The 142,085-nt window shown below is 48.5% G+C and overlaps 2 protein-coding genes and 1 long non-coding RNA gene across 7 annotated transcripts; 1 reads left to right on the forward strand and 2 right to left on the reverse strand.

The window, feature by feature from the left end:
* Nucleotides 1-18,129: 18,129 nt before the first annotated feature.
* On the forward strand, nucleotides 18,130-75,350 carry HPCAL1 (hippocalcin like 1). 5 transcript variants are annotated; one of them, XM_066994931.1, is made up of 5 exons: nucleotides 18,130-18,353; nucleotides 33,004-33,050; nucleotides 71,042-71,441; nucleotides 72,629-72,734; nucleotides 74,134-75,350. In XM_066994931.1, the coding sequence occupies exons 3-5, from the start codon at nucleotides 71,064-71,066 to the stop codon at nucleotides 74,229-74,231; spliced, it is 582 nt and encodes a 193-aa protein (XP_066851032.1). In that variant the 5' UTR covers nucleotides 18,130-18,353; nucleotides 33,004-33,050; nucleotides 71,042-71,063; the 3' UTR covers nucleotides 74,232-75,350. The 5 variants fall into 5 exon arrangements, with proteins under 5 accessions (XP_066851032.1, XP_066851030.1, XP_066851029.1 ...); XM_066994929.1 differs by having other exon boundaries at nucleotides 18,131-18,353; nucleotides 70,973-71,441; XM_066994928.1 differs by having other exon boundaries at nucleotides 18,132-18,353; nucleotides 71,039-71,441.
* On the reverse strand, nucleotides 63,973-68,014 carry LOC125183644 (uncharacterized). The gene is made up of 2 exons (XR_007165973.2): nucleotides 65,258-68,014; nucleotides 63,973-64,683 (listed from the first exon to the last, which is right to left on the reverse strand). It is a non-coding gene; the product is annotated as an uncharacterized lncRNA (long non-coding RNA).
* A 13,209-nt stretch (nucleotides 75,351-88,559) lies between the features above and the next one.
* Nucleotides 88,560-96,985, reverse strand: ODC1 (ornithine decarboxylase 1). The gene is made up of 11 exons (XM_048071323.2): nucleotides 96,747-96,985; nucleotides 94,395-94,543; nucleotides 94,110-94,283; nucleotides 93,769-93,941; nucleotides 93,369-93,503; nucleotides 93,116-93,197; nucleotides 92,717-92,800; nucleotides 91,296-91,458; nucleotides 91,100-91,212; nucleotides 90,606-90,820; nucleotides 88,560-89,036 (listed from the first exon to the last, which is right to left on the reverse strand). The coding sequence occupies exons 2-11, from the start codon at nucleotides 94,494-94,496 to the stop codon at nucleotides 88,895-88,897; spliced, it is 1,383 nt and encodes a 460-aa protein (XP_047927280.1). The 5' UTR covers nucleotides 94,497-94,543; nucleotides 96,747-96,985; the 3' UTR covers nucleotides 88,560-88,894.
* Between the last annotated feature and the right edge of the window lie 45,100 nt (nucleotides 96,986-142,085).

The raw sequence follows: 142,085 nt of genomic DNA on the forward strand, positions 1-142,085 counted from the left end.
TTGATTTGCAAGTTTCAGCAAATCTGATCTAGCAAATTTGGAAAAAGTCTGACACAAACAAGTTTAATTTCCTTAAGTCAGAATTCTTGGAGCTCTTGTGCCCAAACTGCAGTGCCTCATTTCTGAGCAGGAATTGAAGCTCAGAAGGAGGATCTGATTCAATACTGGATCAGTTATCAGTTTTCCCTCTCACCTAAGTCTGGCAAAGATACAAACCTCTGAAAAACACACTGCTTCATGTACCCTTTAGATATCTGGTGGAGTGGGTAAGTTCTTGGATGATTTCATCTCCAAACCCAAGGCTCCAGCCCAGTTTAATCTCGGGAGTTCTTCCTCTGTAACTGAGCACTGAAGCCAAGAGCAAAGAAATGCTATGCTTGCAGCAGAAGCATATGGCTGCATGAAGAAGAGCTGTGAAGAGCAGACAAAGACGAGGCAGACTAGTGAGTGGGGAACAGATGTAAAGATAGACAGGGGTGATCTGGCTGGTAGGAACAAGGGCAGAGAAAAAACACAGGGAAGACCTGGGACTTGAGCCATGAGAAGGTGGTGGGCAGGCAGGTAAGTCTGTAACCATTGGGGCATATGACCTTCCAAGATCCAGTTCAGGGCGAAGGGGTTTCTTAGCATCCTCCTCAACAAATGGACTGGAAATAACAAGCAAAACGTGAATATCTTCCTGCAAGGTGAGAGTCTGCTGTAACTGCTCCACCAGGTTAATTTGAGGGGATCCACGGATCAAAAGAGTCCAGTTTGGGTAAGAACTAATGAAAGGCACCTGGGGTGCCCCATAAATGCATGTAACAATAGGCCAGTACCTCAGAGGGAAGCAGAAAAGCTTTGAGACATTTCATAGGAAAGCCTCCTCGGTCACTGCTGCTGGACAAGGCCACCTTGGAGAAACATGGCTGCAGCATTAGGCAGACAAGTCTCCAGTGACAGTGTTTAAGCAACACCATCGAATTGCTGGCAGGCGTGTTTAAGAGCACTCTAATATCTTATATAATACCAGCCAAGGACTGAATTGCTTTGCCAAGCTTCATCATCGCAACTGGGACAGATTGGCAGAGCACATCACACCGCAGCATGCGTGATACTTCACGAGAGAAAGGTGCAGGAGGGAGGAGATATTGAACTTAATAACTTCTGCATCAACACCAGCTACAGAAAATGGAGAGCTCTGCACGGTTCAAAGCCCAGTCTGAAGGAGTCCATTTGCCATCCTGTGGTGAACCCTTCCACTTACTTGCTGTCTAGGTTAAGGGCTTATGACAGAGAGGAGAGACAACTTGGGTCTCAAAGAAAGGGCTGCAAAGGGTTGTCAGCGTTTGCATCCCCACACTGACTCTGCTCGGTGAAAAGCCTAGGACCCAGCAGACGATAAATTAGTGGGTAGCCGAGGGGCACAGCTCACAGAGAAGCATCAGCCCCACAGCTTGAGCACGGGCCGGGTGTGAAAACCTTCGCCGAGAGGGGAAGGCTGGGGAAGAGGCAGGGGCTGCCGCTGAGTCACGAAGGGAGGAGGACGGGGTGCGGGGGGTGCTTTGTGCTCCCATTCAGAGCCGGGGAGCTGTGAGCAACAGCACTGCCGTTGTGAATGACTGATGTGGGCTTGTTTTGAAGAAGCAGCCTGGTGCCTCTGCGACACATTTGTTGCTTTGTAACGTTAGCAAGAGGAATGCGTTTCCAATGTGAGCTTAGCGGTCTTGGGATGTCTTGCCTTGCGGAGAGCCCAAGGGTGCACCCTCATGGGGTGTGGGGGCTGTGAGAGCACCCGGCAGCCTGGGCAGAGCCCCTGAGGAGCAGCACAAGGGGATGTGGCTCTCAGAGCTGTCTGAGTGCTGCCATGACACTGATACCTATGGGGGACCTGCCTCTGTGCCCCGAGTTCGACCACCGTGATGGGCTGCCGTGCCAATGGTACCACGGTTGTCAAGTCTGTAGAGCTGCTAGAAAATAGTAACGGATTTGCAAGAGTAAACTCAAATAATTGAATTTAATCATTTGGAAAATTTTTCTGAAGCCTTTTTTTGACTTCTGCACACTTTTAACACATGCATATACTGTAAGTGCTAGGAGAAACTCTCTATGCAGGTCATGAAACAGACCTTTGGATGGCTTCTCAGGGAAATGTGGGGATATTTAAAACAAGGCTGAAAAAGTACTCCTCTGGGGCATTGCTTTTCTGGCAGAGAGATGGTTTAAATGGCTTTTTTGACCACCATATCAACATGAAAAAGTGTTTCAGAGTCTTACTTTTAAAGCAGGATAGACTTAAAAACTCTCAAATATTGAATTTAGCAGAAATATATCATTTAACAATATAATGTAAGTAATATATTAGCATACATTTCATTTTGAGGGCTGCTTCATCCACACTTTGAGTCCAAAATGAGGGACAGGTCTGTGGTCCAGTCGCCTGCAGCCTTGATTCACCAAAGGGAAGGGTAGGCCCCTACCCTGGTCCATGGACCTGAGTAATGTTTGGGTTCCTCTACATCAAACAGAACCTATCAAGCATTGCATGCATCACAGAAGGCTTTTTCTAGCTTTACAAAAGTCCACATAATAGAAGTTAGCCTTGAGACACTTTCAGCAGAGAAAGGATGTGCTTAGCACACATGGGGAGCTTCAGCTGCGTGCATAAAATTTCCTGGAAACACATTTTTAATGGGACAGCCTTTTCAGTCAGTGCTAATGATTTACCTTGGAAATATGACTCTATAACTCTACTCAAGTTCTTTGTATATGTAACAAAAGATAAATTACGAGCTTCAGAGTGAGTCGGTGCCGGCTGGTGGTGTCTGAGAGGGTCTGCAAACCGATTCCAGCGGTGGCTGCATCATATTTCTATAAAGGCTGGATCCAGTGCTGATGCTGCCAACATCATATGTGCCCATTACAGTAGCACTCTGTACCCACAATTAAAAACAAAAGCAGGAGCTTGAAGCTGAATTTGGTTTTCCTCTTCTTTTAAGTTCATTATTTTTTTATCTCGTTTAATTCTCAGGTCACCACTCAGGAGCTCCTGTGGGATGTTTTGTCTCCTCCTCCTCCTGGGAGGAAGGTTATACCAGGAGTTTCCAGCTGTGCTCAAATGCTGTGCAAATATGAACTTAAAAAAAATAAATAAATCCATCTTTTTAAAAGGTGAGAGCCAGGCATCTGTGCACAGAGCTGCAGGAAATGATGGATGAAGTTGGGAAGCTTGCTACAAACACGAGTGGTTCTGCAACTCAATCTATTTGTTTTGCGCTTAATTGTGGCTTAGTTTTTAATGAAGCTAAATGCCAGCACTGTCAGTCTAGCACAGAAATGGTGCAAAACATGGAAATCCGGCTGTGAAATTCACGTTGCTCAAGGCAACCTGCATTTGTAGTCGGAGGGAAAGGCATCCCATCTCGCTGCCCCTACAACACACACAGTCAGCCGTTGGGGTGATGTATATGCTGCTGTCTACTGTAAGTGCTGGTGATACTTCCCATGTAGAAAATTCCATCAGTGTGACAGATATCCTCTGCCAACACATCGAAAAGGAAAGCCTGCTGCAATCCTAATAGAAATATCCTGGGAGACTCTCAGCTCTGTTGAATTAAGGAAGGAAGAATAGATCAAATGTTTTTTTCTAAGCCCGGTTAACTCCACCAGAACAGGACACAGCTGTGAATCCCTTGAAGGCAGCACACATTCTCTGCCAAGTTAGAAGGCAATTATTCTTCATAAATCTGTCTTTTTAAATTCAAGTGGATCGATTGCCTCGTCTATCCTTTCCCTGTGCGAGCACCCGGAAAGGCTCTTTGGGCACCACCTCCGACAAAGCACCCCGCTTATCAGAGAGCCACACCACGGAGGCGATGACAGCCCCATCAGCCCTGCCTATCCCTTTATAACCATGGATCTTAAGGTACGTTCGGGTTTGAAATGTTTTAACCAAGAAATTTCCGTGCTGTTTTTAAACATTATCTTGGCTCTGGGTATCTGACCTCCATGCAAAGAAACAGGACACTCCTACCAATTTATTTTCTAGCTAATAGGCAGAAAAGTGTTGTAAGGAAGCAGGAGAGTCTCCTTGCACATGCTGTCATGGTTGCATCAGCGTAGGGCTCCCGGAGTTGTGCTAACTTGGCTCAGTTACAAGACAGTCATCGTCTAATAGCCCTGTTTTGCCACATCACCCTGGCTCTGAGTGTCAAAATGGTTTCTGCCCTGCCACTGCCGGGCATTCAGCAGGCAGAGAGAAGGAAAAATGGCCTGGTGCAGATGTGAGCAATGCCTGCGTTAAAACATGGGGAAGGCTTGCGAGGCTGGGTGTGTTCAGGGCTTTAAGGCACTCTCTGTGATTTGAGTAAGACACTAGTCTTGATGTTTTCCCCCTTTTTGTTCAGGTAGGGATAATGTCTTGCAGTCTTTGTAAGGTGCTTTTTGGGGCCGTGCTGATGACACCCACTACTGCTGTGGTGTGTCTTCTCTGGCTGCCATTCGGTGGATTTACTAAGGCCCTGAAAAATCAATAAACACTATGAGAATGGGAGAGGAATTAGCATAAATTGTCCTCTCCCACGCTGCAGAGGGACAGCAATGAAAGAAAGGATGTTCATTTATCTTTTTTTTTTTTTCTTTTTCCTAAGACCATATCAGTATATGTACCCTATTTGCATTCCACTGTAATGAAACAAGGCAGGTAAATGAGATGTTTGTCCTTATCGAGCAGCCTGGAGCTTAGCAGCAGAGATGAGCCAAGGATGTGGTGTGCAATAGACTCAGCAGCAAGCCCTGGGCTGGCTGCCTGGGGGCACTGGGTAGGACTGGGGCAGCCTGGGGACAAATGCCAACTGTTGCACACTCTTTCAAAGGAAAGTGTGTTTTAGGCATTAAGAAGTATGGGAAATTCTTGTGTTGCTTGGGAAACTCTTGTTTTACCTCTGTTTTCATTGTGGAAAGGTCCTCTGGGGTTTTAGAGCCACCCCTGATCCCAGTACAGCTGACCTCAAAGCTAGGAGAGGTTGCCCGGGGTCAGTGCCAGTAAGGTTTGAAACCCCAGGATGGAGATACCGCAGATTCTCTTGGCAACATTTTCTAGTGCTTGACCCTTGTGATGGAAATATTTCCCTAGTTTCTATTCAGAATTTCCTTTGCTGCATCTGTGACCTCTGTCCCTCATCCTCTTGTGCACCTGTGTGAAAAGAAAACCTAGATGAAGAAACCTAGATGCACAACAACAAAGCTGAACCGAAATACTACTCTGATTTTGACCTGTCTGTAATTTTTTGCTGATATTTTATGTGTGATGCCTTCTCAGCTCCCGAGGAGACTGGAGCACAGCGTGCTGGGGACTTGGTGTGGGTTTTGCTCCACCTGGGTGTCCCCTGGTGTAGGCAGGAGTGTCTCCGTTTTCTCCCAGCATCTTCACTGCGGGGCTGGCCAGCTGAGCTGCGTTTTAAACCCTAAATGTGGGAAACTCTAGCTGTGAATCCTCTGATAAATCATAGAAAAAAACAAGGCTGGAAAGATTCGCAGGGGCTCATTTAATCTTTTCTCCAGCCTGAAGGCAGGTTGTGCCGCTTTATCATCTCTAACCACCACTTGTCTGACCTGTTGGTAGCGTGATGGAAATTTCAATCCCCCCCAGCCGCCCAGTCTGGCCGTTTTCTGCCCTTACCTGCCGATATTTTTTCCCCGCACACCACAGGCATTCCCCTCCACTTAAGACAACACGTTACACAGCTGGAGGATGATGTTTCCCTCCAGGTTTTGCATCCTGAGGCTGCCAGCCCCTGCTCCCATCCTGCAGCCAGGCGCAGTGCAAATGCCTCTCCATGAGCCCTGGTGCAACACCCTGACTGGTGTGGAAGGGTAATTTCATGTTTTATAGGCTCTTGCTCCTCCTTTATCTGCCCTGAAACATCTGGCATTTCCACAGCAACAGTGACACTGTTGATTCATGCTCCGTGTGCGATCCACAGCCGCCCTCTCAGACCTTTTTTTTTTTTTTGGCAGAGCTGCTGCAGCTGAACCCAGTCTGTGTTTGCACAGCTGCTCGTCCCTGTCTACCTCGCATGCATCTTCACAGAGCTTCTCCCTTTTCTCCAGGCCTTTTTCCCAACTTGGCAGTATTGCTTTTGGTTGTCATTGAGCCCTCCCCTGTGCTCCCACTTGCTTGGTGTCGCCTATAAGGTAGTAAGGATAGGCTCCATCTTCACCATCTGTACCCATCTGTACCCTGACCACATGCTCTTCTTTTCAACTGGCCCTAATGGGGCAGAGCAGGATGCGTTTCTGGCTGGCACCCCAATCCTTGCTTCCTCCCTTTGGTTGCGGTGTGTTGTGACAAATGGCTGCCGCGCTTGGAGGTGATGGAGACAATAGCTGCTCGCACCACGTGCCTTCTCTTAAGCACTTTTTAAGTTCGAGGAGTGACATGAGCTTAGAGGAGAGCCCTTTATCTTGGAGGATGCCTGTGCTCTTAATAAACAAGGTATATAGGAGGTCGTTGCTCACCACTATGGAAACAGCACTTGTTTAGCACTTGCTGTGACTGTGCCCAATAACTTCATATGGGGATGAATAATGCTGTAACAGAAAGGTCATGGAAATGTGGGCTAACGCAGGACACGAGGGTTAATGAATGCTGGCCATCATAAAACCGTTGTGGGATCTTTAATTAACACAGGTGATTCCCATTTGCCTCAAAGTCTTCTCGCCTTGTGAACCCATGCAACCTAAAAACAACCTGCAGATCAGCCAGCAGCCAGGCAGGAAGGTAATGGTCTTTTTCTAGATGTAACTCAGAGAATCCCAGAACCATACGACAGCCCAAGTTGGAAGGGACCTGGAAAGGCCATCAGGTCCAAGCTTTCATGGGAAAAGAGAGCCCGGGTGAGATTGCCTTGCACCCTGTCCAGTCGCATCCTGAAAACCTCCAGTGAAGGGGATTCTGCCACATCCCATTGGGGATGTTATTCTGGTGAGTGAGTGTTCTCACTGTTAAAAATGTCTTTCTTATATCAAGATGAAACCTCTCCTGATGCAGGTTGTACCCATCGTCCTTTGTCTTCTCCCCTTGAGAAGAGGGAGCCTCCGTCCTGTTTGTAGCTGCTCTGTAAGAACTGGAATACTGTGATGAGGTCTCCTTGAGCCTTCTCTTCTCCTGGGTGAAAATACCTAACTCCTTCAATCTTTATTCATGGTTCTCCAGCCCTCTGGTCATCTTCATGGCATCCTTTGGACCCTCTCCGATCTATCCACGCCTTTTTGAACCGTGGGACCAGAACTGGGCGCAGCACTCCAGGTGCAGCCTGACAAGTGCAGTGGGATGATCACATCTCTGTCTCTGCCAGAAATGCCCAGTTACCTGTGTTTGTTGTGTAGCACGAGCTGTGTACTCAGGAAACACTTTAGGGAGCATGAACTGGCACATCAAGTCCTTCCTTAATTGGCTGGATTTATTGCATGAGGCTGTAAGCTTCAGGGGAGCACCAGTGCTCCCCTGTAATGGGGTTTTTTGCACCATCTGGATGCTCTTCAGGGTCAGGCATGCCTTTCTGCCACTCAGCACGTGCCTTTGACCGGGAGGTAAAGGACCCAGCACCTCGAACTGGACACTACAAAGCAATGACTTGCTTAAAAACAGGAAATCTGGAAGAAAATGTGCATTTGCTTGCTGGTGACTCAGTGCTCGGTGTTAATGTTTTCAAACTTCCCATGCGAAATACGGACCAGAAACATAACCGCTATGAAAAGCGAAGGTCTGCTTTCTCCAGCAACATGTGAGTCCCGGCACCTGGAGTTCGGAGAGCCCCGAAGTGACAAGGTCTGCAAACAAACTGGGATTTTATAGGGCCAGTTGTAACACAGTAGGTGTGGTAATACAGGATGGGGGGCAGGGGTGCTTAAAGCAGTGTCATAGCAAAATATTTTGGAAAATATTGCTCCCCATTTACACCTGGGGCATGACTGCTAACCTGAAATAATTTCCCTCGTTTCAATGTTTTCTATATTAAGAAGTGGTATTTTAGATTTCTACTCACTTCGTCTATCCAAGTGCTGCTTTGGCTGGTGCTTTTGCTTGGGCTGCTTTGGCTCCCCAGGCTGAGTCTGTCTCGGAGGAGCTCTGCAGAAGGCTCTGCAGTGCTGCCGAGCATGAATTTGACCCACTGCGCTCAGCTGTCCTACTAATACATCTGTCTTGGGTCCAAGTGTTCTCCCGATTTGTGCTATAATTATCCTAAAACTAGATTTTTCTAAATTCCATTCCCTCGTAGCTTTTTATAGCTCTGGGAGTTAATTATTCAGAGCCGTGGAAGTTCTCAGCAGCACTCTGCCCAGGCGTTTTTGGACACTTGAGGCTGGGACAAGGGAATGGCTTTGTCCAAATGTCCAACCCACTGCTTTTGGTGTTTTCTTCTCGGAAGGCATCTCCCTGAATCTTTGGGAGGCACTGATGGTCTCTGAGCCTGCTGTGGGCTGTATTCACATGATTTAACGTCCCAGGGATGGGAACAAAGCGGAGCAGGGATGCAGAGGGGAGGCTGAAGGAGCTAGGGAGAAGTCAGCAGTGTCATTTGGGTGGCTGGGGGCTCTGAGCAGCACCCTGCTGCCCTTGTGGTTGGCTCTGCAGAGGCAATCCAGCAGCGGCAAATGAGGCTGAGCCTCTCCTGCCTCCCAAATCCTCGCTCGGGTAAGTGCAGGGAGTGTGTACTTTAATTAGCGATGATACATGAGGGAGACAGGAGATGAAGCAACGTTCAAATTAAGTATCTGCAGAGCTGGTGAGAAGGCAAATATGAGCTCCCAGACTTGAGGGGTTCTTTTTTTTTTTTTTCAGTCCCTTCTTCCGCAGCAATGGTTTGGGTTTTAATTCAAAAAGCAAAGGAGCTGTTGCAGGGGGAGGGCGACGGATGCCCACACGTCACCATTGTCAGCGAGTCGCAAAGCAAATCCTGTAGGTTTGGGGTCTTTCCTCGGGGGTGGAGGCTTCAGCAGAGCCCCAGTCCTCTCCCCCATGCCTTGGTGAACCTTCCAATGAACAGGTTAACCTTCCGTTACAAACCTGTTGTTTAACATCCCATGTTCCTCGTATGACAGAATTTTTGTTAGCCATTGTAAACAAATAGTATTTAAATATTGGGTAAAGGGTGCTGCATGGTGCAATATGGCTTATAGTGTGTTTAAATGGGTAAATACCAACCATTCACAGCCTCTTTTGCTACAATTTCACTTTAATAATGACTTCGGTGTTTCGCTATGAGTCAGGCAACAACACAGGAATTGCTGAAGAAATTTCCCTGAAAACCTCTCCGAAAACCCAGTTATGAGTCAGAGGAAGCAGCAGCATGTCACTGGTTCAGGCCCTGCCGGTTTGGCTCCGTGCAATTTCAGAAACCAGATCCCCCACCTAGATCCAGTGTTTTGCTTTGGTTTATTCTCTCCCAGCCGGCGCAGCTTGGTTACTATTTACCTTCTACCGAAAACCGAGCCTTGCACGCCGTTAGGGGCTGGCAGTTCCCAACAGGAGCCCAAAGCGAAGCGGCGTTTGTTTGTGCCGCTGGTGGGAGGTCACAGCTGCAAGGGCAGACGTGCGCTCTTTGCACGGCTGAGGCCAAACCATATTAATTAGGCAGCGCAGCAATGCCACTGCTCTATGCAAAAGGTGTCCCCGTCCAGTGCTTTTTAGGAGCTCATCCAGTAAAAAGGGTTTTACTTCTTAATCTGCCAGCATGAAGGAGCAGAAAAGATGTCTCTGAAAGTCGATCAGAGCTAATGTGGTTCGGATACCCCAGCGTGGGAGCAGCAACCAGACTTTTCCAACTTGCCTGGATATCACTTGATACGAACAGGGCGCCTGCTCCTGTGATCATAAGAAAAATGGAGCAGCATTTGCACGGGCAGGCAGAGAGGGCACTGACCCTACATCGCTCCCCATCACAGCCAACCCCAGAGGCTTCCCCAGAGCCTCTACTACATCCCACAGCTTGCCACGGCCTTGCAGGACCGCACATCTGCTCTCCAGCAGATGGTAAATGCACACGGATGTTTTTCAAGCTGAGGCCAGCGAGTGAAATGTGGCTGTCTGCATGCTTGAAATAAAGCATATTTTTCAGTGCTTTAAATCAAGGCTCGGGACTGCAGAACTGGGATGTCCATGCAATAGCATGGGGGAACTGGTGATTATCTGAATGTGCAGTCAATACCCCCATTTAATTATTAGCGTGCATTTCTCAAATGTCCAACAATGTGATTACCCTATTAAAGTATTTTCTCCAGGCATAAACCTCCTTTTTAATAAAAATTACTTTCTTCTTATTTAAAAAGTTGTTAATTAATACTTTTATTGTCCTCCCCTGTGATTTGCTTTCTCTTAATTACCAACAGGAGCAATACAAGAGCACTCCATTGCCTATGCCAAAATTAACCTGGCTTCCTCTACCTTGCACTGAATGATCCACATGGTTTTGCCTTTGGATACAAATCAGGAGACCCTGACCCCATGAGAAATGATGCCGGGACCCTCTGATTTCAGGGTGGATTTGTGCAGCTGGCAGGAAGGTTTCCAAATCCAGCAGCTCTCTGCGAGCGCTGGACGAGGGCTGCAGCCCCAGCATCATGACGCCGCCGTGCTGGCTCTGGACAGCATCCCGGAGCACGCAGCATGGCACAGCACTAAAATAGCATCTTGTTGGCTCAAACATCCCAGAAAGCCCTGCCGGGTTTCCTTCTTCTCTTCTTGTTCAGCCACAGGAAGAAAAAGTGATCTCAGGAAAACTGAAAGTTGCAGTGGGGAAACATTGGTTTTGCTATATTATTATTTATTGCCCTGATTGAACCAAAGCGTTATGTTCTCTTTTGCTTTTTAAAGCTTTTGTAATGCCAGGCTAAAACATTTATTTTCATTTAAACACACCGGTATTTTTCATGCTTAATTTCTGGTTTTGTTCATTTCCCTTTTGTGGTTCAGAATAGAAACAAGTAAGATATTTTCTGCAGTGTGGAAACACTCGACTTTGCTTAATCCATCCCACCTCTCTCAGCAAAGGTCTGATGTTTTGGACCACAAACACCGAGTCGATTCTGTTACATCTCATGGATTGCATCTCATGGATTACATCTGATGGATGTTCTGGTGCTCCTGTGCTGATACAGGAACCCTTGCGCATGGGCCCATGGGATAACCAGGCTCTGGATAGCTGCAGCTGGAAATAAGCACATGCAGGTGATGGAGGAGAGGAAATTATGATTATTTTCAGTAGTTATAGTTAAAACACCACCACCCCCATACACACCCACCCACATCCCACCACCCCATGCTTTGTTTGCTGGTACATCCCAGTGTGGCCAAGCACTGCAGTACAAAACTACAGTGAAGCACCATGGAGAGAAATGAGGCTTTTTAATTTTCCCTATTTAGCAAGGCTTTTCCCTTTCTGTGCAAGAAGATTTAATATTAAAATCTTATCTAAAATATCTAACTTTAGTGTCTAGCATAGCAACTGCAGCCTTGGAGGCAAAATCAAGTCCCTTTTAGATTCCCATGTAATAAACTGGTAGACGACAGTAAATGAAATGAAAATGTGCTGTTTTAATTCATAAATTCTTCACCTCTGCCAGTCCTATTTTTTTTCTGTATTTCTTCAGTCAGTCATTCTATTATTTGAGAGTAAAACCAGGCAGCCAAATTTCCTTTATGTTGTTTAATCATTGCTCTCTCTGACTTTGAAAAGGACACCAAGTGTTCCTATATATGTAAATGTACCCGATGTTTTTGCTGTTCATATGCGAAGTCACACGTAGGCACTGTGGTATCCCTGGGGCAACCTTAATACAAAGGTAGGTAGCAAAGTGCATTTTTGTCTTTGTCCAGCTGTGCAGGCTCACATCTGCTGTTCCTAGCCTTGCTGCCAATCATCACAGCTCTCACTATTCATTTTTCCTCAGAGGGGAAGAAAGCACCCAAGACAATCTCCTGCTAAGAGAAAGAAGAGCAATCATGGAGTATTGCCACCATTTTTGTTAACTTTTTCTCTTTTTTTTTTTTTTTTAACGTCTATCTGATGTTACTGGCACAGCAGGCATAGCAAGCAGGTTGCAGACGAAAAAGCATGCAAAAACAGCATTAAATACTGTGTTGTAACTACGTTCTCTGAATTTCCACTTGCTCCATGTTACATTATTCAAACCAGACACAGGCTCTCTAGGGTATGGGTAGATTCCACCTTCCCATCTCTCCCCACCCTCCAAGGTCATTTAAAACAGGGCAGGAAAATGCAGTAGAAGATAGTGCGGGGAACAAGCCTGCTTCAGCAGGGAAGCACGCCGTAAAAACCTACCTGCTGCTTTCCACCTCCGGTTTCTGGGATCCGAAGGACTAGTAAACCCCTTTCTGTTTGCTTTGGTAGTACATTAAATACTGGCTCTGCCAGTCGGAGCGATGCTCCTGCCCATGCTGTGGGTGAGAGCAAGGTGTGCAGCTGGCATTTCCCAAGCACGTTTGTTTGCACGATAAGTCCTAGCTGGGAGCGCAAAGGAAAGGAGCTCAAAGGAGGGTTAGGCTGATGCAGGCACAGATTTGAGCCCCAGCAGCTGATAGCAAAAATCGAGAGGCTTTATAGATGGGCGTCCAGGCTTTCATTACTGGAAAACCAGACTTATCACAGAAAATAGTTGTGATAAACCATTTGCCTCCACATTTCCCCAACCACCTGCCATCCAGCTTGGCTTTATCACAGCGCAGTACCAATGGCTGCGGTTCCCTCGTTTCTACTTTCCTATAAACTTCTCTAACGTGATTCCTCGGTGAAAGCAAGAGAGAAATGGGATGAAAAAATAATCTGGTGAAGCTCCAGTGAAGCTGTCCTGCCCACAGCCCCACCAGCGGGACTTCCTGCAGTCTCCTGCATCCAAGAGGGCAGCGCAGGGGGGAGGACCAGGCTCTCCCAGGCTGAATGTGGCCCCAGTTCAGACCCCAAAGGCTTACTTTTGCTCTCAGTGTCTGCATCAGAGGCAACTCTGTGCTCTAGACGCTCCAATCCATCCTGAAAGCAGCTGGAGCAATCGGCTGCCTTCAAGGAGGGAGCCTTGGGTCCCCACAACCATCACAAGTGTCAGGAGATCAAGAGGGGAGGAACAGCGTGAGCCTTTAATCCTTGCCAGCAGTTTCCTCTGGTGTTTTTTTTTTGGTAGAGGTAACAGGAACTGGAATCCCCGGCAGCACACGGTGCTCCAGGTCAGGCTGATGAACTGCTCAAAAAAGGTAAATATTGCTTTAATGTCTCCCCAGAGTCAATCACGCCAAGCCCCAGGAAGGCAGGTAATAATTCAAGATTAGCAATAGCCTTCATACTGCCACTAAAGCTCATGTTATTATGGCAGATATTTAAGGAATAGCAGTGTGCCACACATCTCAACTACTTTTGTTTCCATCTAATCCCTTGGTGATTAAGCACCAGCCAGCAGAAGGAATTTCACACGGTATTTTCAGATTCAGCAGAGCTGGAGTGATCCAGATGAGTCTAATTTAATCCCTCTTTGTTCCTCTCTCCCCACTGTGGAAACGAAATGAAAAGCAGAAAGAAAATCAGACGAGAGGTGGGATGCCAAAGCAGCTATGGCAGTGCAGTTGGTGAAGGACCACGCCAGATCAGCCAAGGATAATTAGATAGACTTAATGAGCATAGGACATTAAAAGAAGAACCCCACATAATCCAGGTTCACCCAATAGGCCCAGTCTTGCAAACATGCCAACCTCTGGCCATTAAGTTCTTGAATTAAGAGGTACTCCTCATCCCACGGGCAGTTTTGGGAGCAGCCCACAGCTCTGGAAGGCTCTCCTTCCTTCTGAGTTGTTCCCCAGGAGATTGCTGTAAGTCAGGGATTGCTCCTTCCAGCCTCCGCGCCGGCAGGGCAGTGTGAGAAGCTGAAAAGTCTTTGACTCAGTGTAAGCACTGCTCTGCAGCAATTAAAACAAGTAGAGGAGGCATTTCTTCTCAGAAAGAGCAGTCAGGCATTGGAACGGGTTGCCCAGGGAGGTGGTGGCGTCACTGTCCCTGGGGGTGTTCAAGGAAAGGTTGGACGTGGTGCTCGGGGACAGGGTTTAGTGGGTGACATTGGTAGCAGGGTGATGGTTGGACCAGATGGTCTTGAAGGTCTTTTCCAACCTTAATGATTCTGTGTTACACTGATGAGAGGCTAGAGCCTGAGCTGGAAAACGTCATGTGGAATGTGTGGAACAAAGTAGATAAGGCTGCAATTTGCTAGGTCTTGCATTTCTGCTACCTAACCTTGCCCATAAAAGTGGCCTAGAAGAAAGCTGGAGAGGGACTCTATCAGGGAGTGTAGCCATGGAATCAGGAATAATGGCTTTCAACCAGTGGAGGGGAGATTTAGATTAGATGTGACATGAGGAAGAAATTCGTCACTTGGAGCACAAAGCACACATGGGAATTAGGGCTGAAGATGCACCTTGCTTCTATTCTTTTCCATAAAGAATAGAATGAAATTACCTAAAAACCAGTGTTAAAAACAAACCCAGGGCACAGGATGGGAGGTGCAGGGCAGTCCCTGTGGCCGAGGGGCAGCCTTTCTCTCTGGCAAGCCAAATGGCCCGGGGGAGCCAGCCCCAGAAAAGGGGCCCTCAGCCCCCCCAACCCTCCTCCTTGTCCACGTGAGGGCATCTTCCAGGCCGCTCCCAACACAGCCGCCTTTGGCCATGCGTGGGCCGCTCCATCTCAGAGGCTTGCTGAGGTCACAGTGGCCACCACTGCCCCGGGCCCTATAAAACAGGCCCCCCCGCAGCTGGCCCACCACTCGCTGAGCATCTAGGCCCTCTGACTGCCAGCTCGTGCGGCAGGAAGGAGACTAGGAGAGCAAGGCGAGCAGCAGGCCTCCTTGGTGTGCGAGGACAGCCATGCTGTCCGGTGAAGCACCAAGAAGGAATGCACCTGAGCAGAAGGAGGTGTGTCGTGGGTGGAGGGATAGCGCCGGTGGCACAAGAGACACCAGTGCCCAAGGGATCTCTGGCGCCTGGCCCACAGGCGGTACCATCGGCACTGCAATGATGCAGGGAACAGGCCAGCCCCTCAAACACCCAGAGACAGGGGGCCTGGGCCTTACCATAGGAGCAACGGTGACGTGGGGCGAAGGTGGGAGCATCAGACAGACAGCAGCAGGGAGCAGAGGTGTGCCCATAGTCTGGAGCACAGTGCGGGACCCAGTAATGGCCGTAAACCAGACAGCAGCATTGGACCCATGTATGAAAATCAAGCCGACAGTGGCATGGGACCTACGCGTGGAACTGAAAAACCCCTTGGTTTGGCACCCTGGCCTGAGAACATTCCTGATGGAAGGCATCCCATTTGGGCAGTCCTGGGCAAGGACTGGCTTAGCCTTCTGCCCAGCGCCGTGGAGCCCATGGAGCTGGATCCACCAGATGTGGAGGAAATGATGGAAGTGGATCCACCTCGGCCAGATCAGACCTGGGACTACTGCGGCATGTCTTTGTGCTCTGCTATCCGACAGCACCAACAGCATCACAGGAGTGCCCGGTGAGCCGCCTACTCGTTGCTCAGGCTCCATCGCAAGCATTAGCTTGGAGCCACCAAACACCATGGACATCCCGCAGGCTTGCCTGCAAGATGTCCCAGCAATAAACAGCTCTTGCCAATTCTCTGGGGTTGTGTGAGTGCTTCTTTTTGGGGGGGGGGGGGGGGGGGAATTGGATAAAGTTGCGCCAGGGGAGGTTTAGGCTGGATATTAGGAAGAACTTCTTTACTGAAAGGGTTGTTAGGCATTGGAATGGGCTGCCCAGGGTTGAGTCACCATCCCTGGAGGTCTTTAAAAGACGTTTAGATGTAGAGCTTAGTGATATGGTTTAGTGGAGGACTTGTTAGTGTTAGGTCAGAGGTTGGACTAGGTGATCTTGGAGGTCTCTTCCAAACTAGATGATTCTGTGATTCTGTGAAAATCACCTGAAATCTTGGTGGCGGTGATTTGATTGGCATCTTGTTTCAGGTCACAACTGGAAGGGTGCAGTTCTTGAAAACAGAAGCTGTGTGTAACTGATGGTAATGCCTTGTTTGGTTCTTGTTGTGTGCTCCTTAGGAATAGCTGAATCCAAAATTATTTTAAATACTTCTCTGACTAATCACAGCATAGGATGCTGAATGCTAGACAGCTCGAAGAGATGAGTTTTGTATTGGGCTGAGCAGCTTGGGCACTTCTCGAAGTAATTACCCACTGACTATAAAACGTCCCCAGTTCTCCTAGCATGGGCACGGGGCCCTGAGAGCTGTAAATCTCGGCGGAGGCCTCAAGCAGGTATTTGCTGGGCAAGGCTGCTGCCGTCACCTGTGTCACCCAAGGGCTGGCAGGGAAATCGAGAGGGTTGCTCACCCCAAATCATCTCCTGCCAGGAGAAGCGGGCTTCAAGCACGTGAGGCTGGCAGTGGCGGTGCTTGCGCACAGTTTTCCACTGTGCCTTCCCATTCAAGTCGCTTCTGGTTTAACCGTGCAGGTTCCTCAGTTTCCGAGCTTGTTTTTTGCCTTGGGCTGACTTTTATTACTCTTATTTTATTTATTTATTTATTTATTTTAAGCTGGCAAAATGGTTGAACTATTCTGAAAGGGGGTGGAGAAAAGGGTTATTGTTTAGTAACATTTCCAGCTTTGCATCAATAATTTCAATGTATCCCAGCTTTGCAGTAGGTGTGAAAGGTGTTTTCATTTTTTCCTGTCCTTAAAAAAAATCTGCTGGATTTAGTGCAGAGATAAGCTTTGAAAACCTGCTGGTTTGGTGGTGGTGGGCTTTTTTGTCTTTGTTCCCCCCCTTGCCTCCCAAGGTTTGTTGCTAAAATCTCTAAAAATCTCTAAATATCTTTTTTTTTTTTCTTTTTCTTTTTTTTCCCGTTGTGGCCTTGATTTCAGCTCTGTTTGGTTCTTATCTTGCGACTGCACCGAACGTGCTCACTTAGTCTCCCGTACAGGCAGGCAGAGTGAGAGCTACTGATAAGGCACACTGGCAACTGCATTACATTCTCCATACGTTTCTGACTTGAAAATGCGCTGGGCAGGAGCTGGGGAGAAAAGAAAAAAAATCCTAACGGGAGGATTCATTCCTTTGTCTGCTCTGCAGGCCTTATTTCTGAGCAGTCACCTCCCTCGGGAAGCAGATTAGCATCAGTCCCTAAATCCCCTCCATTTTGCCATGGGGTCTGCCGCAAGCTCGGCGCCTGCCTCTGGCCGGGTGGCAGAAACCCCATCCACTGCCTCCACTGTCACCTGTACCACATTCACCTGCAAGGCCACCGGCCTTTTGGGGGTACAGCTGGGACACGGGGGACACTTTGGGTGGCACGGGTGCATGCCAGCATCGCCTGCTTGGCAGTGAGGTGTGTGGTGTGGGGCTGTGGCCCTCGCTTTCCTCCCCTCCACAAAACTTGGTGTTATGGAGTGTAGGGCCTAGTGCGAGATGGTGCCATGGTGGGGTGGCTGTTTGTTTGTTTGGGGGTTAAAAATAGGGGATGGGATGGGATGGGATGGGATGGGATGGGAAGGGAAGGGAAGGGAAGGGAAGGGAAGGGAAGGGAAGGGAAGGGAAGGGAAGGGAAGGAAAGGAGAAAAAGAAAAAGAAAAAAAAGAAAAAGAAAAAGAAAAAGAAAAAGAAAAAGAAAAAGAAAAAGAAAAAGAAAAAGAAAAAGAAAAAGAAAAAGAAAAAGAAAAAGAAAAAGAAAAAGAAAAAGAAAAAGAAAAAGAAAAAGAAAAAGAAAAAGAAAAAGAAAAAGAAAAAGAAAAAGAAAAAGAAAAAGAAAAAGAAAAAGAAAAAGAAAAAGAAAAAGAAAAAGAAAAAGAGGGAAAAACGAAGGAAACTAAAAGGAAAGGGGAAAAGAAGAAGGAAAGAAGGAGGAAAAAAGAGGGAAAGAAAAGGGGAAAAAAATGAAGTGCAGGGAAAGGAAAGAAGAAGGAAAGAGAAAGACAGGGGAAAACCACCCAAACTTTCTCCCAGCCGCGGCCCCTCCCGCAGCTCCCCGCGGTGCGGTGCCGGCCCCGCACTTCCTGCCCGGGGGGGGCGGCCCCAAATGGCGGCGGCCGCGGGCGGGCGGCCCCGCGGGGCCCAGCGCGCTCCGCCCCCGGCGCTGCCGAGCCGCTGCCCCGGCGGGGAGCGGAGCCCCGTGGCTGGCTCCTGGCGGTCCCTCGGCGGCGGCTCCTTCCTCCCCGTCCCTCCTCCTCCTCCTCCTCCTCCTCCTCCTCCGTCCCTCCCCGCCGAGCGCCTCCCGCTCATTTCCTCTTTTTCCTCGCCGCCGCTCCGCAGGCGTGCGGCTCGCCCGGGAGGAGCTCGCCGGCAGCCGCCGAGGGGGGACCCCCGGGTAAGGCAGGGGTGGGTTTGGGCGGGGGGGGGGGGGTGTGGATGGATTTGGGGGGAAAAGGGAGGGAGATTCGGGGGATTTGGGTCCCGCTTTCCTCACGCCCCCATCCCCCGGTGGCAGCGCCCGGCTGGCGGCAGCCCCGCGGAGGGGCCGGGAGGGTGTCGGTGTGTCCGTCCGTGGGTCCGTCCGTGTGTGTCCGTCCGTGTGTGTCCGTCCGTGTGTCCGCGGCCCCTCCCGCAGCGCTGGGGGGAGGCTGCGGGGCTGGCTGCGGCGGCGGGTTAATGGTTCACCCGGCGAAGTTCCCGCCGGCCGAGCCTCGCAGGGCGCTTCTGAGTCAACTCCCTGAAATCCGGACTTCCTATTTGCCACCTCCTCGAGCGGCCCCTCTCGAAATAAAAGCCCTCCGGCCTCCGGGGAAGAGGCTCCGGGGCTCGCTGCCTGCTCCCCGGGGAGATGGAGGCCGGCTGGGGGGGGCCGGGGTCACCCCAGTGCCCCCCCCTGCCCTGGACGGGCTCTGCACCCGCAAGGATTTGCGAGCGACTTCATGCTCGGATAAGTTTCTGCGGGGTTTGGGGGAAAAAAAAAAGGTTGCCTAACGCAGCATCCGAAATGAAAGGTCTGCCGGGGAGAGCAGCTGGCTGCTCGGTAGCTCCGTGTCTCCTGCTGGCAGCTGGATAATCTGCTCCTTTATGGCAAATTCCCTTTTTTTTTTTTTTTCCTGCAGTGATACTTAGAGGTGAGCGCTGGAACCGAACGTTATGCCGTAGTCCCATTCACAAATGGAAGCGCGGTAGGGACGTGGAGTTTTCTCTGCGGGGAAAACAAGGGAGGAAGCAATTATTCCCCCCCCCCAAAATATTCTGCAGTTTTCCCATTCGGAGCCGTTTGCTGTTGGCTGCGGGTTCCAGGGCTCCTCTTGCCTGAGACGAAGCCCTGGGGACGTGACGGTTACCCTGAAAGCACTGCTCTGGGTGGGGAGCCCAGCTCGGTGCCGTGCATCCCACGGTGGGGTCGGGGACCGCATCGCACCTCCCTCCTCCTGCCTCCGCTCCTCCTCGGGAGCCCATCGAGGGAGAGGGTCCGACAGCAGCTGGCTGCCTTTGGTTCCACCCCGAGCTGTGAGGCTCGGAAAAAAGGGAGGTAATCCATCCACAGCTTCGCTGAGGTTAGATGGAGAGATACCGGCCAGCCCGTTGCCTCTTTGCGCCACCTGTTTTCTTCTCTTTGTTTTTGCCCTAAATGCAATGTTGGTCTCTGCGTATAACTGTAGGAAACCCGGGGGGGGGGGGGTGCCACTATAGGACGGGTGTCGCAATGCTGGCAGCAGCTCTGCTCTGGTGTCAGCTGTGCCAGCCAAAAAAGTGCTTTTTGTTGGCACGGCTTCGTCTGTTCGGGGAGGCGATGGAGGCAGCGCTGGGAAGAATTCGTCCAGCTGTAGCGGGGGGGATTCACTGCTACAGCTGGATGCTCGTCACTTGTCAGCCTAGAGGAGCATCTCTGCTCGGGCTGTCAGGGCAGGCAGCTCGGCATCGGGCAGCTCCTGCTGCCCAAATTCAGGGGCACGACTCTATAAAAAGGAAAAAAAAAAAGCATGCGATCTGTGATTAGAAGTGGTTGCGATTAAAAGTGTTCACGCAGCATGATTGTGTGTTTTCCAAGCAAGACAATACTCTTTTCAGTGCTGATTGCGTTGCCTCGAGTGAGACAGGAATGCTGGTAGACCAAGTGGGCGATCTAATTTAAAATTCTATATTATAGGCTTCTTTTCTTGCTTGTAGTGACATGAGGCTTTAAGGAATGAGGTTGTGCTGTCTGTGCGTGCGAGATGCACTGATACTCACGGGAAGAGGATCGCTCACTCTTGCAGAGCGGCTGGTCTTCCCTTCAGACATGACTCTTAGGTCAGAACCAGTAACAAATGCAATATGTTTTCCAGTGAATTTAAGAAAAACAGACTTCTTTTTTTTAATATGTTTTTTTCTCTTCTTCCTAGTATGCTTCCCATAGTGTTTGTGTGTGGGACCCGTTTCTGCGTTCACTGTCTGTGTTAGAAAATAGTTCCAGTGCCCAACTTGAGTATCTTCGTGGGGCTTAACTCAAACCGAAGTTAATTTCTGTTGGCAAGAGGTGATTTATCGTAGCTCATGTTGACTGTATTGTGTGGGATCCTACGCCATTGGTTTCGGGAGGATTTGCTCTTGCGAAATCGTTGGGTTTTAGCTTTAATGAGCAGAAAATGTTTTAAATCAATGTCTGAAATTTCCGTCGTTCCAATAATCCTCTACCAGCCCCGAGAGTATAACAAATGCAAACAATTATCTTCACCTTATCAGCCTTTTGGTGAATAAAAGCCTTCACGGGTCGGTTGTGTTCTGCTAACCTACTAATTAACTCATTGATTTCTGCATTTCTTGACTTTCCCAGATAAATATCTGCCTATTGTCACGCTCCAGTGGCAAAGTCATCATGAATCTTTAAACAATGGGGCCAAATACTCCACGAAGGAGCTCCTGCTTCTTTTAGCAGTGAGGAGACTAAATTCTTCAGCCGAATCTCCCGGAAGCGTTAGCTTTCTGGAAGTTCAGTGTCAATGACTTGGAGACCTGTAGGATCCACCACGCGATGAATTATGCATTCCCTTGCCTTGTCCATGCTGGAATTAGAAGGCAGGAGCCGAGAGGCCGGATCCAGCTCGTAATCTGAGAAATATTGCACTTCTCCTGGACCGCGTTGCATGAAATACGCCATTATCAGTAAGAAATGCTGCTTGTAATTAGCGTAGTGGGTTTGTAGGTACGCGGGGATAACCAGGGCGGAAGAGCTGGCAAATGGTGCTTTGTGGCTATTCAATCCACACGCCCGGGAGGGGTGTTTCTTTTTAAAGTCAAAGAAAGAAGCAAGGAGTTTAATGAATTCTCCTTGGTGGTTTCTGTTCGTTGAGAAAACCTGCATTGGCAATATTTTGTGCAAAGGATGCCAGCTACAACCTGGTCGACTTTTCTCTTCTCTTGTACACTCAATCGTTTTTCCCGATGATCGCACTACTTATTTTGAGCAACATAGTCTACTTCAAATCTGTCCGGGGAAAAAAGCAGGACCAAAACTTAGATGAGCTGTAGTAGCATACAGTTAATATGCCATCTTTTGAGACCTTTGATTTTTTGGGGTGATTTTTACAAATACAATTTTAGGAGGCCCTCTTTTCTGCCCAGTCTTTCCAAAGGGGATAAGGCTGGCTGAATGGGAAATGGTGCAGCCAGATAAATGGACACTTGCCAGTATTTTGGTTGCTGTCGTCTTAACATCTTCAGAAAGGTGTTTGAGGTTGATGGCAAGCCTTCAAAACTCTGTCCGTGTTGGAGAACACCGGATCTGGGTGACAGGGACGTCTGGAGACTTCGAGGGTGGGAGGCTGAATATCAGCAGCATGGTTTGCACCTACGGAGATGCTTGCTGGAAATGAAGCATACCGAGATCCTGATGGGTGTGCCAGGAGCCACGGCCGAACACAGGCATCTGCTTTTGCAATTTGATTGTGTTTTTGTTTCAGACAATGTGTTTATCTAACCCGTGTACTAGTCAGAGTGGCAAAAGTGTTTGTTTTTGATTCCCCAGCCATGCAGCATGCCAGCATCGGGAACATAATTCCCACCAGTGGAAGTGCAGGAAACATTTTGTAGTGAATGCCGGGGGAGAGGGAGTGAGTACGTGTGTGCTCTTGTGCAAATGCCAAACACTCGTGTTCTGAAGGAATTACGAGCATTGCTTTTGACTGTGATGGATAGTGTAGCTTGGGCATGGGCTGAGGAAATACGTCTTGCTGATGCTTGGAAGTCAGCACGTGGCTCCTGCAAAGTCATTTTAGCATAGATGGGGGTGGCAGAGGTGGGAGGAGGGTGAGGAAAAAAAGCCAGCTGGGGACCAGGAGCGGACGGCACGGGGGTGCTGCGAGGCGTGCTTCTAATTCACCTCTGCCCCACACAGCCCGGCGTGTCTGCGCAGAATGGATGCTTTTCATTGCTCCGAGGTGGCAGGCTTTTTTTCCCTATTTTTTTTTTCTAAAGGGCATTGTGAGCAGGATTCTCTCTTCTTGGCAGCGCTCCCGTTGTGCGAAGGGAGAGAGCTTGCTGCTGCTGGTCGTGCTGCGGCTAGCCACCGCCGGAGCAGTTCGCACTGGCAGGGCATCCTTTGCTTTTTCTATTTATCCAGGCTTTTTTTTTTTTTTTCTGGCAGGTAAATGGTGTTTCTTGAAAGGTCTCATTTTGTATGTCGTAGAAGAAAGCTTATCCTGGGGGAGCGAAGCAAACTTCAGCTTGGAGGCCGGGGAGCAGTTTGGGGCTGATTGAAGGAGCTGAGTGCGTGCGTGCGAGAGGGGAGTGGGAGTCAGCAGGGAGGACATTGTGCACGCACAGCCAGCCGCATGGAGCTTAATTATTAAATGTGCGCTCGAAAGAAAGCAAGCAGAGAGCAAGCACACTTCACGGTGCTTCGGAAAGGGCCTAGAAGCAACATCTGTTAAATATATTAGAAGACACTGGAAAACCCTTTATCCCCTTCACCAGAGCTGAAGGGAACTCAGCAGCTTAAAACTCTGGCTTGGGAGCAGCCGCCTGGAAGGAGCTGCCTGGCCAGGCAGCATCGCAGGCAGCTTCGTTTCCAAATCCTCCCTGCAGAGTGGCCACAGGGCCAGCCTGGAGCAAGCTGGGGCTTTTGCTCCTGCTGTTGCCTCCAGCTCCCAGTCTGAGTGTCTTCTGGAATGGTTAATACCCCTCTGTTTGTGCCACCGCTTGGTTTTAGTTTCCTCTCCTTGGTATCTGCCCTTGTAATGCTCTTGTGAAGAGATGGCTACAGTTGCTGCTCGGAGGAGAGGGAAGAAGAAAGTGGAATCAGCATAAAAGGCTCTCGGTGATTAGGCACGGCTTTGATTTTTGCTGGGCTGAGTTTTATCGCTCTTGAGTTAATACATGTCAGGTTTGCTTCAGAGGGATGCTGAGGAGCTTTCCAGAAAACCGATGATCCTTTGTGTAGGGGTTTATTTTAAAAAAAAAGCACTTCCACAAAATAAAAAAGGGGTTGGAAATGCAGATACTTCGGTCACCTTTTTGTGACCAGTCCTCGAAAGCCAGCACCCTGTAAATGGGAAGGAGCATGTGCCTGTGTCAACCCTCTCTGCTGTCTGTGTGCAGGAAGGCCTTGGTGGTTACATCCAGCAGAGGAGTGCAGTGAGGAGGGGTAACAAACCAAGGCTGGCACTGCAAGGCGTACGTAAGGAGCCTTAATTCCCCAAATCCCATGGCAAAAGTGAGGAGTCTCGTTCCCCGTGGCTTAGGCTTGATGTGGAGTAAACCCACCGAGGTGGGAAGGTCTTCTGCAGCTGGCCAACTCGTTCATGTTGGCTCTGGTGCTGCTCGGTGGTGGGCGAGCTGGGGCTGGCCAGGGCTGGGCCTTTGGTGGCCACGGGGAGCCGTGCACAGGCCGTCGGGCATGGGCAAGAGCTTTGGTGGCCCACGCGGAAGGAAGGACGTGCTCCTCGGCACCAGGCCGGGCCAGGCCGGGGCTCTCCGCGGTTGTCAGGAGGTGGATCAGAGGGGTTTTACTTATTTATTTTTAAATGGAAATTGGGTTTCATTCCAGCTGAGGGTAATTGGAGTTGTGGTGATGGTCTGAAAGCAAATGAGAGTGAGCTCTGTAGACTCCACTCACAACTTTCTGTTGTGATATTGGCGTGCATCTTAAAATGGCGTTCGTCCCTAAATGTGGCCCTAACGCTGTTCCTAAGAGCTGCACGTCTCTCAGGCGATACACAAAGTAAGGGAAGACTGCTGTCCAGTTTGAATTTGTCCCTCAGACCCCATCTCATCGCTGCAGGGATGCCCAGGAGCTGTGGGCTGGCTTGCGTGGTCAGGCTGGTGCCCCTGGGGAGCCTTCCTCCTCCTGCTCAGGTGGCAACCAGCGACAGCTGCCCGGTCACTTTCCAGCAGCCGAGTTCTTTCCCTGTTTGGGAAGGAGCATCTCTGATCCCAAGAGTCTCTCACTGCTCAGCCAGGAGGAGCAGAGGAGACTTTGCAGGAGATGACTGCCCATCGCTGAAGACTGTTGTGGTCCTGTTGGGTTCTCAGGAATTGACGGGGTGGGGACTCTCCTGACAAAATGGTGGGGAGGCACGTTTCTCGCAAAAATGCTCCACATTACTTGCTCCAGGGGTTCACGAAAGCATTTCAAAAAGTTCTATTCTTGTTCTACTGCAGGTTGAGCTGTATGCATATAGGCTGGCCTAGTTAGTATGTCTCCTCGGGGGCATTTAACCAGAGTGTGTGCTGGCGTAACAGCCATTATATGGAAATATAAAGCATCAGTGGCCTCTAAGTATCTCCAAGGGTAGCACTGTTCCCCTTGCTCTCCATGCGATTGTGCTCTCCATCTCTTGTCCTTTGCCTGGGGAGTCTCCCTCCCAGAAAACCTGCGGGAGCAGGCACAGGGCTCGCTGCCACCTGGGTGTATGATGGTGTTTGTGAGAAGCCTGTGTCTTCTGGTTGAAGCTTGTCAAGATGGTCTCAAGTTGCACCAGGGGTGTTTAGTTTGGACATTAATAAGAATTTCTTTATGGAGAGGGTGGTGAAGCATTGGAAGGGACTGCGCGAGGAAGTGGTGGAGTCCCCATGCCCGGAGGTACTCAAGAGATGTATGGATGTGGCACAGGATTTAGTGATGGGACTCGGTAGGTCAGGTTGATGGTTTGACTTGATGAAATTAAAGGTCTTTTCTAACACGGATAGTTCTATGATTCTGTGATGCAGGATGTGAAGGGCTGAGGTACCCATCTGTTACCACTGCACACTTTTTATCCCATGCCAGCTGCCCAGGGCCCCACTACCCTGTGTGGAGGAGCTGCTGCTGTAGCTGGTGGAGAAGGAGCAAGTCCTCCCATCACCCTGTGCCCCGGCATTGCTCTCCTCCTTGTGCTGCTGGGGACCGTGCTGGTCCCTCTCCTCCACTGTCACTTTTCCAAGCTCACCGCGCTGTCAGCGTTGTGCCAGAGAGACAGCAGGCTCCTGCTTCCTGCTGTTAGGCTCAGTTCAAACCTGAGCTTGGCCACAAGGTTTCTGAACATCAGTCAGAAGTGGATGCAGCGAAAAAAATACCCAACCAGAGCGGCAGTGTTGACACGTCCCAAAGCACAGACTTCAAGGTGGTCTCCCATCAGGTGCCAGGCTTCGTGCAGGTCATGGCTCCCACCAAATCTCCCTCAGTGAGATCCCACCAAATCATGGATCACACCAAATCTCCCCAGTGCAAAGATAGGGGACTTCAGTGCTGTCACCTTCATGTCCCCATGGCTCTTGGGAAGGGCATCACCCGGCTGCGTGAGCCCCATCTCCACGTCCCCAAACAAGGCACCGGGAGGTGGGACAGCCTGTGCCGAGGTGTGCCGTGGGGTGAGGGCAGCAGACAAGCAGAGAAACCCTTCGGCCTCATCCTCGCATTGATGTTTTACAGTCTGTAAGGCCATGATGGAAGTGTACAGCAAGTTCTGTTCTTAAAGCTGCTTTTCTGGCTCTCTGGAGGGTTAGCAAGCCACCGGTGCCTCTGGTTTTTGCTTTGCTTTCAAGGTGGTTTTCCCCTTGTAATTATAAAGGCAAGAATGTATAATTTTTAAAATGAACAAATGATCTGTCCAGGAGCACTAGTTTGTGATGAACCCAATTTAAACTCAGCTGCGTATTCCACAACTGGAGAGTGCAGGGAATCTGCATTTTTATGTAGCATAAAATAGCCTGAGTATGCAGAGGCGGTTAAGGTTATATGCAGCACCACACCTGTACCATAACAGCATCGATCATTGTAATTTGTTTTTTGAATAAATTTGTGCTTCATTCAGTGCTTGGAAACTTTCTGAACTCTTTCAACTACTGCTGCGTTGCATCTCTTCACCCAATATCTTAGCTGATGCAAATTTGCAATCTCCTTTAATAAAACTCAGTTGACACTGTGCCCCGTGTGTCTGCTAAAATAAGATTTGCTAAGTAGCTACCTCCCTTCCCATGACCTCCCCTATTTTCTCCATTCCTCCCAAGTCTGTATAGTGTAACTTGAATATAATGTTTAGTTTAGAGCATCCTGTGAAGAAGGGAAATGCAAATGAAAAGCAAGACTGAAAGGGGAAGACGGAGATAAACTTCCCGGGCAATGAATGTGCAGTGACATAATTCTGTTAACTGTATTGGGAAAAAGTTGAAAAGAGGAAATAGGGTAGATAATTGAATAGTTGGCACTGTTCTGTCCCCAGCTGCCTACATCCTTTTTAGTTGTCGGCTGATCACTTGTGTCCAAGCACGACCAGGCAGTGTGTGGCATCTGTCAGTAGTGTTTTTTGGGGGGGAAAAAAGAAAGGAAAGAAACTCTGCAGCTCAGAAAGAGAAAAATATTTAATTGCAAATAATTTATCTTGTTCTGACGCTTTAAATTAGATTTAATAAAATTCAATGTGTTTAGTCGCAGTAGAGTATTAGAATTTCCATACGTTCCTTCCCTCCTTTTATATGCACGCAGCTTCTCTGGGAATTGAGTGCAGTTTGTGAACTTACACAACTTACTTTGGGAAGCAAATACACGATAACATCAACTTACCCAGCTTGGCTTCCAGTCTTAGCTCTGGTGCTGCCCTGAAAAAGCCTTCCTTGCCTTTGAATTTGTAAAGCTTCCGTATGCCGTTGTGCTTTCCTTTGTGTTGCTTGTGTGGAAAGCAAGTTCAGGATGTGTTTAATAAGCTGAATAGTTTTTCTTGCATGAAACTGGGCTAAGGGCTGCAAATACTGATTACTCGATGACTTGGAGAGGTATTTGTATGGCATCCTCATTGCTGTGGAGTGGGTACAGTCATCCTTGGTGGCCAACTTGTGAGCGTTGACCTTGGCAGGATGTAAGCGAGCTAAATATGACACCTAACACAAACATGCAATCTTCATCTTTTGGTTGAAGTGAGCAAAACTCCTCTGAGCGAGGGGAATTGCAGCTGCCTCCGGTGAGATTATTGTGGTGCTGTGCAGTCTGTTGGCATGCAGGTTTTCCCTTTGCATGGGCTTTCTGTTTTCCTTGGTTCCCCTGTCGTCCTTCCAAGCCTGGCACGGGCAATTGTTTGTGTTGCGATAGCATCAGCCGGAGATAAGATTCTTGCAGCGCACACTTCAGGCTGTTCTTCACCCCGTGCTTTAACCACTCCAGCGCAGCTGTGTTCAATAAATAAACCTTCGAGGATGCTCGGAGCGTGGCTTTTTGGAGGTGGAACAACAGTAACTCACACCAGACCTCGTTTTCTACCAATTTAGGTGCAAGCTTTTTGGTTTATATGGGAAGTGCCTGCGCTGTTAAGAGTACTCCAGCACAGCAGACGTGCAGTGGAGCGTGGTTGGGTGGCTTGGGCTATTAAAACTTCACAATAAAAATGAAGGTGATGGATGGGGCCACCTCACAGGACTTTTGTGACCGCTGTGCTCCCAGCTGCGATGTTTCACAGTGAGGCATGGTGCTCCTGCTGGAGTTGGAGCACGAGCTGCAGGCAAGGTCTTCCAGACAGAGAGGTGGGTCCTGTCCTCGCCTGGAGAGCTGGCATCTAAGCACACAGGTAGACAACTTGCCACGCTGTCAGGGCTTGTTGGCTCACCCAGTGTACCCGAATGCCAAAGGAAACCCAAGCAAAGCAGCGTGCCAGGGCAGAGATGACACCTCCAAGCCCAGCAGCCCCACTTTCCCTGTTGTTTTTGGCGATACAACATTCACGTTTCTTGTCTGCCTTCTCTGCTGAGAGGTGCACCTGGCTTTCACCCCACCACTGTAAGTTCACCAAGCAGTCTCAGGATGGCTCCGTGGGCAGCTGTGGGTACCGGTGATGCTGCAAGGTGCTGCAGGTGGCACAAATGTGGGTTGGAAAGCTGTCCAAATCATCCGCAGAGGGAGAAGGCCTGAAGGGAGGGAGCTAGCAGGAGGTGGACATCTGAAGATGCAGGCTGCTTTACAGCATGAGAAATCAAAGTAGCCTGGGAAGCCAGGCCTGCTCAGGCGGTAGGTGCACGAGGAGAGCACACAAGGAACGTTTTGTTCTCCTCCCCATTGCCGCTGCCTGCTGCACGCGGTGCTTGGGGTTTCCTTCGTGCTCTGCCTGCCGTCTGGCTCGGATCCGCCTTCTGAAAAGCTGTGCTCAGCCGCAGTGACCATGGGGAGCTTTCACTGAGAATTTTTGGGTTGTGGGATGGTGTTTGCCTCGGTGTATGCACCCAGGTTGGTGTGTGCAAGTTGAGATGCACTGGTGGTATGGTCATGGTGAAGGCTGAAACAGGGATGGGACCCATGTCCTCTCTGGTGCCAGGACTGGTGGGCTTGTGGCTGGGCTTTAAGGAGTGAAATTCAACCTCCAACTTAACCATACGCTCCTGCGGTGCGCCAGGGGATGCTGCCGGGTCTCCATATATCAATTTTCCATTGTAGTGCTCTTGTGGGGCTGTTGCAAGCACACAGCTTAGGTGGAGTGGTGATGGGAGAGGTGCCGGTAGCAGCATCCGAAGCGGAGGAAGGAGGGACGGCGCTTCAGTCTGCTGAAACACAACGGAAATTCCTCTGAGCAGTACCGGCCCCTCAGGGGACATACAGACTGAGGTATATCCGCACCACAGTCAGGGCAGGATATTGGAGAGAACTCCTGAATTAGCTTTTAAATGAGCCTAAATCTGTAGCGGTAGCAGCCTGGAGCTCGGTACGGGCTGCAAAACCTGCCCAGGAGGCAAGGAGAATCAGCCTGCAGCAGGCCAGCTGGGAGCTGTGAGTACTGTGAGCAGTGTGAGTGATCCCCAGGATTTAGGTGGGTTGGAAATGAGCCTGGGGAGCGAAAATCCTCCGACAGACAGGGGGAAGTGACTGACTCCTCTTATTTGATCTACGGGCGTCAAAGAAAACAAAGCAACCTGGCGGATAGAGCCCTCTGAGAGTTTCCTCACACTGTAAAAAGAGGAAAAATAATGCAACACATTTTAATAAAACAGCAGATTCCGGCTGAAAAAGAAATTGTAAGTACGGGAGCACTGCTAACAGCACAGTGCCGGGGGTTATTTCCATGGCTATTTGCAGGCAGGCGACACCGTCCACAAACAGGGCAACGTTAATATCAGTATTGATTTTTCTTAATGCAGTTATGAAAGCTGAACTTTGGAGGTGTGGGTGGGCACCGTCAGCGATCGGCACTGAGATTAATCAAGAACAACATCAGGCAGAGGGAAACGAAGGGAAATTCCAACCGAGCAGGGTGAGAGGGTGGCCATTAGAGGAGGAGAAGTACCCACAACACTTGAGGCTTCTCTGTTGTGTAGAAAGAAACCTGCTCCGCATATAATGTCTGAGAAATGAAGGAAAGGAAAAAGGTCAAATTCAACTTGGAAACTTGAGGCCAAAAGGAAAAAAAAAGGTGTGTACAGCCGTGTTGGTGCAAGCTAAGGCAAGTCCGAGCGCACTGCAGGAGACGGCTCAGGTGGATGACTGCAGGCTGGATGGGGCTTTGGGCAGCCTGGTGTGGTGGGAGGTGTCCCTGCCCATGGCAGGGGGTTGGAATTAGATGGGCTTTAAGGTCCCTTCCAACCCAAACCGCTCTGTGATTCTGTGATTCTGTGTCTCCTCCTCCTTAAGCTTTCTCCTGACAGCTCTGAAAATAGTAGATGGATGCACTCGCCTCTTCCTGCCCAGCCTCCAAAAGTTACTGACATCTCTTCCTTTAATTCTGCTTTGTAATTGAATTTCTGCCATAAGTTGCTTCTGCTAATTCAATTATACCTTACTTTTAATTGGCAGTGGATTTAAATACTTCTTGTGTTGTTAACACAGAGATTAACATGTGTTGGGCAGTTAGCCTCTACTCCACCAGGCTGGAACAAAGGTTTTGGGTGATTATAAGCAGCCTTTTTTTTTTTTTCCCCCCCCCGAAGTCTTTGGAATGCAAAAATGTAGGTAAGGGCTGGAAAATGGTATTTCTTTTGAACATATAAATGCAGCCAAACAGTCTTGGTGCACTATTCCATAAGGTCTGTTGAAAGTGACATGCAGGGGGAAGGCACGGTACTTTGTACCAGCACCACAGAAGAGAAATAAGAAGTGCTTCTGGGTTGTGTCTCCTCTTCTGCCAGTGACCTGGTCCAGTTCTTATGTTGCCTTTCCATTGGGTTTCATTGGGTCAGCAGCTTGCAGTGATTTTAACATCCATTCTGGTAAAAAATGGGGATAGTAGGTTTTCTTCCTAAGATGTTGAAGCTAGAATTCTTCATTTAAATGCTCGTATTGCTGCCAGCGTGCAACATTTGTGAGTGCCTGCCTGGCCATCTCAAGAGCAATAGAAACTTTTGTGAAGTCCTGATCTTCCTTCCTGTGAGCAGAAGACTGATGGAGTTAACATCTGCACAGAAAGGGGAAGATACTGGCATAAAATAGGAAAAGAACCATTTAAGAAGCACTCACATAAGGTTTATTATTATTATTTTTCCTTCCAGATTCTCTAGCCCGTAGGGAAGGGTTTGTATATAATATAATCCTCCAGCTGCTAGAAGGACATGTGTAGGAGGGTTGGGTCTTAAGTAGAGGCTGGTCAACCAGCACCACCAGTGATGGGGCCAGAGGGCACGTCCAAAGGGTGGCTGGTGGCCCCTGGTCCAGCAGGATGCTCTGACCTCGCAGCCGTGCCAGTTGTCTCTTTCTCATGATTTGTGGAAAGAGCCTGATTTTAACAGGCCGCTTGGCTTCAGTGCTTTTCAATTTCTTCGTGGTGACTATTTCTGAAGACCTGAAGAGAATTTGTGAGGTTCCCATAACTATGAGAAAGCAAAAATACAGTGCTGCATTTTTTAAAAAGGCGGAGATGGAATTACAGTGCAGCCTGATTTTTATCACGGGATTTTCCTGGAAGTTAATAAATTATTTCCTACCTAAGCATCTTCTGGGTGCTTATGAGTAACAGTCAGCATGGATTAGTCTGGAACAAATCATGTCAGACATGCTAATTGCCTTCTACAGCAGGGTAACTGGTTGTGTGGATAGCGGGAGAGCAGATGATACGATGTGCTTTGATCCTACTTGGGTTTTTGCCACTGCTCTGATATTGTCAAAAGGAAGCTACGGGAGAAAAAAAATGGTGAACCTTTTGCCTTATGGTTGGTGCAAAGAAAGTGTGCTACTTATACTCCAGGCTTTGCTCTGGTATGTGGTCAAGCTGAGACAGGCGTTGGGTAGGGGTTTGCAGAGGTGGACCTCGTGGCTTGGGTCGGTATATTTATCAGCATTATAACCGATGCTTTTGGTACGGTATGGTGGAGACTCAACAGGTGGTGTCAAACTAGGGGAGGTTACCAGCACGTGGGAGAGGGGGTTAGATTGTCAACCAGCTTCGGACAAAACCAGAATATGAACTAAGAGAGTAAGAACGGGACCCAAAAGGAAAACTGGGAAGGAGTGGGTTTGTATGGTCTGGGGAGAAGACCAGGGAATGGCACAACGGGTTTGAAGTACATAGGAGACTGCTGCAAGGGGGCAAATATGAAACCTCTGCCCCATGTCTGTAGAAGGGGTAATGGTACCACAAAAGGAAGGAATTCCTACTTGTAGGGATGGCACACTGTTGAAGAAGAAGGCTTTGTTGATTTTTTGGGTCTCTGTGGCAGGGGTTTTGCATTGGGAAGACCAAATGTGTTACTTAGGGGTGGAGTGGAGCATCCAGAAGTAGGGTCCCAAGCCCAGCAGGGTATTTTTGGCAGAAGTTGTGGGGTTGCTGGGTCAGACAAGGGTCTCACAGGAAAGACAGAGGTGTGGTGTGTCTGGAGGCATCGGGCTGGAGGAGATGAGCAGTGGGGGAAATCGTGGATGGCTCTGTGGGAATTGAAGCGAGTCACTTGTTTTCGGTTGCCTGATCCACAGACTTTGGGAGATTACGAATCGCAGGAGCGGATGAACTCACTCCTGGTGCTCTTCTCTGTGACTTCGTAAGTGCCGATGAACCACAGCATTCGTAGCTGGCAGATGCTGAAGGGATGCAAATTGTTATACTCTGCTTTTTCAGGAAGCATGCTCAACTGATAGAGAATTGATCCCTACCCTTTTAGAGCAGTGCTTAATGACTCTAGAAATCCTGAAATGGGCTTCCTCATATTTCAGTTCTTTTTCTCCTGTTTTCAGATCTTGGCACAACAGTGTTTTGAGGCATAAGCCAAGCAAACCTTTCCACCGTGGCATTTTGATATAATCGGAAGATGATTCTTGCCTATTTTGAAAGATGGGTTTTACAGAAAGATGAGTTCCGTGTTCCGTGAGTTTTACAAAAAGATGTTAGGCAGGCAGGATGGTTTTGGCAGATTTTTGAATGCCAGGAGAGTTTGCTGTCCAAATTTGAGTGAAATCTGTGCATTTTTCAGGACAAATACTAAAATGCAAATACAGGTGGTAAAGTTGCAGTTGTTGCTCAGTTTAGAGAAAAAATTGAACCAGAGTTTTTGCATGTTTAGACAAATTCTGATTTATTTTTCAGCAGGGAAAATTGGTCTGGAGAGAATAGGGTAAGAGATGGGAAGGTCGTTACTTAGAAGAAAACTAACGTAAAGTATGTTTGCTTTGTGTTTTCTCCTTTCAGGCAATTGAGCCCTGCGGACTTTCTCTGAAGAGGTTCCAAGATAGGTGGTGAGTACTTTCCAGACCCTGCTCCTTTCAAGGCACGCGTTAAATGGGAACGACAGAAAATATAAAGCGTTGGCCTTTGTTGGTTGGGCAGCTGGCGCAGGAGTTTGCATTATCTGAGCCTGTGCTGCCCATTAGAGCTGGCAGGCTGATCTCTGAGTGTGGGGTTGCCATCCATCTGTGAAACGTTACCTTTGTGCCAGAATGGACTTCCTGAGACTTGATTAGTCAAATGCTTAAAAAAATGTAAAATGTGTCTGACTTCAGGAGGGAAAACCTGTAGTAATGATGCTGCATTTTGTACTGAAAGCCCACACAGCCCAGTGGGGCAGTGTTTTCCATCTGAGAGAACAATCTGCTTGTTTTTTTTTTTTCTCCTTTTGTTCTGACCATCTGCGTTAATCCAAAGGAATGCAGTTTCCAGAGGTTCAGATGACCTGCATAACTCGGGCTAATCTCTGCTGCGTGTGACGGGTTCTGCTCTGGCCGGTACCCAAGGCTTGCATTTGTATGCACTTCATTAGGTTCTTATTTGTAAGTAAATGAAACATTAAATCAGTCAGGGGCTGCAGGAGCATAAGATTGATCAGAAACACTGGTGTTGTGGCATTACAGCCAGCGACCCAGCTTGGACACCGACGTCGATCAGCGCGGGCTCTGCTCCCTGTGGAGCCGGTCTCTTCCGGGCGCTGCCCGCCAGGCCGCAGCACCCTTTGCAGGCTGTTTTTGTTGTTTCTGGAGAAATACGCACTCTGTTTCCTCTTTCGATTCTAGATTCTTTCCAATGAGATTAACAAAATTATATCATTAGACATTAATTGCTCAGGAAGTTTATTCTTTAGTTGCATTTCCCTAGTGCACAGGATACAAGCTATTAGAGCTCTTGTGCGTTCAGACTGACTAATGAACCACAGTTGAGTGCCCAAAGCCTTTAATGGACTTCTCCATCTTTTAAATAAATGTATTTCCCATAGATAAGGTGCCTTTCGAAACAGATGATCCCAGGTTAATTTGAGGTGTCCGTACAGCGTATGGCTGAAATGTGTCGGGAGGGTGCTGGGGAGTGGTACGCTGTACTGAGCGCGTGTCCACCTTAAGTATGCCTTCATTTTGGCCAGAAAATGCTTACATTAGTTTAATTCTCCCTCCAGTGTATTCGTTATCAATTACATCTTTCATCAACAAAAGTATCCCTTACTTAATAAATGGTATTATCTACGTTTTCTATATAATGAGAGCTCCGTTAACCCCCAGACAGTCCTACTAAGGCGTACATCCATACAACGCGAGTCTTTGAGGGCCAGGTTATGAATCCCATGCGCCTTTTGCAAACGTTCATGTGAGTAATAGCTTATGAACCTCTCCTCTTCCCCCACCCCTGCAGCTGCCGTGAATCTTTATTATAAACCTGCACACTATTTGTACTAATAATTGCTATATTGGGACCTGAATCATCAGTTGATCTTTCTGAGATGTTGAGAGATGAATCAAACTCTCTTCCCGAGGGCAGAGGCGAGCATGGGGCTGGTGACTGTAACACCGTACGTTTAAAGGCCAGGTAATTTCCAGCTGTCGGTTTAAATTGCACTTGCAATTGGATTTTCTTTTGTTGTTGTTTCAGGTAGCAGTTAAATAGGTTGTAAGTAAAAAAAACTTGCTAATACTCTAAAATAGACTTACCAGAGTGAATGGTTTTTCTCCTGTATAGTCCCTTTGGCAGTGCTCTCAAAGGCATGAAAGCCCTGTGGTCTTGGGGTGAAACTTGGACTTCTGCAAACAGAAGGTGGAGGTGTTGGGTGTTTGTGCATCACGGTTTTGCTGCTTTGGTGGTCTGTGTTTGTCCTTGCCTTTTCAAGTTCAGAGAGGTCCTTTGTTCCAATTTGGGAATTTAAATGATCTGTAGCAATATTAAGGTAATTGTACTGCGTGTCACAGTTTCTGTATGGGGTTTATGGTGGTGTTGGTTCCTGTTCAGTGTGTGGGAGAGATGGAGAGGCAGGACTGAAGGTAGGTTGGTGCTGAGCCTGCTGGGCAGTTTTCAAATGCAGTGTGCTATCTGTGGCATGGGGGTGGCTGCAGAGCAAGGTGAGCATCATGAAAAATACAAAAGTACCTGGAAATAGCTTGGATTTCGCCCATGCTGAGCACTCTCGGAGGGCAGGGTGCCCACAGGAGCCACTCGGGTGGGTGTTGGGAGGCCCAAGGTGCACCTTCATCTTCAGCTGGGTGCTTGAGTGCGGTGGCCTCATCCAGGGTGGGGACAACACACGCTTCGGTGCTCTCCTGATGGGGTACTGCGGGCTCTGATGGAGCAAGCTACTTAGCTGTAGTGCTGCCTGTAAGCAGATAAGCAGCTCGGGGCACAGGCGCGCTGGCTGCCCTGGCCAGCGGAAACTGCACGTGATGGGAGATGTGCCCGAATTGGGGCCGCTGTGGGCAGGATGGCAGAATTGGCACCCTTGTGGCCCTGGTGGCTGTGCCAGGAGGCCGAAGGTGTGACGATGCAGTGAGAGTAGCTCTGGTCCTGGGTGGCAGCTGGGGTGGCAGTGTGGTGGTGCCACTGGGTGTCCTCTGCACGGGTATCTTCTTCCCCGGTCAGGGCATGGACTTGGTGGCTAAAGCCACACGCTTTTCTATGGGGTGGCAGCAAAGGGGGAGCAGAGATGTGTGCAGGAGTGGGAGGATGGGTGTGGGATGGGGAGAGGCACAGACAAAGCTGCCTGGTGCTTGCACGGGCATGGGTCCGAATCAGGGCTCCATGCTCCGGACCAGCATCAGTATGTACTGCTGGGATGTCAGGACTTGAATCCTAAAGTAGGGAACTGAATTTTTTTGCAGCCAAAGATCTGTGCTATTGAACTTTGAGAAATATTTTATTTTTAAACTGGAAACGAGCTGAAACCTGTGCAAGCTTTGTTTCCGAGGGAAGGTGGCTCCCATCGAGCAGGAGATCTCATGAAGCATTGAGGGCTCATGGAGGTGCCTCAGGACCACCTATGGCTTGTCATGGAAATCAGTGAGTACTCTTGCAGTTGGTGCTCGGGTGGTTTTGGGAATACTCCTGCACATATAGGAGTGCAGGACCATGGGCACCTCCCCACGTCCTGGCTGGGCTGACCCCTCTCCTGTTGGCATGTGAGATCTCCATCACCAGGACCTCCTCCATCACTTGGACATCCGCATGCTGGAGCACCAGGACGGTAGAGGAGGGAGCCTGCAGGGGTGATGAGGAAATTGTCGCTGTTTCCCACTTTCTCTGGGCATCCTCTGTGTTACAGCCTTGAAAAGCTCGCTGGTCTGAGGACTCAAATCCTGTTGGGGAGAGACCTTTCAACAGCATTACCTTGTTCTCTTACCTTTCCCCAGTCTGATAAAACCCTCTGGGGGAGTCTGCAAGGTGTCTATTGTACATACCAATACGCTGCAGCAAGGAAAAAAAAAAGTGCAATGAACTGGAAAACCTGTCTTAAAAAAGCACAGATGGGGAGCACAATAGCAAGTAAAGTACCTTGAATGCGTCTCTTAAGTAACAAAGCAATTAAGAAGAATTTATTATGGTTTAAAACGTGTCACTAATCAAAGCTTACATTTTGCTCCTTTTCCTGTAACCAGCTTTAAAAACTGGTATTTGAGGCTTTCTTGTCTTCTACGTTTTTATTATAAAGCGGTTTTATATTAGTATTTTCACTGCTGGGGCATTTCAGTGCTGTATTGCCTATTTGCTTACCATACATGCTGTTTGCTCATTCAGGGATATTTTAAAAAAACAGAATGAATGTGCAGCACTGCTGTTCATCTGGTTTTGCTTTTATGAATGAATCGTCTGTCTGAGTGCACACGGGCTTCATGGCTGCCCAGTTTGCGAGAAATCCTGAAAATCAAACTTCTCAGTCAATTCCTTACAGCGATGGGGAAAATTTAAAAGCAGGCTTGCTTTTAAGAATGTGAGTCACTAGCCAGGATTTCAGAACTGGAAGATAGTGGGGTGCAGGGCTTGGGTTATCCTATAATAGCGCTGTTTTCCCCGCTGTGTGCTGTGCCTCCTACGACCACCACCTGCCTTCTGCACTTTGTAGAAATGTTGCTATACAGCCAGGGAAAACGAGCGTCTCCTAATGCAAGCATCTCATGTTGATTCACTACTATACAAATGTTCATCCTCTAATAGTGCGGGATTACGAAGCATTATCATCCTCAGATTGACTCAGGTAGTGCTATTTTTATTTAATCTGTATTAAGGTATCATTGCGAATCTTTGGTCTTGCAGCATGGGGGTAATACGATTTACTATTTTTATAAAAAATCAACATGGCTGTACAAATCCTGCCCGTACCGAGAGCTGCAAAGATTAGTCATGAGCTCAGCACATCTTTCTTTTTATTATTATGATTATTTCTTCCTTTACAGTGCATTGTTAAATTTTTAATTTTCCTGTGGCCCCAACCAAGCTGGCCGGGCTCGGAATAAAACACGAGGCTGTTCTGGCTTATGGCCCTTCCTGGGAAAAGGCATCGATTGCCAAGATGTGCAAGGAGCAATCGACGCAGACCTGCCCGAGTTGTTCTTTTCAGGGAGGAGGCGCCCTTTGCTGGGTGGCAGGAGCGGGTCTGTGGAGGCACGAGGCGCCTGGCGGTGGGATTTTTGGCAGCTGGCTGGAGTTACTTGGGCAACCACGGCTCTGCACCGAGGGGTTGTCGCGGGTTTGGGGGGGCTGAGCGCTCGCAGGGCTGGCTGGCTAATTCCAGCAAGCGAGAGAGACCTCCCGTGGACGGCGGCACCCGCACCCCTCTGCCTTGCTGGGATCGGGCCCTGCCCCTCTCGGCAGAGTGTGCCAAAATTCGGTGGCTCCTTCCCTCGCTCGCCTCCTGCTTGTCACCCAGCCGCGGCCCGATGGCTATCGTAGCGCAGAGGTGAACGCGTGCCGTGCCGTTGAGGTTAGCCTGAGGGAGCTGTCTACGGGCAGCACGTCTGTCCGGCTGGGTTCCTGAGCCTCAGACGGACAGACGGACGCCACCGCAGTGTCCCTGCCGCCCGAACCGCTGGTGCCTTAGGGCTGGCTTAGGAGAGCTGGCTTAGTTCAGCAAGGTTATGCATGCGTAGGTGCGTGCAGGACTCCAGCCCATTAAAAAGTCATAGACCCATCCAGGCTGCAGAAGACCTTCAGGATCATCGCTTCCAGCCGTCAGCCTGACCGGCCGAGCCCCGTCCCTAAACCTTGTCCCTTAGTGCCACGTTTTGCAAGCATTTCTACCTCCTTCAAGCCTTCATCTGCAGTGAAGCAGATACATAGCAATGGGAAGTTTTACAGCTTTCTCTTCAATTCTCAGGGGTACAGAAGTGCCTGTCCTTTCAGTAACTACCTAATCGGTACCATACACAGGATAAAAAAATAGCCAGGGTGGCTGCAGGGCTCCGCAGCTCACTGTGGGCAATGCAGCACGCCCGTTGTAAGGCATGCCTAGCACTTGGAGGTTGTGAAGATGCTGTAGGTTTTCCAGCGGAGCATTTCTTCCAAAGTCTTTCAGCCCTGTTCCTGCTAACAGCGATCTCTTTGACGCCGTTTAGGGTGGATGAACATAAACTGTCGATTTTGCCCTAAGAAAATAACGTGAATAATTTTGACTCGGGATGCATGCTGGGTTTGAGAACAGCGAGGCTCGAAGGCGGGGGGAAGTTTCTTAACGCTAATTGAAAGGTTTTTTTGAAGTGAAGGCTGAAAACCCCATCCTATATAGAGAGGTTTTGATCTATCTAATGTATTTATCTCTTCAAAATGAACAACACCCACCCTGTTCCTTGTACCCCTTTCGCCTTTAATGTGTATTTCAGCTGTACTTAAGTGTTTCAGTAGCAAAGTTAACCATTTAGCTAGCTAACCCCACACAGACCCATGGGTCTCAGCATTTTGCTGCAGCTTCGTTGCTGCATTCCTGCTGCAGCCAGGGGCTTGGCCTCCATCGCTTTACAAACCGTATGCTTTGGGCTTTTTTCTCCCCCTCTCTTAAACCACCACCGACTGGTGTGGGGTCAGGACATCTCTGCTCCCCTGCACGATGCCCTGGAGAAGCTCCAGCAGAGCGTTTGTTGGGTGCCAGCTGGTTGTGCCACGCTGCAGTCCATATGACTTTGTACGAGTGAAGTGGGACAGCGTTTCCTCCTCCCTCTAATTGCCTCTCAGCAATCAAAATACCAACCTATTTTTGCAAGTTTCCTGGCCGTGGTTATTTCAGCTGGAGGATTGCCGTGCCCTTTCCAAGGTGGGGCTGGAGGCGGACACTGGCGGGGTGCGAGTGCCAGGGAAAACAACGGCGCTTGCTGGCCCCTTGGCGGGATGTGGTTGTGGTCTGGGATGAAGCATCGGGGCAGAGAGCTGGAAGGGGACCGGCCTGCAGGTCCAGGGTGGTGCCTCTGATCCTGCAAAAGAGTTGGGACGTTCTCATTTTACACACACACACAAAAAAGAATTTGGTCATTCTTGAATTTTCAGGGGGGAAATATGACTTGGCATTTTCTTGTGAAATGCCAGAAAATTCATTTAGGAAAAAAATGTCATTTTTTTGTCATTTGTCGGGGAAATTTCACATTAGGGATTTACCATCATTAGATTATTTCATGCCATGTCAGTACTCAGGCATGTATTAAGTGGTGTGCATCATGGTTCATTGTTTGTTATGTACCATTACTGCCTGCACACCAGAATAGGTAATTATCTAGTTCTGATCACTTAGACTTGAATCATGAAGGCAGTTTGTTCTGAAATCTCCTTCAAGGTTAAAATGCCTTCTCTCTGTATTATAATGAAGTATTTTAACTCCCTATCAAGGAGCACAATAGATATAGAAATGCAAGAGTATGAAGATGGAAACCTCAGAATTCAAAACCTTGAACAGATTGTTTCCAGAATATCCTAGGGGACCTTCACTGAGCTTGTGTGTTTTCTAAGGATTTTGAATCTGAGGACAAGAGCTTTTTCTTTTTATTCTGCTTGGGTTTGGGTTTTGGTTGTTTTTGTTCTAAGTTTGACCAGATGTGTTTGACAGACTCCGCTCCTCACTCCGACAGTCAGGTAAGAGGATTGAGTGGTCCCCGTTCTCCACTACAAAGATAGTGGGAGATGAATTTACCTGCAAAATGACAGCTGAATGGAGGACCGAGGGATGATAGCGTGTACAAAAGATGTTTCAAGGCAGGCAGGTACTAAACGCTGAATTTTGTAGAGTACCTCCAAAATGACTGCAGATTGTCCTCTTGAGTCAGCGTGCTTTTAAAGATCATAGGCAGGATCTCTAAGGGAAAGAGTTTGATTTTCCAGGCTGGCTGGCTCTTCGCTTGTTTCCAGACAGCTACAAACTCTGCGGTTGCATTCCCCTCCAGCCGAATGCTTTCTCTGCACCCTATCCTAACAGGACGGTGGGCGTTACGTTCTCCATCCTTCCCAAACGCCCTCCCTAGCAAGAGAGTCATTCTATTTCTAGCTAAACAAAGGTAAATTTTGATTTTATTTCTCCCTGCCTCTCAAGCACCCTTCTCCCTGCAGCCTCCCGTGCTCTGCGAGGTGGTCGGGGTGGGGAGGGCTCTGCCTGGAGCCCCCAGCACCCCGTGGTGTGGTGGGAGCAGGGGAGCATCCTCCTCCACGGCAGCGCCCATTCCTCCCTGCCCAGGCAGGATCCCGGGTTTATTATGCCTAAATGCAAGTGAAAACCTGCAAGAAGTGGTTTAATAATGGGAATGTCAGCAGACTCCTGAGTACAATGATGCTGCTAGATGCTTTCATAAATCTATGGTTTAGGGACAACAGTTATGATGCATGGCAGTGGGAGCATGTGAAACTGCAGTCATTAAACAAAAATGGGCTTTTAAACTAATGGCAGCTGCCTAAACAGTTTTGCAGTGAAACCAATTCCCCTAGGCTACCATTCTTCAAATTATACAGGTCCTGTTGACTTTTAAAAGCAGGAAAATATTTTGTTTTGGTGCTGTAGCAGTGCTTTTACATTCATCCCAAAGGTCAGGCCGCTGAGCTTTCGCTAGGTTTTAAGCTGGAGGTGTTAGGAAATGATGAATGTCAATATTTCTAGGTAATTCATTCATCGTCGTTCCCCCACATTAAGCCACCTGCAATACCAAATATTCGCACCTGTTCCTGGCTGGGTTTTCAAGCCAGTGTGGGGGCACTTTTCTCCACCCGAACTCAGCTGCGTTTAACCCAGTAGGTAGTTCAGCACAATGTCTCTACTGCACAGAATTTTATCCAAATATCTCTATGAAAACCTCGTTCCAGCTCCCACCGTTTCAAAATGGCACGCAGTAAAGGCGAGTGTTGCCCTGCCTCCTTTGAAGCCGTCGTTCCAGCCTAGAGCCGGAGGTATTTAGGATGCACATATTACCTTCTCCCTGGTGCCAGACAGGACCTGATGGGTGGCGCTCCCCATGCTCTGAAGCACGTTGGCCACTCCCTTCCAGAGGCATTTCGAGAGCATTTGGTGGTTGCAGAAGGCCAACCCCTTATCAGCCATCCGCTTTCACAAGCTTCCCCTACCCAGGCTTGGTCTCTTCCTGAAAATAACGTGTTTTGGCTCTGTCTCCCTGTCCCCTTTGTTCTTCAGTTTGATCAGAACTCAGATATATATATATGAGTTATATTATATATATATATATATATATATATATTCTATTACAAGGAATAGAGGAGAAGACACAATAACCCTGCCTGTGAAAGGATGCCAAACAGCAGAATTTGGTTGTTTTGTGTCATCTCTCTTCATATCCTACACAGCTCAAGCCCAGTTGTCTCCATGTAAGCCTTGGGTTGGCCATGCTTGCTGAGCAACTCCAGGTATTTTTACTTTAAACATACATATAAATATTTACAAATATATATATATATATATATCTTGAAGCAAACAATTTCATCAGAAATACGTGTGACTGAGACCAGCTGTGTTTCACATGGAAGCTCTCTGTGTTGGGAGATGACCTTTTAGAGTGGGACATCATAACACTCCCTAGTTTTTCCAGGAGCCCTGCAGGACCAAGCAGAGGTTGGGAGGGACGGGCAGAAAGCACACTGGAGGTCTTCTGCTGCACCTGGACGTTGGGTGCAGCTTCCAGGCCCTGAGGAGTTCGCTCCCAAATGTCACCTGTAGTCCCAGCTCCCCGTGGGTTTTGGTTGTCTTGTGGGTAACATGCTGCTTCTTCCCACCATATCTTTTTTTTGTTTGTTTCTGTAGTCTGCCCTAGCCAAAAATGTGTCTTCTGTGGGTAGCTCCTCGTGGAAGAGGAGAGCCAACTGCTGTGACTTAGGCGATCCTTTCTACGTCCCGTGAAATATGTTTGAGTCAGGGGAGGGGAGTGGAAGAAGAAAGGTTAAATTAACTGTAGCATGAACATTTCAACAGATGGCTGACCTTTATAACACCAAGAACCGTACAATTTTAGAAATTTGCAGGCTGTTTAAAGTTTGACAGGCTCTTTGCAGCCATCGGAGTGCAGATAGGCGATACGATTTATTAGCCCACCACCGGGCTTTGTCGCCTAATTTCCCTGCTGTTTGCACCGCTGAACTTTACGGGGAATAAGCAAAAGGGAGAAGTGGCTTTTTTGTGTGTGTGTGTGTGTTGCAGGAGCATCAATGGCACCAAAGCCCTGGCTGCTGCGGGAGGAGGGATGCTCCCGGTCGGATGCTCCCGAGAGCTCAGCCCCGGCCCAGGCGAGGGGCAGGGAACGGTTAATTGTGGACAGGGAGGAGACAGCTGATCATCCTGCCCCAAATCACTTAACCGTCTTAAGGGTCTACCCTTGTCTGCCTGAGCGAGCCAACTAATCTTTCAGTGAGCTGCACAAGTGGGCTCTCAGCTATATAGGGTACGCAGAGAGAAGTGACACAAAACGAGCATTTCCTCCATCCCACCTCTCCCCAGAAAGCTGCACAGCGTGTGCCTGGTTAACAGTGAAAGAAAATCGACGTTTAGAGCAGATTATTTCAGGCTATGGTAGGTTTTCTGTGCTCTGGGGGCTTTTAGGTCAGGGTCTCTTATCTTCTGAAAAATACACGTGGCAGGCAAAACGGGGCGGGTGGCTTGATGCAGAAATTCATGGAGATATTTGCTGAGTCGAGAGGTATCGGACTGGATCAGCTGTTCTCAGCCTCACACTTCTTGTGAGATGCCAGCGAATTCCCAGGGGCTGCACGCTGGACAGCTGTTTGGCAATTCGGAAGAGCCCTTACCTGCGTGATGTCCTTGGTGTCCTCCTGGAGAGCCGCCGGGATAAGTGATGCCGAGAGCCCTATTCAGGATTCGGTGGCATCACCAAGGGTGGAGGAATGACCGTGAGATGCTCAGAAATGGTTTGTAAGGTGCGCATGGCGTCAGCCCATCAAAAAGCAAAGAGAGGAAAGGATCTCTATCCATTCAGTGTGTATTTCTCTTCTGGCTTTTTACTACGATTGGCTTTCCTTAATTACTGCTAATGCTTCTGCAGGCTCAGCTGCCACAGAGATGGGATGCGGCTCACCCAAAGTCAGGGTGAGGAGGCTTTTATCAGGGCCACGCGGAGACAGGCCATCTGCAAGACTGATTTGTTTTCTTATTCATCTTCACTAAATACAAATGTGACGCCGTGGGAATGTCTGTTCAGCCCTATTGCTTCACCCCACCAAAGTTGCCATTTTCTGACAAACTGTTAGAGAAAGTTATATTTGGCAAATGGCTGTTTACTCAACTCCTCTGCTGCTTGTCTGGGAGATGCAGATCCCTTTGCTTGCAAGTTCAGCTGTAGTTCAGTTCAGAGAAATCTGTAAACCCGTGTGGCTTTCTACCCTCTTTGCTTTTTTAGCATCATTTCTCTCATGATGAAGGAGCTGCAGTTACTGAAGAAGGCAAACACGGTACCTTCAGAGCCAGCAGCTGTCAGACCCCACGGCAGCCCCATGGTCAGGTTTCCTTCCTTTCCCCCAAGTGCTTAAGCTTTCAACACCCTCGGCACATCACAGTTGTGATGAAGAGAGCCTAAAGGAGGGGTGAGGTTTGCAGGGGTGAGTTTCTTCTGCCTGCAGCAAACCATGCGAGGCTCCACGCAGGAGCAGCGCCCCGCATCCCCCGGTGCTGCTGGCGCGGATGCTCAGCCACCAAGGGACTCTTCTCCATGATTGCTTCCAGCAAGGTTGGTTTGCCAGGAACATTTGGGAGGATTAGCTTTTATTTTTTTTCTTTTTTAAGAAAAATGATTTCCGTGGGCTTGGTGCCCCCTCTGAAGCGAACGTAGCTGTTTGGGACACAAGGTTTGGTTTTTCTTTTCTAAGTAAAATACTCCTTCATCACGGAGCGCTGTGCAAAGCTGTTCAAATCGCAGGGGAAGAAGGAAGCATCTCTCCATGACCAGGCTGTTGCAGGGTTTTTCTGAAGCTGCTGAACTTCAGGCTGCCCCTGGCACAGCGAGCTGAGTAACTATGTGCAAAGCTAAAGTGTTTTGCACACAGTTACTGCCATGTAGCTAGAATTGGCTACCATAGCCTAGCAGTGGGTGTTTGTGGAAGAAGGTGGAGTGCAGGGACTGTAGTTATAAAGGGAAACACAATTACACAAGCAAAAGGGCAAACAGTTGTTTGTAATCTATAAAAATTGATACTCGCTGCACTCAGGTTTGCCTTTCTTGCCTTAAGGTTTGCTCATTAGAAGCAGTTTCTGTGAATACCGTCCCGTGGAGAGATCTGAAGTGGCTGGGCCGGAGTTGTTGTCTGGGTAATCAATGAACTTTCAGCTGCGTGACATTTTTTTCCTTGAAGTTGGTCCTTTCTGCAGCAGAGATAACAAGTCTAAAACAGGTGTAAAATGAAGAGCCAGATTCGACTTGAGTCACTATACGCTCTTGTAATTTTGCAATATTCCAAAACAATTACATTTATGTTAAGCAGGCAATGAATGATTAATCTGCTAGCAGACAGCCAGTGCAGTAGTGTCTTTGAAATAATTTTTGAGCCTCTTTCCCGCTGTTCTTTCCCTGCAAGAACGGTTTAAAGATAAGACGCTGACAGTGAAATAAATTGTGATTTGTAGCCTGGTTCTCTTCCAGTCTACGCCTTTTTTTTCGGCGTTGTGATTTTGTCTTGCACTGGAAAGCGTATAATGAAAGGGGTTTAAAGTATGCCCTGAGCCAGAAGAACATTCAATCTTGTATTTCATTTTAGACATATGCTTAAATTATCGTGGGGTTGGCTGGATTTATTCATGCCGTGCTTAATCTGGGTCAAAAAAAAAGATGCTTTGAGAGCTTTTGTTGATCTGAGGTCACAAGTGCTCTTCATTGTTAGTTGGTGGCATCATGCAGAGCATGTGAAAATACTCACTGATCATCTTTTTACGGCCTGGAATAGCCCTCATAAGGGGAATACCTGCTTATGTCCTGGTTTTCCTATCAGAAGGTCCCTGGTTGTGCCTGCATGGTGCAGGGGGAGAACTTCCCCGCGCTTAGTTAAGAGCGGTCCGATTCGCAGCCGAATTTAGGAAGATGACTAAACGCGCTAAAATGCAATGATTTGTGAGAGAAAAGGCAAGACAGAACCGTGAGGCTGCAGAGGAGGCTTCGGTTTGGTTTGTGATGCGTTCTGGAAACTTGGCCATTTCTCACATTTTTGCAGCTACAAGTCACAGCGCTACGTACTGCGCTGCCTCGGGGCGGCTGGCACGGAAAAAACCTCCAGCATCTGTCCGCGCAGGGAACGTGCGTATGTGCCGGTTCTGGTTTTAATTGTCGTTTCGTCTGGGGAGATGTCCTCGGAGTATTTCTGCAGGTTGGAGGTCAAGCTGTGGTTCGTTCCTCTGAGCAGCAGTGACGTTCGGCCGTGCGCTCGGTTGGAGGTGGCGAGCAGCGGCGGGGCTGGGCATGACACATGGCGTTACTCATAGCTTTTTACCCTTTCCTTAAGTTATTCTGGTTACAGTTGTTCCAGCAACACCCGTCTTTTTTTGCTGGTAAGCTGGACAATAATAGGGTTGCCGTGCTGACTTGCGTGGTGGGAATTCTCTTGTTGCTCAGGCTTTAACTCTCGCAGAGCTGCAGAGACGAAGCTGGTGACTGCGTGCCTGGCCGAACACTGGCTTGGTGCGGCTACAAAGCAGCTCCCACCCCTGCTCCCTGAAGTGTGGTGGAGCTTGTTGAAAAGCAATTGGTGTCGGTCTGTGGAAGAACTATGTCTCCTTTCCGGGAATATCTTCTCCGTCCCTAAAAGCAGCCCCGTGCTCTGATGGTGACACGTGTGCTGGAGAGGGAGGTGGTTTAAAAACCATTTCACCCTGCAGTTTTTGTTTTAATCCCAAGAAGAAACAGCTCTCAGGTAAACGAATCACCTCTTTCTTAATTTCGTGCGGAGAAGAAAGAGTCCTGACGGTGCTTATAAATGATGCGTGTTGCTTCTGCTCGGGATGCTGCAGCTCGGGGATGAACTCCAGGCAGACAGCTGTGTGACATTAGGGCTGTTCAGAGCAACGCTTGTTTGCAGTCTTGGCGTATTTGCTACCAAAGTTTGGTAGGTAAACACAAGCCGGACTGCCCCCACCCAGCAACAGCCGGGATTGTTTTGGTCCTGCTTGCAAGCCTGTCCCAAAAGGGATCGGATTATCGGTGGTCATAAATAAACAGCCTCCCCTGCTCCAGCCCTCCAGGTGTGGAGCCTCCGTGCAGCTCCCGCCAGAGGAGATCAGGCAGGGTTGATGTGCTGACGTCCCAGATGGGATGTGAAGGAGAGCACCGACAGCAGTCTTGACTGGGGGTGCTGAGTGATGAAGCCACAGGTGGCAATTATCTCATTTAATCTTATTTATAAGATGCTTTTCTCCATGCATCGTGCGACTCTTTCACCATCCTGTCATTTAGGTTTCCCTGCGAGGTGGTGGTGGTTAGCACGGTTAAAAATAGCAGCTTTCGAGAATCCGTGCTGATTGCAAAGTCCAGCCTCGTGCTGGTGCGGTGGGTGGACTTCCAGCCTGAAAAAAACAAGCCGGTCCCCTCTGGGGACCTTTCTGGCCCTGTTGGGAGGCTGTTCACCTCCCTCTCTGATCAGAAACTGCCCCACTTTCAGTGTAACTTACAGGCAGTTCTAATAGGTTTGGGTTTTTTTTTGGTCAGCCTTGTGGTTTGTTTGTTTTTTTCCCCGTCTACTATTTGGCATCCTGATGCAGTTCCAGCAAAAACTCCTCTCCCGTCTTCTGCTTCCATTTTAAGAGGCACCAGCCTCGTTCTGCTGGACTGCCACTTTCCTTACTTGCTCTCTTTTATTTTTTTAATTTGTATCACTGAAGAACATTTTGGACTTTGCTCTTTATTTTTATTTGGGTGATCTAATTCAGCTCGACTTTGGCAATTTCTCTTTACCCCTTTGCTTCCTGACCTCCACGACACAGCTGTCTCTGCTGAGCAGCCCTTTCATTCCACTCCTTGTAGGCACTCTGCTGAGTCCCAGTATCCCTTTTTGGGTGATTTTTTTTTTTTTAGCCAGTCAGATTGGGAATCATTCCCAGCAAGTCACCCCCACTTTGCTTGGGGTTATAAGTACCAGCTGTTTTTTTTGTTGTTTGTTTGTTTTTTTACATCTTTGCCAAAAAGAGACACCATGCTTCTTACAAGTTTGTCCTTGAGCACTTCTGCCCAGTTGACTTCCATACCGAGTTCCTTTGATTCCTCAAAGCTTATGGAAAATCGAAAATGCTAATTTCTGTGTTACATTTCAGAGTATTCTTCTACTTAAACCATTGCTCCATGCTTGTGATCATCTCCAGAGTTACTTTCTGGGAGTACTTACAGTGTCTTAAGTTAACATCACCCTTTTCTGCTTCGGCAGCTGGAGGATTAAATCCGCTCTCTGCTGCTTCCAAGAATATCCACGGCCAGTTCTTAATGTTAGGTTCTTCAGCTTAATGTTTTGGGCAGTTACAGTTCCCAGTAAGATGACCCCTGCTAGCATTTTTGTCTCACCAAACCCTGAGCTCTGTGGTGCGGTCCCACACAACGCCGCAGGGCTGCCCCGAAGCTGCCACCCCGCACCGATGCCCCCCCTGCTCCAGGGTTTCTTGTCCTTCTAATATCTTCTTCTGCCTCCAGGCTTCTCCATTCCTGGCTCTTCCGCTGTATTGCCCTGGCTCCCAGTATCCGTGTGTTAGCACTTGGTCTCCTTTCTTACTCATCATCTGTGAATTTCTGGCCGATTATCCACCATCCTGTCTGCCTGTCGCTGTCGATGTTAATACGTCCTTTGTTCTCTGAAGTTCAGATGACACTGTGTGCTTTTTTGTCCACATTTACCAATTCTCCTGTTTATTAAAACCAGATGTGGAAATTAACTGATTTTCCTGATTATCCTCTCTCTGGAGGTTTTTTTTTTTTTTCCATTAGTTTAAAACTCTCAGCTGTGCCTGCTGTGATCACAGGCGACCGTATCTCCTCCACTGAAAAAAGTCTTTTTTTTCCATGAATGCCTTCTGGGCATGAAGAGCATCCTAAAACTTCCTTTGCAGTATCTTGAACCATATGGATGACATTAACTTACAATTGCTCTTCCTTCCTTCTGCGTGGTCGAAAGAAGGCCCCTGGGGATGCTGCTCGGAGGCCAAGCCTCGTCTCCCCAGGCTTCCCCTGCAGCCTGGAGGGTGGTGGGCACCTCTGGGGAGCTTCTAAAACAGGCTCCAGCTCCAGATTGCCCTCCTGGTCTACTCCTCCCCACCGGCACAGAGAGCGTCCTCTTTCGAGCCAGATTTAGCCCCATTCTTCAGCCTGCGGCTGAGCTCTCCATCTGCACGCTGAGGGCAAGAGCGCTTCATATTTTGCCGGAAGGCCAAAACTAATCCTCTCGGAGAATGAGGAGATCGAATACTCTAATAACAAGGACCGGATAAAGTGGTGAAAATAAACAGAGAGCTGAGAACAGTGCGGTGGAGGAGCCAGGGGCACGAGATGGAAAAGGAGATGGAGGAGCAGCGTACGAGGGAGGAAAGTCAGCCCCCAGCACGTGAGCTGTGGCTTTGCAGTCCAGAGCAGCTGAAGGACTTCCTTGGTGCAAACCCATCTTGCAGCTTGTCGCCGAGCAGGAAGAATGGGTCCAGATTGCTGTGTCTACAGAGAGCGCTTGTTTTATTTCCCATTAAGAGGGTAGACACAAAATCAGATTTCCACTCAGCGTTGTCTTATATTTTTAGCCTGTGATTGGATTGCAAATGCACGCTGGATATTTACGTTTCTGGAAGCAGGCTCTGGTGCTGTTTTCTTAACCAGGATCCAAGTTAATTTGCTGAGCTTCCAGATGGAAGCCATTTGTTCCTCTATTACAAATTCGCAGGAATGCTTAATTTAATCTAGATTTTCTAGCCGAGTAGTTTGCCTAATCTAACATTCAAGCATTTTCCTTACCTCCCATTCTGCTTTGTTTTCCCCTCCCCCTGCGCTGAATTACCACTTGTGCATAAATAAATAATAAATAATAAAGAAAATGGGTTTTGCAGAAGGAGCCACCGGTCTGTCATCTGCCCTGACTGGAGCCCTTAGGGAGCAGATTGCCCTTCCATCTCCTCCAGAAAGTTTCCTGAGAAGAGGAATAGGCACAAGGTATAGCTGGTGAAGCCTCTTAGCACTGTTTCAGTTGGTTTGTTGAGGCTTCTTAAATTTTGCCAGGCTCTTTGTTTTAAGCTGTTCACCTTATTCTGGCCTAGTACATGTGCTGAATAAAGATGTCCAGCTGCTGTTGCGGGTAGGTAAGGAGATTTTCAGGGGGAGGCTCATAATTTTCCTTGGCAACACTCAGCCTCCAGTGAATTGAGTGACTTGTGATTTTATTATAGTCATTTCTTTAATGAAATTTTAAACTACATGCCTCTTTTACAATCACTTCTGCCTGGGGTTTCTAAATATCCATGCAAACGCTGTGTACATGATTTCAGTGCCGTGCAGTACATGCTGAAGAAGCAGATGCAGGGCAGACAGGTGAGGTTAGCTCATGAGCCGGCCCCTTTCTTCACTAATGCATTTTCCATAACAGTTAAGGCTGTGGTAGGAAAAAATGATGCGTCACGTCTTTGCTACTTCAGTTTCAGAATGAGTGTACCGAACCGGCTTGAGGTCAACTTTATTATTTCTTCTTCTGTGTTACAAATTCCCAGTGCTCCCAGTAGCCAAACCTCATCCCAGAAAAGCACGGAAGTGCTGCATGGAGGGACAGCATCCCCAAGCCTTGGAGACACAGCACGCTCGGAGCAACGGGCTTGCTGGAGAGCTCATCCTGAGCCAGCAGCATGCAGTACCTAATGTGTGGATGTGTATTTGCAATCGACAGTGTGATAAGGTACCAGAAAACATCTTTTTGATCTGCCCGTGTCCAATAGAAAGTATTGCTGCGCTCCTGTCCAGGAAGGCATCGCAGCTCAGCGTCGGGACCAGGGACGGTGGGTACATCTTGTAGGTGCTCGAAGAGTCAAGGCAAGACCTGGGCGTGATTCTTAGCACCACCAGCAGCTGTGAAACACCACAGAGTCAAAGGCGGTGTGGTAGACATGATACAGAGTAAAAGGTTATTTGTTTGGTTACCGGTACTCGGGTTAACAGGTAGTAACCCAAACGGGAGGATTTCTTAATTAGGAATACAAGTAATGTAAGAGAGGTTTAAATTCTTATCTTACACAGTTGTTTGGACAACATAATGACTCATTAGTGGGAGAATTGGTTTTGTTTGCTTAACATGCAGCGAGATGACATAATGAACTAGAGTAGGGAAACAATCTAGTATTTTAAGTTACTTGAAATAATATAAAGGGTTCTATAATGCATATTTTTTTTTGTTTTCCTTCTTGTTCTGCCATCATAGAAAAGGGTGACTAGAAAGGAGAAAGAAATAGCATTTGTATTAGAAATGGAACAATCTGTAACTTACCCGTGAGGTAAGCTTGTTACTTTGAAAGTTTTTTCCACTTGCAAACTCCCAGAGACCCTTTCAGGAGTTTCTCACAGTATTCTCCTGCCTTAGTGTGAATGGGACACCAAAAATGTGCGATCGTGCCCACGTGCATGAGTTGTGAAGATGCTGCTGCAGCGCTCCACAAGGCTGCCCTGCGCAGGAAGAACTGGTTCAGGCTACCCAGCAAATCCTATTAAGTCAGTAGTGTCAATGCAGCGTGTAAAACTTTGGTTCAGAGGGGCGTATTTATAGCTGCATTAAGAGTATTGTGTACACAGGGCTTCTCTTTCACTCCTAATCTGGGACCTTGGCAGATTTGCTATCCCCTTTACCTGTGCAGCAGTTCAGGTGTCAGACCTCCAGGAACACTGGTGTTTTATCTGGAAGTCCCGGTCATCCTTTAAAGCCACCTGAGGGCCATCATGGAGTAAGGACTCATGATTTTCTACCTGCCTCTTTGTCCAGCATCTCCTCCTCTCCTGGCTCACTCGCTCACCTTGTTCACTAGGTTCTTGGGGTGTGTAGTGTCCGCAGGCACTGCAAGGGAGGGGAGACGAAGAGATGGGATATATTGAAGTGATCTCATTAAACTTCTCCAGTGATGAGAGAGCTTTCTGAAACACAAAACACGGAACAGCGCATGTTGGAAGGGACCTTGAAAGATCATCAGGTCCAACCTTTTGTGAGAAAAGGGAACCTGGATGAAATTATTTAGTATCTTGTCCAATTGCATCTTGAGGACTTCCAGTGATGGGGATTCTACCACATCCCTGGGAAGGTTGTTTAGGAGTAAGGTGTATGATTGTGTGTGTAGGATCAGGACCAAATGTAGCAGAGCTGCAAAGACCTCCCTTGCAAGCATCTTCACACTGGTTTTAGTTCAGGCTTTGGCACTGTGTGAGTGAACTAATGGTATGTCAAAGAACTGTCACTAATGCTGTATTAAAATATCACACTGTTGTTGGAGCACAAAGAGCAGTGACCAGCAAGAATGTGGACAGACGTCTCGTGCTCAAGTTGGGGTCCCCCCCAGCACCGCCAGCCCCCAGGATGCTGCCGCAAAGTGCAAACAAATGCGTTAATAAAGCGTGAGAGCTTTCTGCACACTTACTGCATTACCCTGAGCTACTTGATTACAGGGATTGTTTATTTTATGGCTTTTTTTATATTCTTATTGGGAGCCATTTGTCAGTCTGCATGGAAATCTGATTAGCTTAGAATTGCTAGCTCTCTGGTATATGTTGACCTATAAAGTGAAGGATGCAGCAATAAACACAGTCCATTAGGCTGCTGCTGGAGAAGTCTGTAGGCTTTGTTGGAAGTGGGAAAGGACAGGGCTTGATGCTTGGATGCCAGAGCACTTGAATGCATGGGCATTCAAGGGGCAGGGGGCACAGGGGCAGAGTAAATATGCCTCCCATTGCCCTAGATCAAATAATGTTATTTTTTTTAAGCAATCTGGTATATGGCTTCTTGACTGACCTTGGTACGGGATGCCGTGTTGTATTTCCAGAGGGTGTTGAATGGGCAGTGTGCAAAAGCTGATAAAATACCGACAAGGTGACTAAATGACACCTGCAGCCTTGCCATGATATTTGTGTGAAATGTCTTCAGTACAGCTAAAGCCCAGGGCCATTCTAGACACTATCCTCTTTTTTTTCTTAATTACAATAAAATAACATTTTTAAATTAATAAATCAAAATAAATATTAAATTAAAATTAATTAATAAAATAAAACCCTGGGTATTACCATGGATTTGTTGGATTGGGCTGCGAAAAGATATTCGTGAGTCAGCTCTGCTGCTTAAAATGCACAGAAACATTTGCCGGCTTTAACAGAAGATTCTCTATGATTCCTGAACTATTAAAGATATATAAATGGCTTCAGTGAGTCTGCGTTTTGTCCTAGTGTGGAAGACCATTGAATGGTTGGAGTCGCCTAAGTGTCTTAGATTCCACCTTCTTATATTCTTAAATAGGAATATAAATTCATAAATTTATATTACTAAATAGAGGCATCCATTAATTTTATATTCATTGATATTCATAATTCAGCGAGTTACTGTTGTTGAGGTTCTGGAAGCAACACCTATGCGTCTGACAGCCACTTGGTATACTTGAAGGTGCCCTGTCCTTCCTAGAGCTCTGGTACAATGACATAGCTACTGAATTTCTCTTGTCTTGGAGGTAAAAAAAAAAACAATAGTGAGATACTAAAACCAAGGCAGACACCTTCTTGCAATTCTAAGTGACTCAGTTTTATGTTTCAGGTTCACTGTCATCCAAATGCTGGCTGACACGTGCTGTCCAAGCAGCATGTGCCCACCAAGCAGCGAGTGTGTGTAGCTGGTGCTGCACATCAGGGCAAACTGTAGAGGAACCAGCACAGCACTTGTTAATCATTGGTCTTAGAAACAATGCCATGTTTTACTGGGGTTTTCAGAGCTCTGAAACAGTCATTCCTCTTTTATAATGTCCCTGTCTAAGTGGCCTGCTTGTGGCACGGGGCTTCTCTTTGAGGTGAAGCTGAAGCTGCCTGTAAAATGGGTGATTTTGCAGTTATAGCCTGGTAGTGTAGCCACGTCAATCCATGGGCACAAATATAAAAATATACTTTTCCTTGAGAGTTTTGCTCTCTTTAATGCAGACATCTTGCTGATGTAGGTATACGTATACACTGACCTAGTGCCCCCCTCTATCTTTTTTTTAAAAGAACTGTGCATTTCTGATAGATTTTCTGACGGTCTTGGAAAATAAAAGGATCTTGACTTCCCTGAGGGTAGAAAGGCCTTGCAGAGAGACCTTGACAAATTAGAGGGCTGGGCAATCACAAGCTGCATGAAAATTAACAAGAGCAAGTGTTGGATTCTGCTTCTGGACGGGGCAACCCTGGCTGTATGTATGGGCTGGGGGATGAGAGGCTGGAGAGCAGCCCCACAAAAAGAGACCAGGGGGTTCTGGTTGACAACAAGTTGAGTATGAGCCAACAGAGCACCATGGCCACCAGGAGGTCCAACCGTACCCTGGGGTGCATCAGGCATAGCATTGCTAGTTGGATGAGGGAAGGGATTGTCCGGTTCTGCTCTGCGCTGGTGTGGCCTCACCTTGAGCACTGTGTGCAGTTTGGGGTGTCACAATATAAGGAAGACATAAAACTATTCGAGAGTGTTCAAAGGAGGGCTACAATGATGCTGAAGTAAGTGGAGGGCAAGATGTGAGGAGCTGCTGAGGTCCCTTGGTTTCACACAGTATCATACAGTATCACAGATTTCTAGGTTGGAAGAGACCTCAAGATCATTGAGTCCAACCTCCGACCTAACACTAAGTACTCCACTAAACCATATCGCTAAGCTCTACATCTAAACGTCTTTTAAAGACCTCCAGGGATGGTGACTCCACCACCTCCCTGGGCAGCCCGTTCCAATGCTTAATAACCCTTTCGGTAAAGAAGTACTTCCTAACATCCAACCTAAAACTCCCCTGTCCCAACTTTCGCCCATTCCCCCTCGTCCTGTCACCAGGCACGTAGGAGAACAGACCAACCCCCACCTCTTTACAGCCTCCTTTAAGGTAACTGTAGAGAGCGATAAGGTCGCCCCTGAGCCTCCTCTTCTCCAGGCTGAGCAAGCCCAGCTCCCTCAGCCGCTCCTCGTAAGACTTGTTCTCCAGACCCCTCACCAGCTTGGTTGCCCTTCTCTGGACTCGCTCGAGCACGTCCATGTCCTTCCTGTAGCGAGGGGCCCAAAACTGAACACAGTACTCGAGGTGCGGCCTCACCAGAGCCGAGTACAGGGGTTTGTTCAGCCCAGGGCAGAGCAGGCTGAGGGCAGGCCTCATGGCGGCCTGCAGCTCCCTCACGAGGGGAGCGGAGGGGCAGGCGCTGAGCTCTGCTCTCTGGGGACAGCGACAGGACCCGAGGGAACGGCATGGAGCTGGGACAGGGGAGGGTCAGGCTGGGTGTTAGGGAAAGGTTCTGCACCCAGAGGGTGGTCGGGCACTGGGACAGGCTCCCCAGGGCAGTGGGCACAGCACCGAGCCTAATGGAGTTCAAGAAGTGTTTGGACAACGCTCTCAGACATAGGGTCTGATAGGGTCTGTGTGGAGCCAAGAGTTGGATTCTATGATCCTTGTGGGTCCCTTCCAACTCAGGATATTGTATAATTTCGATTTTTTGTGCTTATTCTACTGTAGAGGGAAGCTAAGTGTTGTACCAGCAATTCCCATTGAACCCATATGTGAACCCATATTCCCATATATGACCTGTGGTCCCACCAGCTCTGAAATCCAGCCTGGGCAGCAGCCAGCAGCAAAGTCCTCGATTGCTTCAGAAACCTTCAGCTTGTGCCTCTGAAATGAAAGTCTGGGGCTTCTCTTTGGGCTTTCACAGCACCCCAGCATGCAGTTCCTCACAGAATACTTGGGTTTCAGAGGCTCCTGCTTTGTCTGGGTGGGAGTGGGGCTTCTGAAGGTGATGATGCAGATATATGGGATCTTATGGTTCCTTCCAAATTCTGACTATGGTAAGAAAGTAAAATGTGAAACCCATTGCTGGGCGGAGTGAGAATGAACAAGTGGCTTTGTACATTTAAAAAAAAAAAAAAGAAGAAGAATCTAAAAATAGGCTCCCCACAAGCCTGCACTTCCTGGTGAGCGCAGGGCTGTGGTGGTTGGGGCAGCCGGAGCCATGGGCCGTCTGTGTCAGCCTCGAGAAGCCCCCTCCTGACCCGGGGACACCGAGGCGAGGAGCGAGCAGAGCGGCGGGTGTCCCCCCTGGGCCGGGGTGAAGCAGGTCAGTAACACAGCAATGGTGCAGCGATCGGAAATCCACCGAAATAAACCCAAAATCAAAGAACCGGCAGCCTCTGGCGCTAACGTAGCCTTGTGGCAGTGGATCCGATGCAGTTGGGTGCTCTGACCCCTCTAGCACCGAGGCTTTGAAACCGCTGCCAAAGGGAAGTGAGAAAGGCAGCGCCCGATCGAAACTGCGGGGAATGCGAGGGCAGGTGGGGGGACACGCTGGGAGCTTCACTTTCAGTTGTGACACTGCACCGTTCCCTACCGTGTTGCTTCGTTTATTTATCTATTTCTTCATTTTTTTTGAGGAAACATAATGGCGCGGTGGACAGACATGCTGAAAACGTTTGTAATAATCGAGTGCTTACGAATAAGCTGATAAATGCAGTAGGAAGTTGCATCGTTTTGGCTGCCCCATACACGCAGGATTGAAACTTCCCTTGCTTAGTCAGTGCCTGTGGTCAGTGAGATGTTGCAGAGAAATTCAGACAGCACAGAGCTCTGTCCAAGCTGCCAGCAGGGACCCTTTCTTTCTTATCCCTGGGAGCTAAATGAATTTTACTCCGTGCATTGCTCTGCCTTGCTTCTCTCAAATCCAGAAGCCAATGATTTGGAAAGATTGCTCTGAAACCCCTTCTAAGTTTTATCAACGATTTCTCATCATAACTCGGTTCCTTCTGGCATATATATCAGCTGTATATTTACGTTGCATGTTTCTACTTCACAGCTCACCAGCTCTTTGCGGGTTAGCTGCCTCCCATGGCCTTCCCCGTGTGTCTGTTGCACTCTGCAAAGCTTTATGCTGAGCAAGGAAGTGAGGTGGCTTCATTCAGTCGCTCACCGCCTCATTTTACAGAGCAGTACCGACGTGCTTCTGTCATGTTTTCCCCCCAAAAAGTCTGGCTTTGTGTGCTGCCTGGCCCTGTGCTTCGTAGGGGTGCATCCACCAGCACTGGGTGCCAATGTGCGGGGAGGAGAAGCGCCCTCGGTGGCATGACTGGGGACATTTGGGACAGACCCGGGCGGGGAGGGATGCCTGTTAAACCAGAGTCACAGAGCAGAGGTGGATTTTTATGGAAGGTGAGTAATTCATCCACTTGGTCTTCCTCTTTGGGTGGGAAGAACAGCACGGGGATGCTCTCAGGTGCATCCAGTGGTTTGAGCTCGTGCTGAACTTTTGTGACTAATTGCAATCCAATTTGGCATGTGAAACCAGCGCTGCGGTCACACTTAGAGGATGGCAGGGGGATAAAGTCATTCTTCTATTTGGCTTCTCTGGAGGCTTCTCATCTGTCCGGTTGGGCCAGTTTTGTTGTTAGTCAGTTGTTGTTTTTTGATGTTTTGGGGTGTGTTGTGTGTTTTTGTTATTAAAGAAAAGACTACGCAATCGCTCCGTGCCTCTTTAATGTACTATAATTAGACGTGGAGCAGGCTATTGAGCAGTTGTGGCTAAAGCTGTGAAAAAGAAAAATTTTAACTGCTGTTACATGAAAAATCTTCTTTTCTATGCTTTTATGATCACTGCCCATTTATGTTTTAGCATCTGATCCTGTATACGAATGTAGAAGGAAATGAGCTGGCTCAGCAGAAACTGAAACCCAGACTAATCTCATGCTATAATAAGAGCTTAATAGCATCATTGTCCGTGGGCACTTCAGCAGCAAACTAAGAAAACAAAAATAAATCGGCATTAAAAAACAGAGTACAGAGAAAGCATTGACGCCCGTTTTGGGGCCCGCTCCGGCGGGACGGCTGGTTCCTGCCAAAGCTCCTTATCAGCTTTCAGAGGCTCGCGGCCGTCCGTCCCGCAGCGTCCTCCTGTCCTTTCACCCCGTGCCTCCCCACTTACATAACTGACTTAGGCATTACCTCCCCTGCTCTCCTTGATGTGTCTTTAGCACCTCTGCATCACTTGGCCCCTGCGTTTCAATAACAACTTTCCCAACAATTCTGCTCCGTAGGCCAGGCTGGTAGTAGTTAGAAGCAGAGATAGTAGGTTTAAGTTGTTGCATATTTAATTTTTCAGATCTGTTTACCTAAACCCAGTGGATTTCTTTACCAGAAATATATGGAGAATAACATTTCTAGTTAAAAAAAGTCCCTGTAGCTTTTGAGCTCTTGAAACTTTCTCCAGCCAGAAACTGAAAGTGGAATGGATTTTTTTGTATTTATTATCAGGCTGAGAGAAATGTAGAGATTAGCAGAGCATAAACAGAAGGATGTGAAGTTGTCCTCAAGTGCACTAATGATCTGAGTAGCCAATTTGGTTAGTGGGAGAGTTGTGACTGAGCCTGAAATTCGACACTTAGGGTTTCGATTTGTTAAATAAAAATAAAGCAGGGAAGTGGATTTTCTAGAAATTATGCATCAGCCTAGCCATGCCTACGTACAGCCTGCTCCAGTCCTTGGAGAAGCACAGGAGACCTTGGTCCACGCAGGTCACCAGCTTCTCCTTGTGGGTTGCTGTGCTGTGCTTTAGCTCGTTCCTGTGAGGACCGGTGCCAAAGTCTGCATTTGCTTGTTGCCAAAGGCTGCGATGTTTCTTAGCTGCTCTTTATGCTGTACTTGAACAACTTTTGGCACTGCTGCTTGATGAAGGTAAGCAGAATTCCTGTGTCCACAGGGGGAAAAGTGTTATTCAAGTTAAAGACATAAGGCATCTAGCGTTTTCAGTCTGGACAAACTGAATGATGTTTTATGGGCTGGGAGGCAATGTTCTGCAAGCTTTCGAAGCAGAGCAAGCAGGCTCTGCGTTGTTTAGCCTTACCACGTGCTGCTGTTTGCCAGGCACCTCCTCTTTGTCCCTGGCTCCTCTCCTCAGACACCCGGGATGGATTTGGAGGGAGCCTCCAGCTTGCTGAGGGATGCTGATGGCACCGGTCGTTCAGCACCTCCCTGGGGTGCTCCCCAGCTGTCCGCGGGCACTGCAGTGCCCAGGTCCTGTTATCTGCCCTTCCACTTGAATTCCCAGCTTTTTGGCATGGCGATGGGCTCTTTTCAGCCAGGGTGCCCACTGGTGAGGGCACACACGCGCTCCTGATTCCTAAAGGCAAGTTGCATGCATGGAAAGGCTCGCTGGAAAGAGCAGCTCCTCTTGAGACATACAGCCACGCTGCACAGGGGAAGTAGATCTGTGGATTTGGACTATTTCTACATATGCATTTTATTAAGCAGCATGCTGAAACCTGTGGGTTTTCAAAGCTCTTTCAAGACCTGTGTGTTGAAAGCCAGCGGAGCTGAGCAGCCGGGCTCGCTTCTGGCTGCTCCTGGCCGAAGCCACCTGCGTGGTGCTCCGTAACCCACATCCAGGTGTCGCTCCCCAGTTTTTGGTGGACGATCAGACTTCAGGGCACTTCAGCAGTTTCTCCCCATCCATTTGCTCTCCTGGTGCCCCTCTCCGATGTCTTTATGTTTTCCAGAGGGGGTGAAGTGCAGCTGCTTTTGGCTACCACAGGGGAAGGGCTGTGCCTGTGCCACCACTGTCATGGCCACGGGGCGAAGCAGCTAAGGGCACATTTCTCTTGGCTATCAAAAAGAAAAGCACTTTTTTTTTTTCTGCACTCTTCCTGTCTGCAAGTGCCCTGTGTGTGTAAGCGTGCATGAGAACAGCAGCTCCCAGCACACCCCAGCCTGCCAGTAGCACTCGGTATTTTCAGCAACCTTTTCCCTTTTCGCTGCTCTAGCAAAGGGACGTTTTTATTTCCCAAGCAAACTGCCTGACGGCCTCTCTGCTCGTTACAGCTGTTCCTCTGGTAGGTCAGGTCTGAATCTCCCACTTAAGAAATAAAAAAAAAAAAAAACAACCACAACAACAGCTGGATTATGTATAAAATGCAAATATGTGGATGTGAGGAGCTGCACTTGCTGAGAATGTTTTCCAGTACACAGATCCAACCGAACAGCAAACAGAGAGTGATTGTGGTCTCCCATAGTTAAGGCTGTGGTTAGATTTGTTTGATTGTTTTCGTACAAGCCTGGGTGTTGGCTTTTTTTTTATATATTTTAAACAAATGCACCACTATTGCCTGCCCTCGCAGTGGCAAATGGGGTCCTCCCTGGTCGCGGGACACTTGGAGCTGGAGAAGGGACTGGAAACTCCTTGTGTAACTCGTACTGCATGTGGAGATGTTCCAGAAACGAGCTGGAACATTATTTCTTACGCTGTTTTTCCACTGAGCTTCGCATCTCTTCCATTAGACCTTATCAGAGGATCAGTGTAGCTGCACTTGGGAGGGAGCGGAGCAAATGTCTGATGCCACGGAGCTGCCATGAACGTAAAAGAAGGTTGGGGTGTTTTGAGAGAGGTGGTTAACCCTGGGGGTGGAAGTCAGAAGATGCACAGAATTTGGGGGAAGTCTGTGCCGTCCAGCTAATGCACCTCGGGGTGGGCAGCCGGCACCCCTGCCTGTATCCGGGGGAGAAGCTGCTCAGCTGGGAGCGCAGCGAAGAGCCTGGCTACCGCTGAGCACAGGCTGACCCAAGCCACCGGGGTGAGGCTTCCCTGGAAAAGCCAAATCCCCTTCTTGGATGGGTTCCCAGTGCAGTCAAGGAGACTCGGTGCCACTGGGCAAGCAGGGGCGAGACCTCGCCCAAGGTGGTGCGGGCGGTCTTGGTGGCCGGGGACACAGAGAAAGGAACACATCTTAATGGGAGGGGACGAGGAGCCCGGTCAGTAAGGCAGGAGAGCTAAAAGTGACGCGGGAGCGATGGTGCCCTATAACCGTGCATAGCAGAGGGTAAATTCTGTACAAGGTGGTGCTGGGGCCAGATCAAACGCTGTAACGAGCAGTGGGTACCTTTGGGCTGGACATTGGGAAGTGATTTTGAGCTGTTAGAGGAATCAGATCCCGCGAAAGCCTGACTGGGGTGACTGTGTGTTAGCCCTTGGCACGCGGGCACTTCCCCGCCTCTCGCCCAGCCACGAATTTGGTGTTGCCGCGGGCTGTTTCTTGTTGTGCTTTGTCTCATTTCAGCACACCAAAGCTGCCTCCTCAGCCCAGCGCTCACGGTATTGCCCTAATATGAATTGCTGGAGATAACCTGGGAGTTTTATAACTACTGCACTTTTACAAAGTGCACTTTGTTGTCCAGTGAACCCAGACCCGGGCAGATAATTGCTATGACAAATAGTTCGAACTCCTTCTCTCCCTTGTAAAACCGGGGAGGAGCAGATAACTAATCTCTCCCGGTTTTGGAACGAGTGCAGCTTTGATGGCTATCTCGGCAGGTTGAAACCACAGCCGTCTGTTCCAAGCCGGTGGGTAATTGCTTTGTGCAAAGCCATTCGTGAACTAATTTTTTCCTCCGGGAAGCCGAAGTTTGTTTGTTCAATTCCATGTCAAAGCAGCGTCGTTCCTTTCCAGGGAGCGAGGCAGGGTTGTGTGCACAGCTCTGCTCTTTCTGACCTGCCTCTATCTTTGTTTTTGTTTCTTGAATATAATTTGGAATAGATTTTTCCCACATTGCTTCTCAAGCTGTCTAGCCCGATGTTTTCCAAACCTGTGGTTTCCTTCCTATTTCTCCCTCATTTTCCATTATTAAATCTTCCAGCCCGCTGAAGGCGCCTGAGAAGTAGATTTCAACAACTTGGGCACAGCTCAAGTCCTCCTCTGTCGGGCGGCGTGTGCTCTAGTACACTAAACGTGCTGGAAACCAACAAACCAGGGCTGGTGCTCAGGACGGAGAACGGGGCATGCGAGCTGTGCAGCAGCCCACCACGCGCACTGAGAGTCCCGTGCCAGGGCTCCGTCACCCGCACAGCTCCCAGATGTTCAGAGGGAACCTCCTCCGGCTTCAGGTCGGGTCAGATAACCGGTGCCATAACATACAGAGAAAAGCCCTGGGTGGTCTGCAAATCCACATTTCTGCGCTCCGTGACCCCGTTGTGTCCAACCAAAGCAAGTATTCCATGGATATTCATCAGGGAAAGGGTGGTTTTTCTGCTCAACACCAGTTCTGTTCATATCAGTGCTGCGCCCCCGGGTTGCCAGACCCACCCGTTGTGCTGCTCGGGTGGCTGTGGTCCACGCCACGCCACGGGAGTTAGAAGGATGTGGAGGTGGGGAGCTCCAAGAGGGATGAGTGGAGCAGGGGAATGCCTCCACGCTTTGGGATAAACGGGGCTGAGGAACAGTGTGATGTTGGGATGGCATTGCTGAAGGTAACTGTAGGGCTTTTTCCAGCTTCTGCCCCAATCCGTGTTTTTTCTTGTCCAACAGAGGGTGTTCTTGGGGGGTCCAAGCCTGGCTCTGAACCTTAGGACTTTCTTTCAGTGACAACCCTTTTGGTCTTCAGCAGCGCTCTGGAGGAGGGCTATTTAAAGCTCTCGTCCTTTCTGTGGGCTGTAGGATGGAGGAAGCGCTTCCTCCACGCAGATCTCTATCCCAACCCCACAGACGCTTTTGTCTGCTTCCGTACAGTCCCCACCCTGCTTGGAGTCGCTCCAAAGCCGAGCGCGCCGGGGCAGCACGCTATTGTTCGCCAGGGCCGTCCTTAGATGTGTCTCCTTTCCTTTTCCAAAACAGAGCGTTTCTGCACCAAAACGCCCGAGACTGGTGGCTGGAGTATCAGAATAAATGTCCGTCTGTCCTCGCCGCCCCTCGGGCCGTTGGAAATACTGGCATTGCAGAGAGGAAATACAGGGGCTGACCTTCCTTCAGGAGCACGACTGATGTTTGCTGCTGCTGTTGTGGTAGTCGTGAATGTTTGAGGGGGGACAGGGAGGTCTCTGGATAAACTTGGCAAGTCATGATCTGTCTTCTCTGGGTCAAGAAGCTAAAAAAATAAAATATTGACCACGAGGGCATGAGTACCCGAAATGCTTTTAAGGTATTGTCCATTCTGACATGACTCCAAATATTTATATCAATTTGCAGCTGACTTTCCTGGCCCCAGAGGCTGGATGTTCACTGGCCTTCCCCTTTTAACGTGCATCCTACAAGCAAAGTGCTCTTCGCAGGCTTCAAGGCTAAGGGAAGCAGCCTCGCTCTTGTGTGCTGAAAGGAGATGTCCGCAGATGCTGGGAGAACGCGCCACTTCAGAAACTTCCAGTCAGTACCCTACCCTCCATCAGCACTCCCCTCCTTTCAACCACCGCCACGTCCTTTAAACACTTTTTTCCTGTTTCTCCAAAGAGGAAAAAATAAATGATAAATTGTCGCATTGATGTTGCGCAAACAGGCCGCTTGCGGAAAGGTCTTGTTGACAGGGCTTCTCACACAGGATACCTTCTCCTCGCGCAGAAAAGTCGCTGCAAATTTCCAGGAAAACACAAATGCCATCCTTGGGAAAGGGGACATTAAAAAAAATGTCATCCTGGTGGTTAGAGTGGGCCTTGGTTTGTGAAGGATGTAGTGCAGAAGTGGGTAAAATGTTGGGTGTGGTGGGGTTAGAAGTGGAGCTGACCAGTGGTTGACATCAGGCATAGCCCAGTGGCTCGTCAGAGACAAGGATAATTAACGGAAAATCAAAAACCAGCAGAGTGCAGTACTCTGGCATGGCTGGACCCAGAAGAGCTTGTCTGTCCAGGGCCTGGTGCAATAAAACCTAACCACACACGTTATTTATCTTTGCTACAACAAAGATAGTGCTATCTGAAAGGGAGATCCCAGGGGGTGACTCTCTCATGAGTCCCATTCGAGCGTTGAACGCTGCACGGAAATGCCAGAGGAGAGAAAGGATTTTCACCTGGGTGCTCTTTGTCCCCCTAAAAATGTCGTAACGGGCCTGGATTAGGGGGGTTCCAGCTGATCCCTCTGGTTTGGAGCTCTCCCTTTCTTGTAGGCTGCCAGGAGGGTCCAGCAGACGTCTTCTGCCTGAGCACCGTGGGCTCCTCTCATTAATTAGTTTACAGAGCTGTTATTTTACAGGGTTTTCTACACCTCTGCCAGAAAAAAAGTTAAACACTCAGTTTGCTTTCAGATGTTTTGACTTAGGTATTTTTGCATTCGGCAGAAAGGAAAATAAAGGTGTGAAACAATTAGTGGCTTAAGGGGAAAGAGAACAGACAGCGTTTTGAGGAGGATTTGTTCACTGTGGAGTGTATCTTTTCAAGCAAGTTAACCAGTGGCTTTTATCCTCTATTAAAATGGTGATATATTAGGAAAAACAAACAAACAAACAAAAACCCACAAAAACACCCCACCACCACCAAAAAATGGCAGTGGAGAGAAAGTTTGTTTAGAAAGCCAGATGAATAAAAGGAATGGATGCGGTTTTATTAGATTGGAGGTTTGGGGAACCAGAAATTGAGTAGTAGAAATTGTTAGCAATAACCGTGTTACTTGGTCAATGAAAATGTTAGTGACAAGCAGTATTTCTCTCTTTATTTTTTTTTCCCCCCAGTGGTTCAGTATTTTTAATTAAGCATCTAAACAAATGTCAGCTGAATTTTTGTTCGAGGTAGCCAGTTGGCGTACCTCCAAAACCACAGTTTTCATCATCGTCTTAGTAAGCATAACTCTTATGTAAGATAAAGGGAGGCTTTTTTTTTTAGAAAAAAGAAAGAAAAAAAGAAAAAAGTTTCTTTCCACTCTTTGAAAGAAGACAATCCCGATTAGCTACCCCGAGATCCCCCTGGCTCCTCAAAGCCCCCTATCTCAGCACGGTACCTGCGGCTAGGGAGAGGCAGGGTGTCAGATCTCATTTTTATTTCCATTTAAGCACCATTAGCAGCGATGATGATCTCGCAGACCAGCCTCTGAGGGCTGATTATCGCCTGTCACTATCTCTTTTGCAAGTGTCTTTGTCCCCAAACTCTTCATCTTCTCTGCGTGAGCGGCTCCGATGCGACGGGCTTTGCTCAGGTGCAGTCGTCAGGCACTTGGCGCGGCCACATTTCGGCTGATTCTTGTGATGCAGAAGGAGGAATTGGATCCAGCTTCCTTTCTCCCAGTGCTGTGATCGTTCTGCAGAGAGGACAGACGCGTAAAGAAGCGGGAAGCTGACATTTGTCATTTGGATGAGCACGTACACACCCTTTAATGCAAGCCAACCTGACTTTTACAAAGTCAATATTGGAAATCCTATAACGTTTTAGGGACTTTCTGCCGGTGGCTCAGCACGCCAGAGAAGAAGAGCCCAAGCTGTTGCCTCCTTCCTAGTGCAGCAGGGCGTTCAGCGTGTGGCCTGGCACGGGCTGGGGCAGGTGGATGGAGGGCTCTGTGAGGGACTGCTGCACAAAGGAAGCTTTTGGGGGTGGCCGGCACCGGGGCTGGATGTGATTTAGCTTAATCAATTAACAAGTGCCTCACGTGAAACTTGTAAAATCCAACAACGAGCCTGCCAAGTCCGTGGTTTGGATTTTACCGCTCCGTCAGCCCTGCCTTGCGCTGGTTTTTGTCACTTTTCGTCCCTCCCTGACCTTTGGGAACCGTGTGGTTGCAACATTTCCCCGGTTTCCCGGTTCGTGGCAGGCACCTCTCCTGCAAGCCCGTGCTCCCGGAGGTTTCTTTTAACTTACCTGTCACAATTGTACCCTACCTTAACATGACGTGGGTTTTTCCCCGTGCAGCCCAACCTGCTCAGAAAAAGACCTTGTACGCTCAGACGCTGTGTGCTGACATGTTCTCCTCGCAGTGTAATCCTCTGTAAACACACTGTGTTTTTTTTTAAGCCTTGCCAACTTCACACAGCATCTGAAGACAGAAGAAGGCCGCCTCCTTCTCCCTTGGTTCCATTAAAAAGAAAAAAAAAAAAAGGGCAAAGGGAGGAGAAGAGGAAAATCCACTCATGGATTTCTTTTCCTGTCTCAAATAACAAGCTGCGTCCCTGCCTGAACTGCTCCCACCCAAATTAACCTAATTTCCTAATTTGCTCGAAATATTTCTGTGCTTTTCTTATTGCATTGGGGAATATTTGCCCTTTACAGTAACAAGCTCTCCTTTCTGAGCTGGAAAACGTTATAGAGAGCTCCCGAGGAGCTGCCAGATTTGCTGGTCCTAGCGCAGGTCTCCCTTTCTGCCCACAGCCCGTTTTTAATTTGTTTTGCAGCAATTTGGGGGTTTCTGTCGGCGTGCCCTCACTGGGGTGAGGGGGTTGCACTGCAGGCAGGCAGCTTGAACCCCAAACGGCTCTCGGCTTGATGCTCGATGTCCGCAGCCTGATTTCCTGCGTTAATCAGGAACATAATCCCGAGGAAAGCGACTTGAAGAGACATGAGGAATCCAGAGCCCTCTAAGTGAATTTCTAAGGTTTCAGTGCAGCTGGCCCCATGAAATCAATGTGCCATCCTGCAGTGTTCCTCTCGCATAGCTATTTGCAGGATCGGAGCCTTCGTAATTATATCTTTCTCGGGAGAGCTGGCGGTGGGTTATCTATAGCTCTTGTCCGTTTGCCTTCCCAGAACTGGGTTTGCAAGGGCGCGTTGCCAGTGCCTGTGTGTGTGTTGATGGCGAAACTTTCACAGCGGCGGGGCTCTGCGTACATCGCTCTGCCTTTCCGAAGGGCGTTCGTCCTGAAAATACCGCTGGGTTCTCCGAAACTGAAAGTGGGGATGATGCAGGTGGGGGTTACTTCCCTCCGACCGCTTTTTAATGAGCTTTTGGAAGAGGTTTAGCTCAAAAATCAGTTGCGAGTAAGCGGCGTCGCTCGTTTAGATAAAAGAGTGATTAGTCATTGAAAGTAAAAAAACAGTGGAAAAGCCCGTTTATTTGTTTAGCTCTGTTTGTTCTGGGCTTGCTAGGTTTCCCTTTTGCCTTTCCCTTCGCTAGGTCTCGCGGCGAGGAAGTAACCGCAGCTCCTCCTGCGGCCGGACCTTGCTGTCCCTGCTCCGCAGGCTGCAGGGGAATGTTCGGCGTTTCATTGAGTGTCTTCCGCCCAGCTGCTCCCGTTGTTAACTTCGAGAGACGTGGAGATGCTCCTCGTCACCCTTCAGCTCCGTCCTGAGGTGCCGCTCCCGGCCCCGAGCCCGCCGCCGGTGAGGCCGAGGCCGAGGCCGCGGGGCAGGAGCGGGGCCCACGTGAGCGTGCCCGGCAGGGCCGGATAGCTGTAGCAACGTGCCGTGCATCCTGCCCCTCCTCTGCTGCAGTGCTCGTTGCTTAGGATACTGCCGGTGAAACATCCAACACAAGCTGCTCCTCGCCGCGGAGTTCGTTGTCTGTCCCGGGCCCGTGCAGCCGGCCGTTTCTCCGCACGGCTCAGGCGGCCGTCCCTGGGCAAAACGAGGTCTGGAGGACTCCTTTACGTTCCCACTTGCAGCGTGGTTTGCTCTGGGATCTTCCTGAGCTTTCTTAAATCCGTGCATGCATTAAATGGGCTGGTGGGAGCTGGAGAAGCCCCTCTCCGCACCACGCCAGCAGTGCAGGGTGAGCCAGAGACAGGAGGGCTTCCTCCTAACTAGAAGGTTATATATAAATAATAAGCTGACGAAGAGTCCGATGCATTTTTCACTCAAGGGTGTGTCCGTGACGTGTGACAGCACAGGCCTTTAGGGACTGAAGCTTTTAGTTGGGCTTCCTGCCCTTTTTTAACGTAAGGATCAAATTGCAGTGAAGAACCCAGCCTCAGAAAACAGCTGCTGGCTTTGTGAGGCACGGCAGTTGTTGAAGTGCCCCGCGGGCCAGGACCTCCCCATGGCTCTCGTCTTTACCTGGCAACGGGAAAAAGGCTACGGAAGCTAGTTCATGGAGTCACAGGACGGCTGAGGTTGGTAAAAACCTCTGGAGATCATCCAGTCCAATCCCCCTGCTCCAGCAGGGCCACCCAGAGCAGTGAAACAGTGTCTCCAAGCAAAACCTCTCGTAACACGATGCTCACAGTATCCCTCCGGGCTGATCCTTTTGTCTCTCCAGGGCAGAAGGCATCAGTGAGCGATCTGACGCTTTGGCTGTTGTAATAAAGAAATCTTTCACCCATATGGGAGCGGTTCCTGCGTGTCAGCCCATCTCAGGGCAGCAGAGCAGCACCGGCTGCCTGGCTGATGCTGTTCATTTGCTCTGGGCTCCCGCAGTCCCCAAGGGCGCCATGCTGCAGATTCAGGACCATAATGGGTCTCGGACACGCTTGTTCTGTTCTGTAAGTGAGTACGGCAAGACAAATGGTGCAAAATTTACCCCCGTGAAGCAGGCAGCTCAGATGATATAAGGAGTGTTTATTATATTTCACCATGCTCTTTCTCTGCTGAAGAGCACCACTGCCCTACAGATAGGCGCATCGCACATTTTCCCCTTTTTATTAACACCAAGTCCACTCCCAAGGAGGTTTGAACCAGGCAGGGCATCTCTACGGAGCCGTCCCTCCTCTTGCAGCCGTAACTGATGCGCTGAGAGCATCCCGTCAGGAGCTCTGCTCACAGGGGTTTGCACCCCTTCAGAAGGTTTGCAGTGCAAAGCCCGGGCTGCTCTCTGCTTTTTGGGTGAAGTGCGCTGGGAACGTTGCTTCTGGCAGTAACTGGTGGTAGGTATACAGAGGGCTCGGGGCAAAGTGGCACGCACCGAGCTTTCTGGCTTGGCCGCGGTGAGTAAAAGACCTTTTGCTCGTTGCTGGGATTTTGCCGTGAACCCAGAAGGACAGAAGATATTCTTGCTCAGGTAGGACTCAGGGCCATTTCTGTGCTTATTTTTGCTCCTCTGGGGAATCCAGCCATCACAGTAGTGCTGGAAGCCCCAAACATCTCCTGCTCCTGGTTTTGCTGGCAGCGTGATGTCTCAGGCTTGCAAGAGGTTCAGCTGGCACAGGCTCTTGGAAAAAAAACAACACACCACCACGACAACCCACAGCCCTAATCACGGCACTGACCTGAGCATCCCGAGCCCGCTCCCTGCAATTTCCATTAGCAGCCGTCCTCCGAGTGGTCTCGCAGCTAAATCAGCCGATGAGCCTCTGGAAAGTGATTTGATGAAAGCATTTTACAGCAATCGAGTGAAATGTCAGCTGGGTGCCAGCAGCGGGGGGGGGGCTGTCATGATTAATGAGCTGTTTAGGCGTTTCGTTTTGTAGGAGCTACCTGAAACACAATTCACGTCGAAGGTGGTTTTTAGTCCTGCTTTAATAAATTAATGTTAATGCTGGTTTTTTAATTATTCTTAACAAATTGGTTACAACAACTGCGGGGTTATATTTGGGTTGAACACATTAGCGAGCCTTTCAGAAAGCTCATATGCAAAAAAAAGGGTTATGTTTAGATCATTGCACATCACTTTTCTGATATAACATGACCCAAGAGAGGAGGGAGGGTTGAAATAACCTGTAATTTGTTGAATGCAAAGACTACTGCGGCATAAAGCTTTTGGGGATGATACTAAATCAGCATCCGTCCAAATATCAGGATACATCTTACTGCGATTAGAAGCACTGACATCCAATAAATGGGGGTAACTTCTTGCCTCTCTGCTGGCGAGGGGCCTCTCTTTTTAAGGGAACGGGAATAATAAAGGTATTTTAGGAAAAGGGGGAATGGCCCCGGGCATTCCTGCAGGGGATGCTGGCAGAGACCGGGAGCTTCCCCGCACGCTGGGGGCGAGCAGAGGTATGGGACCCGCAGAAAACTGCCCTGCAAAGAGCAGAAATAAAGCTTTGGAGCTGAAATAGTTGCAGCTTTCTAGAAAACAGAAGCGCTGATGATAACAGTTTTCTGCTAAGCCCGATGCGTTGTACTAATGAGCAGCTGGCTGGTTTTTGTCTCCGAGCATCAAGTCACAGGGCAGGACGGGGATTTTTTACATTGCTCAGGCGACAGAGAGAGTAAGTGGGATACAGATAAAAGGAGGTTAAATTCAGCTGGTGAAAAGCCCTCTGCTGCACAGCAACTTATTTTTTGCTGACCTTTAACATTTTTTTAGGTTCTTATGCATGCCTGGGATTTTTTACTCTTTGGGAAGCGCTTAGCCCCTGTTACATTTTTCCCTGGTATTCGTTTCTGCATGCTTTGTTGCTCGGCTCTTGCTGTTTCCCAGGGCTGAGGAGCGGTGCTGTGCAGCCACACGGGTGCTGGGCTCATCCTGACCTGCCTGCCGCCCTGGTTTTGGGCAAGCGTAGCAGGGACGTCGAGTAAGGCAGTGGACCAGGGACATCAAGGAAGGCATTTGTGCTGGGCTCAGGCCTCCCTGTTGCAGGGGCTCGGACGTAACTCTGTACAGACCTTGTGGGAACGCCCCGGTAATTACTTGGGGCTGTGACACGTAGGAGCACCCCCTAGTGAGGCTGTCCCAGGCTGTGGTTCTGTCCTGCTGGACATTTTGGGCTCGGGATGGGAGATGCTCCTCAACGCCTTCGTGGATCTGCAGAGCGGCGGCAGCATCGCTCTGCCTGGGTATTGCTGGGAGGCCACGACAAAGGCTGGACGGGATAAGATCCAAAAATCCACCGTGATACCCGTTTTGTTTTCTCTCCTAAGTACACACTGACTGTCTTTTGGTGCGTCAAAGCCTCTTGCTTGTTGCTGGGCCTGTGCAGGCCACCCGCACACCACGGGCGCTGTCACAGGAGGGGACAATCCTCCCCCCTCCTAAAAACCCAGATAAAAGCATGACGTTCACCTTTTGCCCGTGCTGTGGAGTACTGAACTTTCTGAACAAGCTTGCAGAGGCGCACAAGCCCCGATAAAGGTGGAAGGAGTTGCTCTGCCAACCCCGTCTCACTGGGGCCCTGTGACGCTGCTGCGGAGAGGAACGGGGAGGGAGGAGGTGCTCCCACATCATGTTAACTGCGAGGGTTAAACAAAATGGGGTGCTTTCCCAGTAGGAGAGGCAAATCCAGCATCTGGAAAGAGTCCAGCAGAGGGCCACAGAGATGGTACGGGGCCTGGAGCATCTTCCCTATGAGGAAAGGCTGAGAGACCTGGGCCTGTTCAGCCTGGAGAAGAGAAGACTGAGAGGGGATCTCATCAATGTGTATAAATACCTGAGGTGTGGGAGGCAAAGGGATTTGGCCAACCTCTTCTCAGTGGTTTGTGGGGACAGGACAAGGGGCAATGGCCACAAAATGGAGCCCAGGAAGTTCCGCACCAACATGTGAAAGAACTTCTTCACGGTGAGGGTGACAGAGCACTGGGACAGGCTGCCCAGGGAGGTTGTGGGGTCTCCTTCTCTGGAGATATTCAAGGCCCGTCTGGACGCCTACCTGGGCAGCCTGCTCTAAGGAGCCTGCTTTGGCAGGGGGGGTGGACCCGATGATCTTTCGAGGACCCTTCCAACCCCTACGATCCTGTCGTTCTGTGATCTCATCCTCCCTCTGCCCTTGTCCCCTTGCCCCGTACAGGGTCTGCACCAGGCAGGCAGGCTCGCGCGGGGCTGGAGCTGACGCGGGTGCTCTCTCGCTTGGCAGCAGCTGAGCCGGGCTCCGGGAGAGGATGGGGAAGCAGAACAGCAAGCTGCGCCCCGAGGTGCTGCAGGACCTGCGCGAGAACACCGAGTTCACGGACCACGAGCTGCAGGAGTGGTACAAGGGCTTCCTAAAAGATTGCCCGACGGGCCATTTGACTGTGGAGGAGTTCAAAAAAATCTACGCCAACTTCTTCCCCTACGGCGACGCGTCCAAGTTCGCCGAGCACGTGTTCCGCACCTTCGACACCAACGGCGACGGGACGATCGACTTCAGGGAATTCATCATCGCGCTGAGCGTCACCTCGCGGGGCAAGCTCGAGCAGAAGCTCAAGTGGGCGTTCAGCATGTACGACCTGGACGGCAACGGGTACATCAGCCGCGGGGAAATGCTGGAAATCGTGCAGGTGAGGAGGCTCTGTCTTTTATTTTATGTTCGGTGTTGTAACTTCTTGGCTTGAGACATTTGGAGCTGGAGATGTTCGGTGTGTGGAGCTGGGTCCTTCCCATGTCCCCAAGGGGCAGTTTGGGGCCACGATGGGACCGAGGAGGTGCAAAGGTCCTGAGAGACAAATGAGGCTCCATGCAACTGCAGCAAGGCCAAAGTCTTGCAGCTCTCCCTGAGGATTCCTTGGTGGGGTTTTGGTGGGGCCATAAAGACCTAAATGCGAATTCTACTCACCTGGTTAATCTCAAAATTGATACCACAGGCTCTGAAACTTCAAATCTGAGTCAACGTGAGCTCAAAATTAAAGACTGTATCATGTCTTCATCCCCTGAAGGCTGGGAGCATGGCGCCACGGCTGGCTCTGGGGCCAGTGGCACCTGCCAGTGGGATGTTCTCCATCCTGATACACAGGAGCACCTCTGAACACCAGGGGCCACTTCTTACTGTGCAGGTGGCCAAGCACTGGAGCAGGTTCCCAGAGAGGTGCTGGGGTCTCCCTCCTTGGGAGAGATACTCAGAAGCCGCTTGGGCATAGAATCATAGAATAAAATCATAGCGTCATCTAGGTTGGAAAAGATCTTCAAGGTCATCAAATCCAACCATCAGCCTGACCTGCTGAGTCCCATCACTAAAGCATGGTCCTGGGCAACCTCTTGTAGGTGTCCCTGCTTGGGCAGAGGTAGGACCAGATGCCTCCAGAGGTCCCTTCCCACCCCAGCCACCCTGTGACCCTGTGGTCCAGCCCCTAGCTGAGGTGTGTCCAAACCAGCTTGGTGTCCCCAGCGCATTCCAATAGGGTAAAAGAGGTCTCATCTCCGAAAGCGGAGCCGTGCACTGGTGCTTTGCTCCCATATTTTGTCTCAGACCTGCTTGCACGTTAGCCTAAACCCCAACTTTCTCTTAAACTGACCCAGCAGCGTGGGTGCTTCTTTGAAGTGCAAGTGAACACAGGAAAGAAAAATAAAAAACCCTGCAGTCAGAAATTCATATTTGTTTTGGTTTATAAAGTCCCGCAGCTGCCTGCTGGGGTCAGCTGCCTTTTTTTATTGCTGCAGGCTTAAATTATTTTTCTCAGTCCTGATGCTTTGTAGTTTGGGTCATGTTTTTCCTATGTCCTTTTTTTTTTTTTTTTTTTTTAATACTCAGGCAATCTACAAAATGGTTTCATCAGTAATGAAAATGCCAGAAGACGAATCCACTCCAGAGAAGCGGACAGACAAGATCTTCAGACAGATGGACACAAACAATGACGGTACGGTCTCAGCCTTGTCCTGCTCGAGGGGGAGATGCTCAGCGGGGCGAGGATGTGGTTCTCATGCTGGTACAGAGACCTGTAACAATATGGCTTTATATCTAGAAAGGCTATTTCTGATTTAAGAGCGTTTCATGACAAAATATGCAGCAAAACCTGCTCTGTGCATCCTCCATCTGCTGCACCTTGTCGCTGAGATAAAGTCAGCTTGTTCCTGGTAAAATATCGCCCCGTGAGCCGCGCGCTGCCAAACAATAAATTCTGCACGGGGGAGAGGTAACAGAGAGAGGCTGGTGCAGGCTCCCACGTTAGCAATGCTCGCTCCCTGCCAGGGAGCCCAGGGAGCCAGGGATGGATCCCCCGCTCCTCTCAGTGGCATGAAATGCTTCTTCTGCCCCACTCAGCTATGGGGCACGGCTAATAGCTTCTCCTTTGTGCGCTGCTTTTAAGCATTGCGAGGAAAGGGAAACGCTAATAAACTTCCTGATAGTTAGGAGTGCTCTTTTTCAGACTGACAAAAAGTTAAGAAAACAATTTTTTTTTTTTGGAGACGTTCGCCAGAAACTAGGATTGAACCCTGAGCTAGGGGGTTTAATGAACAGCAGAGAGGAACCCTCAGCATTTCCCACAGCTGAAACCTTCCCTTTGGGATGCCCCTCGCACTGTGTAGGTATCAGAGCTCAGCAAAAGGTTTAACATCAGTGATGCTTCTGCTTCAGGACACGCTGTGAGAGAGGCAGCAAACGCTCATCTCCTCCTTCCTGTGACACCCAGACACATTTTTGGGAGCGAGGAGCTGCATTTCCAGCAGGAACTGGCACGGGTGGGTAGGGTAGGAGTGGCTCCCAACCCTGCAAGCACTCACACATGGTTTCAGCAGCATCCCGAGGGAAGAGCTCTTGGAGCAGGAGGAAGGCAGCGAGGGGCTTGGAGGGGCAGCAGGGGCTGCCACTGCTCACACCAAGCCCCGGCGGTGCAAAGCAGAGAGATTTGGCACGTTTGGGTTGAAAACAGCATAGCACTGTGAGCATCGGATGCAAAGCACACACACGTGCAGGTACCAAGCCTCCTGTTCATGTTCTGTGCTATTTGTACGGCCCAGTTCTGGGACAGAAAGCTGCTGATATTAGAACCGTTGTATTTTTTATTTTTAACTTGGCACTGTCTTTTTAAATAAGAAACGACAGGTTTTTATGCTAGATTGTTTTGCAGAAGGAAGATGCATCCAGGCTTAAGGGCTTGAGCGGGATTTGGCTGCTGTGCGTGGCACTAAATTCCCCGAGATGCATTTGCAATAGATTAAATATACGTGCATTGTTTTTTGTAAGCTACAGTGAGCGGCAGCAATGAATGACTGTGGTTTTTTTTCCTCTTCTGTTTTGCCTTTCCTCCTTTGAAGGTAAACTGTCCCTGGAGGAGTTCATCAAAGGTGCCAAGAGCGACCCCTCCATCGTGCGGTTGTTACAGTGCGACCCCAGCAGCGCGAGTCAATTCTGATACAAAGCGGACAGTTTGCAACGAGAATCTCGGCTTGTCCTTCAAGCTTTGCTCGCAAATGGATGCCTTCTCAATCATTCCTCAACAGTTAGTGGATAAGATACCATTGCCAGATTGTGTGTGTCTGAGTGAAAACAGCCCTCGCTCCCCTCACTAACACCAGTGCAGCTCTCCTTCGGCAGCTCCATTTCTGCTTTCCCGTAATGTTTTGGTTCACTCTGCACGTGTTAACGGTAAATGAAAGGTATGTTTACATGCAGATCCGAAGGGTTCAGATTTCCCGTGAGATACCACTTCGCTTAGTCTGGGAGGAAGAATGGTGTTCCCGTTGTCCCAGGAAGACGCTAGGTAGGACTTTGACCCAACGTAGCAGATGGCAGGTAATTTATTTTGCTTCGGAAATGACTATGTTAAAAAAAAATAAAAAATGAAAAAAAAAAAAAAGGTGGACTGAATGGAGTAGAAAGTTTAAAAAAAAAAAAAAAAGGAAAAAAAAAACCAACAAAACAAAACGCAGCTTTCCTGGGCATGGTTCCAATTTTCTTTTTGAGGAAAATTGCTTGCACTTATCTAATGGTCTTTACTTTCTTTTAATATATATATAAATTATATATATATGGTGAAGTAAAATTTTAAATATTTAGGTCATCTATTTAAGGCATACAATAGAATTCAAGCTTTGTTTCTTCTAGTTGTCTGTGATTTATTCCGATCTTGGAGATGATTGTTTTTTGTGGTATTTATGCATTAGCCAATCGCCGTTCCAAAAGAGATGCATGACTAGCAGTTTGTGGATACTTCACTCTGTTTAATTACTGAATGCAAATCTTCGTTCGTTTTTACTGTCGGTTGTTCCAGCGTTACTGTATTAACGGCAGGCCTGAAAGGAGCAATCCTCATTTTGTATTTCTCAGTGGAGTCCTACTTTATGGTGGTCGCTGCGTTAAATGGCTTCTGAGTGAAATGAGGTGACGTGACTCGCACCGCTCTTCTCGACCTCGCTGCACCTCCTCCCTCTTGCTGTCGATACGTTACTAGTCTCGTGCATTCCAGTGTTATTTAATATCTGCCTAATGCCAAGAAATATCAATTGAAATAAAAGACTACTTTTCTTGTCAATAGCTGTCTTCTTTTCACCCCTGCAGCAAATCTGTGTCGTCACCTATTTGGTGGAAGGTGGAGGCTGGCTCCCTGTCCCTGCTCTCTCCGGGACACGTTTTGGCTGCTTTGAATTTCACTATTAAATAAAAAAAGATGTGTTTGCACTATATCCAAATAGAAATGCACCGGTAGGTCAGACCCAGCACAAAGTACAGCCTTATGTCAGTGCTGCCGAGCAGAGGAGCGCATTCATTATTTTTTTTCCACAGAAATTCAGATTTGAGCCATTAAACCAACCTTCCTTTCAACTGCAACGCCCTGCGGATGAGCGCAGCCCTGAAGCGGAGTTATTTGAGAATCTGCAAGCCAAGAAAAAAAAAAAAAAAGGTATTGGGGAAAAAAAAAACACACACAAGAAGTCTGGTGGTTGCTTTCAGCCCGTCGGCAGCCCCGCTGCTCATGCAGGGAAGTGCTGCAGCACTGAATTCACCATAGATGAGCTTCCACAAGCGGCTCTTCTCGCAGGGGATGGGTGGCTGGGGGTTGGAGGTCCCGGGGGGACCCCAGGGTCCTGCGGCAGAGGTACAGCGGCCACCCCGGGCTCACACATGTGGCCACGCTTGGGCGAGCGTGCGGAACCGTCCCTGCGCCTGCAGCGGGACCGTGCCCCCGAGGGGACCACAGCATTTGAATCTCGGCAGGTCTGTGGGATCCTAAAATGAGTCAGGCGTATTTTTATTTGGGCGCTGCACAATGTCCCCTTTTTTTGGGTAGCGAGGATGTTAAGAGTTGTCTCGATGTAGCGTTTGGAAATATATCAGGTCTTTTTTCTCGTCGTTTGTCTGAGTCTGGGCGTGGTCCTTTTTTTCAGGTTTTTCTGCCATCTGTCCTCTTCTGGTTTCCGGCTCTCTTTTAGGTGAATAGCAAGTTTGAGTAACAGTCTGACAAAACCCAAACTGTTCTCATTTAAAAAAAAAAAAAAGAATCTCCTTACAAAAAGCTCATTTTGACTGGTTTTCAAGAAACAAAACGAAAGCTGACTTCTAGTGGTGAGGAAAAAAAAAGTCCTATTACTTTGGCTTTACAATTTTTGCATTAAAATGTGCTGAGGTGTCCGGGAGGGAAGGCTTGCGGCCGGCCACCCCGTGCAGATGGGATCGTGCCCAATGCCTGAGTCCATCTGCCTGCACATCTCTCCACAACATGCATGGGTGATGCTCCCCAACATCTCCCCCAGCCCAGCTCCTTCTGCCTCTCACAGGATCGCAGGGGCTGAGGTCAGAAGGGATCTATGGAGGTGCCTTGTCCAACCCCCAGCTTAAGCAGGGCCACCCAGAGCAGGTTCCGGCCCCGTGTTTGGGTTTTTTTTAGGCTGCTTCTTGCTTTTTCCACCACTTTCCCAGCCTTTAATCGGACCTGCTCCAGATGCTGGAGCTGGGCACCCACGGCCACTAGCTAACTTCGAACATCTCGGCTCTGCTGTGGCGAGCCCCTCTGAGGCCGTGAGTTTAACTGAGCAAAAGTGGAATTTGGCACAATAAATAAACAAATAAATAAATAAAAACCCATCAACAGGTCCATTTTTACCTCGCTTTAATAAGCTGTGTAATTATTCTCTCACCATGGAGATACCTGGCACTCCGAAAGCTCTGGCTAATTACCACATCAATTCAGGCTCTTCTGTACGAGTCGCAGGCCCTGTTAGGCTAATCCTAAATCATGGCCTTGCCTCCCAAATGAAGTTAGCGCCCGCCTGGTGGCCGCCCAGCTCCAGCCGGGGTGGCAGAGGCGGGGGATGCGGTCTTGTGCAGCCCCTGGGCAGGTGGTGTTTGCGGAGCCGTCCCCGCTGCGTCGTGCAGGGCACCCTCGTATGTAAAGGTTAGGAAGCAGACGTGGGCTTTAATGGTCCAGTGGGCAGGCTGGCATTTTGAGGCTGCATGAGGTCAGAGAGGCTGCTGATGAACCCGATAATCGCTGTTATGTCTTCTGAGATGGGGGATGTTTCTCTGGAAAAGGGAAGAAAAAAAAGAAAGCGAGCAAAGCAAATCTCTACAAGCTTTGTTGCTGTAGGCAGTGCCTGGCCTCGGCCCTTGTAGGTAGCCCCTGCGTGTTAGGTGTGATGTTATGGGGTCTGCTGTGCTTCTGCATGCTCTCCTGGAGGTCCCAGCCATCTGCGGGTGCCTGGGTTCCCGCCAGCCAGTGTGGGGACAAGGCAGGAACCCCCGGCCCCAAGGAGGAGGCGAGGAGCTGTCCTGGAGCCTCGGAAGGGGTAAGTCCACAGCCAGCATGGGGTGTATGAACAGACTGACAGCAGTTGGGCTCGTCCTGATGGAGAAGTGATTTATCCTAAATGAAGTCTTCACTGGTTGGGATGTAGCTGGAGGGAATAGTCTCTGGTCTGACGGCGAGAGGCAGGGTCCCCTCCTTGCTCCTGGTTGTTCAATGAAGTGTGCCAGGCTGCTACCCTCACACCGTCCTTCGCTGCCCCAAGCCCATACAGAGTCACAGAACCACCTAGATTGGAAAAGACCTTCAGGATCATCAAGTCCAACCATCAGCCTGACCTACCAAGTCCCATCACTAAACCCTGTCCCGTAGTGCCATGTCCACACGTCTCTTGAATACCTCTGGGCATGGGGACTCCACCGCTTCCCTGCACAGCCCCTTCCAATGCTTCACCACCCTCTCAGTGAAGAAATTCATCCTAATGGCCGAGCTAAACCTCCCCTGCTCTTTCGTTTCAAAGTAAAAAAAAAAAAATTAAAAAAAAATACATAGCCAGCCCCTGTGGGGGTGCAGATTCAGCCTCCTCGTTTGCACCCGCACTGCCTTCCCCAGCAGGGAGACCCACGGGTTTCTTCTGGGCCTTACAGCACCTGCCACACATCCTTTGGCTTGTCTGCACAGGAGCAAAGTGCGACCTGCCGCATGGCCCGGAGCAGGCAGGTGGCAGCTGGCACCTCCTGGCTGAGCTCTGTCACCTCAGCAGGACGCCGCGCTGCCTCTGGGAACTGCTCTCCGTTGGATGCCTTCCTCCCGCCTGGCCCCGCTCAGCCACGAGCCAGGTTGCTGAAAACCCTCAGGGTTCCCTCCTTCTCTTTATTCCTTTTTTTTCAATACTTCCCTGGATCCCTTTCTGGGGTAAATCACCGATTGCACGTCTGAGCGGCTGCCGCTGGCAGCAGGCGCAGCGCTGGCAGCTCGCTCCTTGGGGAAAGGTGAGCGCAACGCAGCTGCATTAATTTGCCATTAATAACCAGAAACAAAACACAAACACTGCACACTCTTTCCTTGGAGAAAATAAAATAAACTCGGCTAATTCAGATGTTAGTGTTGCGCAGCCATGGTTATTCCTGTGCTGTTTGCTGCCCTTCTGAATTATTGATATTTGCCAGCAAGGTCTGGTGCCTGCTGGGGGACGTGGGGAAGGAGATTTCAGAGCCACCCCTCCCTGAGATGCAGGTGATACCAGCCGCACAGCAGCCACACTGCCACGAGCCCAGTGTGCCCTCACGACCTGAGCAGGTCACCTGCTCCCCTGCCAAAATCCCAACATCACTTGGGACCGAGGCATCACAGGCTGCACCACTGAAAGCTGCAGGACTAATGAAAAAAAAAAAAAGAAAAACAGAAAAAGTGTGTCTTTGTAAATGATTTCCTCGGCGTGAGAGGCCTTCCCGTGATGCCTGTAAGGGAGCTGCTGCCCACTCTGTGCCTCTGCACGGCCCCTCCTGCGCCCACCGCCTGGTACCCGGGTGATGCTCTCCAGGCAGCACAGGCTGGGGCAGCTTCAGTTGCTATGGCAACACCCAAAAAGGAGCAAAGGGTATTCTTTCTTTTCCACCCCAAGCAAAGAAACTTGCTTGCAGAAAAACCTTACTTTCCGTTTCGGATGACTTTGTAGCCCCCCGCCTCCACCTTTGGGAAGTCACAGCGCCTGCGCGCTGCAGGAGGTGTGGGCAGGGGGAACCAAAGCCCGCTGCAAATGCACATGAGGAGTCAGCTTAGGTGGGGTGGCAGCTGTCCCTGCAGCATGCCCAGGAGCCCCGGGATGTGGCGATGGCACAGAGGACACCAACTGATGGCAATCCCCTTCCCACCCCAGCTGGATTTGCCATAGCTCTGCAAGACACCTTGCAGCTGAGCTTGTCGTTGGGCATGGGGTGGTGGTGACAGCCGTGCGTCTTGCCAGGACAAAGATCTGCTCAGGGTTTCCCTCTAGACCATGTGGCAAGTTCCGACATACCCAGAAGGCAGCAAGTGGTGCCAAGGCAGCAGGAGTTAAGCCCTAGCTGCAGCAGGTGGCACTGGGACTTCCTCAGGACATCAAGCTCAAAGGCACGCAGAAGCAGGAGCACGACGGCTGGGGTGGGAGCGAGCTGAGGCTGGACCAGCCTGGCCTGTTTTTGCCTCTCGCAATAGCGATGTTTGGCCATTACGCCACCAGTATGGAAGCGAGAAGCCAAGTTGCAAAAATTATTTCTTTAACCAGACATCCAGGTGGAAACAACGATTCCCCCCAGCTCTGGATGTCAGAGAACCAGCCAGAGCAGCCGTGCCAACCTGAAATGCCACAGGAAAGGTTTTACAGCAGCCCATTAAAAGGAACAGCAGCAAATTGCTAGGATCAGGTGGTATCCACCCGAGTGCACTAAAAGAGCAGGAAGATGAGAGTGTAACCTCTCATTTTTATCAGCCTTTGGCAAACACGATACCAGATTATTATATTTTTTTAAATGACTCCAGGGACAGTCACAGAAACTCCAGAGCAGTAAGCTTGATGTCTGAACCAGAAAAAAAAAAACAACTGGTAGAAAGTACAGCAAAGTGCAGACGTTGAAGATCCTGGGATAAATGTGATTTATTAGGGAAGAGACAAAATGGGCTTTTACAAATGAAGGTCTTGCCTCATGAATCTATTAGCGGTCTTTGCAGTAAGGCATCGTTAAATGATCTGGAAAGGGATGGAGAGGTGCAGTGAGACAAAGTTTTCCAGTGATACAGAATTGTCTGGGATAGCCAGAGCTGGTGGAAAGCTTGGTGCTGCTGACTGGACAGTGAAAAAATAGCCCTAACTGTTCGTAAACAGCAAAGAGGTCCAAATAAGCGTGATGTTGGGATCACCTTGGGTAGGTCTGAAAATATCAGCTAAATTCTCGGTCACAGAACCATAGGCCACCCAACTTCGCCTTGAGCACTTCCAGGAATACACAGCTTCTCTGGGCAACCTGTGCCAGTGCCTCACCACCCTCTGAGTGAAGAATTTCTTCCTCATATCTAATCTAAACCTACCCTCTTGTAGTTTAAAGCCATCACCCCTTGTCCTATCACTACCCTCCCTGACAGAGTCCCTCCCCAGCATTCCTGTAGGCCCCCTACAATCTATACCATGCTTGGGCTTTGGGGGAGCCTTTGGGTTTAGGATGTTATTAAATTGTGAACCAAGCATCACACAGGGCTGCAGTGGCCTCCGGAACCTCCTTCAGCTGCTGGGGCAGAGCCAGGGCTGCCCGGCCTGCCCCCACGGCAGTGTCCCGGGCCCTGAGCCTCCAGGCCTCAGCAGCTGGTACCCACGGCTGGTGTCGTGTCAGGCCTGTGCCAAATAGCTTCACAGCTTCTTCACACTGGCAGGGAACATTTCGATCAGCCTGTCTGACCCTTCGGGTGCCACAGGTTGGGGAATTTTTGCACCAGGCCGGGGCCTTCGGCCTGAGGGCGCTGAATGCAGTTGGTGGTGTGAGGGCTCGTTTCTCTTCAGCCCAGCGCTGCCTTGGCTGCTCCCGGCTCTCCCAAAGGCGAACAAGCTGCCATTTCTCAGGACAAAACATCTCACTATGCACTAGCAATTTAGCACTTAAAACTCTGGGTCAGAAATAGCGGGGCCGAGGAGGCTTTTTAATGCCTTCCCACTTGCTGCGCAGGCACAGGAGCCCCAGCCCCAGGAGGCACAGCAGGCTCACGGGGGGTTTGGGGAGCACAGGGGATAGCAGAGGGTGCTTTTTCTGTGCCGCTGGGCATTTCTGGGGATGGTGCTGGGGAGCCGGGCCTGTGGAGATGTGCTCTGCCTTGCTGCAGGCCTTCTGGCATCACCCCCCCAAAAAAGCAGCGGGAAGCGCCCAGCCTCTCCCAGGGCACTTTTTGGGTACCAGCCCTCCTGGTGCCCCCTGCCCTCCTCCTCCCTCCCCACCACCAACAAAGCTGGAGGGGTAAGGAGCCAGAGCAGGTCGGCGTAGCTGCTGGCAGCACCAAGTCCCCTCCCTGTGCTGGGGCTGCCCAGGAGCCGGTGAGAGCAGGGAGCCGAGGCAGGCGGTCCCATGAGCTGCTGCTGCCACCTAGCCCTCGCACCCACACCTGCTGCTGGTTTTCCCCTTCAAATCGCCGGTTTTCTGCAATTTTCCTCTTCTGAGCCACCAAGGAAAAAAATATTTAAGGTCTAATTTTTCTGTTCTCTTCACCTCCTTTTCTGAGGTTGCTGCCTTGCTTGCTGCAGTACTTAGGGCCAGGGCATGGTCCTAGTAAAAGCTCATTAAGAGATGCTCCTGTGGATGTTAACTTGCAGCTGCTTTTCTCTGTGGGGGTTTGGCCTCCTCCAGCACGCTGTGGCTCTCTTGAGCCCACACGGATCTCACCAAGGACAGGCTGCTTTTGCCAGCAGCCAAATCACTTCCCCCAGGACCGTCAGGAAATGTGAGCGTGGAGGAGAGGGGTGAGCTAGTGACATGCCTGGATCCTGCTCTCCATTACAAGCTAAACTTGTGAGCTTGAGATCCCAGCTTAGATCCTCAAAGGGAGTGTACTGAAGATGCTGCTCATGGGCTGCTTCCTAAATCTTGAAGTGCCTCTGGGCATTCCCCTTCCAGTTCTGTTTTGTGATGAACATACAGGATGTTCAACAGGCAAACCAGAGCAGGAGAAACCACTGCTTCCCCCTTTCCCCATGGTCATGGGCTCAGATCTAGCCAGAATTTTGGGGCCATGATTGCTGAGCTGCCTCCTTCCACCCAGCACCTCGCACTCATGAGCATCCTAAACCTGAGGCTGGGGACATTTTTTTTCTGACCCATTCTCATCTTTTTGCTGAGCCATTTGCTCCCTGAAGCATCTGTAGCCGCCGTCTGACCCAGGAGGGAGTGGGAATGGTGTTCCCAAATCTCACAGGTGGCACATTCAGTTGGTAAAAGGGGAGAGTGCCATGGAAAGTGCTTCAGGAGGGCTCATCTCCACCTTGTGAGGGTCGGGGCTCCTGGGTGAGGAACCTTCGTGAGCCTTGTGTCCTCATGGTGGAGAATTCTGCCACCCAGCCCAACCACCGTGGTCCCAGCTTGTGTCTTCTGCCTCTTGGTTAACATCAGCTGTTCCCCGAAGCTGCACTAAGGAAGATGGCATGAGTCAGTACTTACCCCAGCAAAAAAAAACCCTGACGGCAGAGAGCCTAAATTAAGCCCAGGAGCAATAGAGGCGAATTAAAACATCTCTGAAATAACTACTGGGAGAGCCAAGCCTTGGGCTGGACTCCAAGCAGAAAGCTGGAAAATGAGGGGATACTTGAGGTAACAGCCTTAAACAAATAAAAGAAAAGTCACCACTTCTGAAGTGTCCTGATATTAGAAGTCCCCAAACCCTCTGTTTCCCATTTCTGTTAGCAGATGGGGAATTTTTGTGTGGGTTTGTGTTTTTCAGTTTTAGCCATGCAATGGCTTAATGACTCCTTTGTGTGCACTTTTTCCTTGTACTTTCTCATTTGTGTTTGTTCGCTCTAATGCTTCTTGCTCATGGTGCAGTCTTGCGTTGGGAGTGTGGGAGTCGGATAAAGCGTTCCACTTTCCCCTGCCTCCGTCAGACAAACTTTCTGATGCCTTTGGAGCCGAGCTCCATCTTGCGGGCTTTTGCTTGGTGAATTACTCAGCCCAGCCTTATCTCGGGGCGCTTTGCTCTCTGTCGGGCATCATCGCCCTGCGGGGGCACAAAACACCCGTGGCACGGGCACACGAGCCCCAGCCAGCCCAGCAGGCTGCGCGAGGAATTTCCCTCCCCCAAATCAGCAGGTCTCAGTGGCAAGCTGGGTTTTTCTTCTGCTTTTCACTTTGGTCGGATGCTCGAATGGTTTAATGTGAGTTTCAGCTGGGAGGAAGACGGACAGTCATTGCTGAGAAATAGTTACTGGGATGGGACTGTGAAATGCTGCTGCTGAACTATAATTAACAGTGAGGAAGAGGAGTTTTTAAGCAGGATTTTTTTTATTTAACCACATAATATACATCTTTTTTTTTTTTTTCTTTTTGTCCTCAGAGAAGGAAGCAGCACCTCCATTACCTTACTGAAAACTGCATCCACACTATTGTGGTAAAGCATTGCAACCCCATTTGCTGCAATAGTGCCAGCATAGGGCCAATACCTTGTTGTAACCATGGAGCTGCTTCCCAGACAGTGCGCTTAGGAGACAAAGAGACAGGGGTGATGCTGAAGCCCACCAAGTGCCCATATCCAGCTCTTTTCCTGAAGCTGGCCGCTGCGTGGTAATGAAATGATACCCTTGAGTGTGAATTGAATGGTATAACCGGGAAGGGAAGCATTTTTTTTTATTTTATTGCGGGAACGCTGTGGGCGAGGTTGGGAACAGCTCCCTGAAACAAGGGAAAGAAAGAGGGGGGTTGGCTTCAGCACAGAGGACCACAAAGTCAGCTGAAAACCAGTAGCAAAACTTGCCCAAAAATAAGTCCCAGCCCCAAATGTGCTCTCTGTTCTTAGTGTGTTTCCAGTATAGTCAAATGTTGTGTTTTAAATAGCTAAGGATGAATTTATGCTGAAGGCATTTGTGATGTGGGCACTTGTGGGTTAGCCCCAGCAGGCAGCTCAGCACCACCCAGTCTCTTGCTCGCTCTCCCCAGGTGCCATGGGGAGAGAATTGGAGAGGTAAAAGTGGGAGAACTCAAGGGTTGAGACACAGTTTACTGGGGCAAGCAGAAACTGCCTGTGCAAGCAGAGCAAACCAGGGAACCTGTTTGCTGCTTCCCCTCGGCAGGCAGATGTCAGCCCCTGCCCGGAGAGCGGGGCTCAGCGCGTGGAACGGTTTCGTGGGAAGACAAATGCCATCGCTGTGAACATCCCTCCCTTCCTCCTCCTCCACCCCAGTTCTGTCGCTGAGCATGACACCACATGGAGTGGGACACCCCTTTGGCCAGCCTGGGCCACCTGTCCTGGCCGTGTGCCCCCCCAGCTCCCGGTGCCCCCCCAGGCACCTCGCTGGCAGGGCAGCGCGAGGAGCAGAACAGCCCCGGGCAGTGTGAGCACTGCTCTGCAACAGCTCAACCACCCCTGTGCTGTCTGCATCGTTCTCATCCTAAACCCAAAGCACAGCACCATGCAAGCCTCTGCGAAGAAAATTAACTCTATCCCAGCCAAAACCATGACAATACTGAAACCACAGCAGAGCTGATGAGACACCAACTGCCTTCAGTACCAGGTGACACATGGCCAAACCAGGGACGCTTCTGTGAAGCAAATCACTCTTACTTCTTCTGGCACCAGTCCGTGTTTATTTCAAGAGAAAATTAATAATTATTGCCATTGCAATTGCTGATGTCCTTTTCCTTTTTGACAGTCAAATAACATAGTAATCTAAGATCTTCACACAATGCTTTTGCGTAATGATTTTATTTTATTGGGGAGGGGGAAGAGGGTTGGTTTTGATCCGGTAAGGAAAATCTTTCCCTTTCAGTCTCACTACAAATTGATGCTGTGTTTAGCCGCGAAAGACCGCTTTAAATGGTAACACTCGCTGGTGGGGAGGTCTGTGAGGTGCGCAGCTCTCCCCCAGCCCCAGCTTTGTTCCTGGAGCCTGCAGGAGCCGTGCGGTGCCTGCCCAGAGCAGCTCTGCAGGCCCAGGGTGACTTGCACTCACCTACCTCTTGCCTGAAAGGCACGTGTTACGATGTGCAGCCCACAAGTTAGCAGCTTAACTGTGAGTTAAGTGCTCATGCATAGCGTAAGGGAATTCTGCTCCACGGCACGCTACCTACTTGTCTCTTACAGTCTGCTCCCCGTCTGCTCCCTCTGCTTCAGCATTCTCCACCCTCGCTGACACGCTCCCACCGTTGCCTTTCCAGCTGCCAGGATGAGGGATGCAGTTTTAGAGGATGTGTTTCTCAACTATTTCTTTCTTTTTTTTAATATAAAACCACTTTTGCACCAACGGATGTCGGCTGACTCTGGTACAGGCCAGGCAGAGCCACAGGTGGGTTTACGGAAGGAGTCTCAGCTAGGCTTGTTTCAGACCTCAGGCGGCTTCACCACTCAGTGAGGAACGGGGCGCTGAGAAGCCATGCCCTCATCCCAGGGAAATGGGTTTGTATTTCATTGAGGTATTGCCCCCTTCTTCCCAAGAGCGACCCCAAATGACCAGACACTACCACTGGTGTTTATGAGAGCAGTGACCACCAGGAACATTTGGAGCAGGAGAGCTGCGTTGACCTTTCATACTTGTTGAACTGCTTATAATACACTTGCAGCTGAGCTCAGGTTTTTTGGTACGCAGCTCCTCCTTCCCTCCCGTATCAGACAGTTATACCTCCCCGGAGAAAGCCTAAGGTGTGCGGTTAGGACAAGCAGATTTTATCAATGGATGTTGCAAAATAGAGCAAAGGCTCTGATGGCTCAAGACTTGGGGAAAGGAAAGCAAAACAAACCCCAGCAGTTCACTGCAGATTTTGTTACAGCTTTGCCGTACTACGTGGTTTGCTGTAATAAACGTATTCCCAGTGTGGATGGTACACAGGTAATGCCCACAGTCAGGACAGCCTGATTTAGCACGCGACAGATTGCTGTCACTTCAGGTATTTTAATGTCTATAAAAAGTGGAAATGGAGCACTAAGATCCTGTGGAAGTTAGGCTATGGCTGCTGTGAGATCAAACAGACAGGTTTATACAGTCAGTACCTGAAAGCCCAGAACATCTGCTCAACACAATCCAACTTAAAATGACAAAGTTGTGTCCTGCTTGAAAGCACACCACTGTTACTGTGAAAATTTATTATTTATTATTCCTACAAGTATTAGCAATAATCTAGTAAAACCCATTGATTTTTACATAAAAGATGCGCAAGGAAACTAACAGCTTTTTTAAGCACTAGATATTTGTCTCCTTACTCGTGTCTCACAGAGCACCAGCTGAAGCTATGACGTACCTGTTGTAGAAGGTGGAGAGCTGAGGCCAGCTACATCTCTTCGAGAGAACATCACCAAGCTCATCAAAATGCTTAGCATGTTCCCGCTGTTCCGGCCTCCAGCAGAGAGAAGCAGATGGAATTTTGAGACAAAAGACATCGAAACAGCTAAAACAACTAATCAAGTTAAGTACAGATCAAGAAACTAATTGGCAGCCTGACAAATTCCTCTCAGGCAGCTTACTAATTAGCTTCCACACCCTATTGTGTGCAAACTACCTGCTGGGAACAGTCTCCACTGGCTGAGAGTGGAGGAAGCCAGATTGTGCTGGCTGCCCATCGGGGCAAGCGAATGGATGCTGGCAGCGGCTGACAGCGCAGCTGTTATCACCTAGGGTCTCACAACAGCCGTACATCTGGCTCTTCCGTCCTTCCGTCCCCGTTCCCACACAGACAGACTTACCAGCAGTGCCCTCAGACACCTGCAGACCTTCCGGGAGCACTTTGACTATATACGTGCTGGTTTTTTCTCCGCAGTTCAAACACACTTACCTCTTACAGAGCAAGATTTAGATGTGAAATTGTTACAGCACTAATTTTTGGTTACCATTCATTACTTCTGCTTTCACACTAGGAATCACATTTCTGTGAATCTGTAGAAGCTAAAATGAAAACCCTGGTTTGGTTGCGGGGAGTTTCTCTGGCATCAGACACAGGCTGTCATGCTCCTGTATGCATGCACTGCAGTTTGCAGAAGGGTATGTCAGTAGCCAAACAGCTGGCTCCTGCACGCATCAGAATTATGGCAAGTGCTATTTCAGTCACAAGGTTGAAGCTAGGAGTGAAGCAGCTTCAAAAAACAAAACATGACTTCAGCTCAGCTGCTTCAAGAGAAACAGGAATGAGTAACTTGCTCCCGTTTACCCAGCTCATTCAGCTAGTGGAGAGTTGAGGCTCAGCTGAAAGCACAGGATGAAGATTAAACACAAGCTTTCACAGCTACCTTTAAGAAAACAGCTTTGTATTTCTTATCTTGCTAGATCCCCCGTTTATCAGGGATGCAACCCCTCAGCAGACCTTTCAAATTTAAGTTAACATGTTAAGGATTTACATACTGATTTGGTGAAGTTAAGGTTTTCCTTCACACTACAGGAGGCATTTGCTAAGGTATGCCAGCAGTCCGAGGCCTTCTGGCCAACAGCACAGACCTGGGACTGCAGAGCATGCTGCAATTATTTTACTGTTTTAGCCTAAGAAGTGGCATTAAACTAGCATCAAGTTAGGTGTAAGTCAGAATGCTCTATTCCAGTAAGCAGACATACCCTATAACGGCTCTTACTAGTTACTACTTAGTTATCACATCTACTCTAAAAACTGACGCTTATGTATTTTCCCTGAATAATAAATATTATAAAATAAACTTCTAATTGTATTGCATGCACAAAGGACAGTCTCATCCCTTGCCTATTTTATACTAAAGCCCTGAACAACAACAAGTATCAAACAAGTAATATTGTACTATAGCCAGCCACACAGTGGGAAAAGGTAAGAGGCTGAAACTGTATTTTAATCCTTCCATATGTAACAAGCAACTTGTCAATGGCAACCAGGGAGCCTGTGCTGTATTCTCTCATTACTAACCAGATATGATGTAGTCATTATGTCTGGCCAAAGCAATTTATACCCATTGTAGACCAATATGAATAAAACCTGCATGGTTTACTTGCTATACACTACTGTTAACCCTATGTTCAACAGCTAAAAACAAGTGTGATCCTATGGGAACTTGCATGATATTATGCCATTAGTCAAGCTTTTGAGGTCACATATAGGAAAAGAAACAAGCTAACTTCCCTACCCATTATGGGGTTTCCTTACCTCAGTAACACGGGGAAGCTTGGAGAGATGGCAGTTTTGTTACTCACAATCTCAGAGGCTAAGGGCTCACAGCATGTGGTCTGCCTTAATGTTCCTAGCGTGCTGGTTTAGAGCAACTCCCACTCTTTGTGTACGTGGCAAGAGCCATCTAAGAGAAATTTGCTGCAGATTAACCAAACGTGGCCACTTATTTCAATATACTTTATTTTAAAACAGGTAGGTCACAAAACACTAAGCTTAGCCCATTCTGCCATACACAAGCTACAAATACTTGTTTGACAGTTGAGGGTCAGTCTTTAGTAGCATACATGAAAAGTGAATAAAAATCCATATAAAACAATATTCAAATAGTTTCCATAGGAACACAGATAAATGTGACCCATCTCCTAGTCATTTTTGTTGCATTTATGCCAAACCTAAACTTTAAAAAAAAACTTAAAAATTCTAGCAAGAATTAAGTTAATGGTCCCCCAAATGCCCTAAATTCAATGACTAAACTTGCAGTTAGTTACTAAATATTATCTATACATTAATACTAGCTGAAGCACAAGTCGCTGGATATTCGATTCCGCTTTCCCAGGCACAAGAGAGTGGCAGACTAGCAACATCCTGCTCCTCCACTTCAGCTAGGAACCCTTGCTCCTTAATCTGCTGCATTAGTTGCCTGGAAAGAAAGAACAGCGAAAGTCAAAAGTCTATTTCACTACAGCATGTAAAAAAGATAAGAAAACATTTTGGTTACTGACAGCTACAGAACTTCAGGTAAGTGAATTTTGACCTTGTTATCTTGCACTACATGCAAGGTGAAGCTGTTTTACCATACAGCTGCCCACGTGGTATACTTTCTTACCTTTTACCTCAACCTATGTAAGCATCTTGTCCTTTACACCTTTCAGTTAAAAGCCATGAATTTAGCTGTACACATATATAAATATATAGCAAAAAGCTTTTGCCTATGCTAAAGAGATCTGCAGCATAACCTCACTAATACATTCCCTACAGTTAAGGAGCAGCTTATACTAGTACTCTTGTTTGGAAAACAAACAAACAAACAAACCCTAAGAGGTCATATGGGGTACAAAGAGTGCTGCAGCCTTGGGCAACAGTTATGTTGGCTTATTCAAGTTCAATATGCCCCAAGCTCAAGCATTACATCTTAACAGACACACAGTGCTACAGCGAACAAGCCAATTACTCTTCTGCAGAGCCATCTGTAGTTCAGCCAGACAAGTCTGGACTCTTACAGGAAGCCTAAAGCTTCACGTGGCTTAGGGAGTGTTCCAGTTGACTGAAGGTGTCATGAAAGGGAAAAAAAAGACAATACAACTCTTGCTTATACAGAAGGCAAGGCTAACAGGAGAACAGAGGAAACTTCCTCTTACTTTTAGAGTCAGAATTCCCCCAGATTGAAGTTTTCCAGAAAGTCTGGGAAGAATCTGCTACCAAAGTCAATCATGCTTTTGGGCAATACTGCTGCCCAAATGCTTTCCATCACTTTAACAGGCAAACTTCAGTACAGAGACAGGGACTTCCTCTTATGAAAAAAGACTTTTATAGAAGACTCAATCCATTACCTTGTCTCACACAGAAGACCATCCAGGTTACTTTCACCTACTCCTTATAAAGAAGTGCAATTTCACAGTGTGCCGGTACTCGAGAGGTAACCCTGCTTTCCTCACTTACCTGAGCAGTACCTTCCTGTGGAAATCTAACACACTGCTTTAAGCAATGAGCCAGAGCTCAGCCTAAGTCAACAAACAGCTCTCGAACAGAACACTGTGAAGCTGCACAGGTAAGAACTGGTTTTATATTCCTGTTCCTTACAGTCAGGATTTAGCAAGCTGTCAGTTTAGAAGACAGCATAGTAGCAGAGTGCTGACTGACTGCTGGTCAGAAAAACTAGCTACAGAATCTGTAATCACTCTGTTGTGCCAAAGAAATACAAGCTAGAAACCCAAGTTAATGAAAAAACTCCCAGCACTGTCCCTTTAAAAGGGCTTCTTGACAAAAGTACATCAGAGAAAAAAACGTAACTGGTAGCACTGATTGTTCTACTAATGTAGCAAAAGCCTTCCAAGGCATTGCCCTCCACACCAAGATGAAGTTTTCCAAGGACTGCAGCACCACAGCTGTGGCCCTGTTTGTTAAGGAACTGCCAACTGACTCAAGCTACGGTTTCTGTACCAAAAGTACTTGATGGATCAAGTTATCACCACACATTTCAGTTACTAACCATGCTGGTCTTGACATCACATAGTGTATTGTTGGCCTCTGGAATCCATTGAAAGTAGAAGCTGCTGCAACAGTATAGGCACCCATGTTTTCAAACAGGATCCAGTCACCAACTTGCAGCTCTGGCATGTTAAAGCGCTCAACAATACGATCGAGGCCATCGCACGTTGGTCCCCATATGCTGCAGGAATAGCAGTTGTCGTCTGGCTTAGGCCGCTAAAGGAAAGAGTATAATTAGTTTGACAGCCAGAACAGAGCTTCCAGAAGTAACATCATAATTGATGCATGCACAGCATTCCATTTCTTCTCTAAGAGGAGGAAGAGCTGATTGCAGTTCCTTCTACACCTTTGGCTCCAAATTACTTCGCCTGCATGCTTCCTAAGTTTATTGCCAAATTCTGTCTACATGAAGGGAGCAGTGAACAGAAGCGACTCCAGTGGAGAGGATTTCCTACAGCCAAGCTACAAGCACGAGATACTTCTGAACTACCGTACCTTTTGCAGAACTGGTTTAACATGTGCGTGGTCATACAAGATGCAGTTGAACGATCCATAGACTCCATCGTTCACATAGTACATAAGCGTTTTGTCGTTCACATCGTCTTCATCTGGAAGTAGAGCCACCAGTTAGAATGCTTGAAAAGACACGTACAGTTGGGCTAGAAGTAACGTTAAGTCTAAATTTACATACCATCAGAACCTGTTTGCTCCTTTAATACAATTTTTTTGGCAATGATATTGACTGCCAGTGTGAATGCTGATGCAACATAGTATCTTCCTGGCTCTGCAATAATTTTTATTCCGGAATCCAAAGGAAAGTATTTATCCAGTGCTGGGTTGATTACACTTGTGATCTAGGGAGTAATCAGTTGCACATATTACTGCTTCAGCAGCTACTCAGATGCTGTTTTAAGTCTGGGATGAAGTCATTCTTTCATGCTCAGGATAATATGCTAGCCAAACATGGATTAAAATATGCAAGTAGCTAACTATATCGATCGCCTTTGCTTTATTACATTTTCAAAGTTTAAGAAAACAAAAGCAGACATGTGCAGCTTAAAAAGTTATACATGCACTGTTTGGTGACTTAAGTTTAAGTGAAGTCATCCCTCCTAGATTCACTAAAACAGCATTAGTGACCCACAAGTCACTGTCCTTCAACTTTAATTTCTAGTCCACTTCTGGTTCTGCTCATCATGCAACATCCCCAGTTTACTGCATCCTAAAGAAGTAATCTCACAGGATTTTAAGACTACAGCAATCTTTGTCATCACCTGTGAAATCACGTTGCCTTCATGAACACTGTTACTGCCAAGTTCTGAAGTTACCAGTGATGAAGCTGTCTCCAACTGCTGCACAACTGCATTACGCCATGGAGCCCAGCGACAACATCACTTACTCTTGATGCTTTGCATAAGGCAATACTACGCTAGGAGAAGCCAACTTGCATTAAGGGACATAACAAGTGAGGTAACATTAGCCCATGTTATTAGCAGAAAATTCACTTTGTGGAATCTATTTGCTCCCTCCTTGTGTAAACCTGTAATATCGTTTAACACCACTTTAGACTGGCAGGTGGTGTTCTGACAGCACTGCTCTAAGTTAGTCCTATTAATATCCAGCCACCTTGTTTCTCCTAAAAACACAAGTATTTGTGTGAAAGCAAACTACGTAATTATAACCAGCACTTGGATGTGTTTTTTTGATCAAAACGTATCAGACGCTGACCTGTTGGCTGCAACAACGCTCATGCCACTCAGAACCACATGGGTTCAGGTCTACCTTTTCCTCCCAGCTGGAAGCTTAACTTATCTAGAATGTCTGAAGATCCTCCTCACTGGCATAAATTTCTTTCAGCTCATTCTCAAGTCCATAACTAAAGCTTGCTTTACAAGTTTGATACCTCTGCTTGTTCATGTAGTCGTTCAGCTCTATTTTATGAGCTAATCTAATTTCCAGTTGTCAGATACATTCCCCTCTTCTAAAACTCAATTTCTGACCACACAAATTGTATTGCCATGAAAAAACACAGGAGAAGAACAGTATTTTGTTTAATGCAGAATGATATTCAGAAAGATCCCACAACCCAAGAAGTTCTTAGCAAAGCTTTACCTCTTCAAACTTAAGCTTGACATCTTCAGAGCCAGGGAAGCCACCACCGATGTCAAGCAGATACATGTTGAAGCCAAGTTCAGCCTAAAATGAAATTAATTGGAACAGCGTTTAAGAAAAGTTTATAGTTTTTCAGCTTAAAAATTAACATGAAGTCGTTCTATTAAGATATAGCAACAGAACTAACTCACTGGGTTCAAGTAACAGTCATTTGAGCTGCTGATTTTACTGCACCTGTAGGTGAGTTTTTGCAGAACTGTCAGTCAGCCAAGACCTCAAGAACTCCAGCATGAAATTAGTGACTTAACAAGCTTTTAACCCTCTAACAGTTTTTACAATTGATTCAGTTCTGCCAAAACAGTTGAGTAGTAGTCCCAGATGAAGCAGAATTAGACTTACTCCCATATCGAACACACAGCGGGCATCAGAAATGGCTTGAACAAATGTCTCTGGGTCTGTACATCCACTACCAACATGGAAACTACAAAGAGAAAAATATTAGTGGCTGTTTTATAAGTCAGTCAGTAAGTTTATACAAAACTCAAATCACAACATGCAAAGGCATCTCTACTGTCAGGTAGATGAAAGGAATCTTAAGGTCACTTAAAGGAATCTTATTCATTATGACTGCATTTTGCAGTTATCAACGCACCTAACACCAACAATGGCAAGGTCCAGTTCTCTTGCACGCTCCAGAAGCAGCCTGCTTGTCTTAAGTGTAGCTCCAAATTTGACACTCAGACGACAAACTGCTTTGGAGTCATCAGTTGTGATGCGCAAGACTAATCTAGATACAGAAAAAAAAAACAAGTGTTTAAGTTTAGTACACAATACATCATTACCAGGCACTTTTAACTTTAGAATAAGGCCAAACTTAAGCGTGCAAGCTTTCCTGTCCGTCTCCTCCTAGTGTCAGTAAGCTCTATAGACTTCATTGGCTGAAAGCAGACTTATTTTCTCATAATTTTACATCACTTCTTAACTAAAGAAGTTGCTGGTAACAGCAGCTGTTTAATTAACCTAAGAATTCAATCAAGAATTATAAAACTTACTTGGCTTTTGGATGGGCCCTTGCAACTTTCATTAGTTCTACTTCACTATCAAACGTCATCATCTGTACACCACTGCTAGCAGCATGTTTGATCTGAGATATTTGTTTGCAGGGATTTGCATATATTATTCGCTCCGGAGGCACACCGATGCTCTGTATCAGCTGTATTTCCGTCTGAAGAAAGAACAGATTACACTCATGAAGGATATTCTTTATTTCTAGACGAATGAGCAAATTAATCAATAAAACTGAAGTGACGGTGCTTGGTTATGCTTTACTGGATACAAACCCACCTCATACCACACACCACTACCACAGATGAGAATGCAGTCCAGATCTTACCTTACTGGCACAATCAAATCCTGCACCAAGAGCAGCAAGAGTCTTCACTACAGCTTTGCTGTCATTACATTTGACAGCATAGAAGGGGGTTACTCGAGGAAGGGCTTTATGCCACCGCATGTGCTTCTTTACAATATCCCCGAGGTCAGCAACATAGAAGGCATCTTTATCATCCTAGAGCAAATACACATCTTAAAGTTACAACCAAAGGATAACAGGATAAGCTTGGAGATCAGCATTTGAGGAGAGCACCATGAAATGCGGTCATTTTCTTATCATACTTACAGAAGATGACACTTCATTTATTTTTTGGTCAAGGATATCCTTGGCAGTAAAGCCTTCCTCAAGGAAGGTGAATTCAAATTCTTCATTGCTGAAGTTAGTCATGATTTCTGAGTTTTTGGGTTTACACAGAAGGACTTGGGTACAAATTGCTGATACAGGAAAAAAAAACAACACAAAAATAACGCATTAATTCATTGAAGTCTTATTGTTCACATTTAAGATTTCAAATCCATAGTCATTATATGATCACTACTTAGTGGTCATATAATTGACAATTATGATTTCTATAGCGATCACTAACAGCATTAGATAGATGACATCACATTTAATCAGAACCAAAGAGACACTCCGCAAAACAGATTACATTGAAGACACCTTATCTTCTATTCATAGACTGTATGATGTTCTGAACCCTATTAAAAAAAAATCACATGCTATTGAATATTTTTAGTCAGTCCCTGGAAGTTTTCAGCATCTTTTCCTTGACCTCCACAGCGGAGTTACTGCTAGTGTTATGGCTAGTGCCTGTGTCAACACACTCAGCACTTTTCTAATATCTCTTAAGCACTACAGTAGCTCTCCAGTTTCTGGGGAAAGGGTTTACTACTTATTACAGACAGAGTTAGAGCGTATTACTGACCTCTGAGCAGTAACAAGTCTCATTAGGTCACTACAAACTGAGTATCTGGACTCTCACTACAGTTCTGACTGCACCTAACGTAGCCTTGAAGTTGCGCTGTCAGTGCTTAGAGCTCCCCTGTTCTTCTGTCCACAACCTCCAAGCTACAAGAAAAGAAAACTTCAGCTGTCAGGAGTGGCAGACGCACACGAGAACAGCGGTTCCTAACTGTGGTGTGCAGGCATACATAAAGCCTTGACAGCAACTCCAAGTAACACTTTATAACAGGATTTTACAGCAGGCTGTAGTAAATCCATATGGTTAACAAACCAAGCAGCAAGCTCCCCCCAAAACCCAGAACTAAAAAGCAAAAGCACGTTCCTCTGCCACCCAAAGCCTATCAAGCCCACGGCAAGTTACCTGGGTCACTTTTCCTGGGGAGTCCAAATATAGCACGGCAGCCTGCTCAAACTGTTAGCTCAAGCAGAGTGTGTGCTGCTTTGTAAAGAGCTCAGCGGCGCAAGGCTGCCAGTGAGTCATAGGAAGATATGGTTTCATGTAACTGTGTCCAGCCCTCTGCCTTCTCTCAGCACTTTTCCTACTTAATCTAGTCGTACAGATTAGGATTGAGGATTATGTCAATTGCAAACTATTCAGTAATCTTGAGTTACATCACTGCTTGCCCTCTTTTGAAAAAGGTCATTTATTACACGTGCAAGATAACCTGTTACATTTTACAGATTTTTTTGATTAACAAGGTTCAAAGTCCAGTAGAATCATTCATTTCATACAGTGTGTACACTAAAATCCATTATACTTCAACCACGTAATGACTTGGGCAAGAGATTATAAAACTTCAACCCAGCCTTCAGAAGCATATGGCACCTGAACTGCCCCTGCCAAGGACTGCTTCTCAAGGACAGTTTCCTTTTTTTTTCTTTTTATCATTTCTCACCTACCAGGCAAACCAGATTTGAGATTCAAACTAGATTAAGCTCCAACTCTAATGAAATGAAACCTAACAATCCTCATCCTCCCCCGGCTCTCATTCCCATGCGGCGTTAATTCTCCCAGAAGCTGGATTAAAGTCAGCCCTTAAGGTTCTCCCAAAGAGGCTTTCAGAAACCAGCAAGTTAAACGCTTCTCGGGAAGCTGCTCAGGCACTTGTTCTTACAGAGAGAGGCTGCATCTCGTCACGGGATGGTTTCAACGAGATGCTGCAGCTTTGCACAAAGCAGCCCGGGGAGGCCTGGCTAGGGCTTTTAATAAGTTAAATTCTTAATGATGGCGTTCACATCCCCCTCCCTGCGTGGAGCAGCACACAAGCCACGTTCCCTGTCACAGCCCAAAGCAGGCTGCACTTTTAGCGGTCGCAGCGTGCTGTAGGTTCCCGCAAGCTCCCCATCTCCCCGTTATTGCACAATTACCGTGTAATCACACCCAGCGCAGCCAGCCGACGCGGAGCAGAGCCTCCCAGCGCCTATTTCTCCCCGGATTGCGCTCAGAGCCCCTGAGACTACCTTAAAGGACGGCGACCCGCTCGCTCCAGAACATTCCCGTCCCCAGCGCGCCACCGGGCACGGCCAGAGAGGGGCCGCCGGGGCACGGGGCCGCCCTCAGCCACCCCACAACCCCCCCCACATGGACGCCCCGTCCCTTCCCCACGGCCCCTCAGCCCCTCCTCGTGCCCCAACCCAGCCCCTCAGGGCCCTGCGGCAGCCACGCGGCCTCACCTCAGGCAGGCCTCGGGCCAGGGCCTGGCTCCCCGGCGGGCCTGCTGCGGGGGCAGGAGGAGCGGCGGGAGGCGGAGGTGCGGCGGCGGCGCGGCCGCGTCTGACAAAGCGGTGCCGGCGGCGCGGCGCCCCTATATATAGGCCCGGCGGCGTTGCTATGGCAACGCACCAGCTCAAACCAGCCCCGAGCGGCTGCGGCCGGGCCGGGGCCGCGAACGGCCGCTATTGTGACGTCGGCGGCGCGGAGCACGCGCCGGGAGGGACACGCCCCCCCGCCGCTCTAAGCCCCGCCCTCTCCCTTAAGCCCCGCCCACCGCTCTAAGCCCCGCCCACCGCTCTAAGCCCCGCCCACCGCTCTAAGCCCCGCCCACCGCTCTAAGCCCCGCCCACCGCTCTAAGCCCCGCCCACCGCTCTAAGCCCCGCCCACCGCTCTAAGCCCCGCCCACCGCTCTAAGCCCCGCCCGCCCCGTCCCTGAGGTGCGCTGAGCGCGACGGGGCTCTGCCCTGACAGGGAGCCCTGTGCGTGGGTCTCTGTGTGTGTTTCCCCAGTTTTTTCCTTCTTTTCTCTCAGTTTCCACATAAAACATGGTGTTCCAGTGCGCAAGCAGCTGTGCGTTGTCCCTGCCGTTGCACAAGCAGCTATACATCACCCCTGTTAATGCACAGTTCCTGCTATACGTTGTCCCTGCCGTACAAACACAGTCACGATAGGAAGCGATACGCCTCCAAAATACATCCCGGGCATCTTTCACCACACGTTTTCCAAGCATCTGAATGCAGCTTCTTTGTAGTATTACGTGCTTTTAGCAACAAACTAAAATAGCCCCTCATCAAGGCAAGGTTACAGAGCATACAGCTCCTCGCAGCAGGGAGGAGAAAGGAGGCCGAGTGGCCAAAAAACTCATGAAGTTACTGGAAACCCTCACCACATAGCTCAGTTTCCTAATTCTGTTTGCTAATTTGCCTTCGCTGGGGGAAGCAGCCCCCGTGCACCAAAAGGAGCCGTCCGCAGGCACGCGCCGTGAGGTGAAGCGCCCAGCTCTGCTGTCCCCGCAGCTGGGGCAGCTCTGGTCCTTCATGTTTTTGGACCCGAGACCAAAAAGAAACTGAAAAAAGCCAGTGCTCTCAGACACATCCCTAAATAGACCTGATACTGCAAGGTGTCAGCCTCTGCGTGAGCTCAGCCCTCACAACTGAGGCAGACTGTAAGGTTTTTATTTGCTATATTTAATACAAGGGTTCTATATCTGTTCTATAGGCAACACGTAATGGTAAAACAGGCGTAGACAGAGTCATCTCGCCTTGCTGGCATTGAAGACAATGTCAAAATTCCCCAGGAGCCGGTGAGCTCTTAGTAGCTTGAAAAACAGAGGTCAGCCTGCTTCATGGTCGGGGGAGAGAAAAGCCCCTGTGTGCATCCCCTCCAGCACACACCGCGAGGGTCGCTCGGAGAGGAGGACACTGCTTGGGAGCAGAAGGCAGCAGGGATTTAGGCTTAAAATACATCACTATTTGCAGAGATGAGCACACGGCAGTATCGATCACGTCTCTGAAGCCACAGATCTTCAGGTGCTGTGCAAACACACGGGCTGCTCCAGCACACTTGCAGTCCTTGGTGAGGTGGCAGGGGACGAGCCCAGGAGGTGGCAGAGCCCAGCCCCGCAGGGTGCCGTGTGTGCACGCGGTGCCTACCGATGTTTGCTCACAAAGGTTTGGCTTTTGGTTAATGTGTGTCTGAACACAGAGCTCTGAGTATGCACTTTGTGCTTTGTGGTACAAGGACGACTGGGAGGCTGCGCCCCTGTTTTCACCACAGCCTTCCCCTCCTCTGGCTTTTGCTGTCTTCAGATTGACAAGTGACAGGAACGTGAAGGACATCTTTTTCCTTACAGTAATGCAAAACAGAAGAAGCTTATCAGAAGTCTTCCCTGGGTTTATGACATTAGACTTGAGTGATCATCTCCACTAGCAGGAAGTGATAACGTGGAGGCTAGAAGTGAGTAGACTGGATAATGCATCAAATCTGCGTCAGACCCTTTGGAAGAAAAGAGACACAAGGGTAAAATTAGGAAAATTGTAAAGTCTGGATGTGTTAAACATGAGAAATGCTCATTCTTGTCTGTGATAATGCTAGATGTGTACATGTAGCCAACAGTTTTACAGACCAAGTGAGATCTTCCAAAGGTTTCCACGTCAGGGGAAGGGAATAATGCAGTATTTGGAGCAGATGTTTCACTTCTGGAAAGGATTTCATGCAACAGAAGTATTGTGAGACACATCAAATGTTAAATGGATTTTAAGAGAGTGTGCTGGCTGTTTACTTTTAATTCATCTTCTGGGAGATGTAAGTGTTGCAGTTTCACCTATGCAATACCCACAGAGCCATTTTACATCTATTCCAGTGTCGTCAGCTGCAAATGGCCATGAACCAACACGTCACAGCTGAAAGCTCCAAGTTCTGGATTGTGATTGCACTTTAACTCAGGATTATTTTAACCTAGGGAAGAGCGATTTAAGAGGTGGATAGCTGAAGGGTAGCTACAAAGATGGTGTGAAATTCTTCTGGGTATTGCCAGACAGCATAGTGAGGTGCAATGGCTATAGATTGTGACACTGGAAGATCAGGTTGGACATCAGGAGAAACTTCTCCTGGAGGGTAGAGCAGTTCTGAGGCAGGTGCTTAGAGGGGTGGGATGTCCATACCTGCAGATTAAACCAAGTATAGTTTGATCCATTAAAGGTGTGAGTAGGGAAGTGCCTGTGTGCTGGGGCCAGGGCCAGGAGGGCATCGAGGGATGGCGTGATGGAAGGTGCCTGTTGCACAGCCCAGCAGCCCCGCTCCTGGCTCTTCTTCAGACGGAGGTGGTGAGCAGGACAGATGGATGCCCTCGCAGGCTGGGGACAGACAGCGTGGTTCTCTGAGCTTGTGCTAGGGGGAAGGAAGAGCAGAGAGCTCTGTTTGGGAGGGGGGTGCACCCATCTGTCCTCGGGCAACTTGTGCAATAAGTGCCTGAGAGACTGTATTCCTCATTCTCTTGCAGAAGCACCAAGCAGAAGGACCAAGAGAGCAAATCTGGTGTATCACGAAGCACGTTTGTTGGTGCCAGTGAAGTCCTATATCCACTGCAGATGGCAACAGGTTGTGGCTGAGCTGGACGTAGCCTCCACCTCCTCTCCCATGTTAAAGAAATCTGACAAACTCAGCTTTGGGAGAGTCAAACCTCAGATCTGAACTTGGTGCTCTGCTCAGTCCTTTCGTTAGCAAGATGGAAGTAACTATTGGCAGCAGCAGCAGCAGCTTCAGGGCGTGAGAATAGAAATTTGTCTCAATGCGATGCCCGGAAGCACGCAGAGGTCTTTTCGTTTTGCAAACGCACTCAGTCCTGCAGTTGTCCCATGCACAGGACCTGCCTGAAGTCAAAGGGAGCTCTCTGCACGAAGCGTTAGAGCAAAAGGAAGGATCAGGCCCTCAGAGGTATATTTTCATCATAACGTTTGAAGATTTACGTGTATAACTACGCAACTCAGGGTGAGACTGTGCCTCTAAGGCAAAACACATGAGCTCATATAAAGAATTTATCATTATAATAACAATTTGCATTTCTATAGAACCTTTGATCTTAGGATCTCAAAGTGCTTAACAAACACAAATTAATTAATCCTCACAACTCTCCTGCAAGGTAGACATGTATTATGGAGAGACGCTAGCAGCTAGCTTTCCATTATAAGTCTCATTTTAACTACCTCCTAACTTTGCCAAAACTAAACCAATACACACAAAAATTTCACAAGCATGATCTTGTCCTTGGGTAGGATCTTTTTAGAAATTCTGGGGCAAATAGGATAAGATAGTTTAAGATAAGTAGGTTAAATGGGGAGACCAGGAATATATCCCTGAATGAACTAATGCACATGCTCCAGTAGTCCAGAGGGGAAGGAAATGCAGAATTTGGGGTAGACACTTGCTTCTCCATAACTTGCCAGCACGGAGATTCCAAGGTGGTAAATTCATCATCCATGACACCAGTTATTAAATCAGGGAGCCAGAGGAGTGCAGGAGGTGACCTGCTTTTCCAAACAGAAGGGTCCTTCTCCAGGAGCTGCGTTTAGTCCTGGCTCCAAAGGGGAAATCGCTGAGAGCCACATATTACCTCCTTCATGCAGCTCCTTTTTAAAACGGGGCCACCTTGGGAAGAAGCCAGCTGAGCAGCGTCTCGGGTGGAAGATCACCTTCGAGGAGCGGCTGCCAGAGAAAACCAGAGCCTGGCAGTACTCCCGTGTGAGCGATGGAGAGCGAGAAAGAATTCTTCCGCAAGAAAAATCCCTGTCAAAAAAAAAAAAAAAGGAATAGAATAGAAAAGAAAACCAGCCCAGGAAAAACCACCTCTGACTACTCAGAGCTACCCAGACCTGGGGCCCGGGTGTGGAGGAGCGAGCAGGAGTTTTTTCCTGTTCCCGTCCTCCTGCCATAGGTGGGCAAGGTGTAGGTGGGCAGCGGGGCAGAGGCTTGTCCGCTGGCCGCACGGCAGGGCTAGAAATTTGTTCCTGCAGGTCTACGCCAACAGCGAATTGCTGCCACTCCCAGGAGGAAGGAGGAGGACAAGGGATTATGACTCAGGTGTCTTTAGGGTGGTACAGCCTCCAGGGACTCTTAGCGAGCTGGTGGAGCCCGTGCCCTGCGCTCAGCCCCGATCAGCACACAACCCCCGCGGAAGAAACGGGTGCGCGGCACAGGCTGTGCCTGCTGCAAGCCAGCCTTGCTCTGCTTATCAGCTGCGAGCTCTCGGGCAGCCTCTGGACTCTAGGAGGTGACTCAGAGCCTGCTGTAAGGGACGAGGGACAGGGTGACGATGCGCAGGGGCAGCAGGCACCCGTGTACCGGTGATGCAGCACTGGGCTTTGTCCCACCACGCGCCGCTGCCTGGCTAGGCAGCGCTGGGTTTGGGTCACTCGCTTAAAACCACACTTAAAAAAAATAACAAATAAATAAAGCAAAGTCTGAAAATGACTCACAGAGGTTTTGTAATATCTCTGTTAATGAGCTGGTTGTCGGAGCGGTTTTCAAGGGTGGTTAGGATATGCAGCAGATAGCGTGTGCAGTGCGGGAAGTGTTGTTCGCCTGGGGTATGGAGTCATCTGAGGGATCCAGCGGGAGCTGACTGGTAAAGAGAGGGGATTTCATCCAAAACAGAGGGCCAGGGGAGTCTGCTCCCAGCACAGAGTCCTTTAGATATAGACAGAAGGAAAAATCCCCTTCACGAAAGCCGTCAAAGCCTAAATACATAAGAAGGGAAGGGGGAGGTGGAAAGCAAGCGTTGGCTGCCTTTCCCTGGGCACAGACAGACCTAAAACGTGGCCTGCAGCACAGCTGGGAGCTGGTCCGCTCCCAGATAGGGTCCTGGGACCTCCCGTGGAGGTGTTGGGTGGCCGCCCCTCCTGTCCCCTCGTCACCCCCACCGAGTGCCACCTCCCGGAGCAGCCCCAAGCCAAGGTTTTCCCGGGGGCACCACGCACCAGCACGGCTGCCCTGTCACGGCTGGAAGGTTGTGCAAACGAACGGGTGCGTATCGAAACGAGCTCTGCGAGGCGTCGAGGCAGGAATTGTTTATGTCTCAGGACAACAATGGGTCGGTGTCGTCGGCTCTGCAGTGATACGCCAGCACGCGGCTGCGATCGTGCTGTGCCGTCGGCCAAGCCCCTGCTGTGTTTTCTCCTGCTAATCGTAATCGGGTGACCTTGCCCGTACGTGGGCAGGTAACATCTGCCCCTTGTTTTTGTGGGATATGTAGCTTTGCAGCAGGTACGACATGTGGCCCGTTGTAATCAGTGTTGTTGCAGCGCTGTTATCACGGGAGAGCTGAAGCGCTCTGCGAGACCAAAGTATTTTTCAGGCTTCCGAGGCATGAAGACCTTGATTCCTCTGCTCTTGCCCACGTCAAATTGTACCTTACTCCAGCTGGTTTCAACAGGCTGGGAAGAGAATCAGTAGGAGTGCCACTACTGGGTCTTACTGAACTTAAAACATGTCCTTCAGCAGACACTTAACATTTCACATGCATGGGTTCTTTCATACATAACTAGACCAAAAAAAAATCCACAATAAAAATCAAACATGGGGATTTTTCTCTGCTAACACTTTTGGTCAGTATGGGGATACTCTGCAAATGCTGCTTACATCTGAAAGGGACCTGCACGTACCGCAGTGGTCTTCTCTGCAGACTGTTCTCCGGGGAAGTGCTTGGAGTACAGCCCCAACTTTAGGATGAAACAGCAGGAGAAATGCTTCAAGCTTTGGTCCGTGAGGACCAACCTACGGAAGCAAGCAGCAGAAGAGGATTACTCAATGTAAGCAGCTTTGCTTGTCCTGTTAAACCACACCGGGAATTATCTGCTTGCTGTTATTTCCCTGAGTCCTTCCACGTGTTAACACTGACACACCTCAGGTTGATTTCTGTGGTATGACAAAGCCTGGGATTTATCTTCGGTTACTCCTTCAGCCCCTGAGCCTGGTGGCTGCAGGGCACACCTACCTTCTCTGGAGATATTCAGGGCCCGTCTGGATGCCTACCTGGGCAGCCTGCTCTAGGGAACCTGCTTTGGCAGGGGGGTTGGACCCGATGGTCTCTGGAGGTCCCTTCCAACCCCTTCAGTTGTGTGATTCTGTGAAATGGGATACCGAGATCTCAGACATTTCTCAGCCTGAGGGAGAAGAGCCCAAATCTCCTGCGAGTACTCTTATCACCAGATAATGGTGTCCTCGGTGAAAGCATTTTGCTTTTCCTGCTGAAGCCAAGAGCTGTGGGACCAGAAAGTGGGCCTGGGAGCGTGGCTGCTGCTCACAGCTAGGCCAGGCAGCTGGAAGGGGAAGGAAGTGCACAACCTGCCCCCTTGAACATGTAATGCCTTTTACATCCATTCATCATTAGAATAAAAGCAGTTTCAGGAGCAGGCATTATAAGATCATAGGATAATTCAAATTGGAAGTGCTTTCAGGAGCTCACCTAGTCCAGCATCCTGCTCCAACCAGGGTCAGCTATGGGGTCAGACCATTTTGCTGGGTGCTTAGGTTTCCCTGTCCCCAAGCCGTGAGATGAATGCCCTAATCACAAGGCTGGAGAAAGGCTTCCTCATTCTTCCTTTCCCCGCTCTCGTGCCCGGTTGCACAGCTGTGGTGGCTGCACACCGGCAGGGAGCTCAGCCCCACGACACCGCTCTCGCACTCCCCCTCCTCAAAAAGACAGGGGGAGAACGTACAACAAAAAAGAAGTTCACAGGCTGAGATAAGGACAGGGAGATCACTCACCAATTACCATCATAAGCAAAATGTAAGGGAGATTAATCTAATGTGCTATAGGGCATCTCAGTGGATTGGAAGCCATTCAGAGTGCATTAATGCAAAGCAGATTCAGCGTCCTCTCTGCAGGTGGGTAGCGAGACTCCTTGGTCTGTTTTACACATGCCTACATTGACATTTATATTAACATTAAAGTTAGCGTAATTGTATCTAGAATTAGATGAATAACTCCATTATTTTCTCTATTTTAACCATCATGTTCCTTAAACTTTTCCTACTTGGCAGTCACGGTGTTTAAAATATACTTGTGATAACATTTCCCGGGAGAACTGCCGTGTAATGCACCTGCAGGAGGGAACACCATGCCAGAAGTACCCGGGGAAGGCCATCACAGTGGGTCGGCCCAAGCAGTGAATGAATCACTGGCAATGATGCTGCCACCGTGAAAGAGAAGGGGCGATTAGGGAAACACGGGTGGTGTTGGCATTATTTTCACCAGGACCTGGAAGACCAGGTTTCTCATCGGAGGTAGAACATACGGTTTGGGTATTTGGGAAAGCAGGGCTGTAGAGTACACTCGATACACTCTTGTTTCTATGATTTACCTATTACACCATCATGCACAGGCAGACAAAAATTGTGCTGCCACAAACCAGGCATTAAGTCTTGTCTATGCACAGAGCCACACTAGGCTGCCTCCACTGGTCACGGTAGAAACACGGTGCCATCATCCTGGAGGGACACCCCCTGTGGGAGTCACAAAGAGGATGTGTCCCTTCCACGAAGCAATTCAGATCTCCTGGCAAATAACTACGTCACTCTCTGTCTTCACTGATGCTAGAAGGATCCTAGATGCCTGAAGCTAGAGGTAACAGCTTGGCCTTTGTCTTTTCTTTTTCTTTTCTTCTTCTTTTTTTTTTTTTTTTTACAGCCATAAAATAAGGATAATGATGCTGACTTTTTTAAAGAGCTTCTGACATTCACAGATGAAAAAAAAAATAAACTTGTAAGAGGCAATTATTATTGTTATATACCTTTAGTTAAAGAGAGCAATGACGTTTCTTCGACATTTTACAATCCACATGAAATGCTGCCGTAATAAAAATAATGACAAGTATGATCAACGGAGAATGCTTAGTTGTGGTGTTTGGCAAAATGACAGTTTAGCCTGCATCTTTTCCTCTGTATTTCCTACAGGAAAAAATAATAAATAATAATTAAAAAAAAAATCAGCAGATGCCTCTTGCTAGTAAAAGCAAAGCTCTACCAAATTCAATATATCCAGAACTTTTTCAGGCTGTAGAGAAAATACACAGGTTGAGTTATCTGCTCTCCAGCTCCCTATGGCAGCAGGAGAACAGAGTCACAACGTCTTGGTCCATGGCCACTCACAGATTGGTTCTTCCATTTTCCCATCCTTTTCAAACAGTTTTTTATTAGCTATCTTCACTCCCTCCTTTTTTAAAGCAAGTTTAGCTGGGCTGGATTAGGTTATAAAGAGAGCCTTGGTGTAACCAAATCTTGAGACACTTACATGGCAGCTGACTCCGCTAATGAGGCTTAATGTTGTACGTCGCCACCAATTTTGTGGTTGAAGAGAAGGCATGACAAAATGCGGATGCTACAGTGAAGGATGTAATCCTCCAAGACCATTTGGCAGAAACTTGTTCTTAGGAAATAGGAGACAGAGGCAGACCACGGGATGAACTAAATGCAAGGCTTAAAATACATATAACAGGCTCACTGGTACTCGGTGATCTGTTATCTCACTGCCAGAAAGTAACAGAAAGGGTTTTGAGGTTAAATTTTGCAAGAAAAGCTCTCATGAAAATCAGTGCCTTCAAATCCCAAACCAAAACTTTGATTCATGCCCTGGCCTCATCGCTGAGTCCTAGCCTAAACCTAATCTAGGTTTGAATTTACATACAGGGGCCCATCTCCGGCCACAGCAAGGCTTTGAAAGAGGCGGCAGAGACTTTGGAATGAAACTTTTCGGGGATTTGCCAGATAGACACTTCACCACCAGACTTTCTGAAGATGTCACTAAAACAGCCACTGTCACCCTGTCCACTCTCTGAACTGGAGACAAATGGAAATGTGGGCAGGAGGTGCAAGAGGAATGAACTTTTCCTCTGCAGGTGCAACAGCAGCTTCCGCGCTGAAAAATAAATGGGGCCGTGGGCTATTATTCTTTGGTCCTGAGGCCAACCGAGGGCAAAACCACTCAAGGCTCTGAAACAAGGAGTCTGCATTAGGCGATGTGCTGTTAACTGGCCCTGGCCCATACCTCTCCCTGAGCTGGCCCTGGGCAGATACCGGCCAGATACCAAAGCCCAGGCCCAGCCCCTGCTCCCATTCGTGTTCCCTGTATAAACGTGGCATCATCCTCCCCACCTTTTGGAAGCGCTTCTCTCCTGCCACAGGAATGGATTGCACTGTGTGGGCGAGGTACAACAGGGCAGAAGCAGAGGGCAGCTGCAGCTCACGGCTGTGACTCAGAAAAACGCTTGACCCACACCAGCTCACCTCTCTTGTGGGAGCATTTGTGGACCAGGGGGAAACAGAAAGATAAAGGCACTTCTGTTCCTTCCTAAAGTCATCTTCCCGCCGGGCTGAGAGCTCAGCTGATAAAAATGCACTTGCAGTCACTCAGCCCCAAAGCTGCAGGAATGTGGGGCGTGAGCGCGGCTCACCGCACGCCAGCAGCTGCTGGACGGAGCTTTGGGTCCGTGGCACAGCACCTCTGGCTGCTCTGGGAAACTCTGTCCTGCTCCAGGACCTGGTGGCTCAGCTGCACCCCAGCACAGACGCCTTCTGCCTTTCCAGCTGGGCCACCAAAAATGATTCACAGCGTTTGAAATGGTTCATAGGGTGAACCGTAGAGACTAAAATAAACCAACTTCCTTTGAGCAGAAAGAGGTAACTGGATGAAGCAACCCTTCATTTTTTTATGCCTGTTACAAGATCACAGAGCGAGATCTGCTGTAAACAAATTAGACCTCCATTCCTAGAAATGAGCTAATAATTCACTTGGCCTTTCAGTTTTATCATGTCCCCGCAGAGTACTTTTGGTATGACATCAGTGGCTGGTAACTCGTTTTCGTGCAGTCCATGGGAGCGCTATTGAAGTCAGCGGCCACCAAGGCCATTAGCCTCCTAACCCCCTGAGTTACACTTACACTTGGAGCTGAACATCTACTGCAGGTCAGGACGTGGTGGGCACGTTGGGCAGGGAGCTCAGAGCATGGCAGGTGGTACTGGATGGAGAGGAAGTATGAGCCTGGAGAGGTTGCTAGTGACAGTCCTCAAAGGTTACTCCTGGGACTACTTGTGATTGAGTCTTTTCACTTGTCTCCCACTTGCCCTCCCCAAAGCTGGGTGTCCTTGTTACCGTTGTCCCTTGGGGGCATCTGTCCTGCTCTGCATCCTGCCCTGTGCCCCAGGAGAGTGCCCGAGCCATGGTCTGCCCTGTTAGATCCCAGTCACAGGATCCCAGAGCACTGAGGTGGGCAGGGACCTGAGGAGGCCCCGGCCCAGCCCCTGCTCCAGCAGGGCCACCCAGAGCAGGGTGCCCAGCACCACGTCCAGGCGGCTTCTGAAGGCCTCCAAGGAGGAGACCCCACCGCCTCTCTGGGCAGCCTGGGCCAGTGCTCCATCACCCACACAGCACAGAAGGGCTTCCTGATGGTCAGAGGGAGCCTCCTGTGCTCCAGTTTGTGCCCACGGCCTCTTGTCCTGGCACTGGGCACCACTGGGCAGAGCCTGGCCCTGTCCCTCCAGCACCTCCCTTCAGGCACTGACAGGCCCTGATGGGATCCCCCTGGGCCTCCTCTTCTCCAGGCAGAGCAGTCCCAGAGGTGCTCCAGTCCCTTGATCACCTTGGTGGCCCTCTGTTGGACTCTCTCCAGTATGCCCAGGTCTCTCTTGTACTAGGGGGCCCAGAGCTGGACACAGCACCCCAGGTACAGCCTCACCAATGCTGAGTAGAGGGGAGGACTCATGTTGCCAGCCATGTTCAACTTGCTGTCTACCACGACCCCCATGTCCATTTCTGCAGAGCTGCTGTCCAGCTGGGTGCCCCAGCATGTCCTGGTGCCTGGCATTGTTCCTCCCCAGGTGCAGGACTTTGCAATTCTCCTTGCTGAACTTCACGAGATCTTTGTTGGTCCCCTTCTCCAGCCCATCGAGGTCCCCCTGGATGGCGGCACGGCCCTGTGGTGAGTCAACCATTCCTCCCGGTTTCGTGTCATCTACGAATTTACTGAGGGAAGTGCCATGCTAGGAGGATTGTGAGCTGGGGGTGGCTATGAAAAAAACATGATCCAGAGATGACTCAGGCTAGGTATTTCCTGAGTAAGCTTTAAAATCACAAAACCTTGCAGAATAATACTGAACTGCACTCATTCTCTCATTTTCCTTCAAACTCAATTATCCTCTGCCAATGTGCCTGCAAAATATATATACCATAGTTACGCTCTTGTGTTAAAATCACCTACGGTCTGCCATTCTGACTGGTCCTGCTTCATTTTGTCTAACTATTTCTCCTTCTCTTATCTCTTGCTTTACAATGTTTTGGAGAAACCTTTCTCCTCTCTTTCTGTTTCTATAGTCAGATGAGCTCATGGTTGATGACTACATCTCCTGGACCCTAGAATCGGAGTAATTACAGTAGTGAGTGTCCAGAGCTAACAAGAATAACAGCAACAGGGAAGAAACGAAGAGCTTCGCATCCAGCCTGAGCAGCAGGGAAATCAGGTAGCAGCAAGGGGATTTATCTGAACCAGGATTTGTCTACATCGTGTGGTTTATACACCAGGAGGCAGAGGGACTCTTTAACGACCCCAGGTCCCAAATCTCAGGTCTTTGCTATATCTGGAGGTTTCCCTTCAAGAGTTTCAGTGTCCCTTGCTCAGTGCTGGAGGGCTGTGGAGCACTGTTTATGGTGCTCTCCATCTTCCTGCCTCTCCTGGTGGCAGAGGAGCTCCAACACCACCACTTCCTGCAGACAGGAGGAACAAAGCAATGGTCTCAGCTAGAGATGCTGCTCATCAGCCCACGTGTGACGATGGGCTACTGATTGGCCTTCTCCATTAACTTACTGGCCTAATTCAGATGGGTTCAGAGATGTCCAGGGTCATAAGCAGAAGTGAAGATCTTGCTTTCAAGAAAGGAATAAAATTAACTGCACAGCACCTCATAAATAAATAAATAAATAAATAAATAAATCCTTCTGTTGTCTACATTTGCTTCAAAGAAAGTTGCTTTGAAACAAGAAAAGATAGAAAATGTCTACCATAGGCAATGAATGTGGTCAGAAACCCATCAGTGCCAGTACCTAAGTGACTGCAGACCTTCCTGCATGGAATTGGTGGGATAACTGTGTTCCCTGAGGCCGATCTATCGCCCCATTTACCAGCCATTCAGGCACAATCATTAGGAGTTTCACTATGGATATCCAGATGTAGACTTTATTCAAAGAGGAGATTTTCTCCAGTCTTGTGCCAAGCTGACAGTGCTGTCCCTGTTGTGCCATGCCCAATGTCCCTAACTGTGCTTCCCGCCACAACCATCCCATTCTCACTCATCCCCTTCGCAAGCAAGGCCAGCTCTAGCAGCTCTGTCACATCCTTCTGCCTCTTCAGGCTTTCAGTGGCATCCCTCCTGTCCTTAATTTGGACAACCACCTATGAAGCCATAGTCTTGGTGCAGAAAAGCACTCGGCACATGTTGACTTTGACCTTGAGTGCAAGTCCTGTAAGCTACATTGCTTCTGCAGACTTCCACATGCTGGTCTGAACTGGGGCCTTTGGATCTGAGCACTGGAAACTGCTACCTTCATGACCATCGCTGCGAGATTTGAAGCCTTCCCTCCCAGCCAGTCACCTGCAAGAAAGGACCAAATTCCTCAGAGCTGATCATACAAGGGAGCCACAGCAAACGTGCTGGCGGGGTTCCCAAAGTGGGTGTCTGGATGAACACCGACACCACCTTCTTTCCGCCTCTTCCCAGTTGCCACCTGAGACCTTTGCTTTACATCAGATGTAGAATTCCCCTTGGTCTTGCAGCAGAAGTGCAGGGGAGGACTCTGCACACCCCATCGCACGTCTGGGGAGCTGCTGGAGCACGACTGCACGTACAGATGTTGGGGCTGTAGCTGGCAACCCCTGTGGTGCAGGGACCTCGTCGGTGGGGAATTCTGTTCCCGACTCGCGCACCGGCAGAATCGGGGCCCTTCCAGTGCAGGGGAGATTAGGATCAGGTTCTGTGTGGTATCGCTTGGAGGCCTGCGCCCTGCTCCCATCGCACGGTTGAGAGCGATGCACTCACCAGGAGGAAATGATTGCCTTGGAATGAGCTCATGCGGCAGCGCTCGTGTTCTGCACGTGTCAGCACTTTTGTGGACGCTCACGTTTGCAGATGTATGAATTACCCCTTGGCAGGCGTAGGTTTCACCCTCCTCTATGTACGCATGGATTTAAGGCGAGTGTAAAAGCGTATTTATTGTCGTAAGCTTTTCACTCATGTTCTTTTTAATTTAGGTGGATAAGAAAATAGTTTTTTTTTTTTGTATGTGCATGTTGTCAGCCCCAACAAATCATTCTGCTGGGCAGAAGCAATGAAAGGGGAATGGACTGGGTGATCTTCTGAGGTTCCTCCAGCCCTATAATTCTCTGAAAAGACCAGGGGCAAAGCTGATCTCATAAGACATTAAATAATCATAGCATGTCTATTATGTAAACCCCTTATTGTGTAAATCTGACAACTATGGATATATTTTTTTCATATTCCTTATAAAGGAAGCATACATCTGGTCTATCATCGTACACAGATGGCTGTAGGTAAAGGCAAACAAAATCATCAGGTTGAAGTCCTACTGCTTATTCCTGATTCTGCTACTGTATATAACTCGACCGAGGACAGTTCACTTGTTTTCCTTACCATAGGCTATAAATAAATCTGTTTTAATCTATACTTATTTATTCATTAGCCCATACAGGCTGGGGCCATTTCTGGAGCCAGGGTTTGTCACACAGCTTCTGAAGCTCCCGCTGGGTCTTTGCTGACTCTGTGCACCCCCAGGTCCCACCGTGACCCCAGTGGGGATGCGTGGGACAAGGAGGTGTCCCGGGGGCCTCGGAGGCACCCGCTGGGTGCGTGCAGGGTGCCCGGCCGCACCCCGGCCGCGCGCACGCAGAGGGCAGAGCACACACCCACGGGTGCCTGCTGAGCCCATTAAACTCTTTAACAGGGGAAAAGAAAAGCCTTTAAAACATGATGCACTAATGACAGATTAATCCACCCAGGAGAACAGTCATAAAGGAAAACGGCACATAAAATACAACACATCATTAAGTGCAAATGAAGTATTAAGTAATAAGGATGGAAATTTGGGGCGCCGTGCATGGGACCAACGAGTGCCCACTCACCCCATGCCACAGGAGGATGTTTTGCCCTGATCTGTGAAGGCTTTACCCCCTGCCTGTCCCCTGGGACAGCGGTGATCACCCTCTTGTAACCAAGTGGGTTAGGTGGTGGGGGTGCTCCGGCAGAGCAGCGCAGACAGTGCCAGGGTCCAGCTCATGGTCCCTGTGCTCCTCTAACTGAGAAGCTCCTGAACCCGTTTGCTCCCCAAGCTTTCTGTCAGTTGAGGGGTCTGGAACAGGTGACACCTCCCCTGAGCAGTGTGGCACCTAAAACCCCTTATCTGCCCTGTTTCCAAGGGTAAGGGATCCCCCACACTCAGTGCCACGCTAGTTAGGTATTGGGCCGGGTTGCCCAGGGAGGTGGTGGAGTCACCGTCCCTGGGGTGTTCAAGGAGAGGTTGGACGTGGTGCTTGGGGACATGGTTTAGTGGGTGACATTGGTGGTAGGGGGATGGTTGGGCCAGATGATCTTGGAGGTCTTTTCCAACCTTAATGATTCTATGATATGAACACAAGAGAAGGAGTTACACCCAGTGCTGGAAGAGCACAAAATGGTCATGGGGAGGGAAGGAGAGCACAAGGCAGGGATGCCTATAGTGAGACATGCTGCCGGTAGCCAGGTCGGCTGAGCTGCTCAGTGCCTACAGGTGGGATCACACTGCTCCGACTGCAACTTCGCCTACATCCCTTCCCACCAGCACCAGCTTGCAGGGTTTTCTCCTGGCCCATCCCTTCCACTGCACCACTACAAATGCTTCATGGTTTAGAAAATAACCAGGTGAAGGACCCTCTCTTTTCTTCTCTTTTCCTTTTTTATTTTTTTTTTCTGGCCAGGGAAAGAGGGAAGAGTTTGAGGGCAGCTGCTCCCAGCACAGAAATATCTTGAGGAAATCACAGCTTGAGAAGAGAGGAAGGCAGGAGACCCACAGCAACAATGGAGAGCACAACTTATGAATGCAGAAATCTGAGGGCGTTAGCAGCGTGTTATCATGTAAGTATATATGAATGAGTGCATAGTACATGTAAATATACCTGCTAAAACACCCACAGACCTTTGTATTCGTAAGTGGATGTAGCTTACAGCTCTGGGAAATGGAAAGGCTCTGGGCTCTGCATGGTTTAGGAGTCACACAGCTGAAAGGCTCTTCAGAGGCTCATGGTGCAGGAAAGGTGGCCATATACTTTCGGTGACCCAGACGGGCAGCCATCTCCTAGACACACACCCCAACCCCGCATGAGCACTGCTATTTCACATAAGCAGCATTATCAGCTGCGTTTATCTAATGCTTTTGCTGGATTTTCCCACCTTCCAGGAAGCCTGGTGTTGCAGAAAAGCAAACGTGGCCACTTTATTTTTTTTTTTTTTTTTTGTGGTCCAACTTAAGTCCTGCTTTGGCTTTTCCTTCCTTGTCCTGCTCAATCAGTGAGAAGAAGCTGCGAACACTCAGGATTCCATCATTAAATCTCAGTCGCTGAAAGTTTAATTGCTAACTTCATCCCAGCTACAGGAACAGCTCCTTTCCTCCCCGGCACCTGCAGGAGCCCCCCAGCATGCCAGCACTGAGTCAGATCCCGGACGGCAGAATATGCCCCATGGATCTAGTGTTGTGGGTGATGATGCATTTGGCAGGGAGAACCCCATCGAGTTTTGGGGAGCTAAGCCAAGTGTGCTGGAAAGGTGCTAGCAGATGACACCACTTGTAAATGTAAACCCAGGCAAACAGACCGGTGAAGTCACTGAGACCTTTTGAGCCTGAACACTCCTGAAACCCTACAGCGCTATTTTTAGAGCTGTATCCTAGATAAGAGCTGTGTGTTACTGGCTATCATTATAGACATGTATTTACCCTTCCCTAAGACAATTCTAATTCTTTTTTTTTTTTTTTCCTGACAGTCTTCAGGCAAGTAGGCAAAAGATCAAAAAGGCTACGCCTTGCAAAATAAAATAAATTTGATTCTTTTTTTTTTTTTCTTTTGATCTTAGAAGATGTCTGTCCCAGGTTCTAGGTGCCCTGGAAAATATTAGAAATGCAGGGTGGGATTTTCAGAAGCACTCCATATCGCCTGTTAAGTTGCAAATGATGACATCCACTTATAGGTACAAACTTTTTGTTTCCTGCTTGTGATTCCTCATGTCTCCTCTGTTTCAGAAGCAGATACTCATCCAGCTCCTTCTCAAAATCATGCTTGTTCTTTCCCTTCCACAGCATTTCTACCAGAGGAATTGCAGTGCAGCCCTTCCCTTGAGCCTGTGCCAGGCTCTGGGCAAAACAGCCGTCAGTGGTAGAGGCTCCCCTGGCTTCCCTGTCTTCCAGCCTCCAACCCTCCCCACCCTGGCATCTCCTGGCTTCCCCACTACATCCCTCTGGCAGCGATTTGGCATTTTGTCTACCATTTGGCAAGCAGATTTTGGCCAACCACAGTAGATCAGGACCTCTCTGAAGAGTTTCCCCAAATGCCAGCCCTCTGTGCCACCAGCAGACACTGGGGGACTTCTCGGGACAGTGCCAGCGGGGACAGCAGGACGCCCCTGGCAGAGGGCTGTGCTGTGAGCAGACAGAATGGGAGTGCCGGGGCTGCCAGATGTGGCTGTGAGGGCACCGGCAGGGACAGCAGCAGCTTCGGTGACAACTGTTAGCCCAAAGATAAACCCTTCTGAAAATCTCCTTCAGATGCCAGGAGAATGGTGACGATAGGGAACACGGCAAATCTCACCTGATGAGAAACAGGCACTCAGTAGGACACGTCCATCTCTCCATCCCTTGGTTTTCACCAAGTGCCCTACGTGCTGGCTCTCCATCACCTCCTTTCCGCAGAATGATGGGCCCTACAGCAGGCAGAGAAAGGGGCTGAGCGGGTGGGGATGGAAGAAGGGATGTGTGCCTTACACACAACCCCACTCTTTCAGGAGGAAATTTTAATTGATGGACCCTTATTTGATTGATCGCCTTGGCAGGGAGGAGAAAACAAGGCAGAATGAAAATTATGAATCAGCTGGCAGGTGTGTGAATGCAGAAAGGGTGGGATGTGGTGAGTCACTATCGCAACCTATTTCTCAGCTCTTCCATAATCAATCTTTTTGTCTCTCGCGGCTTGACAGTGAGTCATCCTTTGACATGCCCTGGTAGTGCTGCCTGCCAGCCGCCCGCTGCCGCTCGGCTTGTAGTGCCAGCAGAGCTTAAGGAGCACTGCACCTGATTGCCACGGGAAGGCTCCCAGACATGGAGCAAACGGCTCCAGCAGTAACGCAGGTAAATAACACGGCGGCATGGACTTGAGAAGTGCTTGGTGCAATTCTGAAGATGCTTATAAAGCATCCTCCCCTTGAGCACAGCAGAAGGGATGCCAAACAGTTAGCACTGCATCCCCAGATTATCGTGGTCCAAGAGTGCCTTGTGTTGATTCAGCCTGCTCTGCCATGTGCTGCCGCTGGTTCCTTTGATCCATCCTTCATCGTCTGCTCAGCATTGGCAGCAGCACTAAGCAGGCCTGAGACTCGTGGCAGTCACATTACTTGGCATAGCAGCAAGTTCGCCTCTGATTTCTCCAGACTGGAGCTAATTCAAGGCTCTTTGTGAGTAGAGGCAAAGCCGAACTCTGCGTGCCCATAGATGAAGTCTCAGGACTTGGCTGCTCCTGCCACCGTGATGATCCAGGCCAAAGAGAGACACGGAGCTCAGGCATCCCTCCTGGCTGGCTGGCTCCTGAGGACACCCACGTAAGCCAAGGGGGACCACAACTGTTCAGATGCAATTTCCCTGCAGCCCAGTTCTGCCAGCCCCACAGCAGCCTGACCTTAAACATGTCCCACTTCCATCTGCCCCACGGTGCAACCATTCCCATGATAGAGACAATCTCCATGGACTCCAGACTGCAGTTTGCTCCTTTGTTTCTTCTCACTTTCCTTCATTTCCACCATCTCACGCAGAGAGTGACAGACCTACCCAAGAGCTGTTTATGTAACTCTTACCTTTATGCCCAGGCTGAGATCAGAAAACCGAGCGTGACATCATTGTGTTCATCAGATCTGCACTGCAAGTGCCATGCGCAGGCCAAAATAAATGTTTACTTTGCTCTTCCTCAGGGTAATGTGGCAAAGCCAACCTAGCCAAGCCACAGTAAGCTGAATTACCTTCTGACATATACCTCCTGCAGAACAACTTATTTCTTTGTCAGTGGAGATGAAGACAGAAACATTAAAAATGGGAGGGTGATCCAACTTCCCAGGGCTCTAACAAGTCTGCAGAAATGGCTAAAGGAAAAAAACTGTTTTATTGTACTTGCAAACAGGAAAAATTTACTTGGTATTAGAGTGTCCTTGTCTACACTGATGATGGACATCATCGTATTTCACTAATGCACTCTGTTTTTTTTTGTCATTCCTGCCACAGTCATTCATAATGTTATCGAGCATTTCCCATATGGATTCTCACCCTCCATGGAGGGATTTCTCCCTCCAGCCCATCAGTTCCCCGTGTGACGTACCTGGCTGCCACCCCCTTTTTCACAAAGTCTTTTCACCCTGTTATAGTTCATACTATCTTATTTGGTTCAATAACAAAGACCTTAGTGAAATCTAAGTAGGCTAGATCCGTTGCATTTCCCTAAGGTATCATTTTTCTAAAAACTCAGCATGTTATTTCTACGCTGTCCATCTTTAGATAAATCCCCATAGCACTTTTTCATTTCCATTTACCCACATGTCTTTAATTAGTCTTACTGTCACACTTTTTTTCTACAGCCTATGTACTTCTGTGGTCAGACTGACTCAAGCTTCCCAGATGGCTTTTGGGCCACCCTTCAAAATATGCACGATGATTGCAACTCTCCAGCCAGAGCATACCAAGCTGGATTTGGTAGCATGCCTCCTTCTTGTTGGAACTGCAATTTCATGTAGCAGCTCTTTAATATTGCCAGTTCCCTTTGGTTTGTAGACAGCGAACCCTTTGGATTTTGCTTATACCATGACTCCACTGAGACAGAGACCCTCTCATTAAACAAGTTGTGTTTGCCCACGGGTTTTATGACAGTGTCCTAATGAGAAACTCAAGCAAGGTTCTTATTTAGTTTTGGAGCCAAAATTATATTATCTTTTATCTCTATTGCTTTTCACTGCTAAGCAGAACCACTTCCTCTTCCTTGTTCTATTTTTATTTATAGAGTGAAGTTGTCTGCCGCTGGTTTCAATCCTATTTACAACGTTGAAATCAGTTTGATTTTGGTAGTTCTCCAGACACCAGTTTCCTTGCTGATCCATGTAGTCTCCCATGCTTTGTAGGCTAACTGCTAATTTCTAATGCCATGTATCTCATCTAGTCTGGCATTACACTTGACAGGTGTGTGATTTACTCTGGCCACCTGTTAAAACTGGCTGTCAAAAACGAGGCCCAGAACAGTGTATGTGGCCAGCCAGCGTGCTTTGCTGTTCTCCGAAAACACGAGGACAAACAGAATAGCATCTCCTCTTGGTTCGCGGTGCCCAGTTGGATAGACCTCGGTTTTGCCTAGTTCATAGTTTTTGGATATCTTCTCGTCTTCTTGTTCTTCCTCCTGCCAGCAGACCACTCACTATCTCCACAATTTCTTTCTCTCTGTTGTGTTGTTACCTCATTTTCCTCAGCCCTCTCTCTTTTACTGCTTTGTGTCTTTCCCTTCTTTGCCTTTACAGGTACATACCAAACAGATGGACCTGGACGAGGATAGATGCATCACCACCACATGGAAAAAAACATCTTGAGATTTGGCTGAGTATGAGTGACAAATGTTGAAGTAAATTTAGAAAAGGAACAAGGAGACGAGACAATGAAGATGAAAATCACATCTTCAGATTGTTGTCCCAATTCTGTCCTTGTCTCCAAGATCTAAAATATCCTTAGGCCTTCTCTTCCATTATCTTTATCAGGCAGCATTAGTGGCTAAACAGTTTTTTGCCTGCTTAAGCATAATATGCCAACAGCATGTTCTGTACCTCACAATTTTCATTGTTTTCTCTCATTCTAGGGTCACTTCTAAGACTCCCCATGGTGGCCATCAGTTCCTCCCAAATGTCCAACAGGAATAAGAGAACAAGGACATGAATGGGAACCTCTGAAAATTATGGTAAATTTTGGTAAATTTAAAATTTATTGTCTTTCCTTACAGACTGTTGGCTATACAGATACAGCATCACATCTTTAAGAGTGCGAGGCCATTACAGATCCACCTAAGACAAAATTTGGTAGTATAAGCATCAGTCCTGCTGACCTCCTCCTGACTTCAGAACACATAATATATCAGCTTATTACTGAGACAGACACCACCTTGCTAAGGCAACAGGCACACCTCAAGACACTGAGGGAAGATTGGAGCAAAGGTGTTTCATCTGTGATAAAGGCATTTTTGATGGGGAGAGGGTGGGCACTTGACAGGCATAAGTGGGAGGCTGTTCTAGGAAAAAAGGTGAGTGTGGATGATGGTGCCAAGTCAGCAGTGAGACAAAGCCAAGGGAGTGGTTAAAGGAAGCACAGGGAACAGGTGAGTGTGAGGAAACAGGATCAGGCAAGATTGTGTGCCAGTGCCGATCCCATTGACAAGGATTGACAGTTGCCTCAGAATTTGGTATTTGACTGACAGCTTAAATTCAGCCTTGAAATAAAACAGAACAAAAAGTCAGTTCTGAAACACCTGGTTTCATATTTTTCTCAGTGGACCCTGGATATGTCCATGAAGTCAATTGCTCCCAGCACCAAGGATGCGTGAAGAGATCTTACAAAAGCTGCAGGACCTTGGTTTTGGTGGTCTGTCTGCTTCTACTTACCTGTGGTCCTTGGGAATTTTGGGCCGGCTTTGCATGTGTATTTTAGTGCTGAAAGGTGTAAGTCGGCAATTAATGGGAATTTTAAAAGCAGCAACTTGTCTTCAGTATGCTGTTAGAAAAGGACAGTACTAAACAACCTGTTTTTTTTTTAGCTACCTAACTACTAGGAAATGGCTTTGGGGTTTCATTTTAGGCCCCGACAATCAGGAATAAATAAATAAATAAATAAATAAATCTTCCAGTTTTCTTTAGTTTACAACTGAGAAGTTGTCTGGATTTGAAATAATATCCCAACAATATCTGTTGAGAAGCTTCTGAGAGGTCCCATTCCCAAACAATAAAACTAAATTAAACATTTTTGCTTAGCTGCTTCTGGAGAAAAGTACCCAGACTGTGCACTTTTCTTGTGGAAAGAGGCTGTTTTCCTTTAAATGTCACAATCTACCTCGATCCAGATGAACTCCCCTCTGTAATATGGCCTTTAGGACAGACCCACATTCACTTCCAAGTGGCAAAGACCTTATTGTTTTTAATGAGGACAAGATTGTGCCAATAGCCATCACTTCCACCAGAACAGACATGCCCCCATGGGACGAGGGAGAACGGGACAAGGGGGAATGGGAAAGGCCAGTGAATAGCCGAGCAATTAATGCAAACTTTGACTACATGAGCTCTTTGAGGTGGCTTCAGGAGGGCATGTGTGTTCATATACTTGAAGAAAACATCCCAACAGTTTCAGCAAATTTAATGATAGACTTCAGAACACTAATGCTTCTCAATAAATAATGACTAATGTATATAATTGGTCTTGGCAGTACACTGTATCCAGTGGCTCAAAGGCAAAGAGAAAGGATGAATGAGCTCCCTGTTTGGTGTCGTGGTCAAGGAATAAGAAATCAGCTCTGTACTGCCTGAATGACACACGGGTAAACACCAGTTACCAGTCGTACCTTAAGAGCTGTAGCCGATGGATTGCATCTCAGCTTTTCTACAGCACGTCTCTGAGGATTTTCCAGACTGATCTGCAAAACATTTACAGGAAAACTGCAGTGGAGCCGCAGTTGAACCGCACATCTTATCCACTCTCCCTGCCTGCCCCATGGACCCATCTCTCCCTGTGGATGTACCTACTGCTGTGATTCCCAGAGAGGTTAAACGGCATAGCCCGTGGAGATGCTGTGGATCTAAAAGCAGTTTTAATCTATGCATCTTTCTTCTGTAATCACAGGCCCTGAAGCAACATAATGCCCACAAAAAGTGCTTTATTTGCATCTCTATATGAATACAACCTATGGCAGATATTCAATTCCTGTAATCTGCCAGAAACATCAACACCTTGAAGGCAAGCTCAGATAGGAAATGGGTCATTGACTCACCCTTCTGGCTTGATAATAATAATACTTAGTACTTCTTTAATTCTTTACACACATTAAACAATAAATCAATCCTCACTACGTGACTGTAAAACAGACAGACATCCCAGTTCCACAGATGGAGAAACTGAAGAAAAGTAGTTCAGTGCTTTGTCCAGCTGATCTGTTGGTGGCTCAACAATTAGCATTCCTGTCCCCCAGTCCCATGTGAATTGAGGGGTTTAGAGAAGTCTCCAAAACATTAGTTACTCGGAGCTAGTGTCCACACTGGGAGAAAGACCGTTCCACAATCATAGTCAGCACTGACATTGCATTTATGGTCTGTATAAATTATCTACACTCTAAATAAAGCTGCCTGGCATCAAGAATTCACTGTCTCTATTTTCCACGGGGCGGGGGGTGGGGAGCAGGGGAAGGGCAGTTAAATGAATTATACTGTATCTTAGAGACTCAATATCTAAACCAGAAGAGCTCGCAGCCTCTTCCTTTCTTCTGGTGACCGAATTCTGAAAGAAACCACCACCCACTCCAAGTTCTTCTTTGAAAAATCTCATCTTTTGAAACATTTTGCTCGAACAGCAGCTTACATAAGGGATGACCTCTGTTAGTGGCCAATGTGCCACGCAGAAGGCTCATCCAGACAGGAGAGAGCAGAGCGTGTGTGCATGTGTAGCTTGAACATACACCGAGCTCTTGTTTAGGGTGTCTCCAGTGAGACATCAGCACCAGTGTCACAAAGCACCAGAAGGCCACTGGTTCTGGCTGTGCCATGCCCTGGGGCTCAGCTGTCCCAGCCTGCTGTGGCTGGTGCTCGTCTGAGGTTTTCTTGGGCAAAGCAGCCAGCTTAGGGCTCTCTGTTCTGGGTTTGGAGGAGATGCTGCCTATTTCCCATGCGTCCTTTGGGATAACCTCACCCATCCAAGGACCCCCACAGCTGCTTGTGGCAATTGTTTTGTGCCACCCGAAAATGCAGCATCTTTCCCACAGAGGAGCAGCAGTCGCACGGACCCCAGCTCTCCTGAAGCTTCTTTTGTCTTGGCTCTCTGTGCAGTGGCCCTGCTCCGGGCTTCTGGCAAGCCAGGCACTCTTGTTCACAGTGTCAGTTGTGCAAAACATCAGTAGATGACTACTGAAAGAAGGTCCTCTGTTTGGAGCAACAGTTTTTTTTTACCATGAAGGTAAAACCCTCATTTCTACTCATAGCAATTGCTCACGAGTGAGAAATAAGTGTTCGGAGAGCAGCTTCTTACACTTGTCCCTCTGGGATGAAACTACCCCTGATCTGAATTCCCAGACCCAGACTGGACTTCTCAATGTATCCCTCTCTAACAAACATCATCTGTTCCCTCACAAATGAATTTCTATAATCCCAGTAGTTCTCCAACCCTTTCACCACATGATCAAGTCTGTTTCAGACAAAGTTTAGCTATTATATAACATACTCATGTTTTCTTCTAAAATTACAACTTCCATTTCCTACTTTTTGAGCTTTTTCACATCTATCCTCCATTTGACTGCCTTCCGATCACTCCTCTTCATCTTGCTCCAGCTGCTTCCTGTGCGTTTGATAGGTTTTCCACCAGCTCGTTGGGTTGGGGATAATTGTGCTTACTGGTTTCATGTCAAAGCCTGTATTTCACAGCAATGTGCTTAAACAGCAGATACTAGTTTATAAAAATAGATTTGATATGCAGGATTACCTGGTTAAGTGCCTCTTTAATCAAAGGACAGAAGTCTCTGTATCTACCTCATTCTGGGGAGTCTCTCATCTTGCATCTCTAACGTTGACTTTGTCATTCCACTGGGCTGTGTGTTTGACAATGGGAACTTTCCCCAGCACCTCCATTTGCTGTTCTTTCAGGATTAGGATAAAGCATCTGAGGCCTTTTCTACCCTTACGTGACTTTCATATTTTATTATTATTATTATTATTATTTAAAATAAAAGTCTTTCACAATGATGCAAGAAACCTCCATCTTGGGTGCCTTTCAATAAAATGTCCACCAGTTTTGAGAACCTCCACTTTAAATTCAGAGCAGAGGCACAGAATTACGAGCAAAAATCATCTTTCTTTGTAGCACCTGGGGTCCCACGTGTCAGCACACTGTCTGTACTCCACGCTCTTTCATCTGGGTGCGATGGTGCCCACTGCTTAGCAAACTCCAGTTGCTTCATTAGAGGTTCGTGTGGCAAGGGCCAGGAGGAGACTTTGTCCATCTCATTCCTGTCACGTTATTTTTAGGGGGATTCAGTTCCTCTGACCCAGCCGAGTGCCAGGGCACCAGATGGGCTGGGGGCAGTGGGGGTCCCCAGGGGGCTGTGAGGGCAGGGCCTGTCCCCAGGGCCTGTCCCAGTGCCCCAGACAGGAGCAGGGCCTGGAACCTGGGCCTGTCCCATCCCTGGGCGTCGGGCACCTCCCTGGGGACAGGGTCAGTGTGGCAATATCTCTGCCAAACAGTGGCAATATCTCTGCCAACCACTTAAGCAGCCATGAGCTCAGGTCAACTGCAAGTTCTCAGGTGCCGTCCTCTTGCTCTGTTTAATGCCCTGTTGCTCATGAGCTCCATTTCCATGTGTCATCCCGCACCTCTCACAGCAGTCCTCTGTCAGATGAGAATCAGCGATAGCGCGCTCCCGTCTGTTACAAGGAAAACCACAATCCAGTGCTGCAGAAGCAGTTGTTGCCAGAAATGTGGTTGCTTCTTGACTGCTTTCCTTCTTCTGGCACCTACAGCTTGACTACACACAACCAAGCATGGGTTAACTTTTCTCTGTTTCTAGAGACGTGTTTTAGATTTCCTATTTTTTAAATCTTGGTTCTTTCTTTCTAGAAATTACCCAGAGCCAAGAATTCTGCAGAATTTACATTTCAGGCCAAATTCAGGCTAAGAAGCAGAGCAGGACCTGCTCTTCCATCTGACTCTCCTCACAAATGTTGCATTCCCACGACATTTTCATGGAATTGTTATTATCCAGCCATTGTACCATGGCTGGTTTCATCACAGACCTGGTCCTTGCTGGGTCCATCTGTTTCCATCAAGAACACTCTTGTCCAAGAGTGTTGTGACTCTGCCTCCAAGGCACAGGCGAGTCACCTGCAGGAAGGAGTTCTCCTTTCTCCCAGCCTGACATTCGCTGCCCCATTTGTAGATGAAATACGTATAGCCTAGGAAGGTTTTAGCTTTTTTCCAGGCCAGAGGCAGTCCTATCACACCCCAAAGCTGAGAACCGCCTGCCACCCCGCAAGCTCAAGGGGTAGAAATGACTGAATTGTGGTTTAGTCTCTGGGGAAGCTTGTACAGAGCCATGGGAGGGGTGGGACACACACCCTCGGAGCAGCCTCATGGCTCCTTCACGCAGCTCAGCACCCTCCCTTATCTGCACACCGCCAGGGCAGCATCCCACCCCACGGCAGCTCCACGATACGTCTCTCCCCACAAAAACGCGGTGCTTCTGCCCAGGGTGGCAGAAGAGGCTTGGCACAGCTCTTCGGCCCTGTACTTTGAGCAAGAGGTTGTCCAAGATAACCACAATCTCTCCACGTCCAAGGTTGCCAGAAGGGCAATGAGCAAGTCCTGCACATGAGGAGGTAAAAGGGAGGGGAGAGTGGGATGGACAGATAGGACAACACAGATGCCACATGGATTCACCACGTTGCATCACACAAGTTTAAAACAAAGTTCTTTTTTCTACCTGTCCTATTACAAGCCGTAGGACTCCTTTGTTTTGCTGAGGAGGGAATCTCCATTGCTGTTTCAATATGCTGCAGCGAACTATATTAATGTGCAATTAATTATAGTGATTAATCATCAGGCAGTGTTATCAGATGAACAGCATGACATACACGAGCATACGCTAACCCCTGCTTCATGCTTTGGCAGGCTGAGGAAATGACTCCTGCGTGGCTGAGCCAAGCTCTCAGGCTGGGTGGCCTGCATCTCTGGGTGACCTTGCTCTTTGTGCGAGCTGCACCCAGTCGGTTTCACACACACCAGGTATCTCAGCACCCATAAAGACGATGTCATTTCACGCAGCGCCTCTTTCCGAAGAAAAGCCCGCTATGGAAAAATTGCTGTTGCATCCCGCAGCACTGAACGCACGCTCCGTTGCTGTACCTCCCAGATACGCATATTTGGAAAGAAATTTTGAAGTAGAAGGCTGTGATTTGACTGCTGACGCTACGTGACACGTGGTGATTTGTTAGGCTGAATGATCTCACACAGCCAGATCAGCCTGAACGCTGAGCAGAGGACACGAGCAACCAGGACCATCCAACACATCTGGCTACCTTAGGCAAACTCTATCAGTTTTTCTGGCTGCAGGGCACTCTTCCCTTCAAACAGAAGAGTTACTCCTCTTTGCTGGACCTGGGTGACACACGGGCAAGTCAGAAGCCATTTTGGGCCAAGATCTGCAGAGGGGAGATGCCTTTTGTGCGCTGGTATCCTAAGCACTCATCTTAACCTTAACCTTATTTCACTGGCTAGGTAAGATCAGTGGGATCAAATTGTCCAAAGTGCCAAAAGAGATGTCTTTTGCCTTCACATGAAGAACACACCTGCATTCCTAAGAAAGCCCATGTGTGCCAGATCAAGGATCCATCTATCTCAGGATCTTTTCCCTTCCTGGCAAAAAAGAGGTGCCAGGGAAGAGTATGAGAGGACAGACTTGTAATACTGCTGCTCTGGGACGTTCTTCCTGACTCCGTGGATATCCTGGAGGAGAGGTTGCGGTTTTGTATTTAATAACTATCAATAGATATTTCTTCTGTGAATTTGAGCTCATGTAAATATTCGGCACCTACCACCTTCACCTCCTCCCTGGGAGCACAACCGTCTCCTTTCCTCTGCGCTGACCTTGCCGCCTGGGAGTTTCCTTTGGTGGTGCCCAGTTCTCTTACTGGAAATCACGGTGATATCCTGCGTGCTTTCTCCCTGCCATTCAGGATTGTGTGGACTTGTACCATGTCCTCTCTCACTCCTTTCTCTTCCCAGTCCATTCAGCCGTCCCCTGGCCAGGAGCCTTTCCTTACTTTGGTTCAGCCCAGCGGCTCTTTCTGTGCTTTTCCAGTACCGCTACCTGCACACAGACTTTGGAAAAGCCTCGCAGATGAGAAAGAAAGCCTGGCTGTGGGCTACCTCAGCACACCAGCCAGCAGGAGACAGCGCCTAGAGCCAGGGGAACAAACAGACCTGTCACACTTCGGGCTGAGAGCAACCACACAACAGGCTCCTGCTCCCCTGCTCACCCAGGCTCATATTTCGCTCTTCCGAAGAGCGGTGCCGTGGCCTCCTTTGCCCTGTGTCCTCGCCTGTTAGGTGCACGTCATCAGCTTCATCTGTGCCCTGTCAGGCAGCTGTGCCAGGCACGCCGAGAGATTTGGTGAAAAATCATCCAACCCCAAATAACTTGTACGAGGAGTTCTGGAATTCATTGCCACACGCCACTGTGGAGCCCAACGCCAGGTTCAAAGCGGGGCTTTAAAATTTGTAGTTCCTAAGTGGCTGAGACAAATTCACGGGGGATGGATCCACCTATTCTACTATGTCAATCGTCCCAGTCTCCAGAGCAGAGTCCCTAAGCCACTGACTAGTAACTGAGATGCCCCATATATGTGTGCTCCTGACCCTAAACTCCTTACCTGAGCAGCCACGTGTGTCTGGGCAGCTCTCAGGTCTGACAGCCAAAGGCAGTTCGTACTTTCCTATGAGGCTCTTTGCTCTCCACAAAGCAGCATTTTAATGAATGCTAGCTCCAGCAAAAAGCACTGCAAAGAAGATTTCCTCTAGAGCTTTGCTCCTTCTTGTCTTGCACCAGGGATCTTCAGGTCAACTGCTCCGTACTCAGCTCAGCCCCACTGGTACGACTTTGTTCGCAGACAAATAAATGCACACAGCTTTTCTCCAAAGCCAGCAGGAGCCGTGTTTGCCAGCACTGGCTTCTTTGTTGTCTTTTCGCGAGCGTACACAAACAAATGAGTGATTGCATATGCACAGACACGCTTGTGGCCAGGTAAGCCACACTCAAAATCAGACAGCCCAGGGGAAGGCAGGGTGGGGTGGAGCAGAAGCCTACACGCCGCAGGGAGACGGCAGGAGCCGTGAGCTCCCGTCTCAAGAACTGCTTGGGGGAGCAGCCGTGGAGGTTTTAACACCGTCTGTCTTTGCTCCCGGAGAAGAGAGGAGACGTGAGCGGGGAGACGCGTGCCAAAAAGCTGCGGCAGGCTGCCTGCTCTCACCTAACCCAGCCCTTGCTGCTGCCCTCCATCGCCACCCTCACCAGCCTCTTTCCCACAGCAATCCCACACCTTCGCCTTGGAAAAGCCACAGCTGGGGAAACTGAGGTCTGATGGGGGGAGGATGGAGGCTGCGTGAGGGTTCGGGCACCTGCAACTTCTGGTTGTGAGCACGAGGGCTGGGGGAATCCACTTCTCCTGGCTGGCTCCTCAGTGGATTCGCCCTCCTGGTTTGCAAACCACACAATCACACTGGGCAATACGGAAAACTTCATGAGTTATGTAGGAGAGCAGCAGTTTTGGTGATGCCTCCAACGAGCATGACTCAGACAGAAGAGTTACACCAGATTTCCGTGTCCTCTGTGTCTAGACTAAGAACCAGTCAGAACCATCCACGAAATCCCTGGTGTGTTTTGACCCAGGCCAGACAGCGCTTTCCCATGCTCTTCTTGGGCACAGTCTAGGAGTTTGCATTGGGAAGAGATCCTTCCTGACAGGTGGTTAGGATGTGGCCACTGTGGTTTGGAAGCTAAAGGGAACCTAGCAGGGAGGCTGTGGTAGGGCCATGCCAGCCAGCTCCAGTGGTAGAGGCCAGACCTCGGCCTTTTTAGAGTTTTTTTGAGGAGATTTGGCTTAGGAGCTCCAGCCTCCCTTGGCCCTGGAGCTAATTCATCACCCGTCACTCCTCTTCTGCTGGCCATCCATCCATCACACACGGGCCAACGCTGCCAGTCAAGCCTGTTGAGATCTGTTTGCTTATTGCTGTGCTGCACCAACCGATCTGTGTCATGGAAAGGCCTTGACCTTCCTTATTTAGCTTTCCTAAATGCTTCATTTACACTTGCGTGCGCTGTTTTTTCCTGCTTGACGCTAAGGCTCCTTGTTTCCACATTGAGCCTCTTTGTGCTAAGATTTCCTGCCTTTTTGCTGAGTAGTTTTGACCTTCGTTCAATAAATCAATAATCTTCCCAGAACTTAACCATCACAGCCCCCCTTACTGCCTCTGCCTTTTGTTCCAGCACTTGCCTGGAGCATTGATGGGAAGTGTAGTGGCTGCGTTGCTCTTGGAAACAGATTAAACAGAGCACCCCTTTGTAGGGTGCTGCTGCTCAGTCCCTAACCCAGCATTTCACATTTAAAGCCCACTTGCATGACAGTCAGCTCGTCTCTTTCCCCCAGGTGGGTTTGCAAGGCCAGAGCTGTGATCAGGTGGATGATGTGCTCTGATGTCCAGCTCCAAGTGTGAAATCACAGCTTGCTTTACACCACGTGGGGACAGGCTGCAGAGCCTCGTGGGAGCGAGCCACCTCCTGGAGGCTGCTTCCAAGGACGGATGCTGGCTCCTGCAGTCTTCCTTAGCCTTCTTCAAAATGCGGGTGAAGAGCATAGGTTTCAAAGCATGCCCAAGAGAATTTTTTCCTCTCAGATCAGCCTTTCTCTTTCCCATTTTCCCCTAATTTATGGAGAACGTGTTGACTGCTGCAGCTTCTCTAATGCAGCAAACTCGTAAGGGGGTCCACATCCACGGGGTGCTTGGTTTCCCTGGGCGGCCAGATCCCCTGGGTTTAGCAGCCGTTCCTCTTGGCCCAAGGTGACACACTCATGAATAAATCAGTAGGGCAAGGTTAATCTCATTTCAGGGAGGTCCTGAGAGTGAAGGGCTCCCAGGACCTAAAGAGCTGATACCACATTAAAGCACAAGTCCTGTGCTGGTTCTGTAGAAGAGAACCTGGCTAGTGACCTTGGCTGGATCTTGAAAGCCTGAAATCTCAGCAGCCCACAAAGCGAGCAGGCAAAAAAACTTGGGAAGGTTCCTGGGATAGAGTCTGTCTCATCAAGTCCTTCACCAAAGCTAATACATTTCCACAGGTCAGTCTTTTCTGACCATGCAGTCAACACCAAGAACAGACTTCTCAATTGAAAAGAAAAACATAAAATTGTGAACATTTCTCAGGGTGTTTCTATCCCTCTAGAACAGATCTTTTTGCCCCAAACCAAGTCCAGAAAGCTGTATTTTTTTCAGAGCTCATCCATGGTATCCCAGTAGCAAGTTCTCTTCCTTTAGTAGACTGCTTCCCACTTTGACTTAAAATGGGAAATAGGCCCTCAGCCAGAGTTTAGATCTAAATTCAGATCTACAGAGTGGTGCTCTTTCCATCTTTGTTTGTATTTGGGCCTGTCTGGCTTCCTAGGGTGAAACTCCTCTTCCAGATCTGCACAGCAAATACCAGCTCTGCTATTGTATTCTCTGCTACCCCTTTGGCATACAACTTGCTGGAAATCAGCACATCTACGGAGATCGGTCCAAACTGCCATGGGAAACTGGCTATTTTTCTAAAATACATGATACAGATCAACCACAGGTTACTGCCTAGATTACTAGCTTGTGGTACTCATGAGATCAGACTAGGTGATCATAAAGGTGCCTCCTGGCTTTCAAATCTATCAGCCCTAAATAATGCAGTAATGAAGTAACATGGAACAAAGCCACATTTGTTCATGTGCAAGGCATGTTAATGATGTTCCTTTTAAAGTTGGGTAGATGGAGCAGCGGATTGATGCACTGAATTTCACCTCTAGGGACTCTGAGTTTGGTTACGAGACAAATGAGTTTGATAGCATCAAGTAAATACTCAATGGATATTCGTCTCCATCCCCAAAACCGCCATGCAATTTGGCAGGAGCAGCAGTCTGTGCTCACGAGACGTCTAGAGGTGCTCAGGGCATTGGCAGTCCTTTGGGAGGAAGCATCTGACTGCGCTGTGCCTGGCCTTAGCCAGCACCCTCACCCTCTCGCTTCCCCACGCGCTGGCAACGGGCTACTTCCCAGAACCTCTGCAAAGAAAGCACGAAATTAAAACTGAAGGAAGGGGGAAAGAGACGTATTTGGGTTCACAAAGTGAGCTAATGCTGGAGACTAGCTGAACTGCATACGGTATCGGCTTTGATGCATTATTAGAATTGTGAAAACTTGCAGTGTTTCAAGGAAAAGATTTTTTCCAGGCGTGAGATCAAAGCAAAAGCTAAATAATATTGGGTTACAGAAGAGGGAACTTTCAAATGGCTGGTCTTGACTGTTTATGTATCTAGAAATGTTGTGATAGGAGCAGCCCTTTTCTATAAGGCCCAGTAACAACAGCGTAAATCAAGCATTAACCAGAAGTAGACAGCAATTTATCTGTTTTTTAAAGAGACTTCCAATGGAGCTGCTTTTTAGGGAAGGAGAAAGGGGTTCTGTTTTTAGCAGCAGAAAAATACTCATCCAGGAGGCACCACTGTATCTTTGTCCCAAAGCATAACAATGTAAGATATAAAATAACAGCTCTGAAACAGCTGATAAAACTACATACGGGCATGTTTTGACACAGAGGCACGAGGACACAGCTCAAAGTGATCTTCTCCTTTGTTTGATGGCTTCACCCCTCTCAACGTCAAAAATGCAATCTGATCTAATTGCATACGTTTCCTCAATAGGTATGGCAGGGACAAACACCTCTGGAGAGCCAGCCATCCCATCCCAAGACAGGTGCTTAAGGCAGGGGATGAACTGCCCAGCAAAGGTGCCTCTTTCCCCTCCACCAGCTCCCGGAGCCAAGGTGCCTCATGGAGCCAAGACGCCTAATTGCCAGGTGGCTAAGACAAAGCGAGATGCATCACCCCCACAGCTAACTTACCTAATCATCATGACTCTTGTTATGTTTCCAGACGGGAAGAACAGCCAAATACTTTCAGTCTTGGATATGTTTATACGAAGGAACACAACAAGAAAGAACAGAAGTAAGGTCTCCCTCCGGGACACGGCCACAGTTTGTCTCTCTTCTGAAAGGCTTTTGGTGAACAGAGTAAAATGTCTGCTTCCCCAGACTGGGGAGAACTTTGTTTTTCCCTGTGAGGTTAAAAACAAGCCTTTTGTATAGAGTCCACCTTGCCTGGATGGTATCGCTGTCTGAACGACACTGTTCAAGACCATTCATAAAGCCAAGAAAAAGAAACCTGAAGATCTGCTTCCTCCATTAATTGCAGACTACCATACTTCCAGGCCAAATTCAATTGTTGCTGCAGAGAAGAGAATCCAAAAGTAGCACAGACTCTTTCCTTAGCCCATTAAGGAAACACGGGCTGTTCTGAGAGTGACTTTTTCAATGACAAAGACCAAAACCGCAGATGAGGATGAGGAATTTAAAAAAGACATTTAAAAATATCTCTTTAATTCCAATGTCTCTATAAAAAAAGATGGTGCAATTTGCATCCCTCTACTTACAGCCAGACTGGTGGGTTTTAAGTAGCAAACATACCAGGCTTGGCCACCAGCCTATAATTCCTAACTGTGGCACAAGTGATACCCAGCCACCAAAACTCAATAAACCCAGCTGGTAGATGTGGTCATTATGGCTTACTGACAGTGTGTAGCCACTGAGCTCATGGTCAGACCTTTCCTCCTGCACGATGCTCCATCACACTGAATGTCCCAAACCTGCCCTTCTCCCTGGGGAAGGAAGTGCTGAGCCCCTCTGAACGTGGCGTTGAACTCTGCTGAACAGAAGGCCGGCAGCAGAGCTTGTGTCTACAGACGAATGTGCCTTCAGGGTGAGAACAGGTGGATCCTCACGATCATGTTTAGAGAAATACAAGGCTGCATTCAGTTCATTCACAATGAGACGGTGTTTACTTGTTTCTTGACTGAAGTCTTGAAATGCAAGTCAAGCAATGCCAAAACATTTCAGAGATCCAGTTTCCATAGCAAGAATGGTGTTGTGAAAATATTTATGCATACATTTATATGAATAGACATATATTTATAAAAGTATATACATGCATACATGTTTGTCTAGAATGAGATTTGTTCATAAGACGAGAGGCCACAAAGAGTGTACCTCTATGTGCGCACATACATTTGCTTATCTGTATAAATAAACAAAGTAAAAGAAGGAAAATAACATAGGGAAAATCAAGAAAGAGGCAAAACAAAGAAGAGTATGAGACAGACAGGAAAGCCATGGAGTAGCTGAAGTTGTAAACCTGTCTTGGATCATACATCCTGTGTGACCAGGATGCTCCCTCGTCGGAGGAGGGAGCAGCGCTGAACACTGCAGGGCCCTGATGTAGATGTAAATCTGCAAGGTGTTACAGCAACACCCAGACATGGTCCTGGAGAGCAGAGACTTGACTGCTGTTGCTCTCTCTTGCTCAGCCCTAGATCTGGAACAACTTTGTTGGAGTCAGTGGAGTTACTCCAGAATTGTACCTGTGGCAGAGATAAAATCTTCTGAGCGATGGATTAGGATTTATGTATTCCAAGAAAAGGAATCTGTCAAAGGAAGCAAGGAAGAAACAAAGGAGGAATGCGAGCACTCTGCTTCACACTCTTTGAAGTGCTGTGTCTTTTACAAGGGAGTAACCTAACACACATTTATTCCAGTGTTTTTCTTCCACAATTTACTCCAGAGATTTTCTTTAAACAATAAATAGGAAATACTCTCACATACAGCTGTGCAGGATATCTAGTTTACAAGCCTTTTTTTCCAGGGTGGGAGCTTGTCTGTTAGGCATCAGAGTCATGGAAAGAAACTACTGAACGTGATGCAGGAAGCAACAATGCTGGCTTTCTAATTTAGCGTCCATTCCACACCAAAGTTCAGTGCAGCAGATATCCCTAGGTGACTACCTGCATGGAAACTAGATGAGCTCCAGCTACAACCATCCAGTGAAAATGCTATCAACCTCCCTGCAGGGGTCTCCTTAATGTTCATAACAAATTAATCAGTGTAAAATGCAAACCTTCTGAAGTTACTCTGCAACGGCACGCAGTCTTGCAGACCTTTCACTAGGAATATAAGTGATAACTTGGAAATTCCTAAGAGGATGCTCAAAATGTCCTGGTCTGGACAGAGAAGTGGAAAAGACTGGATACGGTCTCAGATTTAGACACTAGAAGCCCCTAAAATGTATTATGGGTCTGAGTTGGCAGGTGTGCTCAAGCAAAGCCTACCCAGAGGAAGGCTATGTGCAGCCTGGACTGCAAGATTTATCATGTCAGAAAGTGACCAGGTGAGAAGCAGCCTTGTCATCAGGGGACTGAGATAGACCAGGCTATGTCCAGAGACTGATCACACTGACTTGGAAACACATTTGATAGAAAGCTGGATGTGCTTCTGAGCTGTGTCCAGCTGGTCTCCATTCAGGCTTACAGGACGGAGGTGAGTCTGAACCAGCTGGGTACCTCCTTCTAGTCTGCAGGTAGCACAGCTTTGCATTTCAGGTACCTGGATGGGCTGTATGTTAGGCAGATTTTTAAAGTGTGATGCTGTTCTGAAAAGCAAGGAGGTTAAAGTGGGATGGTAGGTCTTTGAGCTGATTCCCTCTGTGACTCAGATCAGATATGCCCAGCCTGCAAAGGAAGATGATGAGGAGGTTCTCCCTCACCTTAATCTGGGAGCCAGGTTGGTTGTTTTACACTGTAGTCATTAATTCTGCCTGATTTTGCCCAGGGAAAACAGACTGCCATTTATCAAAGAATTATTCAGATGATGCAGTAAAGAGCTAAAATACAGCTTTCTACCCATGAAAACAGGGGCAATCCTCCATGGCGAACATTAACAGAGAGTGAGTAAGTGTGTATTTATATGCTGCGGTGATCAGCGGATAGCAGCCTCAACACACACGGGATATGATTTTAAGAAATAATTATTTTCCTCAGCCACTTTTGTAGTCACACTAGGATTGCCCAGTCACTTCGGAAGATCTGCTTCAGCTCCAGACATGGGCTTTCTTCTCCACAAGGCTTTCATTTGTAGCTGTGCAGCATTTCAAGCTTTGTGTGTACCTGTGGCCCCGCGCACCAGGCAGGGGAAGGATTGAGCCCAGATTTAAAGTCCTGAGCCTGGGAATTTGGTAGGAGGCAGGGGAGCTACATTTGAGCTGCAGCGTCTGCAGCCAGCCACATTGTTTTTGAAGTGTTCCCAAACACACAGGAATACCATTAGTTGTCCCTGCTTGGCTGAGGCACTCTTGATACATCCCATTAAATTCAGGCAAATTAGTGCTGTTAACTCACCAAGCCATCCCCGCTTTTGCTTGCAGGAGGCAAACCAGATGAGGTGGCTGGCATCCTGCCACACCGCCCAAGTGGCATTGCCACTGCCAGAGTGACAGGGTCGGCACAAGCCACCGTTTGCCGGGTCCAAGTCTGGTTTTGCTCCATGACTACAAAAGGAGAGAAGCTAATTCAGGCAGGAAGAATATTCTGGCACCGGTTCCTGGCAAGCACCAGGGCCTTATTTATTATTTCATGCATTTTCTTTCTTCTGCTCATACAGTCAGTTCAGATCACATTTTGTCTTCCAGAGATAAATTAGAACCCGCAATGGGCTTCAGACCAACCTAGATGGAAGCTGCTTAAACAGAGCATGAATTTGCCCCTCTACCTTTGCTCTGATTTAAGGAAACATGCATGCCCAGATTATTTCACCTGAGGTAGCCAAGCATTAATTAATTACATAAAAGCATTTGTGAACCTGTTAAAACTATCTATTAGATGAGCAGCACTGCTATCTCCACCATCGCTCTAAACGTTTTAATTAATTTGGGGGAATTTACACATGCACGCTGTCTGCCAAATTCAACAAAAACTTGCTTTATAAACTAATAATAGCATTTGCTTTCACTGTGAAGGAGTTATGCAAGCTCTGTATGTGCATGTAAGGGGAGAGGGTGCTGGGTTCTGCACAGAGCCAACCGCCGCTTGGTGATTTACCAACAAAACCAGCTTTCTCATCAATATCACATTCACGTTAATGTCAGCAGAGGTGCTGACAAATGTGTGCTCAGCATCTGACAGGATCAAGCCCATCAAAATAGTCAAATATATACATATATATTTAACATACTGAGAAAAATAGCAATTTGCTTTTGCAGAGGTATCGGTGAGGCAGCAGTGGCTGATGCTACCCCCTTTTTCTGCTGCAGATTTCACATTGCATGTAGATAACATAATTATAACTGCACATCTGGGCTCAGATGCTGGGAATTTATGGCTGGTGCACGACTTTTAAAAGGAAAAATTACTTCTCAGTTTGACAGAATTTAAGAGGATAACCCATTCATTAGGTAGCCTGGAAAACAAAATAAAATCCTAATCATCTTTGGTGGATTAGCCACACGGGGCAAGAAGCAAGGCCTGGACAGATGTGAGGAAGCTTTGCTAGATGGGGCAATCTCAGCTCAAGGAAGAAAGGCGCAGTGCCTGCTCTGGTGGCACTTTCCTCCATGGCCACAGGAGGAGGAGACGGCTGGCAGCCAGGCCGGGTGGCATGGGAACACTTGCTATGGTATTCCCCCGTGCCCCAGCACTGCTGCCCATGCTGGCCCTGCTTCTCCACGTGCCCCACCGTTCTCCATCTGGACGTGGATGTCCTGCAAACACCCCAAAGATCCCCCTGTCCCCACACGTCCCCACACCGGGGTAGGCCTGGCAGCCTCCAGGCCTGGTTGCCCCGCAGCCTGTCCTCACACAACCTCTGCCCGCTGCTGTCCCGTTCCACAGCACGGAGGCGCAGGTATTTTCGGGAGCACTTAGACGTCGAGATAGGCATCTGGCCCCAGCCCTTCAAAGGTGCCGAGGCGGTGCCGTGCTGCAGCTTGGGTTAAACCCACTGCAGCGGGAGCAGGAGTGCCCCTGCACTTGAGGTTTCTCTCCAGTTTAACTACATCACTCCAAATCCACCTAGATAAACCGATACAACTCTTCTTGTATAGACAAGACCATAATCTCTGCGTTTCATCTCTTCTCGCTATTGTTACTCCTGGCCTGGGCCTCCTGGCAGCCTTGAGCACTAATCACAGTCAGGTACAAGGATTCCTAGGGACGAGCAGAAAACTACCCCGCAAATTCATTTCCACTTGTGCCTGGCACAGGACTGGCACTCTAGTCCCCTGAGGCTACCTCAGTTTCAACATTTCCAGCCTGCAAGACTCAAATTTAACATTCAAAACGCATCTCCTTAATTTATCTTCTTCCCTGGATATTATCTTCCCTGTGCTTCTCAGTGATTTGTTTGTTGTTATACCTACAGTGGTTTTGACGAAGATCCCCCTTCTCCAGCATCCCGGGACTCAGTACACCACATCACACCGCTGCTCTGTCAGATTGCATCTCCTCTCTTTGAGGGGCCCTGCAAGTACAATTTTCAGAGAAATGTGGGGAATCCCACCCACCATCGGGCCTGTTGCGGACACCGATGCTGTGCTGCCTGCCCAGCACGGCCTGCTGGTGTGAAGGTGGCCCCAAGATGGTCCTGCTGCCTTGGGCAGCTCTGTCCTTCGTGGTCATCCCACCTCAACTGTTTGTGCACATCATATTGTGCACAAATGAGAAGGTCCCAGCCATGCCGTGCAAGGACTGTGTTAGTGCCCCTACAGATGTTCACTCTGGCCAGATCCTCTTCATCCCCTGCGTACCGGGAGCTCACAGACCGAGCCAGCCTTCACCTGATGCCTCTCACAGCTCTATCCTTTTAATCTTTTGATTAGGCAGGTGGCTCTGGATGTATCGAAATGAGGTTGGGGGTGTTGCTCGAGGTGACCACTGAGCTCTCCCCTGCTCTGACCTCAACCTGGGTAAAAGCAGAGGAGACAAACGGGAGTCACATCTGACTTGGGTCAGACTCTGGCCTGGTGGAGGTAGAAGTTGTGTTTTGTAGAAACTGCCATAATAGAGGCTCATGACCACATCTTCAGGGCCTAGGTTATTACAAAAAAGTAATCATCAGAACCTCTAAACCAGTCAATATTTATGCAGCCCCCATGCCCTCCTAGCCACACTTCCCGTGCAACGTTTCCCAACAGTACCTGCAACTCAACGTGCAGCTGATACCCTTGGAAAGACCAACAAAAAGAATGATTTCCATTTAAACAAGATTTGGAAATCAACTTGGAAATCTTCTGCAGGATGGTCCCCATACCTCAGCAGGCTCCGTTCTTACAACAGGCACACATGTGAGGAGATGTCAGGAGACATGCAGCAGCTCTCAGGGCTGTGTGAATACCATTTCTCACTTGCAAAAGCTCTGGGCTCGCAGCAGGGAACCATTTGCAGTTGCTTAGAAAGCTAGGAACAACACATGGCATGCGGTCTGTGGGCGTACATGGGTGCACGGAGTCACATCCCCTTCCTCACGCTGTTTCATGGCCAGTAGTTATTTCACTTACCATTAACTGCACTCGCTCTTCATCCAGGTAAATGTGTGCCTGCACTTGACGTACCGTGTCAGCGGGAAATACCAGAAGGGAAATTTGAGCAGACACATCTGCAGGATGTGCAAATCAGCACAGAAACGAGGAATTTGGCAAGTCTCTCGGAAATGATGATAGCGGTGTTTTCTTTTTTTACATCTCATGCCTTTTACTCATTCAGCTGGGACACTATTTCCTATTTCACGACATTTCCACATTGCATATCTACTGGGAATGTAAACACGTTCCAGGATTCAACTGCAGCTTTTTTCGGGAGAGAAGTCACAAACATCTGCTTTCTAGTGTCACGGCCGGGGAGGCACTGCCTGGGTGGGGAAGCGCTCAGCGGAGGAGTGACGCAGACTGAGACAGCCCTGATGGTGAGTCCCGTACCTTGGGGCCAGGCAGGATGAGCTCCACGACCCGTCCAGGGCTCTGCAGCTCCTTGCAAGGAGAGGAGCTGCTCTGGGACCAGCAATGGCAAAGCCAGGGCCTACAAATGGAAAAAGCAGGGGTGCTTGTCGACAGCACGGAGGGGGAAAATAAGTGTCACAACCTAGGATGCTGGAAAAGGTGACGGGTAGAGGCTCAATGGACAGAGATGCATTTTTTTTCCCGTAGGAATTAATGTAACTAAAGGGGAAATGAATGCTTGCAGGGGCTTGTAAAATGCACATTGTTTCAGTGCCCAGGGGCAGCATCGAGGGTGCAGAGGATATGGACACGGGGACAGGACCATCAGGACCTTTGAGGGTTTTCAGAGACTGTTTCTGGGGGAAAATGTGGGTGTCCTTAGGCCCTCATGGCTGTATTCCAGGGAGCAGAAGCACCGCTGGAACCACCATCCCTGCCCAGTGACTCCTTTGAGGATCAGTGAGCCAGCCAAAGGAGAGCAGGATAATCCCCGTGCCCTCACAGGACAGCACAATAGTTCCCTGCAAGGCGTGCTTCCTTCCGAGGACCACAGCCTGTATGGTGTAACACAGGCAGGGCCGTGCACAGGCTTTGGTTTACAGCTTTCCTCATTTATATGATCTCATTTAGTCTCTCCTGCACTCTCCCCAGTTAGGTATGATGCTACCAGAGCACTTTGCTGTCCCCTCCATAGTCAATCTTGCACTTTACACATACACTCCCTTCCCCGATATTAAATTTTGGCTCCATTTTCTGCTTCTGCAGAGACACGTTCTCTTCAAGGCAGTGCAATGCCATCACGTGGCAAATTTTTGAAGGTTTGGCCCTAAAAATCCAGACAAAACGGCTTCTGAATTGTTGAGGAATCCAGGAATGCTGTTCCAGCTGACTGCTCTGTCCCCGAGCTCTGCCCGCTGCTGGGCTGTGTGGGCACCTCCTCTGCCTCGTGCTGCCTTTGCTGATGGAGGAGGTCACCCCTTCTCCTGCGGGCCTAATTCTGGCTAGTAGTAATGCAAGCTCACTGGATTCTGGAATGGATATGGCTTATAGAAAACATGGAAGAAATGAGAGTGGGTGCTCCGACAAATCACAAAATCCCCCAAGTTGGAAGGTACCCACAAGGATCATCCAGTCCAACTCCTGGGTCCCCAAAGGACCACCCAAAAATCATACCGTGTGTCTGCGAGCATTATCCAAATGCTTCTTGAGCTCTGATGGGCTAATACAGGAAATTCATGCCATCTGCTATTTCCCAGCAGACATTACTGTTCCTTGCCACTCTGGCCAAAGCACACTGAGTCTTCAGCCAACAAAGTTTGCAGCCAGGTACCTAAGATTTAAGCTGGTATCGATCCCTGCTCCATAAAACATGGCTGGGGATGGTGACCTGTGGCCAATGGAGGGCAGCAGCCTCCCGAAGCACCCCATGATTCATGCCAGTCACCAGCTCAGCCCCACCAAATCAGGCAGTTGTGGTCACTGCCACAGGACCTTCTATACGCAGTCTTAAATAAGCTCTGAGGTTAAAAACTGAGCACAGCATCTCACAGAGAACCCTGATACATCTGCTAATTACCCACACAAGAATTAAGTTGTGATAATTAGAAGATCAGATAATGGTGTCTGGGAAACACCAGAGGAGCAACAGCAGAAATGTTGGTTCCATAATGAAATGCGTGTTAAGTACCTCATTAACATCTGGGGTGTGATTGCCAGCACCAGCCTCAGTGTGCTAACAGCAATAAGACTCGTTGACCTCCAAACTGAAGTGGACATTTTCTCACTGATTTTTTTTTTTAATATATATATTTTGGCAAATGAGTCAAATGAAATCATGTGGAAAAACTTGTTTTTCACACAGTTTTCGGCATGAACCAGTTTTCAATTTTCAGCACTGTGAACATCACTGAGTTGCACTCCTTGGAGTTGATTAACTTTCGCCTCCCTTCCAAGAGACATGGGGACAACCCAAAGGGACTTGAAAAACCCAGGCAAGAAAATGATGGGAGGATTCAGCATCGCAGTGGGAGAGTCCCTTTAGCCACCAAAGGGAAAGTGTCACAGGAGAGAGATCTCATGCTCTGACTTCACCCCCAACTCAAAAAACTTCAGGAGGAAATAGCACAAGCGAAATACATTAAGTGGGTAGGAGGGAGTGAAATAAATATAAGGTCCAGTACACCTGTAACAGGGTTATGACCAAGTTCTCAAAAAGAGACTAGCTGCTGGAGTAGCCTCTTCTTGTATACCATTTGTGGCATCTTAAAGAGACTCCCATTTCAGAAAGTTCTGGAGCAACAGAAGAGGTTGCACAGAGAGACGGTGGGGTCTCCTCCTTGGAGATATCCAAAAGCCACCTGGATGTGGTCCTGGGCACCCTGCTCTGGGTGGCCCTGATTGAGCTGGGGATGGACCAAATGCTTCCAGAGCTCCCTGCCAACTTCAGCCACTCTGTGATCCAGTGATTCTGTGATACATTTGCTTGAAAAGTGAGCTAAATTCAGGCAATTAATGAATCTTTTTTGGAAACTTTGGCCAGCCTACTGTAGGCTATTCAGAAAACAAAGTACTTCATGCCAAACAGTCTGTAGTTGGTGAAAGCAACACGTCAAGTATCTACGATAAAGCCAAAATCAAATAATGAGAATAGCTACATCAGGGGTGTTAAACCTTCTTAAACCAAACCAAAGGAAAGGGAGGGGTAGAAACACCAGCCGCTGAAGTAAGTGGAGAGGTTATCCACCTCTGGAAAACCTACAAAAGAGGGATTCAGCACAAAAGCTGAACCCACCCCTACAGGTGGACTCCCATCTTCAGTTTGCTCAAGCTCAGAGCACGTCTGGCCAGAGGTGGGTGAGCTCCTGCTCTGGAGTATCACCTACCCTGCCCAGTTTTGTTTTGTTAGTTATGATGCCATAAAAACTTGTCTGTCAGAGAAGGGACTGCCTTGCTGTCACCTGCTGGCTGTGTGACTGCCCTCTGGCCAGATTTGGCACTGTGGCAATACCAGGTAACTTCCTCTGAAAAACACAGCTCAGTTTTTTATCCAAATACTTCGCAGACTTCTGAATGGATTCAAATACCATACAAGCAAACAAGCTCAGGAAGCTACAGGACACCATTCAGGACAAATTCTTAAGCAATCTATCATCGAAGGAGATGGACCGTGGCAAAGGATTCTCCAGCTGTGCCCACTTAACAACATCCCTCAAAGACAATGCTATTATGAGTGTGCATTTGCAGCCATGTACACAAGACTGTGACGAAGGCCCTTTTATTGTGTTGAATCTTAAAGTCACTCCCTGGAGAAGAATTGGCCTTCCTGTCCAAAGCATGGTTATTAAACTACCAAGCACTTTATAGCTGGGGAAGGGAGTTCATTATGAGTATTCCCCAAAGCTTATGAAGACCCAGAAAATGCTGAAAAGTATTTCTTCAGCAGCTGTAGATATTACTTATAGATTAAAATAGGAGTATATACTACAGAGTCATTTGGGGTTTTTCTTAAATCACTGAAGGATGCTAAATTGCCAAATGCTTGCTCTGCTCCGGACATACTTTGATAGCTAACTGGCAGAACATTAGGATTACGGGATAGGGATCAAGATATTTAATCATTAGAAGCCTGTGTCTCCAGCCCCTGATTCTAAAGGTAACTTCAGTCCATACTTAATTAAAAAGTGATACGACTTCTAACTTGTAAGCCAGTGTTTTGGGTTGGGTGAGATTTGCAGAAAGGGTACTTTCCAACTAAAGATTTCTCCTGCTCAGCAGATTTCTGTCCAGAATATTTTGTCTACTCCACGATTTTTATGAGAGGACACTGAACTGAAACCATGCTTTGGACAAAACAGAAGCATATATATCTGAGAGTGGTACCTATAAATGGGTCCAAAATTATAAACCGTGACCTGGTGGGCTCGCTGGGATTACACAGGGGATCTCTCCATGTACAGATCATGATTTCAGGCTGGTAACATGAAATCGCAATATCAGAGTGTCTTAGCATTCATGCCAAGGCTGTGTCACCTAGACTGAAGAGAATCTTTAAAAATTAAAGCCAAAATGAAATATTATTTTTGGAATAAAACATCTCTAAATAAAAATAAAATGCTAGATCAAATGTTTTCTTCCTGATGTTGCTACAGAAGAATGAGGGTTGGCAAGCAATCCCAACAGAGAATGACAAAGCAATTGGATTAGTTCTGCTTTTTAAAATCTGCAGTTCTCAAGAGGGTGCAGGAGACCTCAGAAGGAGCAGGGAGTCCCAGCATGGGCAGGTCATAATATCACAGAAGAAGACCAGCCACATTGATGCAGTCCGTCCCAGAAGAAGGATTTTGTGAGGCAGGGGACGCTTCTCTTCACTCAGTGAATACCCAAGAAGAAACTGAACATAGAGCCACACATGGGCATACACATACACGTGTTCTATGTAACTGAATTTTCCATGCTAGCTCATTAAACACTGATTGTCTTGTTATGGTGTTTACAACATCCATTATGGCTTTTTCATGTCCCTGAGCATGTGAAATCTAACCCCAGGACTGGGGCTGTTATAGGCCCAAAGGAGCTAGTCCCACTTCTAGGAAAAGGTGAGTAAGAAATCTGCTGTTTAAAAGGGGGGTTAAGTGGGTGAAGAAAAGGATTGTGTCGCAGCCTTCTCAGAAGAAGGGAAATGGAAGAGAAAAAAGGTCCATCACAGTGCATCCAAACACACGGGCCTGAAGACCTTCTGCCTAAAAGAGCTTTTTGAGAAACCCCAGGAGACGAAATGCTGGCACCCAGTGTTGGTGCCTGCCCTCAGAGAGAGGCTCAAATGCTCCTGCGCCCAGGGTTTCACTGTGGCTGGCTCCGGGTGGCCTCCACCTCAGCCCTCCTGCTTGCTGCATCGCTCCCCAACCAAACAAAGCTCAGCAGGACAGCGGAGTGCCTACAGCACCAGTGTGAGAGTCCCTGGGGAAGGCCAATTAGAGCTGAACAATGAGTTGGACACCATCAGCCCCTGCACATAAATAACAGCCCTGCGAGCGGCCTAGCTCACCTCAGGGAAATGTGCAACGCCAAGAGCTGCATCCCTCACCATAACACAGCCACGGGCAGCAGGAGCCACAAAGCACGGACCCAGGGAAGTCATCTCTCCTTGACTTGTGTAACACAGAACAAAATGAGGTCGTTCCCATGAGCAGCACAGCTGTGTAGGACTGGGCTTTAGCACAGTGCTCCTCCAGCATTGTCTTCCTGAAATGAAGCCTACCTCGCCATTCGTCTTGCTGTGTTTGGTAAAAGAGAGCACAGGAAAAGAGATGATGCTCTACCTGATTATCCTTTTGTCAGAAGTGACTGCACCTTTGTGTTATAAAGCCTAAGGCTGCTTTCAAGAAGCTGTCAGCTGCTTTTGGTGCAACTTTTGCTGCTACTGGAGCCTGATGTAGGTTACTGAGTTACCATACAAGCTGGCACAGAAATGTAAAGCAATAAAAAGCTTACCCGTCATAAGGTACTAAGCAGTGGTAGGAAAATTGACTAATTAAAAAGCTTTTTAAGCTGTCCTGTCATGGTTGTTTTATTT

The sequence above is a fragment of the Anser cygnoides genome, chromosome 3 (genome assembly GCF_040182565.1).
Source record: "Anser cygnoides isolate HZ-2024a breed goose chromosome 3, Taihu_goose_T2T_genome, whole genome shotgun sequence".
In the NCBI taxonomy this organism is placed as follows: Eukaryota; Metazoa; Chordata; class Aves; order Anseriformes; family Anatidae; genus Anser; species Anser cygnoides.

Coding starts and splice junctions, on each gene's coding strand:
- ODC1 (XM_048071323.2), bottom strand. CDS start 94,496: ATGACTAACTTCAGCAATGAAGAATTTGAATTCACCTTCCTTGAGGAA. Junction 93,942..94,109: donor GATTTGATTGTGCCAGTAAG/GTAAGATCTGGA, acceptor TTCTTTCTTCAG/ACGGAAATACAGCTGATACA. Junction 91,213..91,295: donor GGAGCAAACAGGTTCTGATG/GTATGTAAATTT, acceptor CTCTACTTCCAG/ATGAAGACGATGTGAACGAC.
- HPCAL1 (XM_066994931.1), top strand. CDS start 71,064: ATGGGGAAGCAGAACAGCAAGCTGCGCCCCGAGGTGCTGCAGGACCTG. Junction 71,442..72,628: donor AAATGCTGGAAATCGTGCAG/GTGAGGAGGCTC, acceptor TTTAATACTCAG/GCAATCTACAAAATGGTTTC. Junction 72,735..74,133: donor GATGGACACAAACAATGACG/GTACGGTCTCAG, acceptor CCTCCTTTGAAG/GTAAACTGTCCCTGGAGGAG.